At 37.6% G+C, this 134,096-nt stretch overlaps 2 protein-coding genes and 1 non-coding gene across 6 annotated transcripts; 2 read left to right on the top strand and 1 right to left on the bottom strand.

Annotated features, from left to right (window-relative positions):
* The first annotated feature begins 10,954 nt into the window (after positions 1–10,954).
* LOC112587198 lies at positions 10,955–11,171 on the top strand. The gene has a single exon (XR_003111716.3). It is a non-coding gene; the product is annotated as a small nucleolar RNA U3 (small nucleolar RNA).
* Positions 11,172–39,692: 28,521 nt separating this feature from the next.
* CHD1 (chromodomain helicase DNA binding protein 1) lies at positions 39,693–112,815 on the bottom strand. 4 transcript variants are annotated; one of them, XM_025292195.3, is made up of 37 exons: positions 112,350–112,815; positions 109,930–110,129; positions 86,422–86,623; positions 85,317–85,427; positions 84,259–84,323; positions 81,942–82,091; positions 81,530–81,804; positions 80,416–80,641; positions 80,153–80,253; positions 79,763–79,941; positions 78,778–78,905; positions 77,685–77,901; positions 76,966–77,055; positions 75,902–76,092; positions 75,024–75,212; positions 73,593–73,755; positions 72,570–72,722; positions 70,587–70,658; positions 69,641–69,790; positions 66,714–66,862; positions 66,229–66,325; positions 66,019–66,114; positions 64,421–64,597; positions 61,286–61,446; positions 60,005–60,046; positions 59,192–59,322; positions 57,961–58,099; positions 57,593–57,743; positions 56,179–56,301; positions 55,240–55,368; positions 54,533–54,796; positions 54,038–54,178; positions 52,014–52,192; positions 44,630–44,726; positions 43,637–43,685; positions 42,662–42,872; positions 39,693–41,233 (listed from the first exon to the last, which is right to left on the bottom strand). In XM_025292195.3, exons 2-37 carry the CDS (start codon positions 109,980–109,982, stop codon positions 40,888–40,890), a joined length of 5,397 nt encoding a protein of 1,798 aa, XP_025147980.1. In that variant the 5' UTR covers positions 109,983–110,129; positions 112,350–112,815; the 3' UTR covers positions 39,693–40,887. The 4 variants fall into 4 exon arrangements, with proteins under 4 accessions (XP_025147980.1, XP_025147978.1, XP_025147979.1 ...); XM_025292193.3 differs by having other exon boundaries at positions 43,637–43,688; positions 112,350–112,814; XM_025292194.3 differs by lacking the exon at positions 112,350–112,815 and adding an exon at positions 110,713–110,789 and having other exon boundaries at positions 43,637–43,688.
* LOC123335198 (translation initiation factor IF-2-like) lies at positions 111,550–113,271 on the top strand. The gene is made up of 4 exons (XM_044948521.2): positions 111,550–111,785; positions 111,863–112,646; positions 112,761–112,924; positions 113,001–113,271. The coding sequence occupies exons 1-4, from the start codon at positions 111,550–111,552 to the stop codon at positions 113,269–113,271; spliced, it is 1,455 nt and encodes a 484-aa protein (XP_044804456.2).
* Positions 113,272–134,096: the final 20,825 nt, after the last annotated feature.

Genomic DNA, 134,096 nt, shown 5'->3' with positions numbered 1-134,096 from the left:
TAGAGTAATCCTGACTTGTAAGCAACCGTTTGCCCTGGACAGAAGCTCAGGGCTTAAGAGTGACCTGGGGACAGGAAGAACTCTGCCACCAATAAAATAACTGCTGGAGATTTCTGGTCCTATATATATATACACACATACATAGGACCAGAAATCTCCAGCAGTTATTTTATTGGTGGCAGAGTTCATATATATATATATATATATATATATATATATATATATATATGTAGGAGTCCCAACAGAGAGAGCATCCATCTTTGGAGAAGGACATTCTGAAGTGTCATCCTAGGCCCGGTTGCATGTAGAAGGCTGAGCAGCAGGACCTTCAGTAACTTAACTCTAACCCATCCATCTCTTCTAGTTGTGCAGACTAAGCCAGCTTGTTGACAACACATGGCTGTCTTCTCAGAATCGCTTGTAGTGGAACATGGAGAGAGCAAAAGGGGGAGGGCCATGGTGGTGGCTGGCGAACTTTGAGCCAGTCCTTCTGGTGTGAGGATTTTTTTTCACATGTTAAGAAGTAAGAGGAGAGGAATTGTGAGAAAGTGCACGCAGACATTCAATAAAAAGACAACACAGGAGAAAAGTTAATGACAAAGGTGTGGGAAACAACTGCAAAAGCAATAGAAGCAGGAAAGAGAAATGAAACACGTGACAAAAGAAGCAAAGGGCGAAGCAGGGGTGATGGAGAAGACTTGTAGACAGCGAATAAAACACAGACTAGAGATACCAAAGTGCTTGAGGCATTTTTGAAGAAAAGCATGGAGGATTCGGATATCCCCATGTAGTTAGTTCTCCAGAGAAACAGAGCCAGTAAAACAGACACATGAAGAGATTTGTTACAGGAACTGGCTTCTGCGGTTGTAGAGGCTGAGAAGTCTCACCATCTGCTGTGCACAAGCCGGAGAACCAGGAAAGCCTGACTGTAATTCAGTCTGAGTGCAAAGGCTTGACAGGGACCTCTGGTGTAAGTCCCAGAGAAGTCCTGGAGTCTGGAGGCCTGAGAACCAAGAGCTCCAGCATTCAAGGGCAGGAGGAGCTGGACCTCCCAGCTCAAGAAGAGAGAATCTGCCTACCTCCACCATTTTCTTCCCTTCAGGCCCCCAGTTAACTGATGCCTGCCCACATGCTGAAGATGGTCCCTTTACTCAATCTCCTGAACCAAACGCTAATCTCTTCCAGATACATGCTCACAGATGCACCCAGAAATCATGTCTGGGCATGCCTTAGCCCAATCAAATTGGCATATAAAATTAACCTTCACATCCTTCTGTTATATATTTGCTTATACATTTTGTTATATGTCCCTCAGGCATTGGAGGGACTAACATGGAATCAAGAGTCTGATTTCATCAACAAAAGCTAATTCAAACTACCAAGCACAAAAGCAGAAAGGAGGGCCTTGTTTTAAGTTATAGTACATCTTATAGACCATAAAGAAAGCTGAGGATCGAAGAATTGATGCTTTTGAACTGTGGTGTTGGAGAAGACTCTTGAGAGTCCCTTGGACTGCAAGGAGATCCAACCAGTCCATCCTAAAGGAGATCAGTCCTGGGTGTTCATTGGAAGGACTGATGCTGAAGCTGAAACTCCAATACTTTGGCCACCTGATGCAAAGAACTGACTCATTGGAAAAGACCCTGATGCTGGAAAAGATTGAAGGTGGGAGGAAAAGGGGACGACAGAGGATGAGATGGTTGGATGGCATCACTGACTCGATGCACATGAGTTTGAGTAAACTCTGGGAGCTGGTGATGGACAGGGAGGCCTGGAGTGCTGCAGTCCATGGGGTCACAAAGAGTTGCACACGACTGAGCAACTGAACTTTCACATAATGGATCTGGGGCAGAAATGGCGCCTGGCCCACAAGGCTGAAAACAGTCTGGAAAGCTGTTGGAATCTAATCTCTGCTTCTGACTCTAAATGAGCTTTCTTCTCTCTCACTCTACATGCTGGTTCCTCTACTTTACAGGAACTCCTGGTGGGACAACTGAGTTACCTGCCTGCATAGAGCTCATGTTCCTGGGGGATCTCTTTGGCCTGACTTAGGCCAGGTAAGCAAGCATAACACAGGATGGCCACAGAGACCTCCTTCGCAGCTACCCAGCCTTCTGCAGTTTTGGCACTTGGGAGCTCTAGGGTATCAGTGGTGTGGCCTGCTTTATTCTGGGCACACGACTGTCCTGTCTACAATGATCTGCCCTCCCTCCTTCTCTACTCCCAGACTCCGCATGGTTTGTTTCTTCACTGTCTTACTGTATACTGCGTTTCACGTTTGTGTGTTTATTGTGCTTCCCCTGCTAGGATGTAAACTCCATAAGGACAGAGGTGTTTGTTTGTTTGTTTGTTTCCTATTTACTATTTTGTCCCTAGAGAAGACCATGGTGCCCAGCACGTATTAATAGAATATCTGTGGAAGGAAGGGAGGAAGGAAGAGAGGGAAGGAGGGAAGAGAAGCTGAAATTCAACATTGTGATCCCTCAAGTGAAGAGCTAGGACTGGAATTAGAAGAGACAAAGAATGGGCGAGTTGAGAACAAGCTGTAAGACAAGATTGTTATAATCAGCAAGACTTTGAGCCCATGGTAACCACTTCCTGACACATCTATTAGGAATATTGAGACAGAAGCCATGTGAAAGGGGAGGAGCTGGTTTTAGAACTGGACTTATCCTGTGTCCCACAGAGGTCTAATAGCTGTTGATCATTTGTTATGACCCCACACAAGCCAGGCACCTTGCAAACTCTATGAGACGTAAGAAAACTGAGGAGAGAGGTTGAGCTGTTAAACTGTGGTCACCAAGCCATGAGAGGTGGAGCTTATTAGCAGCCAGGCTCCCTAGGACCAGAAAGCCCATGCTTGCCAGTGAGACGAGCCCAGTAATCTTATACTGTTACTGTATGGTTTGTGCGTGTGGGCTAAGTCACTTCAGTCGTGTCGGACTCTGTGATCCTATGGACTGTACACCCCCAGGCTCCTCTGTCCATGGGATTCTCCAGGCAAGAATATTGGAGTGGGTTGCCATGCCATCTTCCAGGGGATCTTCCTGACCCAGGGATCGAACCTGCATCCCTTACATCTCCTGCATTGGCAGGTGGATTCTTTACCACTAGAGCCAGCTGGGAAGCCCTCTGTATATAATCTGTATGGTTTACATTCAGTTATAGTACCTGCTTGAAGGGAACTCGATGCTCACAACATCGAGTTAAATAGTCTATTAAACAAATGTTCTTTTATGAATTGTGAAGGTGGATCAGACAGTAAAGAATCCACCTGCAATGCAGGAGACTAGGGTTCCATCCTGGATCTGGAAGACCCCCTGGAGAACAGAATGGCAATGTACTCCAGTATTGTTGCCTGGAGAATTCCATGGACAGAGGAACCTGGTGGGCTATAGTCCATGGAGTTGCAGAGTCAGACACGACTGAGTAACTAACACTTTCATTTATGAATAGTAATACTACAAATTATGTGTCTTCCCAGGTGGCTCAGCAGTAAAAAAAAATCTGCCTGCAATGCAGGAGACCTGGGTTTGATCCCTGGGTCAGGAAGATCCCCTGGAGAAGGGAATGGCTACCCACTCCAGTATTCTTGCCTGGAAAACCCCATGGACAGAGGAACCTAGCAGTCTACAGTCCAGGAGGTCACAGAGTCTGGCACAATTGAGCAACTAACCAACAACAAACTACTACAAATTACTATTTTAATTGTTTGCTAATGATGAGGCACCTAAGATATTTAAGAATATTGTCATAAGAAGGTAAACAGTACATCTATAATCTTATTTATCAAACATTTCACTTAATTATTACAAAAATGAAGTTTATCATCCTTATTTGAATTGGTGGGATCAAAAATTAAAGAATGTTTTGTATGTTTTAGGTGTAAATACCTATATAAACACATATGTATGTGTATAACATTGATAAAACCTTATATAAGTTTCAACATTACTAATCACCTGATGAAAAAGTGCCAAAACTTGTCATCTCATCAGAACCACATTCCTTGGCAGTCCTAGGGTAGGATTATGAATTCAATTTGTAAAATAACTCACTGTCATTGAAGAGGAATCTTAATGAGTAGGAAAATTGGACTGAGTGCAGTATGAAAAGGAAGAGCTATTCATTTAACAAATGTATACTGAGTAACTACTAAATGCAAAATGCTGTTGAAGTATTAGGTTGGTGCAAAAATAATTGTGGTTTTGCGTTGTTGAAATTTGCCGTTTGATGTTGGAATACATTCTTAAAGAAATGTGGTTATTTTATACATCATTTTAATGTACATTTCTTGCTTTATGTTTTTTGCTAATGAGTTATTACTTGCTGTTTATATTTATTTTAAACTATAGAAATTATGTTAAACAAAAAGCAAATTCGAGTGATTTTTTTATTCGAGCTCAAAATGGGTTGTAAAGTTGCAGAGACAACTCGCAACATCATCAACATGTTTGGCCCAGGAGCTGCTAGCAAATGTAGTGTAGTGGTGATTGCAGAAGTGGTGATTCATGGTGCTCTGCTACAATTCAAGAAGTTTTCTGAAGGAGACAAGAGCCTTGAAGATGAGGAGCGTAGCTGCCAGCCAGCAGAAGTTGACAACAACCAATTGAGAGCCATCACTGAAGCTGACCCCCTTACAACTACATGAGAAAGTCACCAAAGAACTCAATGTCATCCATTTTATGGTCATTCAGCATTTGAAGCAAATTGGAAAGGTGAAAAAAGCTCAATAAGTGGGTGCCTCATGAGCTGACCCTCCCAAAAAAAAAAAAAAACAAAGCAGTCATTTTGAAGTATCGTCTCTTATTCTATTGCAACAGTGGACCATTTCCTGATTGGATTGTGATCTGCAACAAAAAGTGGATTTTATATGACAACCAGCGATGTCATCATATATGACACCAGCTCAATGGTTGGGCCAAGAAGAGCCTCCAATGCACTTCCCAAAGCCAAACTTACACCCAAAAAAGGTCACTGTTACTGTTTGGTGGTCTGCTGCCAGTCTGATCCACTACAGCTTTCTGAATCCCATTAAATCTGAGAAGTATGTTCAGCAAATCAGTGAGAAGCACTGAAAACTGCAATGCCTGCAGCTGGTATTGGTCAACAGAACGGGCCCAGTTCTTCTCCATGACAATGCCTGACCACACATCGCACAACCAACGCTTCAAAAGATGAACAAGTTAGGCTATGAAGTTTTACTTCAGTTCAGTTCTGTCACACAGTCGTGTCCAACTCTTTGTGACCCCATAGACTGCAGCACGCCAGGCCTCCCTGTCCTTCACCAATTCTCGGAGCTTGCTCAAACTCATGTCCATCAACTGACTCGCTGATGCCATCCAGCTGTCTCATCCTCTGTTATCCCCTTCTCCTGCCTTCAATCTTCCCCAGCATTAAGGTCTTTTCAAATGAGTCAGCTCTTTGCATCAGGTGGCCAAAGTATTGGAGTTTCAGCTTAAACATCAGTCTTTCCAATGAACACTCAGGACTGATCTCCTTAAGGATGGACTGGTTGGATCTCCTTGCAGTCCAAGGGACTCTCAAGAGTCTTCTCCAACACCACAGTTCAAAAGCACCAATTCTTCGGCGCTTAGCTTTCTTTGTAGTCCTCATCCACCATATTTACCTGACCTCTTGCCAACCGAGTACCACTTCTTTTAAGCATCTCAACAACTTTTTTCAGAGAAAACACTTCCACAACCAGCAGGACACAGAAAATGCTTTCTAAGAGCTCATCGAGTCCTGAAGCACAGGTTTTTATGCTTCAGGAATAAACAAACTTATTTCTCGTTGGCAAAAATGTGTTGATTGTAATGGTTCCTATTTTGATTAATAAAGATGTGTTTGAGCCTACTTAAAATGATTTAAAATTCATGGTCCAAAATCGCAATTACTTTTGTACCAACCTAATAGCTAGGTCATGGAAGCAATGCAGGTGTCCATCAATAGATGAATGGATAAAGAAGTTGTGGCATATATGTATAATGGAATATTACTCACCATAAAAAGGAACCAATCTGAGTCAGTTCTAGTGTGGTGGATGAACCTAGAGCCTGTTATACAGAGTGAAGTTAAGTCCCATGGACAGGGAAGCCTGGCATGCTTCAGGCCATGGAGTCACAGAGTCAGATACTACTCAGCCACCGAACTGAACTGCATAAAAAGAAAAATAAATATCATACAATAACACATATATGTGGAATCTAGAAAAACGGTACTGATGAACCTATTTCCAGGGCAGGAATAGAGACACAGGCATAGAGAACAGACTTCTGGACACAGCAGGGGAAGGAGAGGGAGGGACAAATTGAGAGAGTAGCATTGAAACATATACGTTACCACATGTAAAACAGCTGGTGGGAAGTTGCTGTAAGCACAGGGAGCTCAGCCTTGTGCTCTGTAACAACCCAGAGGGGTGGGATGGGGTCGGAAGTGAGAGGGAGGCTCAAGAGGGAGGGGACGTGTGTATACTTATGGCTGAGTCACCTTGTTGTATGGCAGAGACCAGCACAGCACTTGTAAAGCAATTATCCTCCAATTAAAAAAAATTTTAAATACTGTTGAATGCTAGAGATTCAAGTCCAAATATTCATATTTCCTTACCTAGAGGAACTTACAGTTTAGCAAAAAGGAATATTATGGGAAACCCTCAGTGCTGAACTTTTTTTGTATGATTCCATTTATATGAAATGCCTACTACAGACAAATGTATAGAGACAGAAAGTAGATTAATGGTAGCCCATGGCTGGGGAAATAGAAGAATGGTGAGTCACTGCTAAAAAATATGGGCTTTCTTTTGGGAGTAGTGAAAATATTACAAAATTTATTGTGGTGATAGTTTCACAGTGCTCTGAAGAGAATAAAAGCAATCGAATTGCACACTTTAAATGGGTGAGTTGTATTACATGTGAATAAGATTGTTAACAAAAAACCTACATAACCCAACATTTATTTTCTCACATTTTCTGTGGACCAGGAGTCTAGGCATGGCTTAATTGTGTCCTCTGCTTGAAAGTAAAAAAGTGAAAGTGAAATCACTCAGTCATATCCTACTCTTTGTAGACCCCATGCACCAGGCTCCTCCATCCATGGGATTCTCCAGGCAAGAGTACAGGAGTGGGTTGCCATTTCCTTCTCCAGGGGATCTTCCCGACCCAGGGATTGAACCCAGGTCTCCCACCTTGCAGACAGAAGCTTTACCCTCTGAGCCACCAGGGAAGCTTAGGATTAAAGCTTAGTCCTTTGCTTAGGATCTCACAAAGCTGCAGTGAAGGTGTCAGTCAGGCAGGACTGTGGTCATATCGCTCAGTGCTCGACTCTAAACCAAAGTCTTAAGGGCTAATATGTTTTTCATGCAGCAAGTGTAATTTCTTTCTATAATATCAACCAACAGTTTCAATAAAGTACTTTCTCTCATGGCTCTACAGATTTGCTGGGTTCAGCTGGGTGGTTCTTCCCTGGATCTCCCACGCAGTGGTGGAGAGTGGTCTTGGGGAAGCCCGTGCGTGCTCAGTCACAGAATCGCATCTGACTCTTTTGAGACCCCATGGCTGTAGCCTGCCAGGCCACTCTGTCCATGGGATTTCCCAGGCAAGAATAATGGAACAGGTTGTCATTTCCTTCTCCGGGGGATTCCTCCCAACCCAGGGATCAAACCTGTGTCTCCTGCATGGCAGGCAGTTTTTTGTTTTTTGTTTTTTTTAACCAGTAAATCATTAAGGAAGCCATGGTACTCTGCTACAATTAAAAAAAAAAAAAAAAACTATCCTGAGAAAAAGTGCTCTTTGATAAAACAAATAGGAAAAAGGATAAGGAGGCAGTGATCAAAAAGCTCAGTTGGGCTGGACATCCAAGATGCGAGAGGTGAGCTGGGTCAGGCACTAAACACCTGCACAGGACCTTCTACGCGGCTTTGACTCAGGCTTTTCGTGCACAGCCTGGGTGTTCATTGGAAGGACTGATGCTGAAGCTGAAACTCCAATACTTTGGCCACCTGATGCGAAGAGCTGACTCATTGGAAAAGACCCTGATGCTGGGAGGGATTGAAGGCAGGAGGAGAAGGGGACAACAGAAGACGAGATGGTTGGATGGCATCACCGACTCGATGCATGTGAGTTTGGGTAAACTGCATGAGTTCGTGATGGATGGGGAAGCCTGGCGTGCTGCAGTCCATGGGGTCGCAAAGAGTCAGACACGACTGAGAGACTGAACTGAACCGAACTGAACTGATGGTGGCTCTAAGAGGGAACACGGAGAGAGGGAACATAATGCAAAACAAAGCTACGATAAATCAAGAACAACTAAGGGCTGCACCAGGAACAACGAGCACAGTGTTAACTTCCACTGTATTTCATAAGTCAAAGCAGTCACAGGACCTGCCCAAACTTAGGAACATAGAGAAATAAACCATCTCCGGATGAGGGACATCACGACCACATTGCAGAAGATAATGTGGGATTAGAGTTATGGAAAGCATCATCTGCAACGGAGAGAAAAGCCATTGTTTTGAGCAATGTTTCATTTCAAATTGCTGTAACCAAGCATTAAAACTTTCAAATGCAGTAAATCATCATATCTATCTAGCAAGCAAGGTTATTCCCGTCTGCACTTTCCTCAAGGGAAAGAAGGAAATGCCACATTTGGGGAAAGAATGCCGCTCTAATGCTGAGTTGAGTACTAGTTCGGCTCTAACAGACACACCACACATACCCCACACCCCATGTAGCACAGAAACACGTGTTTAATACCCAGGGCAAGATAATAAATCCAGACAGTCTTCAGTGATAATAGATCGAAATGCTTATCTATGAGTGTCATGTCCTTTCAGCTCTTCGTCAATTCAAGCAGACGTTAATCTATTGAAATTATCTATATGATACTGTTAAATGTTTTAGGCTGCGTAAAAGTTATAATCCAGAAACCACGTCTTCCTGGAATTTACAACTTATGCCAAAGGGCAGGGAAATGTTGTCCCTTCTTCATGATTAGTCTCAGCAGCAGCTGATGTGTCCTTTGTTATCGTGTGTTTTTCTCTTTTGGCTCTTCCCCCCCCCCACTCCCACCCCAAATGGCTACCAGAATAAATTGCACAAAATTCAGAATTCACTTTTCATAAGCTGCCTTTTAACCTACATTAATTTAGAAATGAGTTCAAGCATCTCTTGCTTACTCATCAGTGGAGATTTTTGTAAAAGTCTCAGCATGATTCTGTAGTGCTGCATGTAAAAGAGAAATATGAACAATTTCCACCAAAAAACTAACATAAATTCATTTTTTAAACTGTCAGCAGCTCTTCATGTTTGAATATGGTCATTAGAGAGGCTTGGGAAACTCCAAAATATTCTCCCAATGCTTAAAAATGTCTGTGCCTCTGCGTGTTTTAGTCTTCTTAAAAAGATAGTTTACCTAAGTGGGGTCTCAGCAAATCCCAGATGGTAAATACACAGGTTCTGGCATGCCAGGAAGAGAAACAAAGATATTCAGTTCAGTTCAGTCGCTCAGTCGTGCCCGACTCTTCGTGACCCCATGGACTACAGCACGCCAGGCCTCCCTGTCCATCACCAACTTGCAGAACTTACTCAAACTTATGTCCATCAAGTCAGTGATTCCATCCAACCATCTCATCCTCTGTCATCCCCTTCTCCTCCCACCTTCAATCTTTCCCAGCATCAGGGTCTTTTCATATGAGTCAGTTCTTCACATCAGGTGGCCGAAGTATTGGAGTTTCAGCTTCAACATCAGTCCTTCCAATGAATATTCAGGACTGATCTCCTTTAGGATGGACTGGTTGGATCTCCTTGCAGTCCAAGGGACTCTCAAGAGTCTTCTCCAACACCACAGATCAAAAGCATCAATTCTTTGGCACTCACCTTTCTTCCTAGTCCAACTCTCAGATCCATACATGACGACTGAAAAAACCATAGCCTTGACTAGACAGACCTTTGTTGGCAAAGTAATGTCTCTGCTTTTCCATATGCCGTCTAGGTTGGTCATAACTTTTCTTCCAAGGAGTAAGCGTCTTTTAATTTCATGGCTGCAGTCACCATCTGCAGTGACAAAGGTATTAGGAAGCTGCAGTTTTTCCTGGCAAGATCTTCCTCCTGTCTCACTTTCTGGTTCAGTGGAGAGGCAGGTTTCTTTCATATCACATTCTCCATGAGCAGAGATTCAGTCCTTTCCAGCTCCTAACCCCAGCATGCGCCTTTCTGCCACTCATCAGTAGGGACAGTCCCGATAGTCCCCAGCTTCTCTGAATGATGAAGCTACAGAGTCTCAGGAGGCTGGTTCACTGGAGAGCACTTTGTTTCAAGGGTAGGTCAGTGAATTCTGGGAGTGGGCTCAGGTGGCTCAGTGAAGAAGGTTTACTTCCCTGAGCTGCCTTTGACCTTAATTTAAGCAATTTATTTATAGTTGGAACCATGTCATTTTAACCTGACCTTAAATTGAATTGAACAAGCCAATTGACAACACAGTGATCACCAACTATGAAGCCCATTTTTTTTACAGGAAAAAAGATACATTAAGTCTTTGGGAAGATCTGGATAGGGACCAAGGTGGTGGTGGATGTGTGGGAAGAAATTTTCAGAAACAAAGATAAATGGTTTGTGTTTTAGAGGAATAAATAGGTCAATGTTCCAGACACTCCATTTCATTAATCAAGTTGGCAACAGTATCAACAAACTCAATTGCTAGTAAATGATTATCTGATATCAACAAACTCAATTGCTAGTAAATGATTATCTGATTAAAATGGCAAGAAGAATATGCCCAAGTAGGTAGAATAAATTTTATAAGATTTAAAATAATCCCAACGCATTCTTATCTGATGGTATCAGCAGTATGTTGGGTAATATTTTGCCAGAAAAAAAAAATCTCAAGGATATGCTTATTTTTCACAGATTATACACCCCCTTGTTCTCTTGTGAATTACACTGATCTACTAAAAAAAAGTAAAAGTAAACTATATGTTCAGGGATCATTTCTATAGTTCGTAACTGAAGAAGTTTCTCTGAATGTATAGAGCACCAGAAACCATGAGAATGAGATGCAGCATTCTCTCCCGAGTGTGAGGCTGGCTCGGTGTTGCTTCTGCAGCTGCTGTTAGCCATTGATGATCGTTCTTCTCTTCCTTTTGGAGAGTAAGAGGGAGAGAGTGTAGTCTGAGTGGTTAAAAAAAAAATACTAAACAGACCTCCGATATCTTTGTTCATGCTACTAAAAATAGACTTCCTAAGATTGTATGGCTTTTCCAGTGGTCATGTATGTATGTGAGAGTTGGACTATAAAGAAAGCTGAGCGCCGAAGAATTGATGCTTTTGAACTGTGGTGTTGGAGAAGACTTTTGAGAGTCCCTTGGTCTGTAAGAAGATCCATCCTAAAGGAAATCAGTCCTGAATATACACTGGAAGGACTGATGTTGAAGCTGAAACTCCAATACTTTGGCCACCTGATGCGAAGAACTGACTCATTGGAAAAGACCCTGATGCTGGGAAAGATTGAGGGCAGGAGAAGAAGGGGACGACAGAGGATGAGATGGTTGGATGGCATCATTGACTCGATGGACATGGGTTTGGGTGGACTCTGGGAATTGGTGATATACAGGGAGGCCAGGCGTGCTGCGGTTCATGGGGTCAAAAAGAGTCAGACACGACTGAGCGACTGAAGATTGTATTGTGTTACATTATCCATGTACTTTGTTGTACCATTCCCAAATGTTTAGGGTAGATAATAAAATCACTAAATGAAAATTAGATGCAACTTGCTCAAATCTCGGATAAGAAAGGAGTGTTCTTTTTGCTCTACCCAGGGAGTAAGAAAGTGACCAAGAGAGGCATTGACTAAGCCCACCATCTTGCTCCAGGGACAGGCAGGTGAAGTTGCAGATGGACACAGATGAGTGTCTGGGACATTCAAGCTCCAAGCCCTGGGCCTTCAACACCTCTGTCTCCTGCGCTTGACTGACTCACTGCTACAGTCCGGTTTGTCTGGTCTCTGTTCACATGCCGCTCTTGCTTAACTAATCTATTAATGTATTGACAGATGGCTTTCTGAGCAACACTTCTGCAATCTCTTTCTCATGAAGGTGTTTGCAAGTCAGCTCTCCCTTTGACACCTTAGTCAGCATAATATTGTTTCCTATATAGATGAACGTTGCATCTGTCCCAAGATCAGTGATCTGGCAAACTCAACTATCCTGAACACAGGCCAGAATAAATAGGATGATAAAAAGTCAATGAGCCACTAAGGAAAACTAACAGAATGTGTACACAAAATCTTGCTCATTTTGCTCAGAGAAGAATCTCCAACTCAGGGCTTAGTTACTTCCACTTTACATACAAGTCGGACATGCCATTCAATCAACTTCCTGTGTAGCATCACAAGAAAAGCAGCAAATATGCAGAGCGGAGAAAGATGGCTGGAAAACAGGTACACTGGCAATAACCAGAAAGAAAAAAAAAACCTGACAACTGCTTTGGATGCAAAAGTGAGAACTTCAAAAATGTACAACAGAATGTAGGAGCCATCAATGTACATCAGAGTGTGAGAGACTCACAACATCCCAAGGCAGTACTGGCCTGCTTCCCAGGGGAACTGAGTCATCCGGAAAAGGTTAAACTATTATTTTGAATTCCAGATAAGAAGGCAGAATGTGTATTGCCCATCACATAAAGTTTTCCAATGAAAATAGCTAAAATAAAGGATTTCATTCATTCCTTTATGAAATAGACATCAACTGCTTACCATGTGCCAAGGAGGCTTTCATCCCCTGCTTTTTCTTTTTTTTTAATTTAGATAACTGCAGCCTGGAAGATAAGCAATCTGCTCAATCCTAATGACCTTCTCAAAGTTACTCCTAGATTAAGCCAGGCCATAAAGATAGGGAGTCACCACCCCAGTGCTCTTTCTCCTGCAGGTTCGCTGCAGCCCCAGACGGCTCTCAGGGGACTGTGTGATCTGTCTGAAACCTGTGGCTTCATTAACTGGGAGACACTTAGTGGAAACAACAGATATTCAGACCTGGGGACGCATTGTCTCTGTTCTTAATATAAAGAATAAGGCTGTCTCTTGTTAAGTTCTGGGCTTTGCGAGTCATAGAACTCGCCTTTGCCTTGGTACCTGGATGCACAAGCTAAGACTGTGATCCACTTCTCATCATTGAAGGGACTTGAAGGGCGTTATTTTGCACCCTGTGTTCTGATTCTGTACCTTTTGTTTTCCACTTGCCTCACCCATCTCACTTATTTTGAATATATACCTTCTTGCTCTAAAAGTGAAAGTTGCTCAGTCATGTCCGACTCTTTGCGACCCCATAGACTATACAGTCCATGGAATTCTCCAGGCCAGAATACTTGAGTGGGTAGCCTTTCCCTTCTCCAGGGGATCTTCCCAACCCAGGGATTGAAACCAGGTCTCCCACATTGCAGGCGGATTCTTACCAACTGAGCCTATCGTTTGTTTTATTTTTATTTTTTTTAAGCTTGTACAGAAGTCACCGTGTGCTGGATGCTATTCTAAGCCCTTTTCAAATATTAACTCACTTCTTTCTCATAATTATGCATGCACTATCCATTTACAGATCATTAAAAGCTGGCACTGAGAGATTCCCTATCATATGTATCTCTCAATCTACAGAAAGTATTTATGGAAAATAAGAAAATATATTGCAATCCATAAACAATTAGCTCGTAAAATTAACTGAAACATTTACTTAAATGCTCATCTTTATTTCCCAGTAGGGTCAGATATACCAGACATAGAAATGTATATACTTACATTCAAGTGATTTGAAAATGTTTATGGGATTCTTCAGGTTCTTAAGACACACTGTGATCTAACTGGGCCACTGACAGCTAAACCTGGGTGGGAAATCGCTGGTGATCTGACGCTCCCTGGCACACCTTCCTCCTGGCCTTCTGAGGGGCGTGTTTCCCACCTCTTTATTTAGCAGGCTGTAGTTCATGCCGGCCCTGGTGAATGGCCTCAGTCATACATCTTATTGGTTAACAGTGCTGTGGGCTGCCTGAGAATAAGTAACCCAAGTCTCCAAGAGTCCTGAGAACTGAGGAAGGGCTTTTCCATGATTGTTTCAGGGATCCTTTTTGAGGTGTTTAGTGCAGTGTACTGTAAATTGTTTCTTGAATTATTGAAAATCATGGGCATCCGGGTTGACTAGCTGAATAAACCTGAGTGAGTCCTTTACTCCCCAAGGGCAGTGCTGGGTTGATACGCACCCTTGCATTTGGCTCTGGACAGTGTAGAGGCTGAAAGAGGCTTTGTCATCTCAGATAAGACTAATCTCAAGGCTGTATATTGTCACCCTGGTTATTTAACTTCTATGCAGAGTACATCATGAGAAACGCTGGACTGGAAGAAACACAAGCTGGAATCAAGATTGCCAGGAGAAATATCAATAACCTCAGATATGCAGATGACACCACCCTTATGGCAGAAAGTGAAGAGGAACTCAAAAGCCTCTTGATGAAAGTGAAAGTGGAGAGTGAAAAAGTTGGTTTAAAGCTCAACATTCAGAAAACTAAGATCATGGCATCCGGTCCCATCACTTCATGGGAAATAGATGGGGGAACAGTGGAAACTGTGTCAGACTTCATTATTTTGGGCTCCAAAATCACTGCAGATGGTGATTTCAGCCATGAAATTAAAAGACGCTTACTCCTTGGAAGGAAAGTTATGACCAACCTAGATAGCATATTCAAAAGCAGAGACATTACTTTGCCAACAAAGGTTCGTCTAGTCAAGGCTATGGTTTTTCCTGTGGTCATGTATGGATGTGAGAGTTGGACTGTGAAGAAGGCTGAGCACCGAAGAATTGATGCTTTTGAACTGTGGTGTTGGAGAAGACTCTTGAGAGTCCCTTGGACTGCAAAGAGATCCAACCAGTCCATTCTGAAGGAGATCAGTCCTGGGATTTCTTTGGAGGGAATGATACTAAAGCTGAAACTCCAGTACTTTGGCCACCTCATGGGAAGAGCTGACTCATTGGAAAAGACTCTGATGCTGGGAGGGATTGAGGGCAGGAGCAGAAGGGGACGACAGAGGATGAGATGGCTGGATGGCATCACTGACTTGATGGACTTGAGTCTGAGTGAACTCCGGGAGTTGGTGATGGACAGGGAGGCCTGGCATGCTGCGATTCATGGGGTCGAAAAGAGTCGGACACGACTGAGCGACTGAACTGAACTGAAGACTAATCTCATTCCCAGGTAGAAAATGGCAAAAAAAAAAAAAAAAAAAAAAAAAATCTTTCTGTTATCCACTTTAAAATCAGCCCAAAAATGAGAACAGAAAAGAAACAGAAGTGCAGTTCTTGATGATACTAAGATAAATCTATTTTTTCTAAACCTAGCGGACCCAGGTCTCCTGTGTCTTCTGCATTGCAGGCACATTCTTTACTGCTGAGCCATCTGGGAAGCCCAAGTCATCAGTGAATAGAGGGACTGTCGCCTACCAGAGTGAAGACACCCAGTGGAGATAAAGATAAAGGCGGATACCAGTGGGAAGCTCCTTGGTTAGACCAGCAGCACGTCTGAAAGGTTCAGGAATAGAGAAACCAGGTACCGAGAAAGGCCTGGGGGATCCTAAGCTATCCCTCTGAGCCAGTTTTTGAGTGGAGACCTGGGATCTTATTGGTATCTGGGTTCATTATCTTCAGATTGTTAAAGTTCCACTTCTCCGAAACACAGTCCAACTGTTTGCGTATATTTTATAAATTTGAAATGTAATAGTAATCATAATTTTTGCTAAAATCTCATTACGTTCTAATGATTTCTAAACTTTTAGAGGTTGTACGTATGCTATATGGACTCTGATCAAAAACTCTTGCTTCACATTCAGCGAAACTGAAATATTATCTCAGTGCTCACAGCAGTTTCAAGTCAATTAAGTATCACTACTTAAATTTGTTAAATTTGCATTTTTCATTGCTGTTACTCTAATTCAAAAAAAAGCATATCCATAGCTTAAAAATAGATCATTAAAAAAGAGTGATGAAAATGTAGTGTGCACACTACAACTAAAAATGAAACTGGAAATATAGATAGGGAGCAGAACTCCAGGGTAAATACAGGATGTGAATCTGCAGGGGTTAGAGCAAGGGAAATTAAACGTGTGATGATTTTGCACAAGCAGCCAATTAAGGAGCGTGTGATTAAGTATGATGATGAATATAAGATAAATGAACTTTACTGGAAAATTGACCCACTGCCGCCAGTCCCAGTGCATTATCTGTTAAAACACTTGTCGATAGTGACATAGAGCCCTAGAGGTTTTCTGGCACAATGACTGTGCTTGTAAAATCAATCACAGTTTTACAGAGCTATGCAAAAGAATACTATTTATTACATAAACTGCTGGATTTTTTTTTCCTAAGGGCAGATAAAAGACCAATGTGACAGACTGATATTTGTTCATGTTTATATATCTCCTTCCCTTTATTGCTACAAAGACTTTAAAACCAAAAAAGGTCAATGTTGTGTGCTTTATTGGAGACAAAGCAGAATAATTTTGAAGAAAAATATGTTCAAACAGCCTGATCACTAGGTATCTCTAACTATGTAACACTAAACTAAACAGTGTGAAACTGCCTCAGAATGAGAACAATAAGCTAGGAAAACAGAAAAGAGGCCAGAAATTAACCCAAGCATAAACAGGAAGTTGATATATAGTGGACTTTGTCGTTCAAATCAATGGGAAAGGAATGAAATATTTAATAAAGTGTGTTTGAACTACTGCTTATTCATATGCAAAAGAAGACACTGTAATCTTACCTAATTCTTTGTTGTCGTTTAGTGCTAAATCCTGTCTGACTCTTCTGCAACTCCATGGACTGTAGCCCACCAGGCTCCTCTGTCCATGGAATTTCCCAGGCAAGAATACTGGGGTAGGTTGCTGTTTGCTTCTCTAGGGGATTGAACCCATGTCTCCTGCCTTGGCAGGCAGATTCTTTACCACTGCCTCCAGAAAAGTCCTCATTCTGGAATTTATTTTCATCTACATCATTCTAGATGAAAATACATTCCAGATGATTTAAAGACATAAATGTCAAAAGAAAAAACTTTTTAAATTTGAGAAGAAAATATAGATAGATTGATTCATGACCTTAAGTTAAGAATTTCTTAAACCATATACTAAAAGCACAAGAAGCAAACTACACGAAAAAAACATTAATACATCTGAACTATTTAATTTTGATAGAAAATTTTAGAACATATTTGTGTACAAAAATATTAAAAAATGTATCATTAGTAACTTGGGAGAGGAATGAAAGGAAAGATTCTGGGAAAGTATTCAGGAGTTTTCAGTTATAGCTATAATAGTTTATCTTTCAATATATATAACTTAAGCATGTATGGCAAAATGCTGTGGTCTGACAAAATTGACTTACTGGTATAAGTTATATTGTTTTCTCTAATTTCTCTATTTTATGCTTAAAATAGTTTATAGTGAAAAAAAAAACAGATTAAAGAATGCTTAAGAGGCATGGCTGATAGACTATGAGGGTCATCATATGTAAAATCCAGTTCCAGAGGAAATGTTTGATATATTCAAAGAGATAATGGCTGAAGATTTTCTAAAACTGATGAAAGAAGTGAATCAAGACTTAAATCAAGGCATACCCTTTCTTGAATTCTCACGAATACACACTTTTCTTAAAGAGCAGTTATGTTTGAGCTGAGATCTTTCTGGCTACAATTTGTTCCAAAAGAATAAAAGTGTGTGGGCTGAGGTAGAATAAATGTATTATGAAACCTGAATACGAACAACTGAATGTTGTTATGTGCCCGCCAGTGAACAAATGGCTACTGGTAAAATCCCTTATTCAGACGACGCTGTTAGATGTTATGTGATATAAATGGCGTATAATGCTGGACAGCAGTCATTTTCTTCTGTGCACTAGCTGATCATTTGCTTCATTGTTAATCGCCAGTGGTCAAAATATGACCATACATTTTGGCTTCGATGCAGAACTTATAAGGTAGAAGTATTTGATGATTTACTGTTTATTTGCTTTTTACTGAAAACCCAGGCTACAGAAGAACTGACTTTTTGTTTTGTTAACTGGTTTCTCTTGGAGCTGTGATATGGGCCAGGGGTTAACATACTATCAGGCCAAGTCTGACTCGTCTTCACCTGTTAGCCTCCAGCCAACAGTAGCTTTTATATTTTTACATGGGAAAATAAAAACTGAAGAGTAAATTTCCTGATATGTGAAATGAAAACAAAAACTTAAGAGTAAATTTCTTGATATGAAAATTATGTGAAATTAAAATTTCAGTGTTCATAAATAGAACTTTTTTTTTTAACACGGGCACTTTCGTCTTTATATTGTGAATGCTACTTTGATGCTACATTTAGGCCTGCAAAGCCTAAAATATTTTCTCTCTGGACATTTATAGGAAAAGGTTGCCATACATTGACTATAAGTGTATCTCAAAACACTCCAACTGATATGCAGGAGGGAAGACACACAAATCACAAATAATTTATACATTAATGCCAATTTACACACCGCTTTATTTATAGAGAGCAGTTATGTAGAAAATACGACATGCAGTCATGACTCACACTAAATGAAGTTGTGAAAACTGTTAATGTAATTAAATGTGGTGATGAGTATAACTGCTTTACTCACGTTATGTGACGAAATAATAAGTAGATGACTCAGCTTTTACATATCACAGTAAACTGGCTTTTGAAAGAAAAGTTGCTCTCATGAGTTTTTTAAAGACGAGATGAAGTAAGACCCTTCATCGTGACCATGAAAATACCAATAACAGTAGTATTTTACTTTCATGTTGTATTTTTACTCTAGTGAATAGCCAGAATCTAATAAATCAAGACCAAAATTGCACAAGTTTTTAGGTTGAAATAAGCATTTGAATGAAAATAATGTTGAAGATAAATTTTCCTAAGACAAAATTTTTGTTCAAATCACTGCTTTGCTGAATTTGACCCTTGCAAGCACTTGATTTTTTTTTTTTTCATCCTTCAGAGAATGAAATTAATGAGCTATTATAGTGTAAACCTTGTCTCCACCTAAATGCCAAGACAGAGCTTGAAGAAATGTCCCAGAGCTAAATGAAACCTACAGGTTCACCTTTTTATGTTGAAGCAGTCAGCTTTATAGGTTTTCATTGTTGCTGTTGTTTTCTGTGTGATAACTCATTTACAGTCCAGCAAAGTGATGAAAGTCATTTTCAGAGAGCAGTCTCTCTAACTTCAGTGTTATATACAAACACAAACATGGAAAACTGATTATTATCCAATAGTTTCTCCCATTCTTAATGATACATGAATGTGGTTTTCTAATTCAATTAAAACAGAGATCAAGAGAAGAAACACCCCAGATACGGAGCCTCACTGTGCTACTTTGTGAAGACTGCACATACTGTCATTGTCCTCCATGGTCTGAAGCAACGATAATTAATGTTTTCAGTACTGTTCCCCTTCTATAAAGGGTGATAAATTCTTGTCTTTTGATTTGATTCTTGCCTGAAAATTAGTGGCTAAACTTTGCATATAAAGTGGCCCACAGCCACTGTTAGGTTGCATAAAATGTTCGAAATGGAATAAGTATTTTTTTTTTAAGAAGTAAATGGTGAAAATGTCACAAAGAAAATCGGAAATAACGTGAGAATTGAAGGACAAGTAAGACTGCTAATAGATATATTTCAGGGCCCAGAAAATATACATGCAAAGGTATGGAAAATAAGGTAAGTTTGGGGGTGGTGAGTAGACCAGTTTCTGAGAGTGAAAAATTAGTGTACGGGAGATGGAAAATGACTGCAAAGGTGATTCACAGGGAAATTCTTTGTTTCCTCAGTGATGACTTAGAAAATTCCATTTATTTTTGAAGTTTTTGAGCTTTTTCTCATTCCAAAGGTAGAAGCATATATGACCTTAAAGAATTTCCAGGTCAGATTGTAAGTGTCTGGCACAAGAAGATGTTCCAGATATGGATAAGGATTGAAAAGCAGCATGTTCTACTAAACCACTGGTTTGAAAAAAGAAAAATTAAGTTCTAGCCTAAATTTTTAAAGCCTTCTCCAGTATCAATTACATTGCAGATTTGGAAAAAGAAAAAAGAATTTTTTAGAAATACATTCTCAAAAACGTAATTCTTATTTATTTTTTTTCTCAGAATGCTACTGGAGAATATACTCCACCCGAATAAGGGGATTGACCCAGGAGGAACTCGGGGTTCCAGGAGCCAGGGGATCTATTGCAGGAAAGAAGCCAACAGGATTCATAAATGAGGCCACGGCCATGCAGCAGGCTAGAGGCAGCCCCACCCCAAATGGGAAAGGCGAGAAGGCTTTGGAAGAGATTTCTTCAAGACGATGAAATTGTTTCAAACCTAACACATCCAAACATATTAACTGAGGATTTATATAATTCAGGGAGTTTGGAACTGAAGTGATTAGGTAGAAATCTATTAAAAATTCTGAGGAAAATAAAATGTTGTACGGGCCAGAGTTATCACAGCGTACTGCCTATGTGACTCAAACTGTTTACCTGATTCTCATAACGTGGGAACTTTACATGCTTCCCTTTAAAGCTGTATCTACTCAGGAACGATTGGGAACTCTGCAGGGCACAGATGGGAGCAAAATCTATCTGAATTCTCATCTTTCATAATGGAAAATTATGATAGTTAATGCCTACAACTGTAAGATTGAGCAGTAGCAATACCCATGGTGTATTACAGTACAATCGTAAAATGGACCAAGAGTTTAAAAAGGGAGCTAAATGATGCTGGAGGGAAGTGGGTAAGACCCAACTGTTCTTCATAAAAGCTTTGTGGAGGTGTCTCTGTGTTTATAGCTTAAGTTTTTAATTTTAATAAAAAAGTATATTTCAAGCAGTTAAAATGCAGAATGCAAAGTCATATCTATGATGATAGGAACAAGAGTTAGAAGAAGGTATAGACTAATAAAACACTTTGATTTGGAGAAAAAAGTTTCTTCATTGGGCTTTAAAAGAGTATGTTTGCTGCTGCTGCTAAGTCACTTTAGTCGTGTCCGACTCCGTGCCACCCCATAGATGGCAGCCCACCAGGCACTTAGATAAAAATCAGATTTTGTGTGTGCTTCTCAGTTTTCATCACATCCTCTCAACTGATTGCAAATATCCAGAGGTGAGATTTATTTTGCTTTAAGTTACTAAGGACAATAATCTTCCAGCTGATGAATGTGCAAACTTTCTAAGACGTACATACATATGATTTCCAGGTCCTCTTGTTTCATAGGTAATATTCCTTGGAACTATTCTGGCTGAAACCCTCCTTTAAGCTGGAGATCATGTTGGTTTTTCTTGCCCACTGCCTCTTCGTAATCATTCTTCTCCCAATTAACATGTGAAACGCATATCCCTCTACTATCCTCTGTCTTACCATGAAACGATGCCCTGATTTGAAAAACTTCTGTAGCGTCAAGCCCGGGCATAGTTCAAAATATTACTTAAGCAAGTGAATGACTCTAATGAATAGGTAACAGTCATTTTGCAAATCAAATAATTTATTTTTGTTATGGAACTTTGTTTAATATTTTAATCTTATTGGAGTATAGTGGATTTACAATGTTATATTAGTTTCAGGTATACAACAAAGTGATTCAGTTTTATACATATCCTCATTCTTTTTTTGACTCTTTTCTTGTATAGGTTATCACAGAACATGGATAGATTTCTGTGTGCTCTGCAGTGGGTCCTCGTCGGTCATCTGTCTTGCCTATGGTGGTGTATGTGTGTTCATCCCAAGCTCCTGATTTATTCCTCTCACCACCTTTCCCCTTTGGTAACCATAAGTTTTGTTTTTGGTATTTGTAAGTCTGCTTCTGTTTTGTAAATGAGTTCATTTGTATCTTTTCATTTAAACTAGAGTCCACATATGAGTGTATATGCCATGTGTCTGACTTACTTTACCTACTTTAATAATCTCTGGGTCCATCCATGTGGCTGCAGATGGCATTATTTCATTCTTTTCTATGGCTGAGTAATAGTCCATTGTGCTGTAAAAAGAAGAGAAGTGAAAAGCAAAGGAGAAAAGGAAAGATATAAACATCTGAATGCAGAGTTCCAAAGAATAGCAAGAAGAGATAAGAAAGCCTTCTTCAGCGATCAATGCAAAGAAATAGATGAAAACAACAGAATGGGAAAGACTAGGGATCTCTTCAAGAAAATCAGAGATACCAGGAGAACATTTCATGCAAAGATGGGCTCGATAAAGGACAGAAATGGTATGGACTTAACAGAAGCAGAAGATATTAAGAAGAGGTGGCAAGAATACACAGAAGAACTGTACAAAAAAGATCTTCACGACCCAGATAATCACGATGGTGTGATCACTGACCTAGAGCCAGACATCCTGGAATGTGAAGTCAAGTGGGCCTTAGAAAGCATCACTACGAACAGAGCTAGTGAAGGTGATGGAATTCCAGTTGAGCTATTCCAAATCCTGAAAGATGATGCTGTGAAAGTGCTGCACTCAATATGCCAGCAAATTTGGAAAACTCAGCAGTGGCCACAGGACTGAAAAAGGTCAGTTTTCATTCCAATCCCAAAGAAAGGCAATGCCAAAGAATGCTCAAACTACCACACAATTGCACTCATCTCACACGCTAGTAAAGTAATGCTCAAAATTCTCCAAGCCAGGCTTCAGTAATATGTGAACCGTGAACTTCCTGATGTTCAAGCTGGTTTTAGAAAAGGCAGAGGAACCAGAGATCAAATTATCAACATCTGCTGGATCATGGAAAAAGCAAGAGAGTTCCAGAAAAACATCTATTTCTGCTTTATTGACTATGCCAAAGCCTTTGACTGTGTGGATCACAATAAACTGTGGAAAATTCTGAAAGAGATGGGAATACCAGAGCACCTGATCTGTCTCTTGAGAAATTTGTATGCAGGTCAGGAAACAACAGTTAGAACTGGACATGGAACAACAGGCTGGTTCCAAATAGGAAAAGGAGTATATCAAGGCTGTATATTGTCACCCTGTTTATTTAACTTATATGCAGAGTACATCATGAGAAACATTGGACTGGAAGAAACACAAGCTGGAATCAAGATTGCCAGGAGAAATATCAATAACCTCAGATATGCAGATGACACCACCCTTATGGCAGAAAGTGAAGAGGAACTCAAAAGCCTCTTGATGAAAGTGAAAGTGGAGAGTGAAAAAGTGGGCTTAAAGCTCAACATTCAGAAAACGAATGGCATGGCATCCGGTCCCACCACTTCATGGGAAATAGATGGGGAAACAGTGGAAACAGTGTCAGACTTTATTTTTCTGGGCTCCAAAATCACTGCAGATAGTGACTGCAGCCATGAAATTAAAAGACGCTTACTCCTTGGAAGGAAAGTTATGACCAACCTAGATAGCATATTCAAAAGCGGAGACATTACTTTGCCAACAAAGGTCCATTTAGTCAAAGCTATGGTTTTTCCTGTGGTCATGTATGGATGTGAGAGTTGGACTTTGAAGAAGACTGAGCGCCGAAGAATTGATGCTTTTGAACTGTGGTGTTGGAGAAGACTCTTGAGAGTCCCTTGGACTGTAAGGAGATCCAACCAATCCATTCTGAAGGAGATCAGCCCTGGGATTTCTTTGGAAGGAATGATGCTGAAGCTGAAACTCCAGTACTTTGGCCACCTCATGCGAAGAGTTGACTCATTGGAAAAGACTCTGATGCTGGGAGGGATTGGGGGCAGGAGGGGAAGGGGATGACAGAGGATGAGATGGCTGGATGGCATCACTGACTTGATGGACATGAGTTTGAGTGAACTCCGGGAGCTGGTGATGGACAGGGAGGCCTGGCGTGCTGCGATTCATGGGGTCACAAAGAGTTGGACACGACTGAGCGACTGAACTGAACTGAATAATTAGGCTGAGAATCTTTTCATGTACTTTTTGGCCATCTGTATGTCTTCCGTGGAGAACTGTCTCTTTAGATCTTCTGTCCATCTGGTGGTTGAATTGTTTGCTTTTTTGACATACAGCTGCACCAGCTGTTTGTACATTTTGGAGATTAATCCCTTGTTAGTTGCACCATTTGCAAAAAGCAAATCAAATAGTTTTCAATTCTTTCTTACCACGAATTAGGAAGATCTAAATCAGTTATCAACTTTAAATCATTAAAACATTTTGATGATCAGTAACTATGTGACTTTCCTCACATTACCTGGGGGGATTCAAATAACTTTGTGACATTGCCAAAACAAAAATCCTTCCTTTTCCATCTACTACTTAATGATATGATCAAGTTTGTCAGCATAATAAAAATAAAACTGATGCTGAATTTATTTTATTCTAAAATGGGTATATCCTCATCCTTCTATTAATATCTACATTTAAAATACATTTTTACTTTTTAGTTTTAATAATTAGTTATCAACATTTATAATATACTTACACTATTGTGATCAATTGTATGTTAGTAATAACTAAAATTATGGCCACTTAAAATTTTTAAAAACTATATTTCAATTTATTTATGATTTTTGTTGCAGAGGATGATGAAGAAAATCCTACAAGTATATATATATATTTTGATCGAAGTGGAATTTATATACAAGTTAAGAAGAAAATAGAAAAATATATATTTTCTAATTGCTTAAGAAAGCATTTTCCATGTAAAATTTTTAGGGGTTAAAAAAAGAGAGATTGTTTAATTAATTAAATACAAGGATAAGACCAGGCTGGGCAGAGGTAGAGGGGAACCACCTGGGGTCCTCCCTCCCCTCCACTCACTGTTTTTAAATGGATGATGATGTGTATCAAATTGCCATGGTATTTTATTGCCTTTGGATATATGCATTTCAAATATATGTGAAATTATATCCTTTATTATAACATACAAAAATTATGTCCTTATTTTGAAATTTATTAAATATGACTTAAACTTTTTGAAGTGACTCTTAATTGAAAAAAAAAAAAAAATTAAAGAATCTCCATGCAAAATTTTGCAGAACACCTGTCGAGTCTTTTCTGTGGTTCCGTTTATTGGGTGGATTCATACTGCCCTCTGGTGGCCAATGGTTGGAACACATGAAGTACATATTTGGACATGTGGCATGTTAGAATTCCATTTACGTTTTTGCAGAAGGAATGGCCATTTGTTGTAGAGATGACTACATCTCACATATTCTCACAATTTTTTTTAATGAAATTTGGCTCTCTTGACAGGATTATTAAAATTAGGATGTGACAACCCAGTGAATCAAAAAAAATCAGCTTACCCACCAAGCAAGATATTTTGCTTTCCAGAGACACCCAGAGGATATTCAAGGGTCCCTAGATGTGATACAGACACTCCATCAGCTGAATGTAAAATCAGCCCATAAGTTCAGGGTTAAAAAAGAAATATCGTTTAACTAACTCAATGCAAATGGGGAGTTTTACCTTTAAGTCTCCCTGTAGCGTCCTCTCTGCTTGCCAGCCTGTGCCCCGGGAGACTCTATACCCTGAGGCTGTCAGTAAATGACATGCACATTACTGAGAAAGTGTGGCATCATGGAAAGAGCAGGACATGGTGAAACTTGAAAGAACTGTATCTGGATTTTATCCCCCACCATCCATAGCCATGATCTTGACAGAATTAACTTCTCTTGGTCGGTTTCTACAACAGGAAAATGGTTAAACTACTGGCCTCATAGGTGCCATGAAAAACTGAAAGCATCTATGTAAAGTGCTCAATAAGAGCGATCAACTGTTCTTATTCCTGTTTTATACATTTGAAAGATAAGCAGGTCTGTCCATTTTGAGCATAAAAAATAGAGTCAAAGAGAGTCACTTGTTGGGGTGTCTTGGTCATTTTTAGTTACAGCAGTGCCATTACATGTATCTTTCTTATGTGTTTTCTTTCCCTTTAAGAGAAACATTTCACCATTTTTCATCATTATTAAACGTCTCTCTTCTCCATTTCTTAGGTGACAACTTGGTTTGTAGCAGTGAGAAAATAAATACAGCCCCCAGAATTACCAGCCTGTGAGCAACCCCAGCCACACACGGCTCACTCTTCTTTTACTGTGGAAAGTAACTCTTAGGTTCCACCTCCTTCCCCTGTGTTCTGAAGCTCTCTCTTCATAAACTCCCACCTCTATAAAGGCATGATCCTTGCAGCTATCCCCTCTCCTCTGTGTCATATTTTTTTTTTCTACTGGGTCATTTCTATAAATGAAAAATACCCTCAAGTATCTGCCTCCCTTTCAAGCAACCTCTGCTCCTAGGAAAAAAATTTTCCTCACATTTCATATAACCAACCCTGTAAATAGTGGCCTATTTCTCTGTTCCCCTTCACCATTGAATTTCTTGAAAATATCTGTGCATCAGTTTCTATTTCCACACCTCACATGCTTTCTTCATTTGCATTAATATCCTTCTCCATTTGCATTAATATCCTTCCACTTGGCTGAGATTTGTCAATGTCAGGAATTTAATTCTCTATTACCAAATCAAAAACTTCTCTAAACTTAAAAGCTATTGACAGTTGACCACAGAAATGAGAAAAAACATGGTATGTAAAAATGGTATCTTAGGGATGACTTTGTGGTAAAAAAGTAAACTCAGTCAAACTTAATAAAAAATAGATTTGTTTGGAAAAAGACCTAACATTGTCTTACAAAATAAGAGCAATAAATACAGCTGAAGCCCCATAAGATAATACACTAGGCTGCTCTGGTGTCCCGTCTTTGCTGCTCTCTGCATGTCTGTTTCATTCTTCTGCTCCTTTGAAGGCAACCAGTGTATATACCTTTCTAGGTCAAGGGATCAACAAAGACCCACAAAAGTCTCTCTAAGTCTCTCATAATGAATTCCCATGAGAGAAACTTGATCAGTCCTGCTTAAAATGTCCTGCATCTTTTCTCAGTTAGCTATGGCCAAGGAATGGCAGGATCATGGTGATGGTTAATTTTATGTGTCAGCTGTGCTAGGCTGCCATACTCAGTTGTTTTGTCAAACACCAGTCTAGATGTTGCTGTGAAGGTATTTTTTAGATGTGGTGGTGATGGTGGTCTAGTCGCTAAGTCACGTATGACTCTTGCAACCCCATGGGCTGTAGCCTGCCAGGATCCTCTGTCCATGGGATTTACCAGGCAAGAACACTGGAGTGGGGTTACCATTTCCTTCTCCAGGGGATCATCTTGACCCAGGGATTAAACCTACATCTCCTGCATTACAGGCGGCTTCTTTACCAACTGAGCCATCAGGGAAGCCATACTTTTAGATGTGATTAACATTTCAATCAATAGACTTTGAGTAAAGCCGATGACCCGCCGTCCACCAACCCCATAATGTGGGTGGGCCTCTTTCAGTCTGTTGTAGGTCTTAAGAGCAAAGACTGAGGTTTCAAAAATAAAGAATTTCACCTCCAGACTGCAACAGAGAAACCCAAACTCATTTCCGGGCTGTGGGCCTGCCATAGGAATTTTAGACTTGCCAGCCCCCCAATCATGTAAGCCAATGCCTTAAAATAAACCAATCTCTGAGAGAGAGGGAGAGAGACAGAGAAAGTATATTTTTTTCCTCTGGAGAACCCTGACTAACAATCACAAAGTACAAACTTGACCATAGGAGTCTCCGCTGTGGTTGGAGAGCAGGTTTACAACACAAAATAAAGGCAGAGTGACCCAGCTGTATGATATTTAGGATTACCATATAATCTCAGATTTTATAACCAGTTATGTTTGCTCAAGTAGAAATTGACCAGCAATAATGTTAAAATGGGGCTTCCTTGGTACCTCAGCTGATAAAGAATCCACCTGCAATGCAGGAGACCCGGGTTCAATTCCTGGGTCAGGAAGATCCTCTGGAGAAGGAATAAGCTACCCACTCCAATATTCTTGGCCTGCCATGGTGGTTCAGATGGTGTAGAATCCACCTGCAGTGTGGGAGACCTGGGTTCGATCCCTGGGTTGGGAAGATCCCTGGAGGAGGGTGTGGCAACCCACTCCAGTATTCTTGCCTGGAGAATTCCATGGACAGAGGGGCCTGGTAGGCTACAGTCCATGGGGTCAAGGAGTCGGACATGACTGAGCAACTAAGCAGCAACAGCAGCAATGTTAATATTAGCATGTGTTCTTTACTATTTATTGTGTCATCAACTCAAATAAATTCAATTATTAGTTACATAATTTAATTTCAATCTCTAAAGAATTTGCCTATCAGTGTTGACATGTTTTCAGTTCAGTTCAGTCGCTCAGTAGTGTCCAACTCTTTGTGAACCCATGACATGTTATAGCTAGAAATAAAATAGGGAAAATACTTCGGAACCCTCTGCATTCTTGGAGCAGGGAAGAGGGGACAGTTTCAAAAGATATTCTATGTATAAGAAAAGTTCATTGTAATGGAGCAAAGAGGTGAGAAGCCCAAGGAAAGGAATAGGAAGGAATCCGACCTAACTTTCTGACAGCAACTAGTCACTAGTAAGCCATTTCCTTTCCCTCTTCCTTCTGGAATGGGAAAAGACTATCTTGAATTCCATACTAAATGTAAAATACTTATACAGAAGCTAAAATGACAGAAGAAATATAGGTGAGGTGGTGTTTTGTTTTTGTTTGTCTTATTTTCACATCATTTATAATTAGAGTAAAACTTTTGTTAACTAGAGTTCTACCAACCAGAAAATAAGTTACGCAGGAGCTGAGGTGTGGAGAAATGGTGCGAGGAAGGCACTCAGGTTGCTAAATTAAACAGAGTCCAGGGTGCTAGAAGACAACTGTTCAGTTCAGTTCAGTCTCTCAGTCATGTCTAACTCTTTGCGACCCCATGGACTGCAGCACTCCAGGCCTCCCTGTCCTTCACTAACTCCCAGAGTTTACTCAAATTCATGTCCATTGCATCAGTGATGCCATCCAGCCATCTCATCCTCTGTCACCCACTTCTCCTCCTGCCCTCAATCTTTCGCAGCATCAGCATCTTTTCCATTGCGTCATCTCTTCGCATCAGCGGGCCAAAGTATTGGAGTTTCAGCTTCAACATCAGTCCTTCAGAACTGATCTCCTTTAGGATGGACTGGTTGGATCTCCTTGCAGTCCAAGGGACTCTCAAGAGTCTTCTCCAATACCACAGTTCAAAAGCATCAATTCTTCGGCGCTCAGCTTTCTTTATAATTCAACTCTCACATCCATACATAACTACTGGAAAAACCATAGCCTTCACCAGATGGACCTTTGTTGACAAAGTAATGTCTCTGCTTTTTAATATCCAGGTTGGTCATAATATGCTGTCCAGGTTGGTCATAACTTTCCTTCCAAGGAGTAAGCATCTTTTAATTTCATGGCTGCAGTCACCATCTGCAGTGATTTTGGAGCCTAGAAAAATAAAGTCAGCCACTGTTTCTACTGTTTCCCCATCTATTTGCCATGAAGTGATGGGACTGGATGCCATGATCTTAATTTTCTGAATGTTGAGCTTCAAGCCAACTTTTTCACTCTCCTCTTTCACTTTCATCAAGAGCCTCTTTAGTTCTTTACTTTCTGCCATAAGGGTGGTGCCATCTGCATATCTGAGTTTATTGATGTTTCTCCCAGCAATCTAGATCCCAGGTTGTGCTTCCTTCAGCCCAGCGTTTCTCATGATGTTCTCTGCATATAAGTTAAATAAGCAGGGTGACAACATACAGCCTTGATGTACTCCTTTTCCTTTTTGGAACCAGTCTGTGTTCCATGTATTAGCCAAACACTGGAAACTCATTTGTGAGCTGATCAATACAGCCATACAGCAGAATTTTACAAAGCAGTAAGAAGGAACCGCGGATACATACAACAACATGAGTTAATTTTAAAAACACTATGTGGACAGACAAAAGAGACAAAAGTCAGACAAAAAAGAGTGGGTAAATAAATAAAAATATAATCACCACTGGGTGATTTTATTAATTTTAATTTAAGTATTAAACTCTAGCTGTTTCTTAGTCTCTAACTTGTGTCCAACTCTTTGTAACCCCATGGACTTCAGCATGATAGGCTTCTCTCTCCTCCAAACTCCTGAGTTTGCTCAAATTCATGTCCATCAGTGATGCCATCCAGCCATCTCATCCTCTGTCACCCACTTCTCCTTCTGCCTTCAATCTTTCGCAGCATCAGCATCTATTCCATTGAGTTAGCTTTTCGCATCAGCTAGCCAAAGTATTGGAGCTTCAGCATTAGTCCTTCCAATGAATATCCAGTGTTTATTTCCTTTAGGATTGACTGGTTGGATCTCCTTGCTGTCTAAGGGACTCTCAAGAGTCTTCTCCAGCATCACAGTTTGAAAGGATCAATTCTTTGGTGCTCGGCCTTCTTTATGGTCCAAGTCTCACATCTGTACATGACTATTGGAAAAACCATAGCTTTGACTATACAGACCTTTGTCAGCAAAGTGATGTCTCTGCTTTTTGATATGCTGTCTAGTTTTGTCATAGCTTTCCTTCCAAGGAACAAGCAACTGTTAATTTCACAGCTGCAGTCACCCTCCACAATGATTTTGGAGCTCAAGAAAATAAAATCTATCACCGTTCCCCCTTTTTCCAATCTATTTTCAGTGAAGTGATGGGAGCAGATACCATAATCTTAGCTTTTTTTTTTTTTTAATCTTAGTTTTCTGAATGTTGAGTTTCAAGCTAGCTTTTTCAGTCTCCTCTTTCACCCCCATCAAGAGGTTCTTTAGTTCCTCTTCACTTTCTGCCATTAGAGTGGCATCATATACATATCTAAGGTTGTTGATATTTCTCCTGGAAATCTTGATTCCAGCTTGTGATTAACCCAGCCCAGAATTTCATATGATGGGCTCTGCATATTAGTTAAATAAACAGTGTGGAAATATACAGCCTTGTCATATTCCTTTCCCAATTTTGAACCAGTCAGTTGTTCCATGTCGGGATCTGGCTGTTGCTTCTTGACCAACATACAGGTTTCTCAGAGGTCAGGTAAGGTGGTCTGGTAGTCCCATCTCTTTAAGAATTTTCCACAGTTTGCTGTGATCCCCACAGTCAAAGATGCAGAAGCAGATGTTTTTAAGGCATTCCCTTGCATTCTCCATGATCCAGATAATGTTGGAAATTTGATCTCTGGTTCCTCTGCTTTTTCTAAACCCATCTTGCACATCTGGAGTTCTCAGTTCACAAACTTTTGAAGCCTCACTTAAAGGATTTTCAGCATAACCTTCCTAGCATGTGAAATGAGCACAATTGTATAGTAGTTTGAGCATTCTTTGGCATTGTCCTTCTTTGGGATTGGGATGAAAACTGACCTTTTCCAGTCCTTTGGCTAATGCTGAGTTTTCCAAATTTGTTGACATATTGAGTGCAAGCATCATCTTTTAGGATTTGAAATAGCTCAGCTGGAATTCCACCAGCTCCACTAGCTTTGTTCATAGTAATACTTCCTAAGGTCCACTTGACTTCACATTCCAGGATGTCTTGCTGTAGGTGAGTGACTATACCATCCTGGTTTTCTGGGTCATTAAGACCTTTTTTTGTATAGTTCTGTGTCTTCTTGCCACCTCTTCTTAATCTGCTTCTGTTAGATCCTTATCATTTCTGTCCTTTATCATGCCCATCATTGCATGAAATATTCCCTTGATATCTCCAATTTTCTTGAAGTGATCTCTAGTCTTTCCCATTCTATTGTTTTCCTCTATTTATTTGTATTGTCCATTTAAGAAGGCCTTTTTAGCTCTCTTTGCTATTCTCTGGAATTCTGCACTCAGTTGGGTATGCATGCATGTGTGCTAAGTTCTTTTAGTTGTATCCGATTCTGCAACTCTATGGGCTGTAGTCCATCAGGCTCCTCTGTTCATGGGGTCCTTCAGACAAGAATACTGGAGTGGGTTGCCATTTCCTCCTCCAGGGGATCTTCCCAACTCAGGGATCAAACCAGTATCTCTTAGGTCTCCTGAATTGGCAGGCAGGTTCTTTACCACTAGCACCACTTGGGAAGCCCTCAGTTGGATATATCTTTTCCTTTCTCCCTTGCCTTTCACTTCTCTTCTTTCTTTAGCTATTTGTAAAGCCACCTCAGATAACCACTTTGCCTTCTTGCATTTCTTTTTCTTTGTGATGGTTTCGATCCTTCCTCCTGTACAATGTTACACACCTCTGCTCATAATTCTTCAGGCACTCTATCTAATCCCTTGAATCTGTTTGTAACCTCCACTGTATAATCATAAGGGGGTTGATTAGGTCATACCTGAATGGCTTCATGGCTTTCCCTACTTTCTTCAATTTAAGTCTGAATTTCCTAATATGGAGCTTATGATCTGAGCCACAGTCAGCTCCTGGTCATCATTTTGCTGACTGTATAAAACTTATCCATCTTAGACTGCAAAGAACATAATCAATCTGATTTGGTATTGGCCATCAGGTGATGTCCATGTGTGGCGTCGTCTCATGGGTTGTTGGAAAAGGGGGTTTGTTCTGATTAGCATGTTCACTTGACTAAACTCTTAGCCTTTGCCCTGTTCTATTTGTATTCCTAGGCCAAACTTTCCTACTATTCCAGGTATCTCTTGACTTCCTACTTCTGCATTCCAATCCTCTATGATGAAAAGGACTTCTCTTTTTTGGTGTTGGTTCTAGGTGTTACAGGTCTTCCTAGAACTAGTCAGCTTCAGCTTCTTCAGTGTCAGTGGCTGAAGCATAGACTTGGATTACTGTGATGTTGAATAATTTGCCCTGGAAATGAACCAAGATCATTCTGTTGTTTTTGAGGTTGCACCCAAGTACTGCATTTCAGACTCTCTTGTTGACTATGAAGGCTATTCCATTTCTTTTAAGGGATTATTGCCTATAGTAGTAGATACAATGGTCATCTGAATTAAATTCTCCTATTCCCGTCCATTTTATTTCACTGATTTCTCAAATGTCAATGTTCAATCTTGCCATCTCTTGCTTGACCACTTCCAATTTACCTTAATTCATGGACCTCACATTCCAGGTTCTTATGCAATATTGTTCTTTACAGCATAGGACTTTACTTTCACCACCAGACACATCACAACTCAGCATTGTTTCTGCTTTGGCTCAGCCACTTCATTTTTTCTGGAGCTATTAGTAACTGCCCCCTGCTCTTTCTCAGTAGCATGTGAAAGGGAAAGTGAAGTCGTTCAGTTCAGTTGCGTCTGACTCTTTGCAACCCCATGAATCGCAGCACACCAGGCCTCCCTGTCCCTCACCAACTCCTGGAGTTCACTCAAACTCACGACCATTGAGTCAGTGATGTCATCCAGCCATCTCATCCTCTGTCATCCCCTTCTCCTCCTGCCCTCAATCCCTCCCAGCATCAGAGTCTTTTACAATGAGTCAACTCTTCGCATGAGGTGGCCAGAGTACTGGAGTTTCAGCTTTAGCATCATTCCTTCCGAAGAAATCCCAGGGCTGATCTCCTTCAGAATGGACTGGTTGGACCTCCTTGCAGTCCAAGGGACTCTCAAGAGTCTTCTCCAACACCACAGTTCAAAAGCATCAATTCTTTGGCACTCAGTCTTCTTCACAGTCCAACTCTCACATCCATACATGACCACAGGAAAAACCATAGCCTTGACTAGACAGACCTTAGTTGGCAAAGTAATATCTCTGCTTTTGAATATGCTATCTAGTTGGGTCCAATTCTTTGTGACCCTCCTGGGACTGTAGCCCACCAGGCTCCTCTGTCCATGGGATTTTCCAGGCAAGAATACTAGAGTAGGTTGCCAGGGGATCTTCCTGACCCAGGGATTGAACTCAGGTCTCCTGCATTGCAGGCAGACCCGTACCGTCTGAGCTACCAGGGAAGCCCCCTCAGTAGCATACTGGACATCTTCCAACCTCTGGGGCTCATCTTCCAGTGTCATATCTTTCTGCCTTTTCTTGCTGTTCATGGGGTTGTTGTGGCAAGAATACTGGACTGCTTTGCTGTTCCCTTCTCCAGTGGACTACATTTTGTCAGAACTCTTCACTATGACCTGTCTGTCTTGGGTGGCCCTGCAAGGCATGGCTACATTGCTTCAGTGAGTTATGCAAGCCCCTTCCCCATGACTAGGCTGTGATCCATGAAGGAGAGCAAGGTCACAGAGTAAAGGTTAAATCCCCAAAACAATGAACACTTAAAAACTGAAATTAAAATAAAACATAATTGCAGAAAAATATGAGCTACTAAAGGGTAAATTTAACTATATAATATTTATCCACTGAAAAATCACAGTACCTGATGAAATTAAAACCTAACAAAGGAGATACATCAAGTGTAAATAAGTTAGAAGTCTCAATTATTGTTAAATGGTCAGTATTCTCCAAATTGATTATAGATTCAATATAATCTCAATAAAGACCCTAGAAGCCTTCCTGGTAGAAATTGACAAGTTAATCCTAAAATATACATTAAAAAAAGCAAAGGAATTTAGAATGTCAAAACGATTTTGAAAAAGAACAAAATTTAAAGTTCCTACTACTTGATTTCATGATTTACTATAAAGTCACCAAGGTAGTGTGGTGTTAGCCTAGAAATATGAACTAATAGACCAGTTCAGGGAACCCAGAAACAGACCCACATGTAGAGGGCAGTCTTTTTAACAAGTGGTACTAGAAAAATGGGATACACATATTCCAAAAACAAAGAACGAGAAAACTTACCCCCCACACAATTTTGATCCATACTCATACTATAATACATATAAAAATCAACTTGAAATGAATCATAGACTTAAAAGTATAATCCTCCTAGAAGAAAACATAGAAAAATCTCTGTGACCTCGAGTTAGGCAAAGATTTCTAGACACAATTAGTGAACCATGAAAGAAAAAAAGTGGATAAACTGGACTTTATGAGAATTTTTTTCAAGTCTGCATTTCAAAAGAGATCATTAAGAAAATGAAAACACAAGTCATACACCTGGAGAAAACCTTTGCAACTTACCTAATAGATGACTTATATCAACAGTTTTATAAAATTGGAACAAAAACATGAACAGATACTTTACGAAAGAGATAAGGATGGCAAATAAAGACACTAAAAGCTGTTACCACTTATCATTAGGGAAATGCAAATTATCACTGCACACTTATCAGAATGGCTAAAAACAAAAAAACCAAACCTATACTACAAAATACTAACATGAATAGAGTAATAACTCACATCTGGTGGGAATATACAACGGTATATCCACTTTGAAAAATGATTTGGCAGTTTTTTATAAAGTAAAACATATGTTTTACCATACCACCAAGCAACCCCACTCCAAGGTATTTACCAAAGAAAGATAAGAATATGTCTACCAGAAACCCTTGTATGAAATGTTTATAGCACCTTAATTCATAATAACCCAATGATTGAAAACCTAGTTGGTTAATGGATACGAACTGTAGTATATCCAAAGAAGAAATGTTACACAGTAATAAAAAGGGGATTTTTGTATTTCACTTTAAAAATACTGCAAACACAACCTATTTCTCTTGCATTATAGTGTCTTTACAAGTTCTTTACTTGTCAATAGGAAAAGATAGTGGCATGCCACGTACAAACATTTCCTTTCAGAAATATACATTAAAATGTCTTATATTTTCTTATTACATACCAAATCTCTAAACATTTCTTCACAAAGTATCATTAGATTTCCTAAGGAGCCATAAGTTACAGAAACCAATTTTTCATTTATTTGTAAGCATATGCATGCTTATTTGTAACAGTGGAATTAACCTGTTATTCATGTCAATAAATATTAAAATCCCTATAAATAATACTTGGCCCTTCTCTACCAACTTTAATTCATAGAAAATGAGACTTAGTTGTTTCTATATTTCTCAAATGTCTCAGATGCTTTTTATTAGGTTTAAAAACTGAAAGATAGTAAACAGACTAGTAATAGAGATGCTGGTAACAGACACACAAGTTTCTGTTGATACTAACCTATCGGGTAACAGTGGCAAGAAAGAAAAGTTTGATAAAGCTGGCATTTATGGAGCACAGCATTTCTGGGAGACATCAAAATAATGAAGAAAAAATAGAACTGATACGTGAGGCACTCTTTCAGGTGCTGTGGATACAGCAGTGAACAAAATAAAGTAAAACTACATTTTAGTGAAGGGACAGCCAACAACAAATGAAAAAAAAATAAAGTCAAATAATTGTTCAGCACTGGAAGAGAAAGCAAGATAAGGAATGTAAAAATAAGGGCAGGGTACTTATATAGAGACCTGAGATGATACTTAAGCTGAGACTTCAATTAGGCGAGGGAACATGTTTCTTGCAAATCAGGGATGAAAACACTCTTAATCCAAAGATCCAAGACTATTCTTGGGTGTATTCTAAAAACAATGGGAGTAACATGAGTGAGGCAAAACAAACAGAAGTAGCTACAGGGAAAGTGTCATAGAACAGAGAGCTGTGAATGCTGAGTATATTTATCAAAAATTATGGCACATTTGGAAGTTGTTTTTTTTTTTTAAACTGTCATTGGTGAAGAGTTGAATCAAGTTTTACTATTTTAAAATTAGGTATCTATTACAAATCTTTGGAATTCGCCTGGCAATGCAGGAGACAAACAGGTTCTATCCTGGAGTTAGGAACATCCCCTGGAAGAGGAAATGGCAACCCACTCTAGTATTCTTGCCTGGAAAACTCCAGACAGGGGCGCCTAGTAGGCTACAGTCCATAAGGTTGCAAAAAGGTGTACATGACTGAGCATACACACATTAGATATCTAAGTGGAGATGACTTTATGGGGAGTGGTTAAGTTGAAGATACTTAGCACAGAAATGGAAAGAGAAGGAAAAACAGTAAAGTTGCTGAGACAGGGAACTGAAGTTCAAAAATCACAGGCTAGAATACCATATGAATTCCAGAAAGTAAAACCAACTGGGCAGAGGCAAGACCTGAGCAAATAAATTAAAAAAAAAAACAAACCACACCTAGACTTAGCACAGTGAAACTATACCACGAGGCAAAGCTTTTAAAATGAAAAAGAGGATAACACAAGCAACAAGTGCCAGTTCGACTCCACAGTTCATTCTACAAACTGGAAATCTAACAGCAGCCTACAGAATGAAATTACAAGGCAATGCACATTTCTGCATGTGAAGTGTTAATATGTATGTCATCAATGCAGGCAATGATCATTTAATAGGATCATTATAAGCTAGGGAATTCCTTGAGACTGTTTATACTTCAATTTAATATTTAGATCAAAACTCAAATGTAGAGAACATGAAACTAAAACATTGCATTCATTTGGGAGTTTGACTTACCAATCCCATTTCAAGTAAAGGTTGGGTAAATTTTTTTTTAACTGAAGGACAGGGTGGCTAATGGCCTTTTACAATAGAAAATCTGGCACATGAAGCCCCCCTGGAGACCTTGTATAGGGACTTGAAAACAATCTGAAAACTATTTTTTAAATTCTACTTTACCAAGTAATCTCATCTTTCATTATTTAACATAAGTACTATTTCTTAAATCTAGGTCTTTCTTTATAAGGAATCCAAAGATTATCTGTAATAAAATCAACCTATTAGGTAGGTGCTAAAATAAAAAATTAGCATAAAGCATTCTGCAAAATCACTATCAACGTAGTCTTTTCCAGGATAAAATAGAATTTTAATTGAACTTTATTTTAAATGTCTAAAAGTAAATGCCTTAAGAATTTTAACACAGAAGTTTTGCATTTTCTCAAGATATTTTGTTGGTGCAATATTACCTAGTTGCTTCCTTTTAAATGTGTTCCATCCATCAGTCTTGCATAAAGTGCCACAATAATATGTAACAGTTTGCATTTTTAAATTGAGCCTTGAATATAAATAATGTTTAATAGAAGTATCTATGTTAAAATGCTTAAATATATCAGTTCAGAAGCTTTTTTAACAGTACAGTCACATTTATCAATTCATACTGTTTCAGATGAAGCTGGCAAAGTCTAGGGAAAAAAATCGTATCTAAGATTAGTTGTTTGACCCAGAGGGATGGTACGGGGAGGGAGGTGGGTTCAGGACGGGGAATATGTGTACACCAGTGGCGGATTCATGTTTATGTATGGCAAAACCAATACAATATTGTAAAGTAATTAACCTCCAATTAAAATAAATAAATCCCACCTTAAAAACGCTCAAAGTTATTGATAGTCCAGTGATCATTTTCTAGTCAGAAGCAGTATGTGGTGCAGATAGTATTATGCCATCTACCTTTTGTGTATATTCTGGACAAAGCTCAAGGAAATGCAATCCGGGTAAACCAACATATAATCTACACAAACCTTCCATTAGTTAACCTCAAAGACAGAGCTCAAGAGAAATTACATGTGTAGTCTACATTTTATGCAACTTCAAAGGTTCTCATTTTATTAACCCACTCACTCTGAAATTAACAAACGAATCATTCACACTGGTTTTTCACAGTTTTCCAGTCTGAAAATTATTTTCTAACATACCCTAAACAAAGAATATTTTCTTTATACGCAGACCATTGCTTTTAATAAGAATCATTTATTGTATATTTTTAAGGTGGAGGGTTAATTAGTACAGTACTATGCATAACCTCATTCTTAAAAAATTAAACACAAATGAATAAAAATGGCAAATCAGAATGAGCATGTAAAAAGACAAAAATTAGGCATATTTTTAAAAAGAATGTTTCCTGTCATACCTATGTACTGATGTTTTTCTCCATTTTGTCTTTTAAAATGTATGGCTTGTTCCTTTTCTACGTAATTGCTGATTCTTACAAATAATGAACATATTTGCCATCAACTAATAAATGTTACATACAGTTGTAGATTTTTCATTCAACTCAGCTGATTAGTTGCCTGAAATCCTCAACTAAACATAGCACTGTTAAGAAAGCTAAGAGTCCATTTCATTTGTCTCAAAAATGTACTGAGTTATGAAATTTTCACAATAGGATATAATGCGAATGTCCCAGCTACAGAGTGATGAATGGAAAATGTCAACCCTGATCTGTTAGCTGTATTAATATGACTTTAATAAGCATTACAAATTTTTTATTAAATGTTATATTGTGGAATAAAGTAATCATTTATACTAATAGTGGAAAAAATGATAACTCTTACAAAAACGTATACCAGCATTAAATTGTTTTATCACTTTTATAAAAATTGAGTTATTCCACAAGTTATCTGACATACCAGGAAATGACATTCAAGATAACTATCTAAACAGGAATCACTGCTGTTAAAAAAGGGTTGGGGGGATATAGAAGCTCTGTTTAGTACACATAGTGTAAATTTTAGACCTAACTGGACAAAAGGAAAATATTAAAAATATATCTATAGACAAATATCTGTACATCACTCCCACAGCTAATCTATAGACACATTTAAGAATATTATAGGAATATATCAATATACTTATATTTGTGAAAGTTAAGGTTCAAATGTGTTATATCACAGCACACATCCAAGAGTGTATGCCACAAGATTTAAAAATTCCCACTGAATATAACAAAATAAAAAAAAATCTGTAAATAAATATAAGGCATTCTAAAATAATATCTGCAGAAAATCAAGAGTCCAGCAAAGATTTCTATTATCTAAATTTTACTTCATATATTCATATATTCTTCAAAATAGATTTAATTGTAGTGCTACAAATTAACAATGTTCAACTGCTTACCAAAATACTCTTTTCTGGAAACTAAATGTTAGTATTAAAAAAAAAAAGTTAGGTGCTTGAGGGAATAAGAATGCAGCAGAAAATTACAGGAGCCCACATATCCTTTTTCTTAAATTTAATTTGTCATATATAAGGTTTTTATATACAATCAGTGTGCATTGTAACAGTTTTTATTAAAAGTCAATCAAGTTTACCTAAAATGTTACCTGGCTGCATAGCACATTTGACATTATTGCCCACATGAAAAGGAAAACAAATGGATTTACAACAACTTTTGGCCTTTTGGATTCTGGAAGTGTTCATAGACCTACCCTTTTAAACCAAATGCATCTGAAAAAAATGTTTCCAGAGCATGCAGTTTAGATTTTACAGATCATCTCACCATTCTGTTACACAATATTAACTAAAAAAGGGAAAAGGAAAGAAATAACATGTATCTAATAAAATAGTCAATATAAAAAGGACTATAATGGAATTAAGTGGCCCCTTTCCCCATTTTTTTACATTCTAAACAATGATTCCATCAAGATAAATCATTAAAAAGTGTTATTACACTGATATATATATATATATATATATATATTTAAACAATAAGAAGGCCTGAGTTGGTAGGGAAAGGAACAGTCAAAAAAAGCCTGAGAAGGGGAAGGAAGTAAGGAAAGCTCATTTAATTCATTTACAATAATTTACAGCCATTGTTTGTGTGTGTGTAAAAAGGCATAATAATAGATCACAAACAGGAAATTCCTGGCTATTTTACAGATATAAGTACAGAATTTAAATATTCAAGCTTGTGATGAAAAGCGGCAAGGTGGTCGCAGTGTACAATGTAAACAAGTAGCTTTGGAAAGTGAATAAAGTCCTTGAGTGTGTTTTCTTTATTAAGAAAAGAACTCTCTTTCATTCCTTCCTGAAACATGATCACAGGTAAGAGTAAAGTTCATATACAAACATAATTTAAATGGACGTCAGTCTAAAATCACTGACTTAAAAAGTTTTATCCAGCCTACATGGAAGGGCAGTGTTGAGGTCCCTGTAATAGTAAACATTTTCCATTTCTTTAAAAAAGAAAAAAAATAGTACTACAATATTTGTAGTACAGTGCAGCATAATCCTTAAATATAAAAATATTTTTTCTTCTGTTGGGATAATAGACCTTGCATCCTGGAAAGAAGTAACAATACTGCTACTGACAGAAGATCTGTTTATATCTTTCAAGTCATGTAAGGCAATTACTGTGTTGGTTTATGATATATGGCTAAAAGAAAAGTCCAGAAAGACAGTATCAGTTTTCGTTATGTTTTCCGACTACTCCAGGTATGCTCAGGTGTACTTTTGTGTTCAATTGAGTGTTCAAATGGAGATCTGGAGCCATAAGGAGACCTCTGGTCTAGTGGAGATCTGGGACCACTACTGGAAGCTCTATGGTCCATCTGCCAATCTGAGTGATACCTATAATCCCTGGAAGATTTATGGTGTGTATATTCAGAACTTGATCGATGGTCTGAATGTAACCGATGATCTGAATGAGAACGATGATCAGAATGAGTTCTGTCTTTTAAACTTCCTTCCAGATTTGATCTGTGGTCTCTACTCCTGTGATCATCCAGTTTTCTGTGTTTCTCTCTATCACTGTAATATCTAATAAAAGAGAAATCAGGAATTTTAAATTAGCAATGCTAATTAAATGTTTCCAAATAAATCTTATTAAAAATAAAACAAAAATAATGCATACTTCTAATTCTATACAAATTCAGTGTTTCATCACAAAATTTCATAAGTGAGTTCATTAAAAATCACTGAAAAATTATCTCTGCATGTCTTTGGAAAAACTATTCCATTCATAAAACTAAAGTGAAACCATACAAAGCACTTCAGATGGCGTCTAACTTCACATGGCCATTTAAGATTGGTTGCTACTTTTTCTTCTATGCATCATTTGTATTTAATGCATCTTTACTGGAACTAATTAATTAGAATTAAGACAAGTATATCCATCTAAAATACCCTTGAAATCAGAGCCTTTTGAGTCTGCAGCAGGAAAAATAAATAAAACCTCTAAAACAGTCTATGAAATATATCTATAAAAGAGAACTTTTATTGGTTGGTGATGCCTATTGAAAGCTTCCTTAATCTGATTATTTATATAGGAAGACCTGATATACAAATCATTGTGAAATTTACTCCACACATAAGTGTGTGGCAGTCTGCTAAAAATTTATGGGAGTTTAATGAAAAGTAATTTCTAAAATATTAGCCTTTTCAAATAAAATACATCAAATACAATTTAATGTTTTTTTGTTCACAAAAGGTCCTTATTATAAGCAATATAAACTGTTATGCAAGTCTGTGAAATTATAAACATATACCACTACAAATATGGCTTTTCTTTCTCACTGTGTGCTTTTCTAAGTTTATGTGGCTGTGCATCTCAGAAGAAATTTTAGTGAGCACAACTAAAATACAAACAAACCTATTAATTTCTGATCTTTTACTCTTTTCGGTATTTTTATTTGGTTTATTAATGAAAATATCCCCTTATCAACAGGAGTAAAATGTATTCTGTTATTATGTTCCAGCTGTTTACTACTTACACTTTAAAAAAACAGTAAGTGGAGAAAACTTCATGATTTCAGGACTATCTTCAGATTGCTTTGATTAAATTTAACCTCAATGAGTTGTTTTCACATAAATTAATTATTCAAACAAAAATTAGGTTTTTTTAATGCAATGGAATGTAGAATTCACCATCACACTTCAGCCACAGTCCATCAATCTTTTATTTTACCTCACTATATTTTGAAAAGTATTTTAGCCCATATTCGCCAAACCAACAATGAATTCCATAACTAATTATAGAACTCCCCACACTAAATATTTTTTTATTGTATACTCTGACCTTAAATTTATAATTAAAAACCCATTTTTATAGAGAAATTTATTTTTTATTATTTAACCTTTATTTTACATAAGACGTGTTTTGATTACCTGAAAACTGAATTGGTCAATAAAGTCAAACACAACAAATAAAGACATCAATATGCAAAATTTTAAAATTGTCAAGTTTACCTGCTGTCTTGCTTGTAGTGATCCCAATCACGATGATCTTTACCATTACTAAAAGAAGAATAAGGTCTCTTCCTAGAGTCACTTTTCTTGTACGAATCTCCCTGATGTCGGTCTTTATGATGATCATGATATTGAGATAAGTGTCTATCAGACGAATAACTGTCCCTGCTGCTGTCATCATGATTTGTATTCTCTTTTAATCTTTCTACATCTGTTAATATAAAAGTGTCCAACCTCTGTTAATGACTTAAAAAAATACATGGTAAACAAAATAATTTAACTGCTAGATTATAAGAACTCCTGTTTCAGCTCCAACCAACGAAAGTGAGCAAGTCAAAGTGTTAGTCACTCACTCCTGTCCGACTCTTTGAGACCCCATGGACTGCAGCCAACCAGGCTCCTCTGTCCATTGGATTCTCCAGGCCAGAATACTGGAGTGGGTAGCCATTCCCTTCTCCAGGGGATTGTCCCAACACAGGGACTGAACCTGAGTCTCCTGTAATGCAGGCGGATTCTTGACTGTCCAGTTCCCAAATACAAGCAGTTAAAGCATTTAGAAAATAGTTTATAAGAAGTCATTCTAAGGCTTATGAATAGGTTTACTTTAATCTGAAATGTGAAGAATCACAACAAAAAATTTAAGGTCCATTTCCTTCTCAGACTATACTTTTATGACTCTTGCACAGAGCAATTAATCACTCAATTAATTAGATTAATATAATTAATCTATTAATATTAACTAATCTGTTAATACTCCAAATAATTTTTTAAAAATATGTTCAACAATTCTATATTTTTTAGAAACTGGTTATAGTGATTTATGAAAAGTTAATAAGCTAAAAAGGATTATTAAGATACTAAATTTAACATGGGCATATATCATCAAAAACACCTCACCCTCCCAGCAAAAAAAAAAAAAAAAAACAGACCAATTTTTAAACTGACTTTCCAAAACAATTAACAAGACTGACTTACCTGGATTTCTAATCACTTGTGTATTCAAGCTGCTGTTCTGGTCATTATTCTGCTAAAATGAATACACATATGTAAGAATCTTTTAAGTGGCATCAAACAACATTGTAAAACATGAAAAAGAAAATCCTGATGCTAAAAGGTCTCCTCTATTAGAATCTATAAATGTAACATTAATATATTTTTTAAAAGCAGAAACTATGGGTCCTATGACTTTTTTTTAAAAAAACCAAAATAACTTTAGACTTAGAGAAAAGCTGAAGAAATAGTACTGAGAGTTCCCATATGCTTTTTACCAGTTTCTCCTAATTTTAATGTTTCTTATATAACCATAGTATAATAATAAAACCTAAAAAATTTATACTTTAGTACAATACTCTTAACTGAACTACAGACTTTATTCAGATTTCACATTTTTCCACTAAGGTTCTTTTTCTCCAGAACCCAATCTGGGACTCAGGTCCTCTTTGTTTCCTCCAATCTGGGACAGTTTTCTTGTCTTCTAAGACCTTGACACTTGATGAGTACTAGACAATTACAGAGTATTTCTCCACTGGGGTTTATGTGATATTTTCTCATGATTTGACTCATGAGATTCCTTTTTGCCAAGAATTCCACAAAGTGATGTACCTTTTTCAGTACACAATACAGGGGGTTCATGGTGTCACTATGTCTTATGACTGGTGACATTAATCTTAACTGCTTGTTTAAGGCGGCTAAGGCAGGTTTCTCCTCTACAAAGCTATGATTTTTCTCTTTGTAATCAGTAAAGATCTTGGAGGAGATACTTTCAGACTATGCTAGTGTCTTGTTTTCTTGCCCACTAATTTTTAGCTTTCCTTGGAAGCTCTCACCTGAAGCAATTTTTGCTGTGGTATTAATACTTTAATAGAGATTTTCTACTTCCCTTATTCCTTCTACATTTATTAGCTAAATTCTTGTATAAGGAAGAGTATCTGTTTTAATTACATAAAGAAAAATGATGCATTTACTTACTTGGGATTCCTGCCGTTTTTTAATAGCATGCTTATATAATTTATGTAATTTTCTTGCATCGAACTCAGTAAACTTAGATACAAAAATCCACAGGTTTCTAGAAGAATAAAAGGCAAATTAGTCTGATTGAAAATACTTGGTTTTTAATGAAATCCTTTTAGTATACACAGAAACACACACATCTTAGCCCTCTCTGGAAAGAAGTCTCAAGATGTTATTTCTAGCATTAAAAAAAAAAAAGAAACCAACAAAAAAACCTTCGTAAGTGGGTAAGATTCCCAATAAAACTAGACAGTGTTAACTTTTACTTCTCTTCCAAATTCCTTCATTTTATAGTCTTCGGATTTGAAGATTTGAAACTAAAGAGAAGTAAACTTACAAATTAGGAAGGGATTCATATTATGTTTCAGATTATATATAAAAGGAATAAACTATGTTAGTAGTTCAAGTAAAATATCATCAGAAAACATGGATTAAGCTTGTGAAAAAGAAGTCCTGAATAATGCATTAAAAGGTTCCTGTCATTTTATAATTGTGATGTAATGGTCATAAGAGTAACATGATCAGACACTGTAAGCCCAGGACAGTACTCCATGTTTACACCTCTCTTCCCATCCCAATGCTGGGATTAGGATTAGTAATTGACCATGGTATTCCTTCATAAATTCAGATGCAGTCTTTGGATTTGTCTCAACAGAGCTTCTTCAGAGCCACTACAAATCAGTGACATGTGAATTGAAGTCTGTCTGCCATCACTATAAAAGTAATAATTTCATATATTTACAATTTTTCTCGACCCTCTAGCTTTCCGGTAGGTATGTTAAAGATTTTGAATCTTGTGTACATAAACAGAGTAAAGAAATTACTAAAGAGCCAATGATGGAGGTTTAGTGGACTACCTAACATCAATATCTTTACTGAGTTCAAGCAACAAATTTTAAGTGATTTTTTTTTTAAATTTATTTTGGCTGTGCTGGGTCTTCGTTGCTATGTGGGCTATTCTCTAGTTACGGTGAATGGGGGCTAGTCTTTAGTTGTGACATGTGGGCTTCCCACTGCAATGGGTTCTCTTGTTGCAGAGCCACGGGCCCTAGGTGTGCAGGCTTCAGCAGTTGTGGCACATGGGCTCAGTGCAGATGTGGTTCTCGGGCTCTAGAGCATGGGCTCAATAGCTGTGGCGCATGGGCTTAGTTGCACCAAGGCATGTCGGATCTTCCTGGATCAGGGATTGAACTCATGTTTCCTGCACTGGCAGGTGGATTCTTTACCACTGAGGCACAAGTCCACATTTATGTGATTTTTAAAAAAATAATAAAACCCTGTATGTGTGAATAATGACTTCCCCAAAGAAAGTCATCTCTCAGTGATAGTACAGAAGAAAGTCTAAAAATCAAAAATCCTTAGCTAAAAAATAACTTTTCTCATTCCTTTTTATGGGAGAAATAAAATTGTACAACAACAGCACTTAATTTGGGGATTTCTTAATAGCCAAGACGTATTTCTCTCAACTACCAAGCATCAATTGCCCAGGACTACAAAACATACACTGTCAGGAAGTCTTGAATGAGATAACTGTGTAAAGTACCTAAGCTGTACCATCCTTCAGGTAGGCACAGTCAGATGTAGCAGAGAATTTTTAAAATAAACAAATGGGGTAATGAGACTAAGTGACTAGGTAAGGCCAAAAGACAGGGTTTCTAATTCTTTTTCCACTAAGATCAAACATTCGCAGCCTTTTGATTTTGAACACAGATATGTGTGAAGAGCTGCTTGCTTGTAAACTACTAAATTGCTAAATGTTAATAAATTCTGGAAATCAGACATCTGTGTCATGCAATAACTACAAAATTATCCCAGCATATGTGCATACAGAGATGGATAACTGGTGATTTCTAAAAGAATTCTTAGCAGTGTTGTTAAGTCAGATGTGGCTTTCTCAAGTGCTTTCATTTCTTTTTTAATTTAGTTTGGAACAGCTGTTTGCTTAACTGCAGTATAAGATGATACCTATTCTTCATCAATATTTGGGTCTATAATTTTACAAAAACTACAAAAATGTATTGCAGTTTAAAGAGCAGTCACTCAAACCCTTATATTTAATGTGCATATATATGTGTAATATTCTCAAAATTTGTTTCTCTAGTAATACTTCATATAGCCTGTAAATTTTTGCTACTTAAGTAAAATATGCAGCATATTAACAAGGCTTATCAAGTTATCAAGACAAATATTATCAGGCTAATTTAAATTAATGGAACATTTTCATAATACACATGCATAACTATTTTGTTAATTTTTCAACATGAAAATTTTCATACATCCAAAGATACAAAAGAACTTTACAATGATCACCCGTATACTTAACACCTAGATTCTCTTATTAGCATTTTACTGTGCCTGCTTCATCACATATCATTCCATATAGCCATCCCTCTCAATTGCTCTAATTTTTGTTTGCATTTCAAAGAAAAAGTATAGGTATCAGTGTATCTCCCCCTAAACACTTCATTAAGTAGAGTCAATATTACTTAGCTTTTTTATTTGAACATTCTTTAGACAATACTATTCTCTGTAATCAATTATCAATGAAATGAAAGAAAGAAAAAATAGCTAATATCAAGTCATGAAAGATATCAGATAGCGGTTGGGAAAATCAAACCCTTCAACAACTTCAATACTAAATATATTAAAATCTTTGTAATTTATATACTAATTAGCCAAATCCTATTTTTATCCATTGTTTGACATTAAACTAAAACAGCTTATTTTGAAATTAAAATATATAAAAAAGCAACTGATAAAAAAATGGGTGGAGAACCTGAGTATTTTTCTAAAGAAGACATACAGATGGCTGACAGGTACATGAAAAGATGCTCAATATCACTAATCATCAGGGAAATGCAAATCAGAGCCAAAACGAGATGTATCACTTCACACCTAACAGCTATTGTAAAAAAGGAAAAACAAGTGTTGGCCAGGATGTGGAGGAAATGGGGTCCTCATGCACTGTTGCTGGGAATATAAATTGGTATGGTCACTATGGAAAACAGCATGTAGGTTCCTCAAAAAATTAAAAATAGAACTACCATATGATCCAACAATTCCACTCCTCTGTACTTCTTTGAAGGAAATGAAAACACTAATTCAGAAAGATATATGCACCCCCAAGTTCACTGTGGCATTATTTTTTTTACAAAAGCCAAGACAAAGAAGCAACCTAAGTGTCCATCCATAGATGGATGAATAAAGAAGTAGAATTCTCTCTCTTGCACGTGCACGCACGCGCGCACACACACACACACACACACACACACACACAGAAATATCACGCCGACATAAAAAGGAATACAACCTTGCCATTTAGGACAACACGGACGGACTCCAGTTGGGTAGAACATACAACAGAAACAGACTCACAGAGAACAAACTGTGGCTGCCAGAAGGCACGTGCACAAGTGCACGAGTGAGACAGGTGAAGGGCATTAAGAGTACAAACTACCAGTTACAAAATGAATACGTCACTGAGATGTAACATACAGCACAAGGAAGAGAGTCAATAGTATAAAACTGTATGGTACCTAATCTATAAAACTATCGAATCATGATGTTGTATACCTGAAACTAACAGTGGAAGTCAACTATACTTTAATAAAGTAAAATGCAAGTTTTGTCTTGTTTAAAAATAAATGAAATTAAAATTGTGACTAATGTTATTGGCTTCTATTAATGTATAAAGTACCTGAGTTATTCATTAAATATAATGAGCACATTCTAGTTTTCATTTTGTTGTTTATTACAACAAAAGGCTAAAAAGAATCAGTATGTCTTTATGTTGCCCCTCCCCACGAGTATCAGCATGTCTTTAAGTTTTTAAGAATACTGTGTTAGGGAAATGGTCATCAGAAGATATTAAAATGTTCACTATAGGTATGACATTAACCTTGAAATAAAATTTATAAGCAAACTTCAGTTCAGTTCAGTTTGGTCGCTCAGTAGTGTCTGAGTCTTTTCAACCCCATAGACTGCAGCACACCAGGCTTCCCTGTCCACCACAGGGACAAACTTGAAGTGAAATCCACAGCAGCTGAGAAAATTCAACTAGTCCTTAAATGAATTTATCGACTATTGCCATTCTAGAGTGAAAAGAGTAAAGAGATAGGGAATTAATAAACTGTGTTTTTGTTAGTAATTTCTCTTTAACAATATCTTTTCTGTAGAAAAAAATCTAGTTGAAATTAGATTCAGGTCCTAATTATAATCACCTGCTAAACTGTGTGATCTTGGGCAAAACTCCAGACCTGGAGCTAGTGCAAGAGTGAGTGCCTTGTTAAAGCTCGCGCTACACGCCTCCTCTGCCATACCCCAGGTCCTAGCCCTTCAAGGTGGTTTACCTGAGTCCATTTTTTTTTTCTTCTGTAAAGTGGAACTAATAACTATCAAGACTTCCTAAACAGAGCATTTTTAAAGGGATCTTAGAATGAAGCATAGGAAAGTACAAGTGAAACACAAATATGCATTATTATGGTTATCACTAGATTACAAGTGATTTTTAAATAAAAAACTAGTGTCGTATTTCCTCATCAACTATTCATGTTTATATACAAGCCAAAATATTTGTATATAAACATCTGTAAGAAATAAAGCAGGTTATAAAATTATGGTTACTATGAAAATTTGCTTAAAGTATAATCATGGATCAAGTCTCTATCTTTACAATTGCAGGTAAGGTCTTGATAGTTCTTCCTTTTGTAGAATCAGTAACCGTAGCTGTGTTCTGTGGGGTGGAGTGGGGGCAGGGTCAGGTGATCAGAAGTTCAACCTTTAATACAAGGGACTCTTTCCCTTGCTTCTACATTTTCCCCCAATTTTTCTCCAAGACAGCAGACTAAAAACTAATTTGCTTTTGAAATATTTCTCAGTTAGGGTCTTTCTGTTCTCCTTTACCATTTAAGGGAATCTGGCAGTGGCAGCAGGAATAAGTACCAAGGAATATGAAATCAAGGTAGATGAGAGTGGGAGGGAAAACAAAACGTAAGTTGCCCAGCTGTGTAGAAAGAGAAATAAAGCCTTGGAAGTTAAGGGCAAACACAAAAGTCTCTTGGCTATTTGGTCTCTCTTCTTTTAGAGGTTTTTCCCTCCCCCTTTCCTAGTAACTAAACCTGAAGTAACTACTTGTATTAGTCAACATGTAATTTCAACAAGATGCTGTTCATTTCTAATCTTAAAAAGTCAGTAAAATCGATACTCTGCCTTCTTCATAAACTCAAAAATCTAAACTCTAATTACATGAAGGTTTAAAAACTGGTATATAGTACACAAGTTATTTTCAGAGAGAAACTAAGCTCCTGTTACACTAAAGGCAGGAAATACTTTTAATATAATCCTTTAATTAAATTCAGTTTTAAAGATAACTCACTGCATTTCTTTTATTTTCTAATTTTATCTCAGACAAACAACAATCAAGATATCAATATGTTCAGGAGTCAATGACACAGAAAATTTAACTTTGGCTCTTAAATATGAAAAGACAGAGAATGTGACTATATTCTCACTTAATCCTGGTATATATAGTTGAACTTCTACTGTATTCCTATCCTGTAGTTCTGTACTTTAGAGGTCACTGTATGAGTAGATAAGAGTTTGAGAAAAATGGAATAATCTCTTTTATGGTATTTAGGAAAGCAGTAAGCTCTAGTATATATACTCCAATCATAAATAAAATATTAAACTAGACACTATGAATACAGTACTTGAGAATGACTGCCTCTCATTCCTCATAAAAGGGCTTCCCTGGTAGCTCATGTGGTAAAGAATCTGCCTGAAATGCAGAAGACCTGGGTCGGGAAGACCCGTGGGAAGGGATAGGCTACCCACTGCAGTATTCTTGACTGAAGAATTCCATGGGCAGAGGAGCCTGGAAGGACTCAGTCCATGGGGTCGCAAAGAGTCAAACATGACTGAGTGACTAATACAGACACACTCTTCATAAAAATCTTTCATTATTCTTCAGTAACTGAAAAATATGCAGTCTTAGCATTTTACAGGTGATAATACTGAGGGCTCATATATAGTGGTAACTGTTCAAGGTCATAAAGTCAAAAATTAGGCAAGTTGCAACTAAGTATGCATGTCTTGTGATCCAACCACGGTGACCACTCCACGTCATTACAGGCACATGGCTTTAGACTCTACTACGTCCACGCAAGGCTTCAGTTTCTTTAGACATAAGCTCAGCTTCACTTGTTTACAAAAGCCTTGTGATCACTATCAACTTCCTATCTCCTCTTTCTAAAATGAGTCCTGGTTGAGTTTAAGAAGGGGATAAGGATAGTTTTCTTTTTAATTTAGTGAAATCATAATGCCTCCTACAGAAATGTGTCATGAAAATGTTTTGTTTTGATATGCAGCTGCACTGCATGTAGCAAAGAAATCAGTAGGTTAATAAACAGTTGACAATAACTAGTTTGTGCTCATTTTATTGTTTTCCTAGCCTGTCTAGTAGTCTGGCTTAACAGTGACCTGGATTTGGTAATCATTAAGTGATTAATACCACTTATCACATTATAGTATCACTTATCACATCATATCATAGTTCAGATTTATGATTTTAAGATCAAATGTGTTGCTGCTACTTCTAAAATGAAGGGGAAAATAGAGTCTGCATTTTACACTGCTTGAGGACATTTATTTTTACAAGGCTTTACAGTCATACTGAGAAGATGAACTGCTAAATTTATGTAACAAATTGGCATACCAACATTTGAGGGTATTACTGAGAATAATTTGGTAAATTGGGGAAATTTTTAAGAATAAAATGCAATCTGAATTTTAACAAAATACCTTTCACTATTTATTTAAAGGCAGAGATGCCACCTGTGGTTTTTCATTATGCATAATTAAGGAATCACTTATTTATAAAACGTTTTAAAGGAAAAAAATGAAAACAACCAGCCTCCCTCTGTAAACATTCTGTGACCTAAACTTCAGGAGGTGAAAAAGAAACTGAAATACAAGAGACAAACAGTGAAGTGAAGCTGTTCAGTCATGTCCGACTCCTTGGAATTCTCCAGTCCAAAATACTGGAGTGGGTAGCCTTGCCCTTCTCCAGGGTGTATTCCCGACCCAGGGATCGAACCCAGGCCTCCCACATTACAGGAGGATTCTTAACCAGCTGAGTCACAAGCGAAGCCAATGAATACTGAAGTGGGTAGCCTATCCCTTCTCTAGCAGATCTTCCTGACCCAGGAATCGAACCAGGGTCTCCTGCATTGCAGGCGGATTCCTTACCAGCTGAGCTATCAGGGAAGCCCTAGACACAAGTAAGAGACAAACAGACAGTTACACAATTACAAATTTAACACGTCCTGAAAAATACGTCACTTACTTTCTCCACTGCTTGATTTGTTCAGGATTTGTATACTCTTTCAGACATTCTGTGATATGGTCTCCGATTTTTATCAAGCACTGTCTAGTATGTTCCAGTTGTTCTCTTTCCGAAAGGCCTCTCTCAGGCCTATCAAGCTGCTTCAATGCTGCTTTGACAGGCCTCATCCTCTCTTTACACTTAAATAGGAAAAGAAGAGCAGAACTACGTATTAAAGGCATGAATTCAACACAGAGCTACTTCTTCCAGTGATACTTACATGAGTAAATGTAGCATGAAATGAGCATTAAACCTCACCTCACAGCTCTTAAATATCAAGAGTTTTCCCCTCAGACTTTATTCAGAAAGCAAGGTTTTCCATTATTTAAAAATCAATCTTTGTGTAGGTAAAAGCCTTGGATTTTACTTACTTTTTACAAAAGCAGTTACTTTCTACACTGTATAGCACACCATTCTAAACAGTTTTAATGTTAAAAGATAAAATATTTCAGAGTATAACTTAAATATTCTATATTGGCTCTAATACAGAATAAAATGTAAAAGAAACTTTATATAATACACCGCAAAGCTATAACTTCAATATAGCTACAAGTATAAACTGTCTATTCTTCTAATTCCTTAGGACAAAACAAAGTAGCTAATGATGAATTTTGCTGCTATCCTATTGCAGGTAGTCAGGGATGTCAGGGTGTTTGATAGAAACTAATCTTTTCCTTGGCCTACATATCACCAGAATGCTAGTAAAAGGACAACATACCATTCAATAATGGACAACTGTACCATTCAATAAAGTCCAATTTATGTAATAAAAACTATTAACCTTGTACCAAAACCAGACTAAAAATATTGCTAGAAAATCAAACTACAGATAGATTTTATTGTATATAAATGCAAAAACAACTTTAAATTTTATAGTAACTATATCCATGAGTAGCAAGTAGGGTTACTTCTGGGTATGCAAGGATGGGTCAACTACAGACGGTATATTTAGTTGACCTAATGCCACCATTTATTTGAAAAACAGAAATCCTCACATCCCTGCTGTGAAGGGCCTTTCTTATAATCAGGTGTCTACCTTATTTGTGAAAATCTGTTTCTGAGTACTTTATTGTTTTATTGACCTATTTCTTCACATCAGTTGGGAAACTTTCCATCTTTTGTCAGGCATAATTTAAATAACACTGGAAACACTGGGAATTGTGTATTCTGTAGTTAAAATTAGAACTCAGCCAAGCCTGACTTTTTTAAAAAGGGAAAACATTTGTTTTCTAATTTTTATGTTATTCATATTTGTTCTCTACATTTTCTATTTCTTGTTCAATTTTGGTAGTTTATATTCTGCTGCTCAGACTCAGCTGGGTGCATGCTCAGTTGCATCCAACTCTGCAATGCTGCACTCTGTAGCCAGCCAGGCTCCTCTGTCCCTGGGATCCAGGTAAGAATACTGGAGTGGGTTGTCATTTCTTTCTTCAGGGGATCTTCCCAACCCAGGGACTGAACCTGCATCTCTTGTGTCTCCTGCATTGGCAGGCAGATTCTTTACCACTGCACCACCTGGGAAGCCCCTTGTAGGTTGAACACATACTATATTCTAGACATTGTTCTAGACCCAGAAAATAGAGCAGTAAATAAAATGAAGACCCTGCTTTTATGGAGCTTGTACTCCAGTAGAATAGAGCCAACAAATAAACAAGATATAGTGTTTAAAATGGTGACAACTATGATTTAAAAAAAAAAGTAAGACACGGCAGGGAGCTTTCTACCTTATATAAGATTTCAGACAAGGGTAATGTTGGAGCAGATATCTAAAGAAAACGAAGGAGTAAGCCATTTCAAGCAAAGGGAAGAGCAAGTAAAAACATCCTGTAACTTGTCTGACATGTTCAAGAACAGTAAGAATTCCAGTACTATGAAATGCAGTACTATCAAATTCAAATACATCTCTAAATTTAAAGTTTTAAAAGATGAATATAAACTCAAATGTTACAGGTATTTTTCAAATAACCAGAAACTTTACTACTTACAATGCTGAATGTCTTCTGATCCAGCTCTTCAGATTCTTCTGCTATGGGCACTGGTTCACCACTTGCGGTGATGTGAACTGGAGCATCCAACACTGAAGATTTCTTAGATCTTTCCTTGCTTTCAGACTTGGATTCACTCAGCTGGTGAAAGGAGAAAACAAATACACAACAACAACAAAGGCAAAAGTGATTAACACCTCCAGAAGACAATTTACTCTCACTGTAGTCTATAAAGTTTATTCACATTTAACAGTCTTATGTATTCAATCTTTTCCCCACTTGGGGAAACCAAAAATAAAGCTATCCTATGATGTTACTTATTAGGTAAGGCATCTAAAAAGGATTTAAACCTGTTTTCTACTCTACTAGATATGCATATGTACTTTTAAAGAACTCAGTTATTGAGATTAACTGGGCTGACAGGCAGTTTATTCTCCTAAAATGTAAATATGCTGATTGTGTCACTTTCTAAATTTTATATTATGATTTGCATACCTTTTCTTCTTTTATGTCTTTTTCTTTCTGTATAGCTTCTTTTACTTTGTTTTCTCTTTTCTCTTTAAAATCTTTTTCCTTTATATCTTTCTTATCCTCTTTTTCTTTTATCTCCCTTTTAAGTTCTCTTTTATTTTCCTTTTCTTTTGCTTCCCTCTTTTCTTCTGGTTCCTTCTTTATACAAACATCTGGCTCAGTTTTTTCTTCACTGTCTCTTTCTGTTTTAATTTTTTTGTTTGGATGTTTCACAGAAGTGATTTCATCCTGAAAAGTGCAAGTATGGCCAATGTATTACTAACCAAATCTTGACAAAGACTAATTTCTTTTCTCTGCATGACTACTGATTGCATGTATGTGGATTCTGAGAGAAATAATCCAGAATCCCGTTAGTAATGATACATGCAATAAAAACTAAGATAAGCCAATCCCATTAAAAATTTATAACAAAATGAGACAATGTCTTCAAATGGCAAATGTTTGAAAAGGAAGGACCTTCGCTCTCTCCCTTTAGTGACAGATGATATTCTACTGGATGGCAGAATTCTATTCTATAAATGAAACTACACAACAAACTATAAAAAAGGACTTCAGTATCTAGCAGTAAAATTTTAAGCCTAAGTTCAAATTTCAAATGTAAAGCATACTGAAAACATGCCACGTGCCCTTTTCTATAGATAACAGGTTGCTTTTCTAAAACACATTCTTACCTTATCATCATCTTCATCAGACTTGTCTGAGGGCAAGGGAGAAGAATCACTCTTTATTTCCTCTTTCACTTTTATAGACTTCATTGCTTTATTCTTCTTAGCTCTTGCTTTTCGCCTTTTTGAACCTCCCTAAAAATAATTATTTTTATTCTCACCAACCCCACAGATTCCATTAAAAAATCTTAAATACTAAATCTATGAAGCTAAAAGAACACACATTCCTACCCAATCCTTAGTCTGTTGGTACACCAATCTTAGAAATTATCAACAAAAGTGATATAGCTTAATCAAATGCAAATTAATCTGAATAAATGATAACCAACTGTAATTATTCCTTTAAAAAAAAAAAAAAAGAGTTGAGAGAAGTAGGAAGGCTGTTCACAATCCTAAAGTATTGTCTTCAGCTCAACAATGCCACCAGAGCTAGCATTAGAAATTATTTTAAATAGTACAGAGGTAGTTACTGACACTGTGGTTACAGGTAAACTTTCAAAGGTTGCTTTAGTTTCCAATCACCTCTCTTTTACTGCCTTTTTCCTTCTTTTGTGGAACACAATCAATAAATAAGCTTGGTGATCTTCAATACTTCCTATTCCTTAAGCTGCCCAATGTCTCCAAATCCAATTACTGCCCTGTCTCCAGTAATGGAGGCTTGACCTCTCAAAAAAACACCCCATTTCACTCCAAAAGTTGCTCCCATACTAAATACTAGGAAAAAAAGAGATTCTTCTTCTGAAAGACATGACTCACTGGAGTTTCAACATGAATGCTGAAATCAATCAGTTAAGGCAAAATACTACCGTATTCAAACAAAGCTACTAAATTACAGATAAACACACTGATGAGCCCATGTTAACCACAGGAATCTAGGGTGATGGGGTAAACTAGGTTTATCTTATCCAAAAGTAAAGTGCTCTTAAGCATCATATTTTAACTTACTGCACCAGAAAGCCTCTGAGCTTCTTTTTTTGCAAGATCTCTACTAAGTAATTTGATGAGGTAGTCTGCACGTGTCTGTAATTGTTTTGCTTGTGGTTTTTTATCAGGATCATCTGGAAGAATCTGAAAAGCAATTAATTTTTTCATCTTGTCTTTAATAAATAACATGAGAAATAATAATCATTTAAAAATGCCTTCTCAAAAAAAAAAACATGTATAACGTGCTGGCAAGTTACAAATCTTAAAAGAATAAACAACACTGAATGCAAAATACATTTCTTATACCTATGCCACAAAGATTTCTTTCTCTAGAAATGAATTCTAAATACACAAGAAAATTATCCCTCTATTCATAAAGAGATTACATAGTATGAGGTTAGAAATTTCTTTCAAATACATAATGGTGTATTAGCAGTCAGTGTCATTAAAATCATAGTATTCTTAGATTTCCTTCCTCCTAAACAGTGTATTTAACTATGAAGTATACAAAAATCCCAAGAATATAAAGTATCATCCATCTAGAAGAGGACCCAAAGCAGGCACTGTGAGAAACCTTTTGCAATGAAAATATAAACTAATTTTGCTTCATAGTAGCAAATGACAAATAGCTGAAGGTTCCCACTTGTCCATGAAGTAAAATATAAAAAGATGAATTATAAGAATTGGGCAAGCTTTCAGTGTTTCCCATTCCAGGCAAAGAAACGATTATAACGACTGTGTGCTGTGTTGTGCTGTGCTTTGTCGCTCAGTGGTGTCCAGCTCTTTGTGATCCCACGGACTGTAGCCCGCCAGGCTCCTCTGTCCATGGGGATTCTCCAGGCAAGAATACTGGAGTGGGTTGCCATGTCCTTCTCCAGGGGATCTTCCCAACACAGAGATTGAACCCGGGTCTCCTGTATTGCAGGCAGATTCTTTACCATCTGAGCCACCAAGGAAGCCCAAGAATACTGGAGTTTGTAGCCTATCTCTTCTAGGGGAACTTCCCGACCGAGGAATTGAACTGGAGTCTCCTCAATTGCAGGTGGATTCTTTACTAGCTGAGCTACCAGGGAAGCCTATAACAAGTGTGGTAGCATCAAATCACCAAAAATCCTAAACACTGGTATTTAAATATATACACACACACACTCACAAAACAATCCTTTTCTGCTCTTGATTAATATAGATGGTTAATGATTAAATGAGAGGCTTACTTTTTAACCTGATACTGTGAAAATAACAGAAACGAAATTTCAGAGGTAAAGCAGAATCTAGACATCATTTAAATTCAATCCCTTCATGAAAACCAAATTCCAAAGAAGCCAAGATCACAAAGCTAACTTTCCTGACCCCGAGTTGACTTTATTTCTAACATAATTTAAAAGCAAAAATTCAATTTAACAAGAATGGTCAACAGAATCAAGTATTGCAGTACCTTGTGTGTCAGACTGAGGTCAGGATCCATTTTAATCATTTCCCAGCTTCCATATCCATATTCGTAGATACCAATTAACAAATTGGAATCATCTTCTTTGCCCCAGTCTATATCAAAATGAGCTGCCTTCGTGTGGCATGGGATGATATACCTATCATTGAAGTTAACAACCACTGTCAGGTTTATAATTGCCTCATTAAATATTTTGAAAACCACGTTTGATCATTAGCACTTCAAAATATTGAGCTTTATTTTATTTTTAAAAACATTTCATTCAAATTGGCCATGGAATAAAAACCACTTCTAACATACACTCATGTCCATATTATTGAGTAACAAGTATTTTACAGCAGAAAAAAATAACTCACTGCTTTCTTTCTTCTGGATCTGAAGGAATGGATTTGTGCAGCGGTATTAATTCTTCTTCATGGGAGATGACCAGCTTGGCATTCACCTGTACACCTGATATTCGGAATGTTGGGCCCTTTACTTTTCCAAGTCTACCACCTATATTTGGAAAAGAATATCAAAAAGTATAAAATATATAATTCTACAAAATACAAAGCAATGTATGTTATTACTTATATAAAAAAGTAGTAGTATTTATTTACCTATTATTTTTAAGTATTACTTATTTGCATTAAGGGGAGAGGCTTGCTGGCAAACCTTAAATTTCACTCCAAGTCTTTTCACTACATACTAGTGATTATAATACAGCACAAGAGGATTCACAAAAAGCATTTCACGTGCTACAGCAAACACATGTACTGTGCTGTGCTCAGTTGATCAGTCATGCCCAACTCTTGGACTGTAGCCCGCCAGGCTCCTTTGTGCATGGGATTTTTCAGGCAAGAATACTGGAGTGGGTTGCTGTTTCCTCCTCCAGGGGATCTTTCTGACCCAGGAATCTAACCTGCACACCTTCTCAGTCTCTTGCATTGGCAGGCGGGTTCTTTACCACTGCACTACCTGGGATGAATATGTCAGTCATTCTAAATAAGAGTTCCAGTATGATTTTTTTTCAGTACATCTAATTATTGAATCTTATCTAAGATGAATTACAAAGTATAATGAAGTAACTATGTTAAAACCAATATCACATGTGTATACTTATAATATCTCATCTATACTATAGTAAAAATACAGTAAAGAACCCACCTGCCAATGCAGGAGACATAAGAGACATGAGTTTGACTTCTGGGTCAGGAAGATCCCCTGAGGAGGGCATGGCAACCCACTCCAGTATTGCCTGGAGAATCCCATGGACAGAGAAGCCTGGCAGGCTACAGTCCACAGGGTTGCAAGGAGTCGGACACAACTGAAGTGACTTTGCATATATACTAAAAATATAGTAGAACTAACAATCTCTGATGTTACCTCCCAGCAAGAAAATATACCAGGCAGACAGTTTCTATTGCCTTCAATAATACAGTTCTGTTCCCCATTTTCTATTACCCGGAAATGGCCTTACTTTGTTTTATAAAGCGTCTTTTAAGACTAATATATAGGTAACTTAAGACATACTATCAACCAAATTCAATAAAAGCAGATTTCAACAATTCCATTTCTTTCTTTAAATCACTTTCATTTTATTATCACCTGTTCGTTCTGTTCCTGAAGAGTTGTCCTTTAAAGCTTTAATGCAACCATTATGCACCAATTCTCCTAGTCGTCTGAGGTCTGTCTCTGACTTATCAACTAATTCAGCATCTCGAGCAATTGCATCTAATCTGTAATAAAATAATACAATTTTCAGGTAAATGCAGAAAAAAATGAGGCCATTTAACATACATAAGAGTAAAGTTCTATAATTTTTTTATTACTAGACACTACGCAGAGAATATAAATAATGATAAATGTTCAAAACATTTTTTTCTTCATCTAAAATAATTATGTAAGTATTCCATTGTAACCTCATACAGGTCCTCTCAAAATAAAATAGAAAATATCCCATTTTAAGGTGGAGTTTGGGGGAGAAAAATAGAATTAAACCAATTTGAGTCTCTGCCACTCTATACTTGAGATAGTAGTTACAGCAGTTATTGAGAATAACTGATAAGTCTGGTCTCTAAAGTCAGAGGCTAGGTTAGCAACTTAGCCTCTCTATGGATGAATCTGCTATTTTTATAAGATTGTAAGGAAAAGGTAAGAAAAAGCATTTGAAAAGTACAATTATAAAAATGCAAATGTTTTATAATCCATGTATTTTATAGAAAACATTTGTAGATAAAATTTTAGAGACCAGAAAGAATAAAGGATAGTACTAAAACACTTTAAAAAATCTATGTGAAATTTGCTTTTTACAGACTAATTTTGTAAAAACTTGTTGCAGAAAATTTAAGAATAGTATAAATAAAACTGATAGCATGTGACACATTCTGTAATTCTATTGAGAATGACAAATGTATTTACCTTTCCAGAGGGCCACCAAATTTCTTGTAACTCTTGATAAACCTAACAGAAAATAACTGGTTTAAATGTGGGCTTCACTATTTGTTACAAAATAGATATACAGAAATAATACTTGTTAGTGTAAATATTATCAATAATTCAAGGCACTATTACTAACAAAAATGAATAAGCTATGCTAGAATCAAAATGTTAAAAGGTTAGATATCAATAAAGATAAGACATATTTTAACACCCAGGATGATATTTAGAAACCAATATAAATAAAACAATAGAAGCTAAATTTTATTTTAGAAATTACTTTATTATTTTCACAGGACAAAAAAGGTTCAAGGCTATCAGAGGAAGTGTCTCCAGAATTCTCAATCATATTACACCACCTCACATTTCAAGTGTTGATAAAAATTTACTGAATATAGTTTTAAATCAGATATATGGCATTATACCAACAATGGAAAAATAAGTATTACTTAGGAACAAAGCTACCCAAGTGGTTGATGGATGAGGGAAAATATCCAGGAAAAGTAGAAGTTGCATTGTCTCTTCAACTAAAGACAGAAAGTCCAGCAAATCAGGTGGCCATAAAAGTACCCTAAATAAAATCTAACATATATTTAGTTTTCTGGTAGAAAAAAATGAGGAAGAACTTTATCAGACAGGTCTATGATTTAAAAGAAATGAGTTACAATAGTTTGAAAGAAACAACAAACTCTGAAAATACAACAATGAACAACCTTTCACAAATTTCATACACAAAAATATTACACAGTAAACAAAATAAGCTGTTATCCCATCCTCCATAAATAAAGCTGTGTGTATATATATATATAAATAAATCTGTAAGGCCAATCTTACCTCAGTTTCTATTTGGACATATCAAACACTTTTAACATGGTTATTTTCAAAAACCAATCACCCCACTGTAAAAAAACTAGAAAAATATGGAACTAAATTACTCCCACATAAAGAGTAATGTTGGGAGTCATATACAGTGAGAATTTTTAATAAATATATATTGAAGTATACATTCATCATTCAAAAGGACCACTATTCTGAACCACATTAATAAAACCAAAATAATTTAGCAGTCCAAATAGAGTAACAATAAATAACAGCATAGATGCCAAACTCATCTTTTACTCATACCAACCAAAATCAGAACCACCCAATCCCCACACAATTATATTTGCCTCTTCTAAAACTTTATATTTTGTGGAGTTTCTGTTTTAATTTTACCCCCTACTAAAACCAAGCTGAAGTAAAAATGGTCTTATGTCATCTTACCGCCGAATTTCTGCATCACTAAATCCTTTAATATTTTCCCGAGGGATAGTTCGTGGTCTTCCACGTTTCTTTGGCCTTTTTCTTTCTGATATTGAATCACTATCAGATCCAGAGTATCTCCTACTTCTACTGCGCCTCCCTTCACTTCCATTGAAACTAATCTGGAATTTGAAAACAAAATTTTGCCCATGTTTAGGTAAAACAGGCTTCTGTTTTAAGAGCAATGAAAGTATTATGATTGACAAAATTAACATGTACATATAAAAAAATATTCTATAAACGGAATTAAAAAGCAAAAAAACTCCAAAAAATACAGCAGATTAATGTCAAAGAGTTATATTAATAGTCTTAATGCTTAAAACATTCCCGTAAACCAGCAGGAATATATCCATAGTCCTTTTGTAAAAATATGTGAAAGGTTATTAACAGTGATTAATTAAATAACAAACAGAATTATACAACTTCCTAGTATATTTTTAAAAACATGAATTAAAGTAACAATGCAGTGTAATTAAAGTTACTCCATCAATTTGACCAATACTAACTAACTAATACTAGCCAATACTGGTACTGGTAATGAAAAACAGAGTCAAACACCTCTGATGGCTATTTACACAACAGAGGGCAATTTGATATTGCATCAAACGTCTTAAAAATGATCATTCTGCTAACCCATCAATATCATTCCTATTTTTCGTGATAGCAGAAATGAAAAGGAACACTAGCCAATAAAGCCATTTTTATCATAAAAGTAAAAAAATCTAATCTACAAAACATTAAACTTCCATTACACACATCAAATCGCAAGGCAATCTAATAGGATAAAAGTAAGGAAATACAGATTATAAGAGGTGGAAGTCGAACACTGGCTTACTTGTGAAGAGGATGAATGGTAGACGTCAAGTACCATACAAGAAGATAAAAGTCAGCTAACATTTGCTAAAGACTGAGCTGCCATGAGGAGAGAGGGTTCCTAGGGACAAAAGACACAGGGAGAACCTGCACCCACCCACTCGCAGGCACTTCACAAACCTCCACCAACTCACATCAGGGGCTCATGAGAAAGACTGGAAATGGGGCTGGAGATTAGAGAAAACTTTCCCTCATGGTGAAGGCCTGGAGAAAGAGAGTCACCTTTGAGGGGACAGTCAGGAAGCCTGGCCAGATCTTTCTCACCTACAGAACTAAGGACACAGAAGACCTAATACGCTTGTAGGAAAAGAAAAACCAAACCTGGCAGGGCAGAGTCTGGGGTGTGTTCATTTGCCTCAGACTCAAAATTTAAGGAGATAACAAAAAATTCAACAATCAAGACATAATCTTGAAATACAACAGTATTCTAAAAAATCAGAAGCTAATGCAAAGTTTTTCCTCTTGCCACAGGACCCAATATAGCTTGGCATGGCACTGCTACCATTATTTAAAAATCTAACACTCTGTTCATTTGAGCCATAAAACAAACACCAACAAATTGCTAAAAATTCGTATCACACAGGGTATGTTCTCTGACCATAAGAGAATTAAAATAGAAATCAACAATGAAGACCCCTGGAAAAATCCCCCAAATATCTGAAAACTAAACAACACACTTCTTAAAAAACCTATGGGTTACAGAGGAAGTCACAAAAGATATTAGAAAGTACTTTGAAATAAATGAAAATGAGATCACAACAAATTCAAAATTTAGGAAATTCAGAAAAGACAGTGGTTAATGGAAATTTGCAGCATCAAATGCTAATGTTGGGACTTTTGCTGGTCCAGAGTTTATGTCTACCAATGCAGGGGGCACAGGTTCGATTCCTGGTTCAAGAAGATTCCACATGCAATGGGCCAAGTGGCACAACTCCTGAAGCCCAAGCACCCTAGAGCCTGTGGTCCATAAAAAGAGAAGCCACCACAATGAGAAGCCCGTGCACTGCAACAAAGGGGGAAAAAAAGCCTGAGCAGCAACAAAGACCCAGCACAGCCATAAATAAATACATAAACTCACGAGGTACAGAAAAAGCAGGACCTTAAAAAAAAAACTATTAGAAAAGGAAAGTCTTAATGATCTAAGCTTTTATCTTTAGACACTTATAAGGAGAACAAAAGAAGGAAGAAAAAAAAAAACACACAGAAATCAATGAAACTTAAAATATAAAAATAAAAAATAAAACCAAAAGGTGGTTCTTTGAAAAGATGAATAAAATTAACCTATAGCTAGAACGATCAAGAAAAAAAATGCCAATCAGTTCAGTTCATTTGCTCAGTTGTGACCAACTCTTTGTGATCCCATGACAGCGGCATGCCAGGCCTCCCTGTCCATCACCAACTCCTGGAGTTTACTCAATCTCATGTCCATTGAGTCAGTGATGCCATCCAACCATCTCATCCTCTGTCATCCCCTTCTCCTCCTGCCTTCAATCTCCCAGCATCGGGGTCTTTTCAAATGAGTCGTTTCTTCGCATCAGGTGGCCAAAGTATTGGAGTTTCAGCTTCAACATCAGTCCTTCCAATGAACACTCAGAAGTGATCTCCTTTAGGATGGACTGGTTGGATCTCCTTGCAGTCCAAGGGACTCTCAAGAGTCTTCTCCAACACCATAGTTCAAAAGCATCAATTCTTCAGCACTCAGATTTATTCACAGCCCAACTCTCATATCCATACATGATTACTGGAAAAACCATAGCCTTGACTAGACAGACCTTTGTTAGCAAAGTAATGTCTCTGCTTTTTAATATGCTGTCTAGGTTGGTCATAACTTTTCTTCCAAAGAGTAAGTGTCTTTTAATTTGGTTAACAGAATGAAAAAAAGGGAAATCACTAAATATCCTATAAACACTAAAAGGATAGTATGGGGGTATTATTATGAATAACTTTATGCCCCATAAACTCAACAACTTGGATAAAATGAACAAAGTTCTTGAAACAACCAACCACACTCATTCGAAAAGTATATTGATAGTTGTATATTTATAAAATTTAGGTTATAGTTAAGAAGGAACACTTTCCAACTAATTGTATGAGACAAGCATTATTAAATCCGAGGAAGTCATTACAAGAAAAGAAGTACCAGTATTTCTCATAAAAGAGGTAGTCCAAGAGTAAATAAATACTCTTTATAGTACAGAAACAGCTTTTAAATTAAAAAGTCACCTGTTTTGCACAGTTTCTCATTCTGGGGAGCATATAAATTTCTTCAAGTTCCTTTTGTCTTTCCTCTTCTTCTAATCGTCGTCTTTGATCTTCAGGAATGATTTCTTCCCAGTTCTTTGAATTTCTTTCAGGCTCCAACTCAATATCATCCTCATCCATATTTGAAAAGTTGGCCACCTGATAAATTCCAGAATTTTAGCAGAATAAAATTAAAGAACTATTCATCCTTACGTTTTTTTCTTTCTTAGCAGGAAGGAATAAGATAACAAATAGCCCTAGGATAATGAATATGACTATAGGTTAAACCAAATATGATTGCTAAGCTGAGTTTATTTCTTTATGAGGTCAAAGTAGATCAAACCAAACAACTTCTAAGAATTATCTTCCAGGAATGATTCTCTTTTGCCCTGCTGATCAACAAAATTACTACTAGAATAGAACTAGAGGAAGTTAACAAAGTAACAACAAATTTATAGAGTATCACACTCAATCACCTTCTGTAGTAATTACCACACCAGTCCATTAAACACAAAGTGTCGTAAAACAACCCAATATTCTTGTTTTTATGATCATAAAAAAAATACCTGAAGAGTTTGATGACAAGACACAAGGAGCTCAGAGACCACAGATAAATTTATTTAGGTTCCCTAAGTGCTAGTTTCTTCATTTCTAAAACAGGAAAGCTAGTAACAGCATACTAACTTTTGTGAGGATTAAATAACAATACATTTAAAGAAGTGTGCAGAGTTTGGTATACAGAAAGCACTCTTTAAGGTTAACTGCCAATATTGGGACATTAAAGCTTACAGGTAATTGGAAAGACAAGAAAACTATGCTCTGTGTGTGTGGCACATTGCAGGTACTCAGTAAGTATTTGTTGAATGAAGGAATGACATTAATTGATCCTTAAAAACGTCAGCTTGTGGAAAATGGCTAGGATGCAGAGAAATCTGCTTTTTTACGCTAAACAACTGGCACACACTTTACTCTGGGGCTGGGTGACTTATGTTGCTTTAGGACTCCCTGAAATCTTTTTAGCCCGCATCTAACCTGGGGTGGGGTTCACTGGTGACTCAGTTGGTAAAGAAGCTGCCTGCAATGCAAGAGACCCACGTTCAATCCTGGAGTTGGGAGGATCCCCTGAAGAAGGGAATGGAATGAATACCCACTCTAGTCTTCTTGCCGGTATAGCCCATGAGGTTGCAACAGTCAGATATGAGTTAGCAACTAACCCACCTAACCCAGGGGTATCTATCACAGTATTACTGCTTACTCTGTCTGATTTACTTGTGTTTTCTTAGTTGGGATAATGCTTAAATTAATCTAATGTCAAAAACTGCTGCAATAAAAATCAGCTAAAAGTCTTCAGTTATGAAAATGGTTTCAAATCATGTCACTCACTGCTAGTCTGTCAGAAGAAGAAAGAAAAATTTTTATACATCATTGCAAATTTTAAGACAAAGACGTTTTTAACATTTTTTAAGATTACCCTGCTAATCCTGCCTAAAAAAAGATGAATAAAACACTAAATGACAAAAGAAAAATCCCACCTTCTCCATTTATATAATTATGAAGAAAAATTCAAAAAGAAAATCTACCTTGAACTGAGAAAGTAATTCATCTCCTACAGTTAAAGGTCCGGCTTCATTTTCATGAGTTTCAGCCCTCTTCAAGATTTCATCTATATCCATTTCCTAGAAAAAGAAATCTTTACTTTAAATAGGCTTTATTATGTTTTAAGATATATACATTTTACATTTATAGTTTTAAAAATGACATATTTTGGGACAAGCTTTTTTTTTCTTTACCTGGGGCTCTTGTTCTTCTCCTTCAGGCTCCTTAAAAAGTTCCTCAGCACCAAACTTTAAAATGGCTGATAATTCTTCTTTATTGAAAGGAGTAGAACTAAAATTAGAAAAAACAAAAATTACTTAATACTAACAGTCACAAATTTAACATTTACATAGCACTTTCATGAATTATTGGCATAGTCCCCTTTATAACAGTTAATATGACATAGTTAGAAAAGTGAAAGATTACTAGTATATTTATTTTAAAACTAAAGAACTTTAAGCCTAGGGCTTTCCCCCAAGATTACAAAATTAGAATGGTGAAACCATGCACTCACTGAATGTATGCCACTGACCAGGAATTACCTCAGTGCTTTGAAACACAGAAGAACAACACTAAACACAGTACTTCAGCGATCTGCTTACACTATGTAACATTTTGGAAAAATGAGCATAGTATGATTATGTAACAACTTTTTTTTATTTTAGAGAAAAGTAACTACCTTGAAGGGGCAGAACCTGTGTGTAGTACTGTCTTCCCAGTTGTGTCCATTCTTTGAATCACAAGATGATCTAAAACCATCTTCTTTTTGGCCCTTTCAAGAATATCCTCTTCAACTGATCCCTTTGTAACCAGACGATAAATATTCACCTGTAAAGATACACACAATGGAATTTAAAGCACAGTAATGATTCATTCTGCTAATGATGAATGCCCAAATACTGGTTAGAGTCGGGAATTCATCCAACGTGAAATTTTCACTGGTGAAAAGCAAAAAAGCTTCCTCAATTGAAAGATTATTTGAGACTATGTCCTTCCTTATAGTTTGGTCAGTTTGCTTTTTCTTTTTTTAAAGGAATGACAGTAATTTTTAAAATTATATTTCAGTGTGGAAAGGGGGTGGTGGTAAACTTATGACAAACTTATACCAGTTCCCTTAATTTTGATTGTTTCATCGTTCTATACAGTCTAAAATTCCACGAATTACTGTTTAAGTTAACGATGAAGCTCTGCCATTAACAACAACAAAAAGCTTTGCAAAAGACAAAACTCAATGAGTAGTGATTTTTGTCCTGTTTCTCAAAGTCAGTGGTTCTATATCACACAATACTCCCCTTCAGGGACCACTGTTAGTTTTCACAATGATTGGGCTCACCAGCATTTAGAGCACTGGGACCTGGAATATCAGGCATTCTTCATTAAACTGGACATTTTGGCACAATGACAAATTACCCTGTGCCCTTTAAGCCTTCCAAATGATTTTTTAAAACTGTTTTAAATTTTCTTGAGTCTAAATAGTTCCAAATACAGAAAGGAGTACGTCAAGGCTATATATTGTCACCTTGCTTATTTAACTTATATGCAGAGTACATCATGAGAAACGCTGGGCTGGAAAAACCACAAGCTGGAATCAAGATTGCCGGGAGAAGTATCAATAATCTCAGATATGCAGATGACACCACCCTATGGCAGAGTGAAGAGGAACTAAAGAGCTCCTTGATGAAAGTGAAAGAGGAGAGTGAAAAAGTTGGCTTAAAGCTCAACATTCAGAAAACGAAGATCATGGCATCTGGCCCCATCACTTCATGGGAAATAGATGGGGAAACAGTGGAAACAGTGGCAGACTTTATTTTTTGGGGGCTCCAAAATCACTGCAGAAAGTGATTGCAGCCATGAAATTTAAAGATGCTTACTCCTTGGAAGGAAAGTTATGACCAACCTAGATAGCATATTCAAAAGCAGAGACATTTCTTTGCCAACAAAGGTCCGTCTAGTCAAGGCTATGGTTTTTCCAGTGGTCACGTATGGATGTGAGAGTTGCACCGTGAAGAAAGCTGAGTGCCAAAGAACTGATGCTTTTGAACTGAGGTGTTGGAGAAGAGTCTTGAGAGTCCCTTGGACTGCAAGGAGATCCAACCAGTCCATTCTAAAGGAGATCGGCCCTGGGTGTTCTTTGGAAGGAATGATGCTAAAGCTGAAAGTACTGAAACTCCAGTACTTTGGCCACCTCATGCGAAGAGTTGACTCATTGGAAAAGACTCTGATGCTGGGAGGGATTGGGGGCAGGAGGAGAAGGAGACAACAGAGGATGAGATGGCTGGATGGCATCACCGACTCTATGGACGCGAGTATGAGTGAACTCTGGGAGTTGGTGATGGACAGGGAGGCCTGGCGTGCTGCAATTCATGGGGTCGCAGAGTCGGACACGACTGAGCGACTGAATTGACTGACTACTAAAATAGCAAGTACATGAACCATAGGAATCTTACACGTCATCAATAATGAAATAATCAAGAATCTACCTCATTAGTAATGAAAATATACTTCATACATATACTTACTTTAAAAAAAGAATTTTAACACAATGAAAAGAAAGTTGACTGCATTATTTTGTGATTGTATTCAGGTATTCATCCCAGAGATCTACCACACAGCTTTCTATAGTATTTTGTCTTACTGGTTCTGGTTCTTTTCCTAATATTTCCTCTTTCTTCTACCCTGTATTAGAGGATGTGGTGGCCGAAGTCTTTAAGTAGCATAAGTGGAATGTTTTGTCTAGCCATGTGTTTGTTGAGGATTTCAACATAGGAGCTGTCTATCAGTGCAATTAATCACTTTTCCCCATTTCATTCATGACACAGAAATATGCTGTCTCTTCACAAATACATTAGGCCCAGCTCACCTGAAAGAATATCCTATCTACTCATTTTCTCGTTTTTCAACAGTCTGTAATTTGTCTTGGCTTACTGTTATCCCTGTTTCAAGTTTCCATCTCTTTCATGAGAATTATTCGGGTAAAACATTTTTTTCATTTTATACTATGGATTTATTTCTCAGTTGAAAATATGAATATTTACAAAGTAAATAAAATGTACTAAGCCTTTTTGTGCTACTTGTTCATCACCTCCTGCTTTGAAGAAGTTTCAGGCACTATCCCAGATGAAGGTAAATGTAATTAAAATACAAGGACCAAGATATCAAAAAGATGACAGACGGTTTTTCTCAAGGGCTATTACAACTGTTCCAGAGAGTTATACAAAAATTATGAGAATGGCTATTTTGCAAGGAGAAGCCTATGGGTACACGGCTAACAAAGAAGAACAATGTATGAAGCAAAATCCCTTTCAATAGTTAAGTATATGAAGATATTTTAAAATATATATATTTATATAGTGAATGAAACACATTATATTTATTCTACAGCTGTGAACAGAATTATGATCAAAAAAAGAGTACATGATCCTATTCAGGCATAGTTTTCTCAGTTCTGTCAATTTCCAGATGATTCTGATAAATTCAAGCTCCTCTGCACTCTATCTGTTCAATAACAATATGCATGTTTCAACAAGAAGGATAAACCGAAATAAATTCTAAACACTGATGATAAAAAAGACTCTGAAACAGTAAAATAAGGAGGATAAAAAATACCTGTTTCTTTTGCCCAATTCGATGAGCTCTAGCCTGTGCCTGAAGATCATTTTGTGGATTCCAATCAGAATCAAATATAACAACAGTGTCAGCTGAGGCTAAGTTAATTCCTAAACCTCCAGCTCTTGTGGAAAGCAAAAAGCAGAAATCCTACAAGGAAATATAAAAGGCACAATTTTAAATTCTTAACTGTGACTGTGAATAATCAATGTGAGAATTTTATAACTGAATTCCTGAATTTAAAAGTATTTTACCATGCTCCCCTGTTGACTCAGTAGTAAAAAAAAAAATCCACTTGCCAATGCAGGAGACATGGGTCTGGAGAGGGAAGATCTCTCATGCTGTGGGACCACTAATGCTGTGCGCCGCAAGCACTGAGCCGGTGCTCGAGAGCCTGTGAGCCACAACTCCTGAGCCCTTGTGCTGCAGCTACTGAACCCTCCACACCTAGAGCCCCAGTTCCGCAACAAGAGAAACCACTGCAAGAAGCCCGTGAGCTGCAACGAGTGAGCAGCCCGTGCTTCCTGCAACTGAAGAAAGCCCATGTGGAGCAACGAAGGCCCAACACTGCCCTGAATTAACACAATTCTTTAAAAGGTATTTTACCAACAAAAGTGAAACACAGTTTTAAAATTGCTAATAAAATGTATCTAGCAAAACCAATAAACAAGACTCCCAAATACAAATATATATGGGACTAATAAACAACAATTCATAAAGAATTCTAAATCAAAACAGGCTAGTTTATTTAGAAGCAAATTAACTGTCCTATATTGAAATAGTATTTATACAAAAGGGTAAAATTCCTCATATTTAACAGACAATATGGATTTTAAAACCTCACTTGTAAATCAAAACTGGCCATCACCAATAACACTTTTCTTAAAAAACTATAACTAAAATAATGACTGAAACGATTTATTTACAATTTTAAAAGCATTCATACCTCTGATCCTTCAGCATTAAAATGATCTAGAGCTTGTTTCCTCAGCTCCCCTTTGATTGATCCATCTAATCTCTAGAATAAAACATTAAAATACTACATTGTAACAGAATCAAAACTTTAAAAAGCAATTAAAACCAAGTATGAAAAAGCAGCACTACTTTTGATAAGACCAGAAAGTACTTACAGGTAGGAAAGCAACGCCTAAGCATTCTGTCTCCAAAGTCTGTGTTCTTAACCACTGGAACTACTTTTGCTGATAGTAAATAATAGCACTGACCGTCATTTTACCTGAGACCCACTATAAGAATATGTTTTACATGTGAATGAGTACACAGTATACACGCAAAGCAAGTTTCATGACACAGTGTACTGTGAAATACCCTCATTATTTTATTATCTATTTCATTAAAAAAAAAAATGTTAGTACAACATTTGAACAACCCATTAAACTGATCCTCAGATCCATTAATGGGTTAGAGCCCATAGTTTTAAAAAAAAAAAGGCACTGATTGAGTCCAGTGTGGTTATGGACCCACACATCAGTGAGAACTTAGAAATGCAAATTATTGAGACCCATTTCAGATTTACTGAGTCAGAAACTGTAAGAGGAACTCAGCAAAAGCCCTCTGTTTTAAAATATGAGAATCACTGATTCAGGGCCCCATGGGCTCTAGTTGAACAGCCCACATTTGAGCATCTTTACTGTTCACCAGTGCCTTGAGCAAGTGATTTGCCTTTTTTCCTTGTCAGTTTCCTCCTCAGTAAATGAACACAGGAAGTACTACTTCCTTCATACAGTGAGAGAACAGAGTAAAACACTTTGCACAGTGTCTGACACAGTCTATGTTAAGTGTTTACTAAATATTAGCTAAACAAGAAAAGTCCAAAATCAAAAGCTTTTTTAAAGTACCAAGTTTGTTTTTCATGAAAAATTGCAACTAGTAAAACCTTTCATTCTTTTTACTTTTCCCCCTAAATGACTAGATGTATCTCAATCATGTTGATATCACCCAACATCTGTTCTTCATAGCACTTACTAGTCATAACATTACATTTATTTGTCATTACCTGCTTAATGTGTCTCCCATACGAGACTGTAAGCTCCAATAGAGCAGGGATTATGCGTGATGAGGTTCATCATTGTAATTCTACTTCTACTTTACTGTCTGCACTAAATACACATCATTTATTAGCTGAATATGCTAGTTGCTATGTTTCAGGTATTATTCATAAAATTGCTCTAAGGATTAAATAAATTAGATGTAAAGTACTAAGACTGACTCTATTAAACATTCATCACATTTGCTGTTGTTTAGTCAGAGTCATGTGCAACTCTTTGCGACCCCATGGACTGTAGCCTGCCAGGTTCCTCTGTCCATGGGATTTCTCTGGCAAAGAATACTGAAGTGACTTGCCACTTCCTTCTCTAGGGGATCTTCCCAACCCAGGGACTGAATCAGCATCTCCTGCACTGACAGGAGGATTCTTTACCACTGAGCCAACAGGGAAGCCCAAACATTCATATTAGCTGTAATTATATTGAATGAATTTCAAAATAAATATTGAATAGATGGAATATAAGCCCTTTTTGCTCTTTGGTATATTCTCAAAAGTCATGTATTTTTATTCAGCAAACTATGCACTAGAATAACTATGAGCATACAATCTTCAGAATCTGCAACAGTTCAGGTAACACCAGAAGTGCTGCTCTCTCCTATCCTTCCTCAGACTAAAGCCTAATACATAAGGCTGCCCCTTTAATTTGAACATAGAAGAGCTACACAAAAAAAAACTGTTTTGCTGGTAAATGTAAAGTCAAGAAGAAAAAGAAAAGGAATAATGACAAAAATTTTTAAACAGATCTATTTTCTTAAAAAGAGTAAGGTTATATAAAATCTACTCTTCATTTACAAAAGAATTTCAAACATGCCCAGGGATTAGACAAAATTTAAATCAACAAAAAAGACAAAATGAAATGCTTACTTGAAAGGGAAACTGACGATACTTCAAATATTCTGCAAGTATATCTAACATCCGCACCATTTGAGAAAAAATAAGAACTCTATTGCCTCGCTCTCTTAGGCGAATTAACAGTTTGTCAAGAAGAATTAGTTTTCCGCTACTACGGATTAAGTGCTATAAGGAAACAATAAATTATAATTGTTATAACATGTTAAAAGAGCTGTATTTAATGAAACAAATGTCTCTCACAACACTTCAGTTTCTTCATTTTAAATTAAGATTTTTAATTTTCATAACGTTGAAATAGTTTATTTACGTTTTCAAAATTTTTTAGAACCTTGACCAATTTGTTCTATGACTTAAGCTAAATTTTCCTTGCCATTTAGCACCTAGGTTTTGCTGCATTTTCTGGAGACCAAAAAAAAAAAAAAAAAAAAAAAGCACCATTTCACTCTATTTGTTAGATATCACACCATTTCTCCAAAAATCTTAGCTAAAAACAACTAAGCGACAATACACTGAAAGAAGAAACAACTAAGTAATCAAAGGTTTTGAAAAAGTGAGAAGTGCCTTCTAATTTATGTCACTGACAGCAGTTCAAAGCAATACTACAGCTGGATGACAACTGTGCCTTCTTCACACTCTTCATTTGTCTTCCAGAAGTGATAGGAAGAGGAAGATCTAAGGTCCAGATGCCCTTAAGACTACCATTTGCCATGTCACAAATTCACACAACCACTATTAGTGAAATTTTTTTCACAACAAAAAATACACTAAGGGGTTTTTGCTGGATAAAGTGTGACAGACCATGGTTAGATCAGCTTTTCAAAAAATTTATCAAAATGACTAAATGGATAAATTATAACTTTTAAAATATTTTTATGAACACGAAAAAATAAGCAGCACCATTATTTAAATACATCTTTAACCAAAAGGAACATCTAACCAATATATTAGAGCATTGTGGTATTTTCACTTAAAGCTGAAATAAACATTTTTAAAATTTTGCTTTACCACGAAGTAATACAATTTTAAAATTCTTACTTGTAAGGCCTCCTGTTTATTATAGAATTCATTATTATCTGGTGGTTTAATGAGGTAGCAATGGTTACAACATTTCTTTAGCTCCATCATAATATTCAAAAAGCCTGAGGTACTGCCCTTGGAACCTTTGCTGAGGGCTTTGTAATTCCTAGTTAATATCCACCTGTTTAAAAAAAAAGATTATGAAAATGATGTAGCAGAATTACCAGGATGAATTCTAAAATCACTAAAAAAATTAAGTACCAAAGTAAAACTGCACCATTATGAAGTTCAACTCCAAAGACAAAGGACTAAACTTTGTTCACAAAACTAAATGAACCTCATTCATAAGACCATGACAACACACTGTTATTTAAACCATTAACTATACACAGTAAAGGCTTAACATAACATAGTGAATTAATAGTGCATAGTGCATTAATCCTTTACCCCAAAATTTATTTTTAAAATGGTCAACTTTATAATCTATCTTAACTTTCCAACAAATTTTGCTATGCTGGGCCATTAATGCAGATACCTCACACCTCATGAGGATACGATTTAGCCAAACTGCCTTGTCTAAAATAGTTACACAATACACATGCAACTTAAGAGATAAATTGTAAGTGGCTATTTTATTACTGCAAATTATGCGTAACATTTCCTCTCACCATGACTTACCTTGTCTAACATCTTTTATTTTCTTCCTTTTTACAAGGTTAGTTTTGGAAGGAACTTGAAACAATTTTATCTGATTTGTCTCAAAACGACAGAACAGGGGAAGTGAGGGTGGTTGGCTATGAGCTGAAGACCAAGCTTGAGTGATGGAATTTATATTATTCTATTTTGTATATGGTCTGAAGTTTTCCATAACAAAAATGTAAAATTTATGTAGTAAATGTATTTTTAAAGTGAATGGCACTTATACACTTATCATAAAATATGTTTCTGAGAGTGCAAATGCATGAAGCAGAGCTTTATGCAACTAAATGTCTGAACAGAAACTAGGATGGATACTTCTTTTTGATTCTTTGAAGTGTTACTATACAGATCCAACATACATAAATAATACAAAATATGATTTATTAACATTTTTCAAAAAGCAGAGGGGCCTAAAATTTTGTTCTAAGTTTGTTTCTCTGGCTTCTACTTTCACCTGTCAATAACATAATTATCAGAATTATGTAATAATTCCTTGGTATCATGGCAATTCTAAAACTTAAAAAGAAACCTTCTATAATGTAACATAGTACAAAATAAACACAATTAATGATGTGCTATAAGGTGAATTAGTCTTATATCACCCGTGATCTTAGACATGCCATTAAATCTCTCTCTGCCTCACTATGCCATACAATAAACCTATTCTAAAATTCAAGAATTATTACTGCTCTCTAAGACTCAATCAGGGCTAGGGAGCACCTCAGAACATGTTCTCTGTTTACAGCTTACTTGTAATATTGTTTCTGTAAAGCACTCATTTCCATTCTTAAAATCTGTTCAACCTTGGCAGGAAGAGATTTTTCCACATCTTTCTTAACCCTCCGCAATAGAAACGGCTCAAGCTCCTTGTGGAGGCTTGCATAACCATATTCTCTGCCTTTGCCATGTTCTTCTTCAAAATCTTCCCAGGAAGAAAACCTGAAAAATTTAAGCAAATGGAAGAATCAGTGAAAGAAGTCAAACTGCATTTGATATTTTACAGGATAGTCAGACATAAACAAAACATAGATTTGGGGGGGGGGAGGAATTAGTTAAAATTAATTACTTCTAATAGCTATCCTTCCAAGAAATCTATTGTATATCTACAGATGTAAAATATAAGCTATTTTATGAAAAATTGTTTACTTTCCTTGAGTTAAATAAAGACGAAATATTTTCAAGTATGGGAGTAATTATCACTAAAATATTTCTCAAAGAAAGTTATACATCTATTGAAAGAAAATATGTATATGACCTTGGACAACTTATCTTAGTCTGCTTTTCCTAAAATTATTAGAAAATGGAATTTTCTAACAATACCTTGTTATTGTTATTACTACTGTTTAAGAATGATACTATTTCCATTTTTAAGCAATGGATATTCTGAACAACAGGCAAAACCGTTATAATTTATTATCCATGGCTCAAGCTTATTTATTTACAAAAATTGAAAAATAAAAATATTATTTTGAATTCTATTCCATCCCATTTCTTTTCTTCTTAATAATCTCTGATCCAATGTTTGGGACAATAAAACCTCCTTCTGACCTTATTATCTACACTAATTATTTTCCTGCTAAACTTAGCAAATGAAACTAACATTAAAATTGTATCTTAATTTATCTTACTTTTCTGGCATAATGAAATGCAGCAAAGACCAGAGCTCTTTCAGGGAGTTTTGCAGAGGAGTTCCAGTGATAAGGAGACGGTGATTGGACTTAAAATCTATTAAAGTTTTATACAGAAGAGAGTCATCATTCTTTAATCGATGTGCTTCGTCCACACCTATAAATGCCCAATTCAGACCTCCAAGGAATGCCTTAAAATGAATAGAAGAATGTAGTTAATATTTTGAGAGAAAAATGGAATTCAAATCATTAAAATGAGGCAAATTTAAATCTATGTCCAATATTTCAAATACAAATTATGTACTATTCTAAAATTTATTGGAATCTTCAAATCAAGTAACTCAGAATGAAAAACAAAGTTCCTTCCATGACTAACTCAGCCATTAGAAAAACAGAAATTATCAAGTTTTTACTAGCTTACATACTGAAAATAAAACCTATAGTGTCATTTAAAAATTTCACAATGTTTACAGCATAAGTCCAGTAGAAACCTCATTAATGTTAATTTGGAGAAAATAAATTCGGAATAGTATCTAACTCCAAGTATAGTTACAATTAACTGCTATGATTTTTATGAATTATTTATTTACAATATATACACAAACTTTATAAAGTCTTAGTTTGACTTATGGAGATGGACCTGATTCTGCTACTTAAAAGTTACATGACTTGAGGCAAGTTCATCAACCTCTTTGAGATTTGACTTTTTTTCACAATAGGGACAGAAGTGTATTATAAAGTAATTATGAAGAATTAAAGAAGATAATAGCTATAAAGCGTTTACCCAATGGTAGTGTGATACTTCCTCCTCTTTAAAGACCTTACAAATCAACAGACACTATACCAAGCTGGTTTCATATCCTTTGGTTTGTATTTATAACACTTAAAAATGTAAAAATCAACCTTACTTCAAGGATCATAAAAAAATAAACAAACAGAGAAGCTGGACTTGACCCAGAGACTTTGCATCTGCTGACCACTGATTTATGTTTATCTTTTCATCCTATCCACAATGTAAAGGAAAAACTGATATACACCAAACAGAAAAACAGATTAATACATACCTTATCCTTCAACAAGATTTCATAAGTTGTTAACAGTATATTAAATTTTAACCGTTTGGTCTGGGGATGCATCCATTCATGAGTTCTTATCTATCAAGAAATTTCAAAGACAATTTTAAAACAAATATTTTTTTAGAAGTATACTTTTACTTGAGTATCTGAACTAAAATCCATTCAAAATACAAAAAACCTGTCTATATGTTTCTGTAATAAAAACTTTAACAATTCTTTATACAGTACAAGCTACACTGATCTTACTTATAAGTAAAATATAAATACTCCAGCATATCAAAATCTTCTATAAAAAAAGCCACATTTTTAATATATGTTTTTCACTGAAGGAACTTCTCATTTGACCAAACAAAAGTGATTTCCTTTTTGTAGATGAAGTAAGTCTGGGGTTTGCTTCACAATAATAATTGGGAGGAAAGTATCATGTAGAGGGACAGATGAAACAAAACGGGCAAGAGTTAAAACTGTGCAGTTGGACATAGGACATGGAGATTTTATTACATTCTTCTGTAGGCTTTCATATATATTTGAAACTTTTAATAAGGCAGGAAAAATATATATATAACAACACTAAAACAAAAATTAACTTTTATTAAGCCAATCAAACGTGATGAATCTTACTGTGTAACAAGTTTCATGCTGGAAACTAGACTTGTCCTCAAAGATGAGTTTGTCTAAATTTCTAAATTTGTGGCGAAACAACTTACCATGTTTCTGCTGTTGATGTCACCTAAATAAACCACAGCGTTCATTTGAGAAGCCCATGTCTGAATCTCCCTTTGCCAGGAAGTGAGAGTGGAGAGTGGTACTACTAACAGAAAAGGTCCATATAATTGGTGTTCATGAAACAAATAGTTCAGAAATGAGATCGTCTGTATTGTTTTTCCAAGGCCCATTTCATCAGCAAGTATGCAACTATTACCTCTGCAAAATGAAAAACAAAAATCATGTATGCAATAAAGATTCAAATTTACAAGTAACCTTTATACATAATCCATGTAAAAATTTATATGAAGTTAAACCAGATTAATCTGATAGGTATTATTTACAATATGCATTTTTATTAACTATAATAGTGTAAGAGAGAGTTTATGATTTTAGAACATAAAAGCAGCTTAAAAATTAACAGAATTATTTACAGTCAGTTATGGAGATAAGGACACAATCCATCTACAAGTGGTAGAGTCTGGATAAAACTACAGCTACGTTAAAGTTTAAAAAACAAAAAAACTGCACCCTAGTCACCTACACTGCCAAAAACAGAGTAGGCGACACAGGAAAGAGGAAGAGAAAAACAGAAGCCAAACTGGCTATTAGAAATAACTGGAAGAGAGACAGTCCAGGACACTGTGAAACAATGTATACATATTCTTATTCCAATTAAAACATTTTTAAATATTGCAACAATCAAAAGGTTCTTTTTCTTCTTAATATAAGAAGTACTGTTTATATCGGGCTTCCCTGGTGGCTCAATGCTAAAGAACCCACTTGCCAAGACAGCAGAGACAGGTTTGATCCCTGGACAGAGAAGATCCCCATGGAGAATCAAATGGCAACCCACTCCAGTATTCTTGCCTGGGATATCTCATGGACAGAGGAGCCTGGCAGGCTATCTAGTCCATGGGGTCACAAAGAATTAGACATGACTGAGCAACTAAACAACTGTTTATATAATAGGAAATTCAAAGACCTATGTATAAATACCAGAGGGTCTTATCCTTTATGCTGGTGGAAGTCTTTTCCAAACCCCATATTTGTAAAAATTTATCCTCTTAAATAAACAATTCAAAATATACGTACTTGCACCAAGAGTGAGCAAGCCAATTTAAACCATTCAGTTGATAATCTCTTAATTCTAATCCTTCATGTCCTCCAATATAGGATGGCTGTTTCTTTAGGGCTACAAATCTTGGCCTTTGTTTTAATACCTTTTGTAGAAACAAATATTAACATGAATTATTAAACATAAGAAATCATATTAAAAGATTAAGATCTCAGCTTTTACCATAAATTTTAAAATTTCATCTCAAATCATCACACTCAGAAATTCCATGACAAAATATATATGAGGACTGAAAGAAGTCTGTTTTCTATAACAATGTACAGTGACATATTCTGGTCTCTTTTCGGAACAAAAAATGACAGAGGTAAGTGAGTTTTTGCTGAAATACTTGGATCTCACATGTTTCTCAAGTAAAAGCTATGTTAAATTCATTCATTTTACCACAGTTCCAGCCCTGACCTAGAAATAAAACATAAAACTGTTTAACTTTCCATTTGATTTCTCATTTCTAAATTACCCTTATGAATTTAATTAAATCTTATAATAAGAAAATAAATTCTAGTAGTACATAGACCCCAAACTATCACTAGTAGTAAATTTTAAGTATTAGGTAAGGCAGTCCTTGATACTTTCTTATGGGGACGTCCCTCTTTTCCTTTCCTATCATCAATGATAATATTCACTACCTTTTAAATCAAGCATATACATCTAGTTTCCAAGAAATTTTCCATTTTTGACCTTCCTAACCCAGTCCCCACAACTGCCACCACCAATTTATTATCTTTCGGACACAAGTTTCAGTCACCAAGGCTAGAAGACAGTGCCATATCTAAAATGGCACAGCAATTACAGGAGTATCATTTCCTGTAGGACCTACTACCATCCAAACAGTTCTTTCCTGTAGCCTGTATGAAATCAGGATCCAACTCTCTGTGTGGGGCTTGTAATACTTATGATGCATAAATACAGTTTCAATAATTTAAAATGGCAAACAATACTCACTTTGCAGTCTTTAAAAGGAGTGGTTTTTGATTGATTCCTGCTGAAATACTCATCTATGCATGCTTGAAACTTTTTGGAAATAAGAGCGCCATCTTCCCAGCTGCATTCTGAGTATGGAAGACCCTGCCATTTGCAATAATAATCAGGATAGCCAGCAGCTGACTTCTGATTGGAGTGAGCTGTAAGATAAATCAGATATATTTTACAGTGAATTTTATCTAAGGAATAATTCTTGGTAAAAACTATACAAATAAAAATAAGCCATCTGGTTTACACTATTATTATTATAAAAGCAAGCTACTGTATTTGATATGTAAGCAAAACTTTAAGTTTTCAGATGACTTCAAGCATGGAAAGATAAATGTTTAATTAGAATCATTTATTACTAACCAATTATTCGCTCCACTATTTGATACTGCTTATGGAGATCATCTGTAAGTTCTTGCTGACAATTATAATATTCCACATCTTCTGGAGAAGCATTTTTCAACCTGAAAGATTATTAACCCAAGAACAAAGTTAAAAATCTCCCCTAAATCCCATCTGTGCACGAAATCTCCCATCTTGTCACTCAAATGTGAATCAATTTGAATAATGAAGAGACTGAAACAAATTTAAGCATCACTAATTTTTAACTCCAACATAAAACATACCATCTTTTTGTTTCCTGATCTTTTTTCTTATAATTATCTAATTTTTTCATTCCTCTAACATTTTGCTGCTTAAGGGTTTCCTCTGTCTCCCAAGTATTATGGATATGTGACCATCCTTTCCATTTAATTAAATACTGGATCTCTCCTGGTTCCTTGTTTTTTTCAAATCCTGCATTCGGGTCACCATCTGCTTCAACTGCATAGATGGTTGTAGTAGCACCAGTAGCTGAAAAAAAATAGTACAATACTTCCATGTGATTCAGTTATTGAAGTATTTCAACTCAAAATTTCAAGAATATAAACAGAAAAATATATGCTCTTTTAAATAAGTAACAAACAGGGTATGAGTTTATAGGAAACTACATTATACATTCATAAAAGAAACTGAATTCTAGAACAGAAAGATTAACTAAAAATCACCTTTAAAAACTACATATTTGAAATCACTATGTAGAAGAGATAGCTGCACTCCCATGTTCACTGTTATATCACTTGTAACAGGTAATAAGCGTCCACCAACAGATGACTGGATTAAAAAAAACACTGTACGTACATATACAATGAAATACTATTTGGCCATAAAAAGGAGGAAATCTGCTATCTATAACAACATGGATGGACCTCAGTAGCATCATGTTAAGTAAAATAAGTCAAGAGAAAGATAAACTGTATGTTCACACATATATGGAAAAGGGAAGGAGGGAGGAGGGAATTCATTGACTGAGAGATCAGATTCAAACTTATCAGAGGTAGGACAAGTATGATGAAGTGGTCAAAACAGATTCTTTACCACTGAGCCACTAGGGAAACCCTAAGCAAGGTATGTGTGCGTGTGTCCATGTGTTAGTCGCTCAGTCGTGTCTGACTGTGCAACCCCATGAACTGTAGCCTGCCAGGGACCTATGCCCATGGGATTCTCCAGGCAAGGATACTGGAATGGGTTGTCATTCCCTTCTCCAGAAGCAAGGTCTATTTTATAGCAAAGAAGTATAAACGTAAAAATTCCATCCTCAGCTTTCAAAGTTGAAAAGTCTTCAGGAAAAAATTCACTCTAGTAAATATTAGTGAAAAACAAAACCAAAAATGAAGGTTTCTTTTCTTTTTCTTTAAATACCTCCTTTTCTTCCAATCCGACAATCCATAAACCGTTCTATTGTTTCAAATTCCTCTTCCTCAGGTTGAGGAACATCCTCTCCACAGACTTCCAGGAGGTCATCAGAATCTGTTTTCATTTCCTCATCTTCCTTATAGCTAACATTGACAGTTGCTTGGCGACGAGAGCTTCTTTTATCATTATCATATTCTTCTTCATCATCCTCCTCCTCCTCAGATGAATCAATCTGTCTCTTTTTTTGTCCAATAATCTTTTTTCCATTTTTTGACTTAGATCTAGGGAAAAGTGAAGGAAAGAGGTATTTTACAGAAATATTGGCATAAAACAAGATTTGAGAAACTCTAAGAAAAAGAATGAATACCTTCTGTAACCAGTAATTTTCAGAATCAAACCAAGAACATACTATACTTACCTATTTTGAGGTTTTCTACTTTTAACTTTATTTTTTGGCTCATAATCTGATTCTGTTTCATCACAACTGCTTTTATCTCTTTCTTCTTCAGATTCTGAATCCGAACCAGACTGAGAGGGCGATCCCGATCCAGACATCTGCCAATCTTCACTGTATATAAAATATATAATATGTTTACTTATACATATATAGCAAATTTTGTCTGACAAAATATAAAAATAATCAAGCTAAATTACATTCCAGCTAATATAAAAAATATCATTTTCACTCATTATAAACATATTCAAATATCTGTAGAATAAGAAAATGCTGGAAAATATTCTTCATAGATTTCTCTAACTACAGAGTTTTTGTTAATCATTTAATCATACCTCAAAATGCAAGTAAGTGGAGTTTAGGTGAAAACACAGTATGCTAATTTAGAGTCACAGTGCTTAATTTTGAAAATTCTGTCCAATTATACTTGCCATTTCAAAATAGATTCTATACTAATTCCTTTCATTCTAATTTTGTGGAGATTGTGATTTTTAAAAACATATCCTTTAAAAAAATTTTTAAATATTATACATTAAGAAACTTAAACTAAGGTATCAAAAAATTGAAGAAAAAATAAAAACATTCCATCTTAACCAACATTCAGTAACTACCTTACCCTTATTACTATTTTTAGTCTATTTAATTTCAAATAACAAGAAAAAAATGTTGGATTCGCTGTTAATATTCTACCATAGTATTAACTTTAAATGAAAGATATACATTAAGTTCTTACATATACACTACATTCTATATTAAAGGCACTGTTTCTACTCCAGTGCTCTGCACAGCTTATACCAATTACAACTATGTCATGTTAAGGGTTGCATAAGCAAGCCACATGATAAAATCTGGTTTATGATATAAAAAAAAAAAAACCATAATGGAAGAAGCTAATTTTTTATCTTGAGATTGTTTTTCAGAATTTGCACATTAGACATAGCAATAGGCAGCATATATGAAAAAAAAATCTCCATTTTATATTTTTATAGTAAATACTATAATCATTTTTATATCCAACAAAATCTATCCATCATCTTAAATTTCTCATATTTTAAAAATATTCTTTGCTTGCACTCATACTAAGTTTAGAAATTACTAATTCAGTGGAAAAGTTGAACAGCTGATAAGACACAGTAGCTGAAAACACACTCAGTAAAACAAAAGACAGATCTAAAGAAATCAGCCAGACTATAGCACAGCAACAAAAGGATAAAACACATGATAAAGTAAGACTCATGGAGGACCAGAAGGATGATCCAACAGATATATAATAGGTATGATCCAAGACAGATAAAATATACATCTGTTAACTGTAGTAACACAAATTGATAGAATGAAAAAGAGAAAATGCCAAGAGATGCAATGACTGAATTTTTAGAAACTAGTAAAACTCATGAATCTTCACATTAAAGATGCATAAAGTAAAGTGCATTAAGTGGGATACTGCTACTGCTGCTAAGTCACTTCAGTCGTGTCTGACTCTGTGTGACCCCATAGACGGCAGCCCACCAGGCTCCCCTGTCCCTGGGATTCTCCAGGCAAGAACACTAGAGTGGGTTGCCATTTCCTTCTCCAATGCAGGAAAGTGAAAAGTCAAAGTGAAGTTGCTCAGTCGTATCCGACTTGTAGCGACCCCATGGACTGCAGCCTACCAGGCTCCTCCGTCCATGGGATTTTCCAGGCAAGAGTACTGGAGTGGGGTGCCATTGCCTTCTCCATTAAGTGGGATAAATAAATAACAAATCCAAAGCTGGATGTACAAGACAAGACAATGGAACAATGTTTTTGAAGAAATGAGAGAGAAAACAACTCAGACCATCTAAAGTATCAGAACTGAGACTTGAAGTATTTTTTAACACTTCCTGGGTCAAGATCTTTGGGAAATTACAGTGAGTTGCTAAATGAGTTCTAAAGAGGAAGTAAATTTCATGTGCAGACAAATTAAGGATAGCTATTAACATCCGAACTATCTGAAATCCAACATCTTTGGTCCCAACATTCCTATATAAGTTTTTCAAGTTATTAAGATCTTCTGATATTGTGACTAAGATCTTTGAAGTTTAAAAAATATACAGGAGAGGTGTTATAGGAGATAAACAAGTGACACAAAAAAAAACCCATGTTGTCACAGAAACATAAAAGAATTAATGGTTTAAATTAACCTAATAGAATGCCATGAACCAAGAAGTTCACTTCTGGCAACAATTGGTCATAAAGGAAGAAATATAAATCATTAGGATTTTCTTGATATAAAAGTAATCAGTTGAACAAAATAGCATACTCTTTATGCTTTTTCCTTTTGACCTCACTGGATGAGTCATCGGAATCTTCACTGCTAGAGGAATCCTGTACAGAAAAATATACAAAGTTAAGGCTGCTAATGATTAGAATTCAACTATAGTAACAGTTTTTCTTGTCATACTATTAAACATTCACTTTACTAATAAAACTGTAAAGACTTTTTTCCATGTTACATTTATACCATAAATTAGCATATAAAGTAATTATTTTTACTGCAAATATGTTAACAGCCAGTGAAATTAAGTAAACATCACAATGTCAGCATTTTGAATAAAATCTTATAATCTACCATTTCTGGATACTACTACTGTTGCCTAGTAAGACTTCAAAAAGGAATCCTAATTGTTGGTATGTCAAATTCTCATTTAGTGTTTTTCTTTCTCAATAGGCAGTTTTTGATATACAGATACCCCCCCAATCTTTGAAAGTTCAATTTATACCACTACACTTCTACAAAAGAACCTACACCAGTAACTGTTTTCACTAACTGAAACAAATCTGAAGAGAATTTTCACTTTTACAAAACTCAATTCTGAGCACTCAGCGTTTGTTTCGCAGCAAGCTGCTACTGAGGTGGCAAGCACGCGGAGCGGCCCCTTCAAGCTCCTTCCCTGGGAACTACCCTCAGCACTGAGCTGCCAGGATTCTGAACTGTGCCTGTGAGCATCTGTGCTTTCCTCACTTTGCCCATGACAGTTACCAAGATGTGGCCTAAGGAAGCAGCCTCCTTGCTTTTTCATACCACTTGGCTCAGGAAAAAGGACACTCCATTTTTGGATAGGTGGGGAAACCTACAGTTCTTCCTGAATGTTTTTGTGCAAATACACACACATGCAAGCTCATGTGTACACAGGAACTACACTGTTTATAATAAAAGTATGTCTACACTTCAAGGCTACTGATGCACATTTAAATATAGTTATTTTCTTATCCTTCTAATACCCTTACTGTTTCTAATAATTTTGTAAATAGCCCCCAGTTAAATAATTAGGCATCAAGACTACTTTTCAGATAATAGCTTTCACAATGAATAGTCACCTCCTCTGATCCACTATTAGATGAAGCTTGATGTTGCTGCTGCTGCTGCTGCTGCTTCTTAAGCATTGCAGATCTCTGAACGGCCAAAATACTAGGGCTAGATTTCCAGAACTGTAATAGAGATATACACAAGTGAAGAACAAAGTTTTGAGAAAACTGGAAAAAGGATAATCTATTGAAAACCAATATCAACATTTTCACTGCCTCCAAATAATAAATAATAGTAAGACTATTTTCCTTACTCACATATATGTAAAACAATATTGCTGCAATATAATTAAAATAATGCTGAGCTTTAGATGTATATAAATAATTTATGGTGTGTTGAGTTTCACGGACAGACAGCCTTAATCAATGTATTCTTTGGTGTTAGAACTATTGTCAAAAACAACAGGATAATATATGCCACCAGTGCTATTCAAAGTGTGGCTACCAGTCTTTTAAACTGGTGTGAGGTGAAGATGAGGAGCTAGAGTCAGAATGCAAATTAACTAAGCACAGTTTTAGTTCAACTGACTTTTTTGTTTCTGGTAGCAAAACTTCCTACATGAAGGAAACTGTGTATATTCTGGCCCAAGCATCTTATCATGACTGGTACTCTAAGTAACACTCTGTATACCATTCTGATGTATAGACAAGTTTTACTAAATCTTACAATTGCTTTTTTAAAACAGAATGGCCCTTGGCATATTCTACCACATATCTTCAAGGAAGCAGAATTCTATTAAATACTCCGATTGGCAATACATTATATCCTTTGAAGATCTTGAAAGTAGAGATAACACTGTAAAATTAACAAAAAGACCTCAAAAGCCTTACATTTTTATCCATGAGACACTGAGTATTTATTTAACAATTTCTGCTTCACAAAGTTTCATGTATGTTCATTTTATACTTGTCGTATACATCAATAGTTATAGACTGCTTCTCTTCCAAGCCAATTAGTCCACAGATGACACCAAGTTCGAGAACAATTTAAAGTGTATTTTAATACTTACAATCAACTTTTTCTAAAAGCTAGATCAAGAATGCTCTAAACCAATGCTATACATTTTCCCAAAGTAATACAGGAAATCTACCTGTCATTGGATATGTTATTCATTACCTCAGCTCCATCAACTTTCGGTGGTTTTGCTTGAACTTTATTGTCTCGGGAATTGTCTGACTCAGACTCTGACTGACTGCCCGATTCGGATCCAGAGTCTGAGTCGCTGCTACCTGACTGGCTACTGCTTCCATCACTACTGCTTCCAGAACTCGAACCAGATCCAGAGCCGGAAGCTGACCCAGAATCATCATCCGACTGGCTACAATTTAAAAATAAATAGATTTCAAACAAAATTAATTCAAATTTTAGCTTTTCTTAACTCAGCAAAAAGCTCCACGTCATTAAGCCTTGTTTGTTTAGTATGTCAACCATGTATAGCCAAACAAATAGAAAAAGGAATTAATGTTAATCTACAGCAATAACTGACTTGATAAATTTAGTAGCCTGGGCTAAAACATAATTATATCGCAATCTTCCTCCAAGGGTAATGAACAAAACCTACCAGGTAGAGAATCCTGGGCTAGAAACTTAGAATAACAAAATGTTTAAGACACAGTCCCTATTCTTAAAAGGCTATTTGATATAGTAAACATAAAGAAGAAATTGTGTGAAGAAAAAATGTGATAAAAATTCTCATTTAGTAAAAGGCAGAAAGCGAATTAAATTGAGTTTCAACTTGTTTGTAAGTCCACATCTATGTTCTATCATCTCAGAGGAATGTAACTTATTACAACTAAGCTATGATAAAGTACAATTTACTAAAAAATAAGATTACTAATTTCTTTTCTGAGAAAATTATTCAATTTTTTATGGTTCCATAGTAATACGTCTGAAATAGTAAATTCTCACAACCTTTCCTAGCCTCTGTACACATACACATACACTTTCCAGCACTTATTTCCTGTCCAAAGTAGTCTAGAAATGGTCTGTACCTAATTGATTGTGTCAATCAATATTATCCGAAAGGCCATTTGTTAACTGGTGTTTACATTTGGATTGCTGAAAACCAGGGCATTAAATTTTTTAAATATGTGGCAGACTCAGCTTTTGATGTAATTTTAACCGACTTTATGAGAAACAACAAGATAATGTCACACACAGAGCAAAACTCAAGCTTCTTATTCTCTTGCTGTAGTTCTCAGAAACACCACTAGATGGAGGTATTACTCTACAAAAACTACAAGAGCGACCAGTAACCCTTCCTAAAAGTAATTTTTGAGAGCAAGGCGTTAATAGTTTCTACCTGGAAACACAGACATGTAAGTTTTCAAGAAGACCTCTGATTCTAAAAGTTTTGCTTACAGTGTGAACAAACATACACCTACTTTTAAAATTTGGGAATCTAGTGGAGTATGTTTTTCTTCATAGAAAGAGTAAACAAAAAGTTCCATCTTAAAGGCTATATCAAAACCATTTCTGCCAGTTTCTACCCTCCAGACACATGGTTCAAGAATAGCATAGTGCCTTTCAATTAAAAAACAAAAGTGACCATTCTGCATTCGATTTGGGCCCTTGAAATTTCAGTAAGAATATCAGAGAAGATATTTTTCCTAACACACAATTTCATTTTTCCTTTAACCCACTAGGCAAGCAACACTTTTCATTTATTACTTTAGCAAAAACTATCATTTGTTAGGCACAGGGAAGACTGAGATGAGACAAAAAGTCCTTACCATTATAAGAACGTCTAACCTAGTATGGAAAGACAGTCATGTCAACCAATAAATACCTCTCTGGGCTATATTTAAAATAATTCAACCAGGGGGTATGAAGAACACAAACAAGTGAGGCACAGTAACTGGAGAACATTTAGAAGAAAGTGAAGATGAACTAATCCTTTAGAAAGAATTAAGTAGAAGGGGTATCATTTTAATTGCTTATAAGCTTCTTGAAGGTACTGTTTTTTTTCCCCAGAGTATCTTACACTGGTGGACGCTCAGTAAATACCTGAAAAGTAAATGGATGGATAATTGAATCTGGGAGCTATCATGGGCCTATATTCTTAATTATATCTTGAGAAAATAGCTAGTCAAAATTCCTTCTTAATGTATCAAGAGTCCTTGTTAATGTATCAATATTCTTAAGTGAATGCAGGAAATCTTTCTTTCATAATCTTTAGGTGAAAGTAGTTCTGGCTGATGAAAAAAGCAAACAGCCTGAGCCTATACCACTCTAAAGGCAAATAGGCTTATTATCAGAATGTCTTCACCTTAGATATTAAAAGCATGAAGTATTTATTTCACTTAAATTGTTCATAGCAGGACTTAAGAATATACACAGAATTAGTAAGGAATACCTTATATACTGCCATAGAATGAGATACAGTTATGTTAAAAAGAAAGCAAGCTACAAAACTGCGTTTATAGTATGGTTCCTTTGTGTATGAAGGGAGAAATGTTTACACATATTTGCTTATGCTTTTTTCAAAAGCAATAACGGTGTATAAAACAATTAAGTTAAAAATGGTTACCTACAAAGAGAAGGGAAAGAAGAAAGCAGAAGGAACAAGGATTGAAATGAGTTGTCAATTTCTGAACCATGCAAATGTTTTACACAATTTATTTTAAAAGGAAATTCTAACACTTGAGAGATAAATATATATATATATATATATATATATATATATAGGTTTGGGGGATTGGAGAACAGTGGGACATAAAATTCTGAGGAAAAACAGGTAAAAAGCCTCTCCGTAATGAAGTAGTTCTATTTCAACCCACTGTTGCATATGCTCTTTCCAAAATAATAATCAAACCTGCCCTAACTGGGTAAGTCTTCAGTGGCTCTGTAACAAAAGTAAAACATCTATGAGGTGCAGGAATCTGTCTCTGCCAACCTATCTCCAGCCAGTTTCCCATCTAAACCCTTAGTTTTAGTGATGGCATACTACTTGTAATTCTCAGAAAGTGAGTTTCTCTTTCCACTTTCTGCTTTTGCACAATTACTTCCTTTTTAAAATTTTTTTCACTATATAATTTCTACTTGAGCCTCACTTCATGGATACTTCTCTGACAAATCTCTCCTGACTCCAAAATCAAATCAACCCAACATTAAAGCTTCCCTAGAAGGCTTCCCTAGTAGGTCAGACGGTAAAGTGTCTGCCTGCAATGCTGGAGACCAGGGTTCGATCCCTGGATCAGGAAGATGCCTTGGAGAAGGAAATGGCAACCCCCTCCAGTATTCTTGTCCTGAAGAATCCCATGGACAGAGGAGCCTGGTGGGCTACAGTCCATGGGGTCACGAAGTCGGACATGACTGAGCAACCAGCACGCGCACACACACACACACAACATGAAAGTAGGAATACTTACCTCAGTATTCCCACAATATCCTGTACCTATTACTATCTTAGCTATAAGCACATAATGTAATATTCACTGTAGTTTCTGTTTTATTTTTTGGTATTCTACCGTATGTTCCTAGAGTGCTGGAATTTTTACTTGTTCTTTGTATGCTGAACACTAAATGAAGGGCTCAACATATGTTTGGTGAGGGGATGGATATATACATAAGCAAACAAATCAAAGATGCTTACGGATATAATATCTTATATAAAATTCACAAATAGAGTTGGACTATACAAATATTTCTCAGGTCTAATTAACATTTTATTTAGGTAGTAACCAATACCACTGATTTTTTAATACAGTATCTGTATACCACTTACGAGTTATCCTTATGAATTATATTAAATCTCAATAGCCCAACAGTATAAGGCAGAAGATTATTAAAAATACTTAAGTCTTTCCCTTATCGTTTTCAATTTACAAAAGAAAACTCATCATATGAGTACTTAGATAAAAGAGTTTTCTTAGGGTAAATTTAAGTAAAAAAAATTCATTTAAAAGAGAAAACAGCAATTCAAATTAAAGTTTCTTTTCAAGATTGTTTTTATGCTCAATTTCAAATATAAACAAGAGCAATCGAATTACCATTTATCTATCAACCAGCTTCACAATTATCAACTCATAACAATTTTGTTTCAAATAATCCAGCTTTCTACAAACACATAATCTCAAACATATTGAAATTTCATCCATAAATAGTTTAGTACTTATATGTAAAAACAACAAAAACTCCACTATTTTTAAACATCCACAAAACTAGTACCATATTTTTAAAAAAACCACATTTTCGTAATGTTAAATATGAAATTATTATTTTTTTCCCCTGCAATTTATTTTGTGGAATAAATTAGGCAGTTTTTCCTATAGACGCTTCCTGCTTTCCAGATTTTACTAACTGCACTTCTGTGGTATTATGTGACATATTTTTCTGTCCCTTGTGTTTCTTATAAATTGTCAGACCTAGAGGCTCAGACTTAATTCAGTTTTTCTTGGCAAGAACATGTTTGAAAAGTTGCTGTGGACCTCTAGTAGAAAAAAACAATGTTTGGTTGTCTCTTTTTGTGTGAGGTTGTTTGATGTGTGTGCTTATGTTATTTTCAGCCTTATCCCTCCATCACATAGTTCCTCAGAAGCCCCACACAAGCTCATCCACTATTTATTTAAAGGCAGTAAAATGGTGATATTGTCATTCTTTACTTACCCATTATATCATTTCTCCACTAATAGGTGGAATACTTATTAATATAATGAGAAATTTTCCCTCATTATATTTGTTTACTTTGAGGTACAGTTCATACAGGAAAGGCATTTTCATTTATTTTCCTTCTTTTCCAGCTTTCAAAATGAGCTAAATTGCTAGCATCCTTTCAAGGTAAGAAGACCAGTAATGTTCTAAATCTCACTATGAACTCATGGATTGAAATTATTTGATGAATTTTAACAATCCATTATCATCATTAATACCCAAACTGTCCCCTCTTTAGCAAACAGGAAACCCTTTATTACTTCCTGAATCCTTTTCACAAGACCTCAAGTTGTCTTTGACAGCTTCCTCACTTTCTGGTCTGACAAGATGAACCAGGCTCATCTTGTGTATTTCTTGCCTCAAATTGTAACTCAGGCATTTCATCAAAAAGCCTTGCTTCTGTTTATGTTAGAAATTAAATTGCAACCTGAGTGGGTTGGTTATAACTTTTAAGTTTTTTTTTAATAAGATGAGTTAGGATATGTGTATTTTTAGAGACAATGTATTAAGGATTAATACCAATATTTTCAATTTAAATTTGTAGGTTTTTTATTTCTTTGATTTTTCTATTTATACCATCACTTGGGTTCAGTTTCTTCGTTCCAAATGACACTAGTAAAATTATTTATTTGCTTTATCTTAGAATACACGTAACAGTTGCAAAACAGTAATATCATTATTATATGATAACTAAAAGTTAACATTTCTTCATAATTCTTCTTGGCCTTCAGGAATACTCACCCTTACTATCAAACTATTGCTTTGAAGCCAACTAAAATTGTTTATTTCTGTATGGTTACTAATTTTGTTTAATTAGGGTCATTTGCTTTTACTTCATTTTTAGGAACTGCTTTTATTCACTTTGATTTAACGTTGCTTTATTTATTTACTTACATTCAATTTGAAAGGTACAAAAAAGTTAAAATCCAAAATCCAGCTTTTATCTTTTGTCTTCTCTACATCATGACCTTCCTCCCACTACAGTAATTATTTTTTAAGTTTCATTTATTTTTCCTTTATCGATAAAAGCAAATTATAAATAAGAGTATTTTTATATTCCCCTTTCATAAATGATTATTAACTTATTTATAATCTTAAACAATTGATGCCACATTGTATATACATTGTATCCTGGAGATCACTGCACAACCGTGTACAGTAGATATACTCCCTTCTCCTTTATGCAACTGCATATTCTCCATTTTGTAGAAACAACATAGTTTCAACCTGTCCCTCAAAGATGAACCAATCTTTGATACCACAATGATATAAAAAAAACCCTGTGTATCATTTTGCATTTATGACAGTGTACCTTATTCACTACTTATCAACCAATGTAAATATACCACCTTTGAAGTTTTAAATTTATAATCAGCTAGCACCCAGATCTTGATTCCAAAATACAAATCCACACTTTAGTAAACTAGGTGTCCTTTAGGAAATGGCAGATTCTAAGGCTGGGACAGGCAAGGTACCAGATGAAACTAAATAAGCTTGCTGTGCCAAAAAGCAAAATACTAAATACAAACAGAACGAAAAAACACGATATAGGAGCCAATCTGAAGGGCTTCCACTGGCTAAATCTGATTTGGGCATCAAAACAAATAGTAAAAGATAATTAATTACCTAGTAAATAAAACAGGAATCCTCAAGTCCGTGCTGACGACAGGTAGACAGGGAGAAAGACAGATGGCAGGGGAGGGCTAATAGAGTTCTGAATGCCAGCTGGTAATGTGGACAGGGTGGTAGTGCTGGAAAGTTACCATGTTGCAATCATCATAGAAAACACTGATTTGGGGAAAAACCACCAAAGATGCTAAATGTGGGGGGAGGCAAGGAGGAGGCTTTGATGAGATATTTACAGTCTCAAAGTATCTTCTTACAAATTGCTTATTAGCTATATTAATGGATAAATTAGAAACTACAGTGGGGGGAAAAAAAAGATACTACCCTGTCCTGGTGATCAAAACTAGTATTATCAATAGGGACAGACATACATCGTGAGCCTCCAGATATGATACCTTGTGAAAGACGTATTGTCACTCACACAGTCCTCCAGCCAGGGAATGCAAGTGTAGGGGAGGCCCAGGGTAGGGGACCCAAGTGTAGGGAATGTATAACTTAGATCAAATCATAAGTAAACAAGTAAAATCTAAGTTGTGAAATATATTCTATAAAATAACTAGCCTATATGTGCCTATATGTAGCCTTCAAAAAGCTTATGTCAAGAAAGACAAAGAACTGCTTCAGATTAAAGGAGATTAAAGAGACATAACAACCAAATCCAATTTTAGACAGAACCCTGTACTGAAAGATGACTGGGATGACAAAACTGGAATACAGGTTAAACATTAGAGTATATTACCATAAATTTTCCTGGATTTAACTACTATATGGGGTTTATATAAGGGAATTCCTGGGCTTTTATACACACACACACACACACACACTGAAGTATTAATGCATAAATGGATATGATGTTTGCAACCTACTCTAAAACTCTTCAGGAAAAATATGTATTACATATATATAAACATGTATGAAGGGTGAGGATAAAAGGGAACTGTGGAAAAGCTAACAATCAGTGCATGCAGAGAGTACACACAGGAAGTTCTTGTACCTATTCTTTCATCATTTCCATAATTTGAAATTAATTCAAAATTAAAATGTTAATAAACAAAAAAAAATTTCTCCAACACCACAAGTTTTGGTCACTAATATTCAATATTGTGAAATCTCATATTCAAATAATAAAAGCTACAAAGGTGAGGAAGTTTTAAAGCTGCAGAAGTCAAATGCATATGAAATAGGCAAGTAAGTAAACATTCAGTAGCATGGAAAATAAAAGTATCAAAAATTCAGTCAATAAAATGGCTAAGCTGTACAGATAGAAATATAAAAACTACCTAAAGCTTTTCCTTAAGAGATATGAAAAGGTAAAAATACCAAGAAGGGGAGATTAAAAACCAACTGCCTCCAACAGCTGCCTCAGAAACTGCTAATCGCCTAACTCAGCATGTCTTCTTTTCCTTAGTAACAGAAATCTCAAGATTAAGGTCCACCCAGTATAAAAAGAGTATAGCACAAGCTCCTTGCAGCAAAGTATGGCTATTAGCTAAAAGTTTCAACAAATGAGATATAAGCAGAAATGCTGGGCTGTACTTCCCAGAAGGCTACTCAGCAGGCTGACTCAGCTAGGAGATGCTCCCTCTCCTTGGCCCTTGTTTGCCTCCAGCATTTCCAGCTGTCTGACAGGAGGGAAAGTGCTCAAAATTCACATCTGTACAGATTCTTTTAGTATAAAAGCCAAGATTTTTTCCCAGTGTTCCCAAGGTTATGGTAAATCAGTGTTTTTAATGACTTGAGTGACCACAAAAAATTAGTACTCTGTTCAGTAAGACATTAAATCCATTTTTAAACTGTTTTTTCAAGTTAAATTTTTAGGAGCTTTAGCGCACTATCATCTACAGTGTACTTCCTCATGAGTTCCACAAAACTAAAATGTTATGATTCTGTATCTACGGATTAGCTTTGAGAAATGCTTTTCAAACAAACAAACATCAAAATGAACATCCCTCTCTCACTTTACAATTATGCATGCTTTGGTCCCATCTCAGAGGCTTTGGTCACACCTTAAGAGGTTTTAATGGCTCACCTTTGTTCTTGGGATAAAATGATTAAAATCTGACCTCTGCCTACCTTTCCAATTTATCTTAAACATCTCTCTGGTGGCTCAGAGGTTAAAGCATCTGCCTGGAATGCGGGAGACCTGGGTTCAGTCCCTGGGTCAGGAAGATCCCCTGGAGAAGGAAATGGCAACCCACTCCAGTACTCTTGCCTGGAGAATCCCATGAAGGGAGGAGCCTAGTAGGCTACAGTCCATGGGGTCGCAAAGAGTCGGACATGACTGAGCGACTTCACTTCATTTCACTTCATTCTGCACCCTAGGCTCGCTAATTTCCTTCAGTCTTTGAATCTGCCACACCTTCTCACCTCATGCTGCTGCTGCTGCTGCTGCTAAGTTGCTTCAGTCGTGTCCGACCCTGTGCGACCCCATAGACGGCAGCCCACCAGGCTCTCCCGTCCCTGGGATTCTCCAGGTAAGAACACTGGAGCGGGTTGCCATTTCCTTCTCACCTCATAGGCCTGGGAAACTTGTTAATCCCTGTCCCACCTTCATCCCTAGTTCGAGACCTCTCCCCCAGGACTGCATTAGACACCCAGCATGGTATCTGGCAGAGTGCAAGCTGAACATTAAGCTAGTATGAGCACTGCGGTTTATACTAACAACTGTATCCCTACCTTCTGGCACTCTACCTGACATGTACTCTGAAAATATATTTGTGAATTAATAAATGGTTAATACCACCTTCTCATTACTTCTTCAAAAATAGCATAAGTCTTCCATAGAAACTTTCTTGTTCTTACTTCTGATTTCTCTGTCTTTACTTTTCTCTTTTGGGTTTTTTCTTCCTCCAAGTCATCTAATTAGAAGTGTTTGGGGGAAAATAATTTTAAGAAGCAGCTTTAAGAATCAGATGATCTGAAAACACTAGGTCCACTTCCCACATGGTCACAACTGTCTATATCTAAGTAGCACTGGTTCCTTTTGATGAAGGATTTGACCTCCAAATTCAGCCAGCTGCCTCCCCTAAACAAATGTCTTATACCTGGACAACTTCATACATTTATGTTATCTGTTGGCCCTTTGGCTGTTTCTCATTTATGCTCCAATTAAGACAAAATTTTTAATACCTTTTTATAGCTTTCAAAATATTTTGGTACTGAAATCCATTTTATCCTCACAACAAGAACAAAATGTCCTTGAAGGCACACAGTTTTTATAGATCATTTTTAGAGGAGACAACCCTTCTAAGGACCCAGCAATAAGGAGACTTAATTCTGTAGTCAAATACTAAGTTCTGATCCCAACCCCAGCATCCTGTCTGGAGAGTCTGTATCCTTCCAAATATCCTGTGTTGCGACATTTGCTCAGAATTTACTGCTCTGAGTCCCCTTCTGTGCCTGGCACATCAAAGCTTTCTCTAAAGTTCAGGAGCACATATACTCTTCCCCCCCTTTGCCCTGTATTATTTAGCATTTTCATGTGTCTGTGGGTAGAAGTGCTTTGGAGTGCAAGTCCATGTTAGCTCAGCCCCACCTGTGCAGAATAGCAATACCTCCTTTTCTTTATATTCAACTTTATACTCTAATCAATCCTGGGAACTAAAGAAAACACGAACACCTATACTGGATACTTAAGAATGATGTATTCTCAAGTGAATAAACAAAGAGTCTTTTGTGTTACAAAGAAAAATAAGCTTTTTTATCACAGATATTGGAAACTAGTCTGTAATGGAACATAAAGGAAGAATGAATAAAATAATGACCTTCTAAGAAAGGGGTAGCAGTAGACAGCTGCTTTCCTATCTCCAACAGAAGAAATAGCCCGGCTAAATCCTGGAAAAGATAGAAAAATCAAAAGTAAAGCTGGAATTTCCCTGGTTGGTCCAGTGAATGCCATCAATGCAGGGGGCACGGGATCAACCCGTGGTCAGGGAACGAAGACCCCACATGCTGCAGAACGACTAAGCCCACACCCCGCTATCACTGGGCCTGCATGCTCCAGAGCCCACGTATCACAGTAAGAGGCCCTGTACTGCAAGGAAAGATCAAACAAATAAATGTTCATAACAAACAAAAACAGTAGCACTAATGAAGAAGAAAAAAGACTATTTAAACATCCTATGTAAGTTAGACTACCTGTATCAAAGTCTTAGGATCAACGATTTCAGTTTAAGAACGCATCCATTTATTTACGTCTTTCTTTCCTAATAAACATTTGCTTTCTAATACATATCCCATTCCCCCCTTTTTTTTAAACTGGTAGAATTTAGATAAATTAGACTCTGGGGAGGAGGGGAAGAAAAGTTACAGGATACATCAATAGAAGGTAATGGATTTTAGACAGATTATTATAATAGAGGATTGTGTGCCTGACATTTACAGTAATAATTTATGTATTAAATTACAATAAATAGAACTGTATTTACAATTAAAAAACTGTATTTACTATTCTAAAGAACAAGTATCCTGCACTAAATTCTCACTTTATGCCTTTCTGCCGCCCACCTTAACTACTGCTTTAACATCAAAAACATTCAAAAGGACATCTTTCAGAGAGTTTTTGAAAGAATTTTTTGACAGACATTTGTGAGGAAATTCGAAACTTGACAGTATTATGAAATTCGACTTTTCTTCTTCTAGCCTCCTAGCCTTTTTGTCTCATCATATTTATGTATGTACACCCGTATTTTTCTGCTGGGAAAAACTGAGGGCAAGAGGAGAAGGGGGCGATAGAGGGTGAGATGGTTGGATGGCATCACTGACTCAATGGACATGAGTTTGAGCAAACTCAGGGAGATAGCGAAGGACAGGGAGGCATGGCATGCCACAGTTCATGGGGTAGCAAAGAATCGGACATGACTTAGCAACTGAACAACACCACCCATTAGATAAGCCTTAGGTTTCTACCACACATAAATAATAAACATACTTAAGGATTACTGTGAAGATCTTTAAAAAATGTAAAGCATAATATCTGACCTATACTAGGAGCTCAATACTGCTGCTGCTGCTAAGTCACTTTAGTCGTGTCCGATTCTGTGTGACCCCATAGACAGCAGCCCACCAGGCTCCCCCATCCCTGGGATTCTCCAGGCAAGAACACTGGAGTGGGTTGCCATTTCCTTCTCCAATGCATGAAAGTGAAAAGTGAAAGGGAAGTCACCCAGTCGTGTCTGACTCTTACTGATCCCATGGACTGCAGCCTACCAGGCTCCTCCGTCCATGGGATTTTTCAGGCGAGAGTACTGGAGTGGGCTGCCATTGCCTTCTCCAGGAGCTCAATATTAATATCTATTTTAGAATTTAAAAAATGATTTTTTTTTTGGAGTTCAAGATCAGAATCATTACTTCAAAATTTGTTTCAGGTGTTATCTGGACTGTCATAATTATAAGTATAAATACATAAACTGTGTATGAATGAACCCTGTAGAAATACTAACATTTTCAAACAAATTGATTTTTTTTTAAAAAAAAAAGGGGGGGGGGGTGGGGGGAGACATGGTCATTACTAACTGGTACTATGTACCAAACACTGGATTCTTGTCTCATCCTTTCCTTTTCAAATAACAAAGCTGAGGTTCAAAGAAGGCTAAGTGAAGAAACAAATACTAATATTAAGAAGAATTGAAAGAAAATTCAGAAAAATGAAAGCCACTAAATTCTTAGGATGATACACATTGTTTTAAAATAAAAATCCTTTGTGTGCCATAAGTATGCTGTCTGCTTGCCCCCCTCACTTACCTAGCATCCACTGGCTTGCCCTTTGGTATTACATAACTGGCACTCTAGTGTAAAACGGCACATGTCCACCCAGCTAAAGATTTCCCAGTATGTCTTTCAGCTAGGTGTCTTTCAGCCAAGAGATTACAGCTAGAAGTGATGTGAAATTTCTACACCTTAGCCTTAAGCATTAACTGCTTTGCCTTATACCCGCCCCACTCCCATCCATCTTCTTGCTGGCAATCACTGGGGCAAGATAAGCTGTATGTTACATATTAACAAAGCTGTCCCACTAGCCAGAGCACCTGAATAGTGTCAAGGGGTAGAGCTTAGTCACTTGATAATAGTTTAATTATTGAAAAAAAAAGTAACTATTTTTGAGACCCTGGGCTCTGAAGACTCTAGTATATATCACTTTAATTGGTTCTCTGATTTGCTACAATGATGTTTTTGCAAAAAACTTTTTTGAAATAAGACCTGTACACAGATAATTTGAATTCATTTGTTCATCTCTTCAACTAACAAGTATTGAGCAAGAGTTTCTATTAAGGACAAAATGCCATGGGAAAAATAAAACTTGAGAAATCAGAGATATAAGGACAAAGTTGGGGGGGGGGGGCGGGCAAGATATAAGGATGTATTGGTTCCTGATGGAGGAACTGGAGGTAGGGCAAATGAGACTAGGGGTAAGGCTTCAGGGAGGGAGCAACTTTAGAGCTGGCTATTGGTGTATTCTCACACTTTCCCTTTAGAAAACACTTCCTCTCTAAAGCAACCGATAAAATTTCTCACTCTTTAAGATTACTCAAAAATATCCTATCCTTCATGTAACCCTCTCCAATATCTCCAGGGATAGGTCATTGCTCCAGCCCATGTGTTCACAATATTTTTCTCATATGTTACTAATAATTCCTTCACAATATCACAATTATGCTTATACATGTATCTCTCTTCTAACTACATCCTGGAATTCATTAAGTTGGGGCCTGTAGTTATTTTTATAGACCATTATCCACTTCAACAGGCCTAGAGAAACAATATGGAAATTAGCAGATACTGAATACTTAAAAAATTCTTTTTTTTTTAAATTAGAAGTCAAAGGCTTTCAAACTTTTGGGGGCATGACTTACATAATACATTTTATATACTGATGCAGTGCACACATGCAACATAACAAAAGTTTGATGAAATAATATTCTACAAAAAAACACTATCAGCTTACATTATTCTTTCATTTAAAAATCCAATTATGATACTCTAATGTGTGTTTCAACTCACTATTTACAATATATTAGCCTAGAATAAGTCACTTAAAAATGAGAAGGGTTCACCTAGATGCTAAGATCAGACCACCTTTAAGTTCTATAAAATTACATTGTATTAAAATGTTATCCTCCATATCCTTTAAGACAGGCCATAAAATAATTATCAAAATTTGAGAAAATCTGTGAAGCATTCACCCCCATGGGTCTGAAAACCAGTTAACGCCTTTGTTAGGGACTAAAGGACAAACACAACAGCTTCTTTTAGCATTCTACATTACCAACCCCAAAAAAATTCTATCAGAAAGTAAACTCAAAGTACAGTATTATTCTTAAAGTTTCTAACTGAATAAATGAGAATAAAACTGCCAGAAATAGATGCTAAGAAAGATAACATTTAGCAAGACTAATTTCAAAGATGATCAAGTTTAGTTATGCTAAATCTGAGATAAAGATAGTGAACTCAAAAGTTTCTCTAGTAAGCATCCAGAAATCAGATGAGAAATCAAGACTATGTATACATAGATGTCAAAGTTACAACAGTTTCACAAAACACATATGAAATGTGTTATAATATTAATGATGTGATAAAACCCTCCTATTATTTATAATTATAACCAGTAGGCAAAACTTAATGATATTTACTAGAGAAGGAAATGGCAACACATTCCAGTATTCTTTCCTGGGAAATCCCAGGAACAGAGGAGCCTGGTGGGCTACAGTCCATGGAGGTCACAAAGAGTTAAACAATGACCGAGCACACACACAGCACAGAAACAAGAACCATCTTCTCTGCGGGAATTTAGATTAATCTAACTGTTTTCCATCAGCCCCACTCCTTTACATAAAAGTTCTTCAGCATAATGTATTGTCTTGTAACACTGTATTTCCTGGGTATAAAAAATTACTCTTTCAGTTCAGTTCAGTTCAGTCACTCAGTCAGTCTTGTCTGACTCTTTGAAACCCCATGAACTCCAGCACGCCAGGCCTCCCTGTCCCTCCAGCTCCTGGAGTTCACCCAAACCCACGTCCATCGAGTCGGTGATGCCATCCAGCCATCTCATCCTCTGTCGTCCCCTTCTCCTCCTGCCCTCAATCCCTCCCAGCATCAGGCTCTTTTCCAATGAGTCAACTCTTCGCACGAGGTGGCCAAAGTACTGGAGTTTCAGCTTTAGCATCATTCCTTCCAAAGAACACCCAGGAGTGATCTCCTTTAGAATGGACTGGTTGGATCTCCTTGCAGTCCATGGGACTCTGCCAAAGTCTGTCAAAACATCTTTACCACCATAAAAGTCACATTACAAAGACTTTTAACATGCATAAAATTTAAATCTACCAGGGTTTTAAATGAGAATTCAAAAATAAACAAAATCCACAAAACTTCATTTTGATACTGGGCTTGATGATATACAGATTAACCATTTGTTTTATGATCAAACTTGCCTGTCTTCTACTTTTGAAGAGCTGCAAACTCTCCTTGTATTTACCATACCCAACTCAAATGTTCTCTTTCTCAACTTTAAGCTTTAGAAAAAATCTCAAATTTTAACATCACATAGTAGTTGCTCAATAATCCAAACTAAATAACCATCTGAGTAGAGAACTGTATTTCTAAAAGCAGTGACAGGAGAGATGTGAAACAGCTAATGGGAATGGTTTCATTAAGGAAAAAGCTCTCCACCACATTTGCGCTTATGCCACAGCTCCGGCACTGTCAACAGTGGATCCCATAAGCCAGTACTGCTTGGCCACAACTATGTGTCTCTGCACTTTAACCTCAATCACTGAGATCTCAACCTATCCACAGCGAAGAAACTTTCAAATTCAGTTAAACATTTATTTAAAGTAGGCTTCCAAGCAGTCACCTCATATCACAATGATAGATAATGTATTTGTAATTATAAACAGCTATTTTCTCAGTCATTAAAACGTAAGAACTTAATTCTGCTACAAGAGATACCTAGAGTCTCTCTGAAACCAGTAGATCTAACCAGTTCATTCACATGGAAAATACAGTCCCTCCTCATGGATGTCTCTTAATACATGTAGAGTTTATTCAGCTAGGCTTCCTTTTATCCTCCTTCCACTCAGGACTAAACTATACAAAAAATTCCGTGTGACAATAAACAAACCTCAGGGTAAAGAACTGAAAGCTAAGATGTCCAACACATTCTCTGTTCTAGGGAACTTGCACTTCTTTATTGGGGGACCCTGATCCTTGTGAAAACCTTCCTCTCCACCTTACTTAATATACCCCATTTGTTATTCTTACCTTTTCAAATCACAGCATTTCTTGTCACTGTTAAGATTACAGAAGTTTCAAAACTCCATAAAAACTTCCCATACAGCCCATCTCCTCACTCCAGTAATTTGCCCAATTTCTTTTTCTTTTAACCTCACTTGCACATCTATACAACACCATGAGTCTGCATCTTGATTGTGTAGTTAAACTTGGTTACTGGGCTTCCCTGGTGGCTCAGCTGGTAAAGAATCTGCCTGCAATGCAGGATACCTGGGTTCGATCCCTGGGTTGAGGAAATCCCTTGGAGAAAGGAAAGGCTGCCCATTCAAGTATTCTGGCCTGGAGAATTCCATGGACTGCACAATCCATGGGGTCACTAAGAGTTGGCCATGACTGAGTGACTTTCACTTCACTTCACTTCATTCCATTCTTACTCATAGATCAAAATAATCTTTCTTCAACCTAATTTATAATTTCAAAACACGGCGAGAAACTAAATGACTCCAGGTAAACAGTTTCATATCTTTGTGTATAAATTTGATATGCTCATACATCTCCTTGGGAATTTAGTTTAATCAAAATTTCTGATTCAGCAGACCTCAGACACACAGGCCAAGTTTTAGGGTGAAGGTATCATTCTGTACAGTACTGGGGTGGAGGATAAATGATTCTGTGCATTTGTCAAAACCCATAAAACTATACATCACAGAATAAATGTAACATATACAAGTTTAAAACAGAAACCCATGTAATTGAGGCTGAAATGTAAACTTAAATTCTAACTTTATTACAAATTTATGACATAACCACACTGACGGGGATGAAAGTGAAGGTCGCTCAGTTGTGTCAGACTCTGCGATCCCATGGACTATACAGTCCACAGAATTCTCCAGGCCAGAATCCTGGAGGGGGTAGCCTTTCCCTTCTCCAGGGGATCTTCCCAACCCAGGGATCGAATCTAGGTCTCCTGCATTGCAGTTGAATTCTTTACCAGCTGAGCCACACGGAAAGCCCACTGAAGGGGATAAACAAGAGCAAAGCTAACTTGAATAAAAAGTTTGGAAAACAGTGCTCTGACTTGAAACCGTACGACTATATACAATAGGAACCATACACAAGCTATTGTATTTTGCCTGGTAAATTTGCTTCTTCTGGGGGTATGGCCTAAAAATACTATTCAGTACTTCATTCGTATACTAAGGTTGGAATGTATGCATGGTGGATGGTAGACAGTGGGAGCAAGGTTTTTACTACAGATGGAAGTTACAAAGGTACAAGAAAGGAGGATTAGGATGAATCCTGTGTATAGGATCAGAGTTGGAGACAACAGTCCTAATTCATGTTTATCTTACTATGCACACAGATGGACAGATATAGAAGCAACTATAAACACACATGGTTTAACATATATAAACATACATGGATTGATATAACCTAGCTCTGTCTGCTCTGTCTACTGAGAGGGCCTAGAAGCAGTGACACCTGAGAAGCAACTCAGCACCCAAATCATGGTTTCTAACATCCTCTTCTCCAATAAAAAGGAACCAGGGCTCTTTGGGGGAAATGGCTGATTCTAGGACACAAGAATGGGAGGGTATAAAATGAATACAGAAGACAACTTGAAAGCATTCCCAAAGGGCAAGGCTAAAACAATTTGAGCAGTAAAATACTTACTGGATTATAATTCAAAGTATAAAATATACATGTCCATGGTTATTTAAGTGGATAACGGAATTAATGAGGGAGAAATTACTTCTTTATAGAAGAATTCCATTTAATATTAGGTAGATAGTAGATACTCCCTCCTTGGTGGCTTAGACGGTAAAGAATCTGCCTGCAATGTGGGAGACCTGGGTTCGATCCCTGGGTTGTTGGGAAGATCCCCTGATAAGGGCATGGCAACCCACTGCAGTATTCTTGCCTGGAGAATCCCAGAAACACAGGAGCCTGGTGAGCTACTCCTATGGGGTCGCACAGAGTTAGATGCGACTAAGCACAGCAGAAACTCCCTTCCAGGAGGAGGCAGAACTTAATTCTCACCCACCCGACCAATTAACACATCCCTTGAGAGAGGGCTAGACATAGTGACTTACTTCCAAAGAATATAGAATGGAAAGGGAAAAACAGTAAATTTATAGTGAAGAAACCTGGCAAACACTATCTTGGCCAAGTGATAAAGGTTAATTAAACATAATCAGTAAGAACAAGTGGAGATTATGCTCCCGATATAATGTGATGAGCACAGCATTTCATCTCCACTGACACTCTCTCTAAAAACTGATAACCCTATTTTAACCTTTAAACCTAACAAAAAAACCAGGGAAATTCAAATTGGGGGACATTCTACAGGATACCTGGCCAGTAGTTCTCAAGACTGATAGAAAAAATTAAGGAAAGACTTAGAAACTTTCACAGATGAGAGAACATTGGGGAAAGTTAACAACTAAATGCAACATGGTATCCTGGATTGAATCTGGAATAAGAAGGCGGCATTAATTGAAAAACCAATAAAATCCAACTAAAGTCCGGAATTCAGTTAATAGTTGCTGGGTTTTGTTTTGTTTTTAAGACCTTAAAGTGGCTATAAATCTGGTTTCCCCTTCTGGAGAGTGGGAATCACAGTACTGTATACATCACAGGAGTTCTGGAAGGATGAGTTAGGATAAACTCATGTAATGTGCTATGTACATACACCATGGCTCAGTCAGAGTAAGAGCTCAATAATTATCAGCTGCCATTATTATTGCTTCTAGAGAAACGAAATGTACCCTGCTTCTTGCTTGCATGGCTTATGACACAGCTATCTGGGGGTTCTGAGAAAACAAGACGCATGTGTAATAAAATCAACAATAACAAGTAACAAAGGTGGTAAATGACTCCATGCAAACAGCTTCATACATAATACATACAAACTTAATATAAATACAAATCACCAGGGAATCTTATTAAAAAGAAATTCTGATTCAGTAGGTCTGGGATGGGACCCAAGGTTGAACATTAAAAACAAGCTCCCAGGTGATGTTAATGCTGCTAGACCAAGAACCACAACTGGAACTACAACATTTTTACTTCTGTAATGTTTTAAACTTTTTCATAAAAAATGTAAAAAAAGTTTTCTCCGACAATTCTTTATATCGTCACCACAAATACTCATATTTTTCAACAGAGAACGGTACCAACTATAACCCACAGGTCACTAATATCTTAAATAAGCAATGACATAAGCAGCATAAAAAAGGGGCAACTACACGTCAGTATTTGCTCCTACATTATGTCACACCAATGAGAATAAAAGTAACATCACTGAAAATCAAATCACACACAATTCTCTTATCTTTGCCAATTAAAAATTAGTCTAAATACATTAAAGTGATATAGATTAAGCACAACCTTAGAAGTTCTGTCAATTTGGTTTGAAGAGAGAGCAACACATTACCAAAGCTCCTAACAGTTTGAATTTTCAAAGCCTACGAAATGACCTGAGGTGATCTGAGATTCAGCAGCATGTATTAACAACTAATGCAACATGGTACCCTAGATATCCTTCATACCAGACACATGACGGGAAAAAAACTAGTAGGAAAAGATGGGAAAAAAAATATATATATATACTGAATCAAGAAATAGGGATTAGCAAAAAAAAGAGAGACGTAAAAGAGTCATACTTTCCTACAATTAATGTTGTTGTTGTTTAGTTGCTAAGTCATGTCCGATTCTTTTGTGACCCCGTGGACTGCAGCCCAGCCAGACTCCTCTGTCCATGCGATTTCCCAGGCAAGAATTCTGGAGTGGGTTGCCATTTCCTCCTCCAGGGGATCTTCCTGACCCAAGGATCGAACCAGTGTCTCCTGCATTGGCAGGTGGATTCTTTACCACCGAGCCACTAGAGAAGCCCAATTAATGACGTCATAGTTAATTTCAAAAACCGGTTTAACGCAATGATTGCAAACCATTCTGGCTTTGTGATTGCACGTTTTCCTGTCTTCCTTAAAATGCTTCTTTGCACAAACTTTTGAAATTTAAGAATAAACTGATCCTTTTTTAAAAAACACTGAGATAACTTCAAAGTAAGCTTAGGAAACACGATATTATTGCCTTTAAAAATTATTCAAATTCATTTATAAAAACTTATTTTGATGGCAACAAATCTTTCTGGTATGTGTATACATAAAAGCAATGCTCACAAAAACGGCATCCCATAGTAGTCTTTAATAAGACACTAACAGATAGTTGGTGAGATATGTGGCCTTGTGTTCAAATTAACTTTGACTTGGTGTTCTTTAAATTTAACAGGTCATTTAGACTAACCTGGCTTTTTTCTCAAAGCCTCTAAAAAGTCTTTGAGAGATTCTGAATTTCTAAAACTGAGATTTTTCACTTAAAATATTTCCACTGATCATATTTCCTACTGAGGAAACACTTAAAAGTTGCGATTCAAAGATTCTTGAAGCATAAAACAATGAAAATATTTTGAATAAGCCAAGGAAATTTAATTGTAACAGAGTTCCTCTAATGTAAAGTGTACACACATACACATTTAAAACGTATTTATAAGTTTATTAAGTCAAAGACTGTGAATGGTATAAAAAGGTACACTATATCAAGGTAAAGAATTCTTGGACTTCCCTGGTGGTCCAATGGTTAAGAATCCACCTGCAAATGCAGGGGTCGCGGGTTCCATCCCTGGTCACAGAAGATTCCACACGGTGAGGGGCAACTAAACCTGTGCACCAGCTACCGAGCCCACACACCACAGCCACTGAAGCCTGCATGTCCTAGTGCCCATACTCCACAACAAGAGAAGCCAACATGACGGGAAGCCTGCACACAGCATGGAAGAGCAGCCTTCTCCACTCACAACTAGAGAAAGCCTGCACACAGCACCAAAGACCCAGTGCAGCCAAAGATAACAAATAAATACAATTAAAAAAAAAAAAAGAATTCTTTTAGAATCAGGTCAACATTACATAGCTATAACGTAGTTATAGTTATCAGCTCTGGATCAATTCTAAGTAGTTAAGACCATCATAACACATCACCAAAATTTCTTTTACTCTGTAATAATTTTTCATGAGCATACTATATAAAGTGATTAAAATAAATCCTCAAATTTACATGAACAACTTTACATTATTGAAAATTTAATCTGTAGGCAAGCAGAGAAATTCTTCTGAGTATTAAACATTTATCAATCATCCAAAAATCAGCAAAATGTAACTATGTATTTCTGGTCTTTACCCACAAATCTATCTGTGGAGCAAATCATCATTATAGATAACCTTAAGATAAAAAGTGTCTAACCAGGATTTGAAAAATTTCATTCCAAATAACAAATCCACATAGCTGAGAACTGATGCTTTGAAATCTTTCAATAGTTATCTTCAGAAAGCTTAACTTCAGTTATACAACAAACTTTGCCCTAACTTGAAACTGAGGTACAGGTGCATCCTGACCCACATTTCTTCGTAAATAAGTTTCAAAACTGTCAGTTATAACATAGCCAAACAGACATTCTCCTGTGTATTCTTCTTCCTTTCTGTCAATGGTTACAGAAAGGTTTTCACATGAAAAGAGGCAAACACTTCTGAGTAGAAAGTTAATTTTAACAACTAAAAATGCCAAACAACTTCTTGTTTAATTCTACTTCATTTCATAAATTTCAACAAAGGAAAAGAGGAACTCTGAAGCAAAAATACATGTAAAAACTTCTAGCCAATAACAATCAAATTGTATAACATATATTGATTTTAAAAGCAAAAATATTTCTCCCTTCATCATTTTATATTAATATTCATAGTTACGGTAACTTCTGTTTTTTGCAAGAAACTCCCTGCATCTATAAAGTTCACTTCATCACTCTTAACTAGGCACAATCTCCCTCCTCTGTACTGCCTTGTTATGAAAACTTTTGGTGTGGGGGCGCTGAGGCTTAGTAACAACAGTAAAGCAACGCAAAGTGACATAACAGCATAACAGCAGTAAGGAAGAAAATGAAAGGAAAACATAGGCAGGTCTCCCTTCTACTGATAAACACCACGGCAGTTTGTTGCAACAACTAGATAACTTGACAGCCACAATTCTCAGAAGTACATAAAACTTATATGGTAGAAATACTGACTCAGAATAATTAGAGAATATACTTTGCGATTATTTAAAATGAGTATGCACTGCAAAAATTCCTTTAAGTAAATCTGACTTTACAGGGTTTAACTTTTGTCATCTCTACAATATCAAATTTTATTTACTACTCCCCCTTTACTTTACATACAGCAGCAAAATACACAGAAAATTATTGGAAGAGGCAAGGGTTCAGTATGTGTTAAGTATGTGATCTCTCTACATACTCAACTAGAAAATTTACTCTCAAGAGTCTTATTTCCTATTTCACGGGTAGTTAGGCTCCTGTGTTTCCTCTAGATACTTCTACCTATTAACCATTTAATTGTTCACTAATGAATAAGAGAATGTGGACAATGTGACTCTCCTATGCACTTACTACAATCAATTCACCTGTAGAGATTTGAATCAAAGCTGAAATTTAAAGGTTTTCTACTTTAACCCCTCAACTCTGGTCCTTCCAGTTACACTACATTGTTAAATACTTTGTATATTAAGTAGCAGAATGATACTTCAACATTATTCCATTCGACTCTCCTTATTTTACAGTTCAGAAATCATTCAGAGAACTTAAGTTAGCACAGAGACAGTGTCAACTCAGGGTGTGTTAACTCCTAAGACCAATACTTGTCCTACTAAATAATTCTGCTTTCCATAACTGCTCCATTTTTTCTATGATGTCCTGTTATTCAAACAATCTGCCTTTCAAACTGATAAAGTACACCCAGCATAACCAGAAAACCCCAAGCTCAGGTCAAATACATCTACTACTGCTTTATTTTCTACCCAACATTTTTCTGAAGCCCTCTTAACTGCCAAGGGTTTCCTGTTCCTTGTCCTTCACATTTCTCCATTACGGTAATTAATGTTTCAGTTATGTACTATTCTATGTTATAAAAAATGTGATGCTAATTTGGAGTGCTCTTTATATCAGGAAATATTTTAAGACCTTTAAATACAGCATCTCACTTAATCGTCAACTTCAAATAAGATAAATACTACTATAATGCCTATTAAGTACAAAACCCAAAGCTTCAGAGAGGGCTAAAAAAATCTGCCGTAATTCACAAAGCTAATAAGTACAACTGGGTTAATAATCAGGCAGTCTGACCCCAATATCCATATTCTTGATCTCCCTATATGATAAGTCTATGTAACTACATGGATTGTATTATAAACATAGTAACTTAAAATTTGGGCGCTACAGAAGAATTTTAAAGGTTTTTGCATTTGAAGAGATTTCTTACACATTAAAATACCTTAAGGTAGTTTACTCTGATAAATCCTATCTTCTTTGCAAAGACATGGCCCAAATAAGAATTCTTAACTCATTCATATATAATTAAAACTCAAATTTGAAAAACTAATGCGGCGGGGGTGGGGGGAGGCTGGCTGCAGCAACACTTTAACAAATATACAGGATAGAAATGTTCAAAACAAGCTTTGCAGTGATAGGAATGTCTTCTATTCTGGTCTCTCCATCTCAGTAGCCACTAGCCATGTGTGACTATTCAGCACTTGAAATGTGTTTAATGTGACTGAATACTGAATTTTGAAATATTTTGTAATTTTTAAATAGCTACATATGGGTACTGACTATTACACTGGACAGCACACATATAGAAGACAAAATGCCAGAAAAAAATAAGTAAAGAAATTCTTATTCCTTTTATTTGGAAAGCTCAGATAATAGTCAAATCAATTTAAATGTCTTCTTTTACTTGTTCTAGTTTCAATTATTAAACCAAATAATATAAACCTTCAAAGAGATTTAAGTATCCCAATCTTTCTACACCTAAATTTTCCTTTGTATATCTCAATGGAAAAAATAGTTAAAATCTGTATTTTCAACAAAGCATCATTTATTAGAAACTTTTTTACTGTGTGGAAAGTTAAGAGTGAATCTGATCTGAAAACTCTGCCACCTATTAGAAAAGCTAAAAATTACAGTCACATAAGTTTTAAATTGTTATCATAATAAATACTTGGTAATAACATGCTTACCTTGATTCTCCACTACTGTTTCTAACACTTTCTTCATCACTGTGTCCATTCATTGTAAATATCAAGAAGTTTTAAAATAAAATATAAATCTTCCCAGTTTAAAAGATGAGTATAAATACTGACTCCTCTTTGAATATTAAAAATTCACAGATGAATTTTCTTCAACATTCACAGGTTTCCTAGGACCCTTTTTGACTCACCTAAAAAAAAAAAATTCAGTGAGAAGAAAATTGCCTGTAGAGAAAAACACTGAAGAAGTCTATTCAGAATTTATACTAATTTACCTAAACCAATTAGATTAGATGTGGCAAGGAATGGGTAGGGATCTTTTTCTCAAAATACCTAGGCTTCTATTAACTACATTCTTGACTACTTATTAGAATTGAGCACACCACTGCTTATTTTTGACAGAAGAAATGAAAATGCTTGTGGAGTGACAGAACTTTCAGACCAACTGCAACTGTGTATGTACAGTATACACCACACATTATGGCCAAATAACTAAAGCAGGGTGGTAGTACCTAACACCTACCTAAGTTCCAAATATAGAAAAACGGAGTCTTAATAGATACTTGGTCAAACAAATAAATGAGGGGCGCGGGGAGGGGGGAGGAAGGTTACTGTTAATCCAGCACTAATTCCTATCACCAAGGGCTTCATACACTAGAGTGAGGGAGAAGTTTTGAAAATGCTCACATAAGAACAGGATAGTAAAAGTGTATCACATAATCTGTGCCAAAAAAAAAAGTACATATCAAAATAAACGTGTTCTTTCACATTTACCGGTAAACTAAATAGCGGAGTTTTGTTTCAATAATACAATATGTATCCAGTTCGGACGTGCAGAGATTCTACTGGAGGGGGAAAAAAAAGGTATAGGATAAACACTATGGTTTTTTTTTTTTTTTTTAGTAAAAGGGTACGGGGCAGAAATCGCAGACTAAAGAGCCAACATTTCCACCTTTCAAAATACCAGCACAACACTGGAGAGTCACCTACAAGCCAACCACGAATAAACAAAGGAGATCTCTGGCAGGGGAGGGAGAGGAAGAAGCGGGGGGAAGGAGACGTCAGATCCTTCCCCAGCCAGAAAGTACCGACCGAGACGGGCGACTGAGAGCAGAGCTGCCCCTCCGACATGAGCACACAGAACTGACTCCTACGATTATTTCCATTCCGCAAGAAAAAAAAAAAAAAAAAGTGGGGGAAACAGGCTGCTGCCAACTCGATTACCGCAAACTCTACATTGAGATCGCGGTTTTTTATTCCCCAGGGACTAGAGTCCCATCGACTTGGCAGCAAACTGTTAAACCCCCTCCCCCCTTAAAAAAATTATTTCACGCAACACTCGTTCCTCACGTTAAAGATGAAGGCCACCGGGCCAGAGAGCTTCCCTATTAAAACGATCAGGTCTTAAAAAAACAAACAAACAAAAATCTGGGCACTCTAGCAAACTGCCTCTCTTTCCCGAAAGTCTCTCTTCGCTGAGGAAAAACAAAAGTTCACTTTTCCTTCTTTCCTTTTCACCTTTCACGTTTGCCCCCCTCAAAATGGCTTTTCTCTGGTACTTTCTAACTTCCTTTTTCCTCCCCGTCTTCCTTTTTGCGCGGTCGAGTCCTCATGCCGAGACCCTCCACGCTCCGTGAGGCTCCGGGCGCCCGCGGCCCCCGCCGGCCCTCCACACGGCGCGACGCCGCCGCTTCCCCTCATCCCGTCGCCCTCGCTGCGGCGCCCGTCCTCCGCCCCGGCCTCTCCACGGCCGCGTTCCTCCGGCTAAGTTTTCCAAGCGGGACTCGAGCGGAGCCTGGAAACCTCCCTCCCTGCGCTTTCCGCCGCCGTTCGGCTCCCTTCAGCCTGCGCCGCGCACTACCCCCCCCCCCCCGCCCCGACCCCGGGGCTCACCCCCAACCCCCCGCCCCACTCCTCATGCCAGTCCCGGGGTCTCCCCCTTCCCGCCTCAAACTTCCCACACGCCGGCCCGCGTCCTCCCGGACGCGCTCGGGCCGGGTCCCCTCCCCCCGCCGGGCCCGCTCCCCACGTGCCGGGAAGAAGCCCCGGGGGTGGCGGCCGGCCCCACGCCCCGGCCGGCAGCGCCGCTCATGCCTCGCGGCCCGGTCGGCCCCGCGCCGACGGAGGCCGGGGCTCGACCGCCAGCTGCACGTCCGCCCGGCCGGCCGGCCCGGAGGATGCGCGCTCGGTGGCGCCGGCCTGCGCTCGCCGCTCACACGCCCCCCTGCGCGCCCGGCCCGCTCCGCCGGCCCTCGCAGGCGCCCCCCGGGCCTGTGCCCACGGTGTCCCGGCCCTCTGGGCCGCCGCCGCCCGGGCACCCCCGCCCCCTCCCCGCCCCGGCCCTCGGCCGGGCCAGCTCCCGTCCCTCCCTCCCTGCCACATCCCGACCCGCCCGCCGCCCCCTTTCTTACCGGCAGGGCGTGCAGGCTTGGCGGGGCGGAAGAAGCCGACTGGAGAGGCGGCCTCCCCGGCGCCCGGGCCCCGCGGTCGGCGTCCTCGGGGCTCCGGGGCGTGTGTGGGCTGTGGAGGGGTGCGGCGGTAAAGCAGCAGTCCGCGAGGAGGGGAGAGGGGGAAGGGGAAGGACGCGGAGGGGAAGGGAAAGCCCCGGCGGCCGGCTCCGACGCGCCGCGATCCCCCTGCAGAGCGGCTCCAACAATCAATTCATTATCGAAGCACCGAACAACTGCGAGGGCCAGCGAAAGCGACAAGTAAGCAGCGACCGTCTTCCCCGCGGCCACGCGCGCGCGCCCACTCCTGCCGCTTATCGGCTCCCGGCCGCCGCCATGACGCCGAGAGAGCGAGCGCTACCGTCTCCGTCGTAGCCGCCGCCGCCTCCGCCACCGAGGTCGCCGTCGCCTCCGCCTCCCCGCGACGTAAGAGACTCTGCTCACTCCCCTTCCCCACCGGGCGCGAGGCGGGCGAACGGGCGGGCACGCGCACGCCAAACTCTACCGGCTGGCTGGCTGGCGCGTGCGCGCGCGCGGAGGTAGGCGGGGCTACGTCCTGGAGCCGGGGGTGGGGGTGGAACGGGGTTGGGTGGGGGGAAATGGGGGGAGGCTTAGGAAGAAGCCGATTGGTTCTGTAACTGGGGCGGAGAGCGGAGGGCGCGCGCGCGGTGCTGGGAGCGCGCACGCCGGCCGCGCAGAGGCTGCCGGACTCTGGCGACCGTGGTGGGCCGCTGGTCCTGGGTTTGGGGCTGCCTATCTCAGCGGTCCCGGAGTTGAAGTCCGGGAAGTGGGAGCTGCAGTCCCGCTACCCGCGGGTATGGACGCTCCTGTCACTCCGGGCGGTTGCGTGAGGACGTCTGGAAACAAGAGGCCGAGAAAGAACTAGGGAAACGTGGTGGGGGTGAGGGGGGAAGGTGGGAAGATGCTGAAGACGGAGCGGGCTGGCGGAGTCGCGGGGGCGGGGGCAGGCATGGGGTCTGGTCGCCCGGGCCTCAGCTGGCCGCCGGTTCTGAGCGCCCGCCCTAAGGGGCGGAGGTGGGGGCGCTGCGTCACACGAGGCAGCCTGGGAACCCAACTGTTGGGCAACTGTGGTCTCCTCCCGCCGCTCCCTAGGCTTAGTTGCCCTGAGACAAAGGCTGCCTCGGGGGTAGGGGTGGAGGGGAAACCAGGCACCTGAGAAGGCTGAGGGTGATAGACCGAGTTGTCCACCCAGTGTGACCCTTCCGGAATCATTCGTAGTATAGCCTATATGCCTTATTCAAGAAAAAAACTTCCAGGTCTCTGGAGGGCGGGGTACTGGAGGGTGCGCCGCCGAATCGCTACGTTTAAAAAAAAAATGCAACGAGAGACGTTGGCAACTGTCTCAGGTTAACGTAACTGCAATTTAGTTGACGGTTTCTTTCGTAACTGTAACTGCGGGACTCCGTTACCCTGCCCCCCACCCCCGTTTATAGATCTTCCCAAAGAAACACTTTTTCAATCCTGGTGGTAGTGTTCCGCTCCAGCTCTTTTAAAGTTGGACTTCTTTTACGCTCCATTATTTTTCTCGCCCACAGATCAGTCTTGAGTCATTCCAGGTTAATGATAATTTTTGAAACTTTCTAATATCCCGTTCTTCAGTTACTTGATTTGATGTAAAGGCCTGCCCTCCAAGTCAGATGAGTGAACTGGCGGTATCTGCTTCCCAAAATAATTGTTTTCATACATGAGAAGTACTGCAGTTTTCGTCTGCTATTTAAACAGTTTGGTTCACAGCCTTCAAGAAGATATCCAAACATAACACCAAATGCATATTTATTATGTGGAAAGGTATATTTACCCTTGGAGAGTATTGTAAGGCAAACAGGTACATAGTCTACTCGGGGGGAAAAAAATGTGTGGTCAATGAATAGTGTGACAAAATGAAACACCACTATAGATTGCAAAATGATCTGTTTTTTTTTTTTTGCTTGCTAGTTGTTAAATTGCTGTAATGTTATGAGGAATAATAAGATCGTGCAAATCTCCACCTCCGAATTCCCTGGAAATAGGAACTAAGTGCTAATTTTTAATACCATGCTTTAAAAATTTGATAAAGGGGCCTTAATAGGAACTTTCAGTTTCTCAGACTAATTTCTTTATTGGATTACTAGAGTGGTAAGTAAAAAATAAAAGCCTGAGAAAACATCGCAGATTTTTGAAATAAGTGTGGTTCAGATAATAAAGTTTTCAAGTTTAACCGTTGTCTTACAAAGTGATTACTGTATGGAGTTTTATATGTTTGTTGAAAGTTCATGTCAAGCCTTTTTAAACTACTGAGTTGCCATTTGAATATGATATGCTTCATATAATTTCGAGGCACCTTTTTTTGCAGGAAAAAAACCTTGCCAAATCTGTAATAAAATACTTGAAACTTGGAGATTTATATTGTGGTAAAATCATAATATACTTTATGATTCCACAGAATTTTACAGTGATTGTTGAGACTGTGGAGAAATACAAGGTAAGTGGAAAAATGAAAGTTTTTTTTTAAGCCGGTTGGTAAATAAAGGCAAAAGTACATTTTTTCTGTACAGTAAGTTCTCATTTTCACTTTGTTTAAGCAAACTGTATGTTTACCTCTTGGTACTAAAAACAATAGACAACAGTAAATAATCTGAGCATTTGACTAGGAAAAATTCCTGAAAATTAGTATCAACCAGAAGGTCTTTGGCTTCCCTGGTGGCTCAGACGATAAAGAATCTGTCTGCAAGGCAGGAGACCCAGGTTCAATCCCTGGGTTGAGAAGATTCCCTGGAGAAGAGAATGCCTACCCAGTGTTCTTGCTTGGAGAATTCCATAGACAGAGGAGCCTGGTGGGTACAGTCCATGGGGTTGCAAGGAGTCAACACGATTGAGGAACTAACACTAACAAAAGGTCATTGTTATTGTCTGATCTTCCATTTGGGAAATTGCATATTCTTTGTAAAGAATATTACACAATCTAGGACAGCACTTGGTAGGTTTTTAATTCTGTTATGCTCTGCTAGGACTAGTTACCAGTGGGTATCCTTAGATGGGAATAGATTGAAAGCCACTTACCAGAGTTATGAGATGCACAGCATAAAGACAATGAGCACTCTTGCTGTTCAGTTGATGTTTTGCATGCCAGATTTGTTCTTGTTGCTTAGAAGATTTGTGTACAAGAAGCTGCTAAAACAATCAGGACAGTATTAAAATACCCTAGAATCTCAATCTATGACATTGTTCCCCAGGTTCTTGCCAAACAGAAAGAGCCCTCCAAATATGATACTTAAATTTACAAAGTCCTTCATAAACAGAACCCATGAAGTCCCAAACCACCTCATAATGAAAATTTACTGGACATTTTCTGTTTGCTTGATCATAAAAATCAGAGGAGAGGAGCCATGGTTCCCAGTGTTGGGCAGGGACAGGAGTCAGTCACCTTGGGAAATTTTTCTTAATTACACGTGCCAAACTGTCCCTTTCTGAAATGCACAATTTCGAGGTTCTAAGTAGTATTTGGAAAAACTAGATTGTTCTGATAACCACCAACAGCTCGCCCACCTTGTTGATGGCCACAGTATTTGGAGATTTTTCTAACTTATAAAATCATAGTTAAATTTCAGATGTGAAATTCTTGGAGATGACACTAAGAAGCAACTGTATAAAATAGGTATTGAAGTGGATTCAATGATTCTACTTAAAAATTTAAGTATGCAGAGGTGGTGGTGGGAGGGAGTTTAAGTAGCTAGCTTCAGAATATCAGATTACTGCCTTGATAAGGTATCATTCCTTTCTGCCAAATCCTTTGTATACTGTCCATTTTACCTCATATATGTTGTTGTTCAGCTTTTCTGCTTAATCCCCACTACTTAGTACCACATGTATTTCCATACATAATATTTTAATTACTTCCTTCACAGTCTGATTCCAGCATTGCATCCCATAATACCTGGGAGACAATATTCTAGCCACACATTTCTTCAGGTTATTGGGAAGGTATTAGTCTCATAAGTGGATGTAGTCCCTCTATCTTATGAATCAGTTTATTTTAGGTGTAAATAAAACAGCTGTTGAGTACCCTGTCACAATTGTGCCAGTACCCTATGAGAAATGTAATGCAGCTCTCTCACCTCCCTTTTAGGACATTGAAATTTTGTATTCTGTAGGTACACCGTATCATATTGAAATAAAGAGTTGCTTCCATACTACAGTGTGAGCTCCTGTCCCCATCGCATTATATTGACATTCATTCACTGTGTTGCATACCAGGCATTCTGCAGGAACAGGGAAGGAGGGTTATAATAGAACAAAAACGGACGAGTTAAAGTCTACTGCAAGAAACAATCAGGCTTGGAGATCATAACTCAAAAAAATGGTATGAAGAAACATTTGGGGCCGTGAGAATTCATAATGCACAGAACCCTAGTCTGAAAAGGAACTGACATGGTTTGAGAACTTAAGTAATGTGAATTAGATAAAAGGGAAGTGAAGAGCTTCATAACAGGTAAAGGTAATATCGTAAAAAATTCTGGGGCCAGAGGGACGGTTTCTACTTAATACCCCAGTCTGCCAAGGATCAGTTCAGCCCCTCAGGTCCAACTTTTTGTGACCCCATGGACTGCAGCACACCAGGCTTCCCTGTCCATAACCAACTCCTGAAGCTTACTCAAAACTCATGTCCATCGAGTCAGTGATGCCATCCAACCAGCACATCCTCTGTCATCCCCTTCTGCCTTCTACCTTTGCCAGCATCAGGGTCTTTTCCAATTAGTTCTTTGCATCAGGTAGTGAAAGTACTGGAGTTTAGCTTCAGTATCAATCCTTCCAATGAATATTTAGGACTGATTTCCCCTAGGATCGACTAGCTGGATATCCGTGCAGTCCAAGGAGCACAGTTCAAAAGCATCAATTCTTCGGCACTCAGCTTTCCTTATAGTCCAATGCTCATATCCATGACTCCTGGAAAAAAAACATAGCTTTGATGAGACAGACCTTTGTTGGCAAAATAATGTCTCTACTTTTTAGTATGCTGTCTAGGTTGGTCATAGATTTTCTTCCAAGGAGCAAGTATCTAATTTCATGGCTGCAGCCACCATCTGCAGTGATTTTGGAGCCCCCCCCCCCCAAAAAAAAGTCTCAATTTCCATTGTTTCCCCATCTATTTGCCATGAAGTGATGGGACCAGATGCCATGGTCTTAGTTTTCTGAATGTTGAGTTTTAAGACAACTTTTTCACTCTTTCTTCAAGAGGCTCTTTAGTTCTTCACTTTCTACCATAAGGGTGGTGTCATCTGCATGTCTGAGGTTATTGATATTTCTCCTGGCAGTCTTGATTCCAGCTTGTGCTTCATCCAGGTCGGCATTTCATGTGATGTACTCTGCATTTAGGTTAAATAAGGAGGGTAACAATATACAGCGTTGATGTACTCCTTTACCAGTGTGGAACCAATCTGTTGTTCCATGTCCAGTTCTGTTGCTTCTTGACCTGCATACAGATTTCTCAGGAGGCAGGTAAGGTGGTCTGGTATTCCTATCTCTCAGAATTTTCCAGTTTGTTGTGCTCCACACAGTCAAAGGCCTTGGCATAGTCAATAAAGCAGAAATAGGTGTTTTTCTGGAACTCTTGCCTTTTCAATGATCCAACGGATGTTGGCAATTTGATCTCTGGTTCCTCTTCCTTTTCTAAATCCAGCTTGAGCTTCCTTCACTGTTCACATACTGTTGAAGCCTAGATTGGAGAATTTTGAGCATTACTTGCATGTGAGATGAGTGCAACTGTGTCAGTGAAAACTGACCTTTTCCAGTCCTGTGGCCACTGCTGAGTTTTCCAAATTTCCTGGAGAATACAGCACTTTCACAGCATTATTGTTTAGGATTTGAAATAGCTCAACTGGAATTCCATCACTTCCACTAGCTTTGTTCGTAATGATGCTTCCTAAGGCCCATTTGACTTTTCATTCCAGGATTTCCGGCTATATGTGAGTGCTCACACCATCGTGGTTATCTGGGTCATGAAGATCTTTTTCGTGCAATGCTTCTGTGTATTCTTGCCACCTCTTAGTATCTTTTGCTTCTGTTAGGTCCACACCATTTCTGTCCTTTATTGTGCCCATCTTTACATGAAATGTTTCCTTGGGATCTCTAATTTTTTTGAAGCGATCTCTAGTCTTTCCCATTCTATTGTTTTCCTCTATTTCTTTTCACTGATTACCGAGGAAGGCTTTCTTATCTCTCCCTGCTATTCTTTGGAACTCTGCATTCAGATGGGTATATCTTTCCATTTCTCCTTTGCCTTTTGCTCTCTTCTTTTCTCAGCTATTTGTAAGGCCTCCTCAGATAACCGTTTTGCCTTTTTGCGTTTCTTTTCTTTGGCGATGATCTTGATCACTGCCTCCTGTACAATGTCATAAACCTCCGTCTGTAGTTCTTCAGGTACTCTTATCAGATCTAATCCTTTAAGTCTGTTTGTCATTTCCACTGTATAATTGTAAGGGATTTGATTTAGGTCATACCTGAATGGTCTAGTGGTTTTCCCTACTTTCTTCAATTTAAGTCTGAATTTGGCAATAAGGAGTTCATGATCTGAGCCACAGTCAGCTCACAGTCTTGTTTTGCTGACTGTACAGAGCTCCATCTTTGGCTGCAAAGAATACAATCACTCTGATTTTGGTACTGACCATCTGGTGATGTCCATGTGTAGAGTCTTCTCTTGTGTTGTCGGAAGAGGGTGCTTGCTATGACCAGTACGTTTTTTGTTTTGTTTTTAATTTAAATTTATTTATTTTAATTAGAGGCTAATTGCTTTACAATATTGTATTGGTTTTGCCATACATCAACATGAATCCGCCACATGTGTACACGTGTTCCCAATCCTGAACCCCCCTCCCACCTCCCTCCCCATACAATCCCTCTGGGTCATCCCAGTGCACCAGCCCCAAGCATCCTGTATCCTGCATCGAACCTGGACTGGCGATTCGTTTCTTATATGATGTTATACATGTTTCAAGGCCATTCTCCCAAATCATCCCACCCTCTCCCTCTCCCACAGAGTCCAAAAGACTGTTCTATACATCTGTGTCTCTTGCTATCTCGCATACAGGGTTATTGTTACCATCTTTCTAAATTCCATATATGTGCGTTAGAATACTGTATTGGTGTTTTTCTTTCTGGCTTATTTCACTCTGTAATCGGCTCCAGTTTCATCCACCTCATTAGAACTGATTCAAATGTATTCTTTTAATGGCTGAGTAATACTCCATTGTGTATATGTACCACAGCTTTCTTAGCCATTCATCTGCTGATGGACATCTAGGTTGCTTCCACGTCCTGGCTATTATAAACAGTGCTGTGATGAACATTGGGGTACACGTGTCTCTTTCCCTTCTGGTTTCCTCAGTGTGTATGCCCAGCAGTGGGATTGCTGGGTCATAAGGCAGTTCTATTTCCAATTTTTTAAGGAATCTCCACACTGTTCTCCATAGTGGCTGTACTAGTTTGCATTCCAACCAAGAGCGTAAGAGGGTTCCCTTTTCTCCAAACCCTCTCCAGCATTTATTGCTTGTAGACTTTTGGATCACAGCCATTCTGACTGGCGTGAAATGGTACTTCATTGTGGTTTTGATTTGCATTTCTCTGATAATGAGTGATGTTGAGCATCTTTTCATGTGTTTGTTAGCCATCTGTATGTCTTCTTTGGAGAAATGTCTATTTAGTTCTTTGGCCCATGTTTTGATTGGGTCATTTATTTTTCTGGAATTGAGCTGTAGGAGTTGCTTGTATATTTTTGAGATTAGTTGTTTGTCAGTTGCTTCATTTGCTATTATTTTCTCCCATTCTGAAGGCTGTCTTTTCATTTGCTTATAGTTTCTTTTGTTGTGCAGAAGCTTTTAATTTTAATTAGGTCCCATTTGTTTATTTTTGCTTTTATTTCCCATATGCTGGGAGGTGGATCATAGAGGATCCTGCTGTGATGTATGTCAGAAGAGTGTTTTGCCTATGTTCTCCTCTAAGAGTTTTATAGTTTCTGGTCTTACATTTAGATCTTTAATCCATTTTGAGTTTATTTTTGTGTATGGTGTTAGAAAGTGTTCTAGTTTCATTCTTTTGCAAGTGGTTGACCAGTTTTCCCAGCACCACTTGTTAAAGAGATTGTCTTTTCTCCACTGTATATTCTTGCCTCCTTTGCCAAAGATAAGGTGTCCATAGGTGTGTGGGTTTATCTCTGGGCTTTCTCTTTTGTTCCATTGATCTATATTTCTGTCTTTGTGCCAGTACCATACTGTCTTGATAACTGTGGCTTTGTAGTAGAGCCTGAAGTCAGGCAGGTTGATTCCTCCAGTTCCATTCTTCTTTCTCAAGATAGCTTTGGCTATTGGAGGTTTTTTGTATTTCCATACAAATTGTGAAATTATTTGTTCTAGCTCTGTGAATACCGTTGGTAGCTTGATAAGGATTGCATTGAATCTATAGATTGCTTTGGGTAGTATACTCATTTTCACTATATTGATTCTTCCGATCCATGAACATGGTATATTTCTCCATCTATTAGTGTCCTCTTTGATTTCTTTCACCAGTGTTTCATACTTTTCTATATATAGGTCTTTAGTTGGTTTAGGTAGAATATATTCCCAAGTATTTTATTTTTTTTGTTGCAATGGTGAATGGAATTGTTTCCTTAATTTCTCTTTCTATTTTCTCATTATTAGTGTATAGGTATGCAAGGGATTTCTGTGTGTTGATTTTATATCCTGCAACTTTACTATATTCATTGATTAGCTCTAGTGATTTTCTGGTGGAGTCTTTAGGGTTTTCTATGTAGAGGATCATGTCATCTGTAAACAGAGTTTTCTTCTTTTCCAGTTTGGATTCCTTTTATTTCTTTTTCTGCTCTGATTGCTGTGGCCAAAACTTCCAAAACTGTGTTGAATAGCAATGGTGAAAGCGGGCACCCTTGTCTTGCTCCTGACTTTAGGGGAAATGCTTTCAATTTTTCACCAGTGAGGATAATGTTTGCTCTGGGTTTGTCATATAGAGCTTTTATTATGTTGAGGTATGTTCCTTCTATTCCTGCTTTCTGGAGAGTTTTGATCATAAATGGATGTTGAATTTTGTCAAAGGCTTTCTCTGCATCTATTGAGATAATCATGGCTTTTATTTTTCAATTTGTTAATGTGGTGGTGAATTACATTGATTGATATGCGGATATTGAAGAATCCTTGCATCCCTGGGATAAAGCCCACTTGGTCCTGGTGTATGATCTTTTTTATGTGTTGCTGGATTCTGATTGCTAGAATTTTGTTAAGGATTTTTGCATCTATGTTCATCAGTGATATTGGCCTGTAGTTTTCTTTTTTTGTGGGATCTTTGTCAGGTTTTGGTATTAGGGTGATGGTGGCCTCATAGAATGAGTTTGGAAGTTTACCTTCCTCTGCAATTTTCTGGAAGAGTTTGAGTAGGATGGATGTTAGCGCTTCTCTGAATTTTTGGTAGAATTCAGCTGTGAAGCTGTCTGGACCTGGGCTTTTGTTTGCTGGAAGATTTCTGATTACAGTTTCAATTTCCTTGCTTGTGATGGGTCTGTTAAGATTTTCTGTTTCTTCCTGGTTCAGTTTTGGAAAGTTGTACTTTTCTAAGAATTTGTCCATTTCTTCCACGTTGTCCACTTTATTGGCATATAATTGCTGATAGCGGTCTCTTATGATCCTCTGTATTTCTGTGTTGTCTGTTGTGATCTCTCCATTTTCATTTCTAATTTTATTGATTTGATTTTTCTCCCTTTGTTTCTGGATGAGTCTGGCTAATGGTTTGTCAATTTTATTTATCCTCTCAAAGAACCAGCTTTTGGCTTTGTTGATTTTTGTTATTGTCTCTTTTGTTTCTTTTGCATTTATTTCTGCCCTAATTTTTAAGATTTCTTTCCTTCTACTAACCCTGGCATTCTTCATTTCTTCCTTTTCTAGTTGCTTTAGGTGTAGAGTTAGGTTATTTATTTGACTTTTTTCTTGTTTCTTGAGGTGTGCCTGTATTGCTATGAACTTTCCCCTTAGGACTGCTTTTACCATGTCCCACAGGTTGTTATGTTTTCATTTTCATTCATTTCTATGCATATTTTGATTTCTTTTTTATTTCTTCTGTGATTTGCTGGTTATTCAGCAGCATGTTGTTCAGCCTCCATATCTTGGAATTTTTAATAGGTTTTCTCCTGTAATTGAGATCTAATCTTACTGCATTATGGTCAGAAAAGATGCTTGCAATGATTTCAATTTTTTTGAATTTACGAAGGCTAGATTTATTGCCCAGGATGTGATCTATCCCGGAGAAGCTTCCCTGTGTGCTTGAGAAAAGGGTGAAATTCATTGTTTTGGGGTGAAATGTCCTATAGATATCAATTAGGTCAAACGGGTCTATTGTATCATTTAAAGTTTGTGTTTCTTTGTTAATTTTCTGTTTAGTTGATCTATCCATAGTTGTGAGTGGAGTATTAAAGTCACCCACTATTATTGTGTTACTGTTAATTTCCCCTTTCATACTTGTTAGAATTTGTCTTACATATTGTGGTGCTCCTATGTTGGGTGCATATATATTTATAATTGTTATATCTTCTCTTGGATTGATCTTTGATCATTATGTAGTGTCCTTCTTTATCTCTTTTCACAGCCTTTGTTTTAAAGTCTATTTTATCTAATATGAGTATTGGTACTCCTGCTTTCTTTTCATCTCTATTTGCGTGGAATATCTTTTTCCATCCCTTCACTTTCAGTCTGTATGTGTCCCTTGTTTTGAAGTGGGTCTCTTATAGACAACATATATAGGGGTCTTGTATTTGTATCCATTCAGCCAGTCTTTGTCTTTTGATTGGGGCATTCAGCCCATTTACGTTTAAGGTAATTATTGATAAGTATGATCCCATTGCCATTTACTTTATTGTTTTTGCTTCGAGTTTATACACCCTTTTTGTGTTTCCTGTCTAGAGAATGTCCTTTAGCATTTGTTGGAGAGCTGATTTGGTGGTGCTGAATTCTCTCAGCTTTTTATTTCTCCTTCATATTTGAATGAGATCCTTGCTGGGTACAGTAATCTGGGCTGTAGGTTATTTTCTTTCATCACTTTAAGTATGTCTTGCCATTCCCTCCTGGCTTGAAGAGTTTCTATTGAAAGATCAGCTGTTATCCTTATGGGAATCCCCTTGTGTGTTATTTGTTGTTTTTCCCTTGCTGGTTTTAATATTTGTTCTTTGTGTTTGATCTTTGTTAATTTGATTAATATGTCTTGGGGTGTTTTGCCTTGGGTTTATCCTGTTTGGGACTCTCTGGGTTTCTTGGACTTGGGTGATTATTTCCTTCCCCATTTTAGGGAAGTTTTCAACTATTATCTCCTCAAGTATTTTCTCAGGGTCTTTCTTTTTGTCTTCTTCTTCTGGGACTCCTATGATTCGAATGTTGGAGCGTTTAATATTGTCCTGGAGGTCTCTGAGATTGTCCTCATTTCTTTTAATTCGTTTTTCCTTTTTCCTCTCTGATTCATTTATTTCTACCATTCTACTTCACTAATCCTATCTTCTGCCTCCGTTATTCTACTATTTGTTGTCTCCAGAGTGTTTTTTATCTCATTTATTGCATTATTAATTTTATATTGGCTCTTTTTTATTTCTTCTAGGTCCTTGTTAAACCTTTCTTGCATCTTCTCAATCCTTGTCTCCAGGCTATTTATCTGTGATTCCATTTTTATGTCAAGATTTTGGACCATTTTCACTATCATTATTTGGAATTCTTTATCAGGTAGATTCCCTATCTCTTCCTCTTTTGTTGGGTTTGGTGAGCATTTATCCTGTTCCTTTACCTGCTGGGTATTCCTCTGTCTCTTCATCTTGTTTATATTACTGCGTTTGGGGTGGCCTTTCTATATTCTGGCAGTTTGTAGAGTTCTCCTTATTGTGGAGTTTCCTCACTCTGGATGGGGTTGTACTGGTGGCTTGTCAAGGTTTCTTGGTTAGGGAAGCTTGTGTTTGTGTTCTGGTGGGTGGAGCTGGATTTCTTCTCTCTGGAGTGCAATGAAGTGTCCAGTAATGAGTTATGAGATGTCAATGGGTTTGGAGTAACTTTGGGCAGCCTGTATATTGAAGCTCAGGGCTGTGTTCCTGTGTTCCTGGAGAATTTGCGTGGTATGTCTTGCTCTGGAACTTGTTGGTCCCTGGGTGATGCTTGTTTTCAGTGTAGGTATAGAGGCGTTTGATGAGCTCCTATCAATTAATGTTCCCTCGAGTCAGGAGTTCTCTGATGTTCTCAGGATTTGGACTTAAGCCTCCTGCTTCTGGTTTTCAGTCTTATTTTTACAATAGTCTCAAGACTTCTCCTTCTATACAGCACCATTGATAAAACATCTAGGTTAAAGATGAAAAGTTTCTCCACAGTGAGGGACACCCAGAAAGCTTCACAGAGTTACATGGAGAAGAGAAGAGGGAGGAGGAAGTTAGAGGTGATCTGAATGAGATGAGGTGGAATCAAAAGAGGAGAGAGCAAGCTAGCCAGTAATCACTTATGTGCGCTCCACAGTCTGGACCGCTCAGAGATGTTCACGGAGTTATACAGAGAAGAGAAGAGGGAGGAAGCAGACAGAGGTGGCCAGGAGGATAAAAGAGGGGAATGAAAAGGAGAGAGACAGATCTAGTCAGTAATCAGTTTCCTAAGTGGTCTCCACCGTCAGGAACACAGATTCACAGAGTTGGGTAGAGAAGAGAAGAGGGAGGGAGGAAACAGAGGCGACCTGGTGGAGAAAAAGGAGAGTCCAAAGGAGGAGAGAGAATTCAAGCCAGTAATCTCTCTCCCAAGTAAAAATGAGTACCAAAGATTGGGTTCTTAAAGGTACAAAATTGATAACAAATACCAAAAAGCAAAGATTAAAAATCTAGAGTAAAGATTGGATTTTTAAAAATTCAACGTTAAAAGAAGAAGAAAAGTCACAAGAATTATTAAAAAAAATATATATATATATATGAAGTTTGCTTTAAAAAATAGGGTCTTTTTTTTGAAAAGTAATAGGTTATACAAATGAAAATTAAAGTAGTAATAGAGGACTTAAAATTTTTTTAAGTTAAAAAAATGATCATAAAAATAGTAAAAATATATCTAGGGCTTTTTCTGGTGGTGGTGTGGGCAGTGTGGTGTCAGTTCATTTTCAGATAGTTCCTTGGTCTGGCCTATATTTCTCAAGATCTATAGGCCCCTTCCTATGTAGTCGGTACTAACTACAGGGTTTTAATCTGCGGCACCTGTCACTTCCAAGGCGGTTCCCTCTGTTTTAGCTTCTTCTGTTTGCTGGTCTCTTCAGTGTCTGATTTCCACCCTGACACAAAGGGGGCGGTGGTAGACACTTTTTTAAGGCTCACTTGTTCAGTCACACTGTGGGGAGGGAGGGATGCTGCAAACAAATAACACTGGTGTGTGCTTGCAGTGTTTCAGCCACACTGGGCCTGCTCACGCTCATAGCGCGTGTGCCCTCCCTTGCCCACGCAGCTCAGGTTCTAGGTTGCTCTGCTGGGAACCGTCTGAGGCCAGCCCTGGGCTGCATGCACCTCCCAGGTCTAAGCTGCTCAGGTTCAGGCACTCGGGTAGTCCTCAGAGGCACAGACTCGGTTGGGCCTGCATTTTATGCCCTTCCCAGGTCGGAACAGCTCAGGTGATGAGGTGTTTGGCAAGCGCGGTCGCTGCGACATCGCCTCTCCCGTCCCTGCTGCTCGGTTTTCTGGGTGTACAACCAGTGCACCTTCTCAGGCAGATGATGACTGTCCAGAACCCCAAGAAGTCTTAGCAAAGAAGCCTGCTTGCAATTTGGTAGATAATGTCTCAGGCTGTGATTGCCCCCTTCCGGCTCTGGCTGCCTGTCACCGGAGGGGGATGGTCTGCAGCCGGCTAATTTTGTTCAGTCCTTTGTTCTGTGCGCGGTCCTGGCGGTGTCTTAGGTTAGAGCTTTTCATGTGGTATCTATCCCACAGTCTGGTTTGCTAGCCCAAGTTAGTTCGCTCTGATTACCCTCGGGGCATTCAGGTCCGATCCTTACTCTAAGCAATGCAGCCCTCGCCTCCCTGCCCAGCCCCCGCCTGCTAGTGGCGGATGCAGGTGTCTGCGCTGCTTCTCCACTGGGGGAGTTACTGTTGGGCTCGTAATCTGTGGGTTTTAGTTATTTATTTTTCCTCCCTGTTATGTTACCCTCTGCTTCCAAGGCTCGCCACAGACTCAGCAGTGAGAGTGTTTCCTGGTGTTTGGAAACTTCTCTCTTTTTAAGACTCCCTTCCTGGGACGGAGCTCCATCCCTACCTTTTTTGTCTCTTTTTTTGTCTTTTATATTTTTTCCTACCTCTTTTCGAAGACAATGGGCTGCTTTTCTGGGTGCCTGATGTCCTCTGCCAGCATTCAGAAGTTGTTTTGTGGAATTTACTCAGCATTTAAATGTTCGTTTGATGAATTTGTGGGGAGAAAGTGGTCTCCCCGTCCTATTCCTCAGCCATCTTAGGACTGCTCCCCTGTTCAACTTTTAGCTTCTTCAGCATTTTTAGTTGGGGCATAGACGGATTACTGTGTTGTTGAATGGTTTGCCTTGGAAACAAACAGAGACCTCTCTGTCTTTTTTGAGATTGCATCCAAGTACTGCATTTTGGACTTGCTTGTTGACTATGATGGCTACTCCATTTCTTTTAAGGGATTCTTGCCCACAGTAGTAGCCATCTGAGTTAAATTCACACATTCCAGTCCATTTTAGTTCACTGCTTCCTAAAATGTCGATGTTCACTCTTGCCCTCTCCTGCTTGACCACTTCCAATTTACCTTGATTCATGGACCTAACATTCCAGTTTCCTATGCAATGTTGCTGTTTACAGCATTGGGCTTTACTTCCATCACCAGTCACATCCACAACTGGGTGTTTTTGCTTTGGCTCTGTCACTTCATTCTTTCTGGAGTTATTTCTCCACTGATCTCCAGTATATTAGGCACCTACCAAGCTGGTAGGTTCATCTTTCAGTGTCCTATCTTTTTGCCTTTTCATACTGTTCATGGAGTTCTCAAGGCAAGAATACTGAGGTGGTTTGCCATTCCCTTTTCCAGTTAACCACGTTTTGTCAGAATTCTCCACCATGAACCATCCGTCTTGGGTGGCCACACATGGCATTGCACATAGTTTCGTTGAGTTAGACAAGGCTGTGGTCCATGTGATCAGTTTGATTAGTTTTCTGTGATTGTGGTTTTCATTCTGTCTGCCCTCTGATGGATAAGGATAAGAGGCTTATGGAAGCTTCCTGATGGGAGAGACTGATTTGAGGGGAAAACTGGGTCTTGTTCTGATGCCTTGTTGCCAAGGATAGACCTTTTCTTACTTTCAGAAGTATCCTGATTTGGATGACACGTTGTTGCTCTAGGGGTCTACAAGAAATACGGTACGGCTGGAGCAATAACTCAAGAAGATGAAGCTCATGGGGGCCAGGGCATTTAAGTGCTCAAAGGCTGGGGAAAGAAGTAAATTATTTCCCGGGAATAAACATTTGAAGGATTGTAAACTGGGTAGTAATGATAGGATTTGCAAATTGAAAATTTTAACTGTAAATTCCAAAACAAACAAACAAAAACATTAAAGACAGATCAAAGCAGTCACAATTTTCTCGAATTAGGAGTCTAAAAGGTTAGAAATAACTTTAATGAACCAGAGTAATAGTGTGGAAGTAGAGAGAGTAGATTTGGGAGAAAGTGTCCATAGGATTTGTTGATGCATTTAGGATTCTGTGTTGGGGAAGGAGAGAAGCTGTACATACAGTGGAATGAAGTTGAATAGCAGTATGTTTAGAAATGTGTATGTGTGGAGATGATTTAGTTTATAATTGAGTTTCTCCTGTCTTTTTAAGTCATCCGAGAAGCTTTTCAATAGAAGTCTGGACCTGAGGAGCTCTGGACTGAAAATAGAAACTGTTAAGTGTGTAGGGGGTAGATAAATCTTTAGTGTACGTGAACTCGGCTTGGAAGACAGCCTTGGAGTGTATAATGAAGAACTTCAGTTAATTTTTGGCTAGGTAGAGGAATATTAGCTGGATGAGGAGTTGCAGATGTCAGAAGGGTGTGCAGTGGAGGCCAAAGGCCTAAGTGCTTCAGGAAGGAGTGGTGAATAGTGTCCAGTGCTGTTGAGACGTGATGTGAAATAAGACCAAAACAATATCCACTGGATTTATTACCATGGCAGTCATCAGTTACCTTAGCAAGAACTATTAACATTTTGTTGGAATAATAAGCCAGATTGGAGTAGAATGTGATAAATGCAAAAGTGAGCCTCAATTTCTCTTTCAGATGATTTTACTTTGGCTTGCAGGGGAATATGATTTTTTTTTTTTTTTTCCCTACCTCGTTTTCATGATTTTTTTTTTTTTTTTTTTTTTTTTTTTTTAGGTGAGGGATTTAGAGTGTTTCAGACACAATGGAAAATGTCCTCATGAGAGAAAGATCGAATATATGAGTTAGCTACAAGAATTAGCTGGAGGGATTACCACATAATCACTCAGAAATAAATTACATTATTTTAAAAGTGATTCAGGAAAAGGAAATTTTTTTCAATCAGAAACAACATTAGATAGCACTGTTTATGGTTATGGGCTATCGGTGGTCCCTAATTGCTAGGATTTGAGAGTTTCTGTGAGCCTTCTACTCCTCAAATACATGCCTCATGCTCTACTAGTGTTTGAAAAGTTGATGGAAATCTATTTTAAAGCATATATTCATGGGGAAAGTAATCTGTTAAGAAAGTGGTTCTCAACTGTGCTAAAATTTACAATCACCTTAGGAGATTCATGACAAAATTACCCAAGTCCTACTTCAAGGGATTCCATTCCATTGTTCTGAGGAGGGGGCTAGGCATATGCATTCTCTAAAAGTTTACTTTTTAAAATGTTAATCTAGTCTGTCACTGGCATTTAAAAACACATCATCTTGTTGATATTGCATTGACTCAAATTTATTTTAGATGAAGTGCAGAGAGGCCAGTTGCTTATTTTCAAGACAGTGATCATTAATAGGGAGAGAGATTTTGCATCTCTGGGGACATTTGGCAAAATATGGAAACATTTTTGGTAGTCACACGGAATCGGGAAGGGATTTGGTGCTGCTGCTATACAGTGGGTAGAGGCCAGCAATACTGCTGAAGATACTGCAATGCACTGGACAACCCACTACATCAAAAATTAACTGGCCCCAAAGGACTATAGTGTTATTGTTGAGAAACCCTGCTATAAAATAGGATAGCAAGCCACGTAGTTATTTTTTTAGTGCCGTTAAGTCCCCTACATATGAACCTTCCAAGTTGTGAACCTTCAAAGATGCGAACGTGTGCTCCATCAACATCAGGCGTGGGTGAAGTCGCAGCTCGCCCTCCGTCTGTTGGTGCTGACGATCCTTCAGCTTTACTGTCTCCCACCTCCTTTCTCCCTCCTGCAGTAACTCTTCTTGCCTGTTCACATGACACCTGTCCCTGCATGCCAGCTGGTGTTCTGTACTACTTTTCAAGGTACTGTGCTGTAAGGTTCAGAATGTTTTATTTTTTGCTTGTTTTTTTAATGTGTGTGTGTGTGTGAAAACTATTATAAACCTATGAGTACAGTACTCTATAGCCAGTAGTGTTAGTTGGGTACCTAGGCTAACTTTGTTGAATTTAACAAACAAATTGGACTTAAAATATACACTCTCAAAACTTGTTCCTATATAGAAGACTTACTGTAAAATCTTAACAGGTGTGGCCTGTGGTTTAGTAATAATGGTAATGAAGAAGGATCTACCTGACAACTTAGCTGTACCTAACAGCTTAGCCTTGCTTACACACAGCAACAAAAGAGCCTCAAATAAAATACATTTGTAGAACTAAGCAGTGTGACTAGCACAATAGACTGATAGCATTATTTTGTTTAAAAAAAAAAAAAAAAGTCCAGCTGAAACTCTTACTGCTGTTAGGTGTATAAATTGGTTGTAGTCACTTTGGGAAATTGATATATTTTACGAATACTGTAACAGTATTCTTTACAGTTGAATTTAGGACTGCTGCTGCTGCTGCTGCTAAGTCGCTTCAGTCGTGTCCGACTCTACGACCCCATAGACGGCAGCCCACCAGGCTCCTCCATCCCTGGGATTCTCCAGGCAAGAACACTGGAGTGGGTTGCCATTTCCTCCTCCAATGCATGAAAGTGAAAAGTCAAAGTGAAGTCGCTCAGTCGTGTCTGACTCTTAGGGACCCCATGAAGTGCAGCCTACCAGGCTCCTCCATCCATGGGATTTTCCAGGCAAGAGTACTGGAGTGGAGTGCCATTAATTCATCAATTTCTCTTCTGAGTGTATATCCAAGAAATTGAGTGCAGATTTCCACTTATATAGGGATGTTCATAGTAGTTTGATTCATTATGGCCTCAAACAGGAACAAAGTGAAGTGTATTTGTACAATGGAATACTACTCAACAATAAAAAAGAATAAACTGCTACACACCATAACATGAATGGATCTCATAGGTATTTGTTAAATGAAATAGACAAAAACCAATTCATATTATATAATTCCATTTATATGAAACTCAAGGACAAACAAAACTAATTCATGATGATAGAAGTCAAGATAGTAGTTACTTCTCTAGGCATGGGTATTGACTTAGAAGGGGCACAAGAGAGCCTTGTAAAATGATGGAAATGTTCTGGATCTTGATCTTACTGGTTGTTAAATGATAGCATACATATGAAGTTCATCAAGCTGAATATTTAAATTTTGTGAACTTTACATGTGATGTACCCCAATTTTTAAAAATTAGTTAATTATGGAAAAAAATAAGGAAACCTAATTTTGAACTACTTGAAGTGTTGTATCTTAAAACACTTGGTCAAACACAGGGTTGGCTCACCTAACAAGTTCTCAATAGGTAAAAACAACTCTAGTGCACTGTTAGTGAAAATAAGTTTTGGATTTGAAATCAGACCTAATTTTGTAGCACAGCTTCATTATTACTATATGACGTAAGGCAAGTCCCTTACATTGGAAATTTTTGTGACTGGAAGAACAGAGGATGAGTTGGGAGAAGTATAAAAAAAATTCTTAAAAAGTTTAGGCTTGGTTCATGATCCCCCACTACTGAGAAATAGCCACAGACATTCAGGGTGGACCTCAGCAGCTATATATATATATATATATATATATATATATATATAATATGTACAGGAACCCCCTGCTTTCCGAAAGTTCTCTTGATGCCATTTCACTTTTATGAAAAACGTACCTTGGTGCTTGTTTTCATTAAGCAAAAGAAATCCAAGGAGGATTTTTGTTTCTACAAAATAACACAAAAAGTGAAAATAGCATTCAGCATTTGTTTTGTAGTGAGCTATTACAGCAGGTGGCATGTACCCTGAGCAGCGAGAGTGGCACTTCTAAACTCCTTCCTTGAAAAGACACTCAGCCTCTCAGCATCAAGTCATCATACTTTGAACTGTGTCTCTGAGCATCTGTGCTTTATCTCCACTAATTTTGTACATCCCTTAGCAAGTTGTGTCCTAAGGTAATTGCTTCTTACCTTTATATCATTTAGGTTTCAAAATGTTTCATAGTAACACTATCCTAGCTTTAGCTAGGGTGAACAGCTGAACCCTATCTGAACCAATCAGGTTGTTCTGAGAATTTAAAATTGGGATTGAGAAAGTATCAGACAGCTGATCTTTTCCTGAGAAACATAAAATTAGGCCAAGGCTACTTTGGGAGCAGCACATGGAGAATCAGAGTTATGTTCCCTACAGGTGAGGAAACTGAGAAGTAAATGAAATATTTTTATTTCCTTTTCTCTCTCTCTTTTTTTTGAAGCTAAAATAAAACCCAGGCAGTTTGATTCCAGTCTGTGTTTTCATGAAGCAGTGCTGACATGTCAGGCCTAATAGCTGCTTTGATTCCTGATAATTTTCCAGTTCCTGATCGTAGTCCCTTGTGAAGAGGAATCTGCTCCTTATCTTTGAATTATTTGTCATAATTTATTCTTATAATAAAATTTCATGTTTGCCCAAGTGGATCAGCCAGTTGCAACTGAAAGAATCCTGCTCTAATTTGACTATGAATGGGAATGCAAATAACAAAGTTCAGAGAAACCAAAACTGAGTGAATCAAAGTAGGGCTGCAGGCAATAGAGACTTTCCTGCCTTAAGATGGTAAACTGTTAGCTTCTGTTACACAGCAGTGAATCTTTTGGCCAGGCTTTCTCCGGTATTGTCTTAGAACTCTGACTAATACAGTCACTGTTGTACGGCACGGAGATCTTGGTAGCCAAATATAAAACACACTGGTGCATTGCTTTCTATATGTAGAGTTTTGAAAAGTATATTTGAAAAGAATTCCAAAAAAAGTTCCTAGATGAAAGTAGATTGGAGTTGACGTGTGCCAAATTTAGCAAATTATTAGAAGTCAATTTGCCTTTGGTCTGAGAATATACAACCAGATCAAGAAATGACTGAAGGGGCTCATTGAATTACAACATAATTTTTTCCCACCTGTTTCTAACACTAGAATACCAGAAAATGAAATTTTAGGAATAGGACTCTCATGGAAAAATAAGTGATATTAAGGACTCCAGTTCCTCAGCTTCCTCCAAAACATTTTCCAGTTCCCATCCCCTGTCAGGCCTCACAAAAGTGTAGTGACCCTTTGCATTGCCTATCATTAGCTGCTAGGATTGGATTGCAGTATGTGTCTGGGTATATTACTAAATGGCAGACTGCAAACTGCCTTGCCTATTTTCTTCTCTTGTTTGCTTTGAGGCTAAAGCAGAGAACAGTGGGGTGGACAGTCTCAACTGTTGCTAAGAAACAAGTCCAGAAGAACTGACAAGGAGAAACCAGACCCGCTAAAGTCTTCCACACTAGCTAAATATGAAAGGAATCTCCATAAAAGAAAATTAGCAGGCACTCCTCCACAGTAGAGCAGTTGCATGCCATAAAATCCCAAAGGAGACTCAGACCACAGACTGCAGTGCTTAGTCGCTCAGTTGTGGCCCACTCTTTGCAACCCCAGGGACTGTAGCCCACGAGGCTCCTCTGTCCATGGGGATTCTCCAGGCAAGAATACTGGAGTGGGTTGCCATGCCCTCCTCCAGGGGATCTTCCCAACTCAGGAATTGAACCCAAGTCTCCCACATTGCAGGTGTATTCTTTACTATGTGAGCCACCAGGGGACCGCAAGACTACCTCAATCCCTCAAACACCTGTTTTCCAGTACAAAAGATTCTGCACCAGCTAGAAGTGGGTATCCTTACACCAAATGAAGAATCATAGTGTCCCTTCTCAAGAGTGGCCCTGGAGGACTCAGTACAAGAGAATTCAAATTGGGTAAAGACAGATTTTCAAATAACTGACTTGGCAGTGGGTCAATTAGCTCATGCCTTATAAGATTTCAAGGGCCTCTTGTTTACAAGGACTTCTCTGGTGATGGTGTTCAGCCACTGAATTGTGTTCAGCTCTTTGCAACCCCATGGACTGCAGCACACTAGTCTTCCCTGTCCTTCACCATCTCCTGGACTTTGCTCAAACTCAGACCCATTGAGTGGTTAATGCCATCCAACCATCTCCTCGGTCATCCCCTTTTCTTCCTGCCTTCAATCTTGCCTAGCATCAGGATCTTTTCCTATGAGTGAGCTCTTCACATCAAAGTAAGGGGCCAAAGTAAGGAGCTTCAGCTTTAGCATTA

The sequence above is a fragment of the Bubalus bubalis genome, chromosome 9 (genome assembly GCF_019923935.1).
Source record: "Bubalus bubalis isolate 160015118507 breed Murrah chromosome 9, NDDB_SH_1, whole genome shotgun sequence".
In the NCBI taxonomy this organism is placed as follows: Eukaryota; Metazoa; Chordata; class Mammalia; order Artiodactyla; family Bovidae; genus Bubalus; species Bubalus bubalis.
Note: the sequence above shows the minus strand (reverse complement) of the source record. Positions and strands in the feature narration are given on the sequence as shown.

Excerpts from the sequence above, each read along its gene's own strand:
- LOC123335198 (XM_044948521.2), top strand. The coding sequence starts at position 111,550 with ATGCCGAGACCCTCCACGCTCCGTGAGGCTCCGGGCGCCCGCGGCCCC. Across the intron at positions 111,786-111,862 it reads CGTTCGGCTCCCTTCAGCCT|TCCCGGGGTCTCCCCCTTCC; the intron begins GCGCCGCGCACT and ends TCCTCATGCCAG. Across the intron at positions 112,925-113,000 it reads GCGCGTGCGCGCGCGCGGAG|GAAGAAGCCGATTGGTTCTG; the intron begins GTAGGCGGGGCT and ends GGGGAGGCTTAG.
- CHD1 (XM_025292193.3), bottom strand. The coding sequence starts at position 109,982 with ATGAATGGACACAGTGATGAAGAAAGTGTTAGAAACAGTAGTGGAGAA. Across the intron at positions 72,723-73,592 it reads ATAAACAGGAGGCCTTACAA|CACTTAATCCGTAGTAGCGG; the intron begins GTAAGAATTTTA and ends GTTTCCTTATAG. Across the intron at positions 66,863-69,640 it reads GAATTGGGCAAAAGAAACAG|GTGAATATTTATCGTCTGGT; the intron begins GTATTTTTTATC and ends GTATCTTTACAG.